This window comes from Amphiura filiformis, unplaced genomic scaffold (assembly GCF_039555335.1).
Source record: "Amphiura filiformis unplaced genomic scaffold, Afil_fr2py scaffold_78, whole genome shotgun sequence".
Lineage (NCBI taxonomy): Eukaryota > Metazoa > Echinodermata > Ophiuroidea > Amphilepidida > Amphiuridae > Amphiura > Amphiura filiformis.
In genome coordinates this window covers 87,616-231,794 of record NW_027305542.1, presented here as the reverse complement: position 1 = coordinate 231,794, position 144,179 = coordinate 87,616, and the positions used below count along the sequence as shown (strand labels likewise).

The 144,179-nt window shown below is 36.6% G+C and overlaps 3 protein-coding genes across 3 annotated transcripts; all 3 read right to left on the bottom strand.

The window, feature by feature from the left end:
• Nucleotides 1-68,896: 68,896 nt before the first annotated feature.
• Nucleotides 68,897-71,136, bottom strand: LOC140144760 (uncharacterized). The gene is made up of 2 exons (XM_072166566.1): nt 69,975-71,136; nt 68,897-69,711 (listed from the first exon to the last, which is right to left on the bottom strand). The coding sequence occupies exons 1-2, from the start codon at nt 71,134-71,136 to the stop codon at nt 68,897-68,899; spliced, it is 1,977 nt and encodes a 658-aa protein (XP_072022667.1).
• A 6,051-nt stretch (nt 71,137-77,187) lies between these two features.
• LOC140144759 (alcohol dehydrogenase [acceptor]-like) lies at nt 77,188-108,552 on the bottom strand. The gene is made up of 13 exons (XM_072166565.1): nt 108,355-108,552; nt 103,719-103,864; nt 101,047-101,150; nt 99,600-99,646; nt 97,072-97,188; nt 96,522-96,614; nt 94,115-94,180; nt 93,353-93,412; nt 86,459-86,556; nt 85,066-85,258; nt 83,278-83,330; nt 78,268-78,435; nt 77,188-77,350 (listed from the first exon to the last, which is right to left on the bottom strand). Exons 1-13 carry the CDS (start codon nt 108,550-108,552, stop codon nt 77,224-77,226), a joined length of 1,470 nt encoding a protein of 489 aa, XP_072022666.1. The 3' UTR covers nt 77,188-77,223.
• Nucleotides 108,553-116,704: 8,152 nt separating this feature from the next.
• On the bottom strand, nt 116,705-131,982 carry LOC140144757 (uncharacterized GMC-type oxidoreductase Mb1310-like). The gene is made up of 15 exons (XM_072166563.1): nt 131,757-131,982; nt 131,301-131,366; nt 130,098-130,243; nt 128,815-128,918; nt 128,570-128,616; nt 127,077-127,205; nt 125,778-125,894; nt 124,695-124,787; nt 124,168-124,233; nt 123,724-123,780; nt 123,086-123,183; nt 122,743-122,935; nt 121,427-121,479; nt 118,487-118,654; nt 116,705-117,154 (listed from the first exon to the last, which is right to left on the bottom strand). Exons 1-15 carry the CDS (start codon nt 131,952-131,954, stop codon nt 117,013-117,015), a joined length of 1,677 nt encoding a protein of 558 aa, XP_072022664.1. The 5' UTR covers nt 131,955-131,982; the 3' UTR covers nt 116,705-117,012.
• Nucleotides 131,983-144,179: the final 12,197 nt, after the last annotated feature.

The following is a 144,179-nucleotide window of genomic DNA, read 5'->3' as shown; positions in this document are numbered from 1 at the left end:
CCAGTCCACCACTCACGAATCCTACTCCATCACATCCAAACTTCAAGATGTCATGGTTGATAATTTATATCTAATCACTTAAAACCAGTGCAATAAACAATATGTTGGCAACATCACCAGATCACTTTACATACGGTTTTTAAACTGTATTAAAATAACACACGCTGTCTGAGGCCAAAATGTACAACACTAAGGCCAAAAAAACAGGTTTGTTTCCCATAGCGCGCATTTTGTTTTGACGGCTATTTTGCGCATTTAGAATATTTTTTCACTTTTGAAAAAAAAAAAAAATCGCAAAAATAATATATTCATTACTGGAGTAATACAAATTCATGAAAACCTTGGTTGCTGTTATTGAAACGCTCAATGCTTTGTGTAAATCCTTAATTGCCAAGTCCTATTGGAGTTGAAATTCATAGATCCTGTGTAGAAAAACATTGTGTTAGTTTCCCATGAAGCTAAATCATTGTGACTTTTTGTGCGAGTGTCGGAGAGACCTACTGTCAATTCCCATTCCAATTTGCAGCAAAAAGGGTATTTGTTTTTCATTTCAGGACATGTATTAAAAAAAACACCCAGCATTTTGCATTTGACTTTTTAAACCTGCTGCAGGAAACAAACATGTTTATTTTGGCCTAATAGAGGCAAATTATTTGGTAGAGCGGTGGGTGACGGTCCCATTGAACACATGCTTTATTATGACACAAAACTTGCGCCTAATGATTGAGGTCTGAACTCATATCCATAAACTATTTTAATTATTAACATTCCCTCATTTCAAATATATAGTTTTGGTTTCTCTATTGTTCAGAAACCAAAAATCAAGGGATTAAAATGTGGAGATGAACTGGTATGCAGTCATAACACTATTGTGCTGGGAGGACACAAGAGGGTGTATATAATCAAAAGTATAATGGCCTATAACCATACGTATATAATAGCCTATTGTGCTAACATTTTCATTATCGATATCTATCAACGCGGACGACTTTTGATGCTCTCTGCCGTAGGTGGCACACTTCCATGACACCATAAAATTACACCCGAAGTTATGCATAGACATCATGTGCATATATTGAGAGGTGGGGGTGGGGGTGTTTTGTTTATTTGTCTGAAATATAAACGATGCATGATGATGTAGATGATTTGATTATGAATTAGATTATTCCCCGGAAAGCACAACCCATACCTCTTACCTATATTCCCTCCGCCACCTATATATAACCTCCTCCCTCCCCCCTCCCCACACTCGATATCGTCTCTTCCCTATTATTCCACTCCACTCTTGAGCCCCCCTCTCCCCCTCCTTCCCTTCCCACTTCCAATGCTCTCTCCCCTCTGTTTCTCTTTCTCCCTTACCCTTACCCCCTCCCCCTCACACACACATACCATCTTTACATGGCGATCTCTTCTATCTCTCTCTCTCTCTATTCTCCAATAAATAAATTGAATAAAAGTTAGTTTAAACCAGCTTTCTATGATATTGATCTTCCGTCATGCGACATGCACATAAATAGAGTTGTGTATATTAGTGTTTATAACACTGAAGTCATAATCTGTTAAGTGCCTATCGTAATGTCTGTGGAAATATTTCGATGGTCTATATATTTTCACAGTGAAATCAGCTTAGGCTAATTCGTAGTCTCAAGTCAATGCTTTCAAACTAAATCAATGCTTTCAAATGTAGACTGCTTTGTTCGACTTCTCTGCTCGTGAATATTGCACTGCGAAATTTAAACATTTCTTTTGTATACTTAGAGTAGGTAATCTCAAATCAAATAATTTTACGATCCACACCACTTATAAGAAACTGAAACCAAAACCGAAACTGACTGACACAAATGTTCGGTTTTAAAAGGCTTTTAAACAAAAGGTAGAAACAATGAGTTCGATATCTTATGATTCAAGTGGTTAGGCAGGACAATAGGAAACCACGTGACCAAAACCAAAACCAAAACTAAAACTATATATTTGAAATGAGGCACTGTATAATTCACTTGTTTGTAGTGTGCACGCAATCAATTAGCTTGAAACAATTTTCACCAAACTATTTTGTACAAGCAACCTAGATTCAATAGATTCAGCCATTTATGCAATCAATCAACAGTAATCCGAAAACAATGTCAATTTCTAAAGAAGAAGCTCGCTGCTGGTGCTACGCCACTGGACAATCACCTATTTTTAAAAATTCCCTCTTCTAAAAAATCCCCTTTGGGTTCCGAATATAATTCATTCATATTAAGGCGATATAATACCCCGATTTTCATCAGTACCCCTCTTCTTTTTTTTCTTGCAAATTTATTAAGTACATATATATGTTTATCACCTCATGTCCTGAACTTATAAAATATATCTACATATAAAGTGAATTTCAACAATTTTAGTAAGTCATTTTAGCCCTATATATTTTTTGTTTACTGTAACCTAGTAACTCAGATCTGTGTTTCATAACAAACCATAATTTATTCTTTTGAAAATGTTCAAGTAGGGTACATGAATAGAATACATTAAATCCTTTGTTATACTCTCTATAGAAAATCTATAGTGGTGCATGCAAAATACCTACCATGATATAACACTGAATAAATTAAATAAACACTTATACAATGGATGCATAGTCATTAGTTGTTAGGAGAAGAAAAGGCTATTAGGTCACCGTATGTCAGGGTATAGGTCAATTGGTTCAGGTCAAATTTAAGCATCAATTTTGAATACACATGTGAGAGTCTGTGATATCATATGAGGCATAATTTTGATATTCTGTCTTTAACTGGATATATATCGAGAAGTGCATGGTGGATATACTAATATACCTTGGGATGTAAATGGTGAGTACAATTTAGAATGCCTAGTTGAGACGGATTTCACAAATAAATATAAAATAGTTACCAAAATCACAAAACTTAAGCTTACGGAAAACTACCCAATATGGTTGTATAGGTGACAAGAAATACAATTTTTTTCATCATTGCTGTAGTATGGTTGTTGTAACCTGTTACCTATGGCTTAATTAAGTTTCAGTGCAATAATGTCGCAAGTTAAAAATGCAAAATATAGCTCAACATTGAAAATAGAAGCATTTTAACCAGTTCCTTTTTGATAGTTGTGGAGCACCAAGTTCATGAAGTCATACAAGAAATCAGGAACCACTTATTCCCATTTTACATATCAACTTTATTTCCCTAATGTGTTAGCAACACATATCCAAAATTTTAACGAAATCCGTTGATAGTAAGCTTTCCAAAATGAAGTGAATTTAAATCATCAGTGATGTACCTCCTTTTGGCTTCTATCTGTAAAAGCATGTAAGCTACATTGATACCGATACCACCAATAAAACGAGAAGATTTGCCCCTTCATTTTGCATACCACTTTGTCCAATTTTTTTTTTGTAATTTCTTCACAAAATGCAAAAAATGCAAAAAAAAAAAAATCAATGGGTGTAGTACCCCCTTAAGGGATCTGGAATGAGCGTTTTGGTGGTGGGTGTGAGGCCAACCATTGGTTTCTACAGTAAAATCAATGATTTTCATTTAGCTCTTGTAAAAAGAGCTACTGACCTTTTGCTTGTTAGTTAGGTTGAAATAGTCATTTCGTTTTGTACATAGCCAGAATTTCCCAAATTTGCACCGGCGCCCACACATTATGACGTCGTAGCAACATTATGTGGGAAATGTTTGTACTTAGCGGAGACCCATAGCTATACATTCGTACCAAATATAATGGTATATGATGTTTATAATTGAAAATGGGGGAGGGGGTGCAACACCCCCTTAGTAGTCCGTGTTACAAAATATGGCTCAGTTGTTCTAGGGTAATGTGATATAGATGGATGAATAAATTGACATTAAGTACGATTGACATTAAATATTAAAGATAAATGTTGGAGGGTTCATCTTGTGATGATATTTGACCACGTAGTTCACGTACTACGCCCATCAAACCATATTCGAACAGATGCAAGTCATGATAAAAAAAAAACCATTTGTGACAAATTTCCGATTTTTCTCTCATACCAACCACATAAATTTCCCATCAGTAATGTACTGATACGGATGGTAAGAATCACCAAACGTGAGATCTTTGCACGTTTGTTAGTGTCATTGAAGGTTAAACATAGCTTGCTAGTGGTTAAGCCGAAAACCACTCATAAAGCCAAAATTGCATGGCTAATAAATTAGAGTTTTTAAAAGCATGCAAATGATGGTAACCGATATACGGCGTGTCGCATATAATTATATGCAGCCTCAATCGTTTGCATTAAATCAAGCGATGCGCATCATGGAATAATGTTGATAGGCGACCGGTGAACGGACGCCATAATGCAAATTCTGGGTCGGCACGTAGAACAGGGGTTTCTTTCATCGCCTTATTGCAATTAAATTATGTTTATTAGTACTAGTTTATAAAAAAGAAAATGTTTGAAAACGGTTTTGCAAAGTTAGTTTTTGATAAAATAAACACCCATTTTGATGAGGAAAAATTAAATTTAATAATGACATGTATTCGTCAGACCTATGTTTTTTACAAACGTAATCGAGTCTTTTAAATTTTCCCTAAACGAAATTAGTTTTATTCATAGGACGTCATCAATCGTTTGGCTTGTTCCCTTAAACTGCAGAATCAGAAGTAATTACATCTGCCGCCATTGAATGTAAACCAAAGTCTGGAGCAGATATGAATAAATGTTTTATAAATATCGACGACGATGCTTATACATGAGGAAACAAATGCAAATATTTGGATACTGAGTCTGCTCATACGTCAATGGTTTATAGGAGAAAAAACTCATACTGATCAGTATTTGAACTTCAGTTCAAGGGCCGGATTTGCCATTGGGCTAGATGGGCCTGGGCCCAGGACCGCCAAAATTGCTACATGCGTCTTTCTTTACCCCGGAAAACACCATGGACAAAATAAGGTAAAATTGCTCAATTTTGCGTGCTTCGCGTGCATTGGCACTTAACATTCACATTCATTTTTGGCTAAAGCAGAAATTTTTTTACACGCCTCGCAAAAGTAAAAACGGAACAAAATATGCTCATTTCCCTCTTTATTTTAATGATCTTATACGTAAACAAAATCATGTTACCAATCTCGAAAGCCAATTACCCGCACTCCACTTGTTCTCACCTGCCACCCCAGTTATCTCAAACAGCATCCATCATCCATACACACCCCTACACTTCACAAATTTCCGCGCCTCCGTGAAGCTTTCCCTGACCCTCCCATTCTGGCTTTCAGCCGCAATTTAAGAGACCTGCTGATCAATGCTGCACATCGACATCGCCTGGTTAATAATAATTACTTCGTACAGCCGAGCCCGGGGGGGGCACTCCAACTTTGGAGGTGACGCGTATGTAGGGCTGTTAAGACCCCCCTTTTCAACATCGCTGTCACCCAAAGACCCCATATTTTTTATACGAATACATGCTCTGTCACCCGAAGACCCCCTATTTTTCCATTTTATCTGTCACCCAAAGACCCTTACAAGTTCAATTTGAACAGCAACTTTCATTTATCACTGATTTTGTTACTTATTTTGAAAGAACAATGAAATTTGAAGCCATTTAGAACTAGAAATTCGATTTTCGAGGTTTCTGTGGCGCTATTTCGGCTGTCACCCAATTTAAAAAAAGGTCATGTTCTCACCCAACCCCATATTTTTACATTTTGCTCTCACCGAATGCCAAAAATCATACTCTCACCCAATGACCCCATATTTTTTACATATTGCTCTCACCGAATGCCCCTTAGTGCGAAAGTCCCAGCCCTACACCTATATCCATTTCATATTGAAGTGCCCCGGGCAGCCGAGACACTAAAATCAATACCCCCGATCGATACACGTGAATGTGTAGCGCAGCGTAGGCCACTTGTGGAGGCAGTCTAAAAGCAGATGACCTCATGGCGCATACCATGCTCACTCACACACAGAGAGGTCAGTCACCGGGCTATTGTCAGTAGCCTTAGTCGGATGTTCCTCGGTCCATTATGCATCGCAAAACTATTAAACAGGTCGGAACAAAATGACCATGCGTGGCTGTGGAATCAACTTTGGAGGTGACGCGTATGTAGGGTAATCAACCTACATGTAGGGTAATCAACCTACCATGCACAGTGTCATCGCCCCGATATCTTCATGGCAGAAATCGCCATGGTAGGTTGAATCCACAGCCACGCATGGCCATTTTGTTCCGACCTTTGAGACGCATAATGAGCAGAGGGACATCCGACTAAGGCTACTGACAATAGCTTGGTAATTAACTTCTCTGTGTGTAAAGTGAGGCCGAATTGGTCAAGATGGGATTCCGCGCTTGTTGATTGAAAGACAGCTTAGGCTAATAGAAATTGGCACTCCATTCGTGGTCGATAATAGTAAAGTATAAAACATGTAGGCCTATGTCCGGCACTTAGGCAGGGTGATTCTTTGTTGGATTATTTGATCCTATTTGTGACCCCTTTTCATAATTTTATCATTGCTTTAATTTTCTCACAAGTCTGAAACATCGAGTCGTACCGTCAATGCGAACTTGAATGTAAGCTTAAGCTTTGGTTTACTATAGTCTCGGGTACATTGACGCAAATTCAAGTAGAAAACTTAAAGTATGCCGACTATATATCTCCTTAAATTTGCCTCTGTATTTTGCAACCTAAAACAAGAATACTTTAATAAATACGAATATGAGAGTAGGCATTATATGTGAATTAATTTAGATGCCAACTTAACAAACTGATATCGTAAAAGCCTCACCGGCGCTTGCAAAAGTTATAAATGAACGCGCTGTACATCAATGGTTTATACTCGTCACATGTGTAGGCCTATTGCCATGGTCGGGTCACGTACATGTAGGCCTATTCATGCTATTTGCAATGCTTGTCGTGGGTCCACCTCACAGACCTGGCTAAAAATCCTGGGCGTTTGCGGGCCGAATGTGTCAACCCAAAATTTACGGTCGACCTGGGAGAAACCGATTGACGATAACTTAGGTGGTCTATCGTGTGCGATACGCTATTTTAGGTCGACCTGGGAGTTTTTTCTCCCAGCTTGACCCAAAACGCTAAAGTGAGCTTGTATACGCCATGTGGGGGTGTGCTCACACTGGGCTGTATGTGACCTCTGTGTGTAATATACGCCATGTGAGTGAGCGCTCACATCAGAAAATCAGAATATTTCTGTCAGTTTTTGAGTCAAGACGCAAGGTTCTTTCTCAAGACGCTAGCTAACGACGATAATATCCGTTGAACATATATGTTCAAGTGCAAGGAACCAAATCTGGTTTCTTTATACGAAATCATTTACGGGAGATATTCATCATTTTCTACCCCGGTATCCAAAGATTTATCGTCTGAATGTCAATCGTGCATAGCACATTTACGTGTATCGATCCCGGGTATTCATTTCATTGTCTCTGGCTGTATAATGTAATTATTAACCGGGCGATGTCGGTGTGCCATGGCGATTTCTGCCATGAAGATATCGGAGCGATGACACTGTGTGCTGCTCTGCCTCATGAGGGGGAAGACGATGAGTCAGAATGCGGGTGTTCTACTTGTCCTTCTAAAAATGCATTGTTTGCAAATTCAATGTTGAGGGCAAGAAATTCACCAGCACCACCAGTCCACCAGCCACGAATCCTACTCCATCACATCCAAACTTCAAGATGTCATGGTTGATAATTTATATCTAATCACTTAAAACCAGTGCAATAAACAATATGTTGGCAACATCACCAGATCACTTTACATACGGTTTTTAAACTGTATTAAAATAACACACGCTGTCTGAGGCCAAAATGTACAACACTAAGGCCAAAAAAAACAGGTTTGTTTCCCATAGCGCGCATTTTGTTTTGAGGGCTATTTTGCGCATTTAAAATTTTTTTTCACTTTTGAAAAAAAAAAAAAAAACCCGGAAAAAAAAAAAAAAAATAATATATTCATTACTGGAGTAATACAAATTCATGAAAACCTTGGTTGCTGTTATTGAAACGCTCAATGCTTTGTGTAAGTCCTTAATTGCCAAGTCCTATTGGAGTTGAAATTCATAGATCCTGGGTAGAAAAACATTGTGTTAGTTTCCCATGAAGCTAAATCATTGTGACTTTTTGTGCGAGTGTCGGAGAGACCTACTGTCAATTCCCATTCTAATTTGCAGCAAAAAGGGTATTTGTTTTTCATTTCAGGACATGTATTAAAAAAAAACACCCAGCATTTCGCATTTGACTTTTTAAACCTGCTGCAGGAAACAAACATGTTTATTTTGGCCTAATAGAGGCAAATTATTTGGTAGAGCGGTGGGTGACGGTCCCATTGAACACATGCTTTATCATGACACAAAACTTGCGCCTAATGATTGAGGTCTGAACTCATATCCATAAACTATTTTAATTATTAACATTGTATAATTCACTTGTTTGTAGTGTGCACGCAATCAATTAGCTTGAAACAATTTTCACCAAACTATTTTGTACAAGCAACCTAGATTCAATAGATTCAGCCATTTATGCAATCAATCAACAGTAATCCGAAAACAATGTCAATTTCTAAAGAAGAAGCTCGCTGCTGGTGCTACGCCACTGGACAATCACCTAAAAAAAAAATTCCCTCTTCTAAATAATCCCTTTGGGTTCCGAATATAATTCATTCATATTAAGGGATCTGGAATGAGCGTTTTGAGCTTTTCGACCGTATTTTTTGTTGGACATGAGAGCACATCAGACATATCGAATTGCATTCTGAATACGAAGAATGTCTTTCTGATATCAAATAATTTTTTTTTTTTTTGAAATTCACGATATAATACACATTTTATTAAAATTCGATATTTTTCACATTTGTGATATATAACAGTCCTCGAAGTAAATTTTATAAATCTAATGATATATTCTTGAAGTGTATGTAGCTGGGAGGAAAAGCCGACGATCAATTGAAAATTTTGACATTTCATATTGAAGATATGGATTTTTTAACAAAAGACCTAATTTTTTGTGTGTTTTGGGGAAAAAATTATTTTCAATACGAAAGGTCAAAATTTTCAACAGTGATCGTCGGCTTTTCATCCCAGCTACATACACTTTAAGTACATATCATCAGATTTATAAAGTTTACTTCGAGTACTGTTAAATATCAAAAATATCAATTTTAATCATTTGCCATAAAATGTGTATTACATTGCGAATTTCAAAAAGTTTATTATTATCCCTAGACACTGAGATAAAGAAACGCCTTACATCAATTTTTGGACATCTTGTGAGTCATTCAGAAAAAACGCATAATTTATTCATGCAATGCTTTGAGAAAATTCATTGGAATCAGCCAGCTAATATTTATTGATTTATGGTCAACTTTTTCGCTCGCGGTAATTGATCAATGCCCCATTCTTTGTTATTCAAATCCATCCGCCTTTGATGTTCGAGCCCTTGTTCATCGTGACTTCAATCCATTGGTATTGCAGAATAAACTGGGCCCGATACGCGATCTCATCCCCACTTTTGGTTCAAGTTCCTTGGGGAATTAGTCAAGATTAAATTTTATCCATGTAAATTCTGTTCTGTCTGTCATCAAAGTAACAGGTGTATTGTCAGTTCTTCTGTGGAGAACTAGCCAGGCGGGTCTTCCTGTTTAAGGTTACTCAAAATTGACCAGAATACCGTCATTTAATGCATGTAATTTTGAAGCTTGTAATGTCCGGCCAGCCATCAGACGTAATGACTGTAGATAGGAGTCCCAGTTTTGAATTCTGAGAGCATTAAAAATCACAAGCAGGATTTTTACCATTTCCAGATAGATCCCCAGAACTTTACAATTTCAGAGTGTGTGGCATTGATCGCTTCAAATGCAGTGTGGATAAACTCCTTTTTGACGGCCCGGTTTGACGGACTCTCCTATATATTTGCATATCGACATTTATTGGTTTAAATATGTATTTGAAACCGGGCAAACAAGTTAAGGCGCGTGTCCTTATACTTATATCGCATCTCGCATCTCTTATTATACTGTCTCTCTAGACACCACGTCAGCAGTGAGATAAATCTAGTGAGATGTCAACATGAATATTAATGATGACTTTTTAAATGAGTCACAAAGAACAGATGACAAGGATGCTGTGACATGTTGATTTACTCTAGAACTACGATGGGGGTGGGGGTGGGGGTGTACTAACCCCTCGTACGCGTTTACGGTGGTGGGGGTGGTGGGTGTGAGGCCAACCATTGGTTTCTACAGTAAAATCAATGATTTTCATTTAGCTCTTGTAAAAAGAGCTACTGACCTTTTGCTTGTTAGTTAGGTTGAAATAGTCATTTCGTTTTGTACATAGCCAGAATTTCCCAAATTTGCACCGGCGCCCACACATTATGACGTCATAGCGACATTATGTGGGAAATGTTTGTACTTCAGTATCACTGGATAGCGGAGACCCATAGCCATACATTCGTAACAAATATAATGGTATATGATGTTTATAATTGAAAATGGGGGAGGGGGTGCAACACCCCCTTAGTAGTCCGTGTTACAAAATATGGCTCAGTTGTTCTAGGGTAATGTGATATAGATGGATGAATAAATTGACATTAAGTACGATTGACATTAAATATTAAAGATAAATGTTGGAGTGTTCATCTTGTGATGATATTTGACCACGTAGTTCACGTACTACGCCCATCAAACCATATTCGAACAGATGCAAGTCATGATAAAAAAAACAACATTTGTGACAAATTTCCGATTTTTCTCTCATACCAACCACATAAATTTCCCATCAGTAATGTACTGATACGGATGGTAAGAATCACCAAACGTGAGATCTTTGCACGTTTGTTAGTGTCATTGAAGGTTAAACATAGCTTGCTAGTGGTTAAGCCGAAAACCACTCATAAAGCCAAAATTGCATGGCTAATAAATTAGAGTTTTTAAAAGCATGCAAATGATGGTAACCGATATACGGCGTGTCGCATATAATTATATGCAGCCTCAATCGTTTGCATTAAATCAAGCGATGCGCATCATGGAATAATGTTGATAGGCGACCGGTGAACGGACGCCATAATGCAAATTCTGGGTCGGCACGTAGAACAGGGGTTTCTTTCATCGCCTTATTGCAATTAAATTATGTTTATTAGTACTAGTTTATAAAAAAGAAAATGTTTGAAAACGGTTTTGCAAAGTTAGTTTTTGATAAAATAAACACCCATTTTGATGAGGAAAAATTAAATTTAATAATGACATGTATTCGTCAGACCTATGTTTTTTACAAACGTAATCGAGTCTTTTACATTTTCCCTAAACGAAATTAGTTTTATTCATAGGACGTCATCAATCTTTTGGCTTGTTTCCTGAAACTGCAGAATCAGCAGTAATTACATCTGCCGCCATTGAATGTAAACCAAAGTCTGGAGCAGATATGAATAAATGTTTTATAAATATCGACGACGATGCTTATACATGAGGAAACAAATGCAAATATTTGGATACTGAGTCTGCTCATACGTCAATGGTTTATAGGAGAAAAAACTCATACTGATCAGTATTTGAACTTCAGTTCAAGGGCCGGATTTGCCATTGGGCCAGATGGGCCTGGGCCCAGGACCGCCAAAATTGCTCTATGCGTCTTTCTTTTTACCCCGGAAAACACCATGGAAAAAATAAGGTAAAATTGCTAAATTTTGCGTGCTTCGCGTGCATTGGCACTTAACATTCACCTTCATCTTTGGCTAAAGCAGAAATGTTTTACACGCCTCGCGCGCAAATGTCCTACGGAACAAAATATGCTCATTTCCCTCTTTTATTTTAATGATCTTATACGCAAACAAAATCATGTTACCAATCTCGAAAGCCAAATATCCGCACTCCACTTGTTCTCACCTGCCACCCCAGGTTATCTCAAACAGCATCCATCATCCACACACACCCCTACACTTCACAAATCCCCGCGCCTCCGTGAAGCTTTCCCTGACCCTCCCATTCTGGCTTTCAGCCGCAGTTTAAGAGAGTGCTGATCAATGCTGCACATCGACATCGCCTGGTTGATAATTACTTGGTACAGCCGAGCCCGGGTGGGGGGGGGGGCTCCAACTTTGGGGTGACGCGTATATAGGGCTGTTAAGACCACCTTTTTCACCATCGCTGTCACCCAAAGACCCCATATTTTTTTTACGAACACATGCTCTGTCACCCGAAGACCCCCTATTTTTCCATTTTATCTGTCACCCAAAGACCCTTAAAGTTCAATTTGAATAACAACTTTCATTTATCACTGATTTTGTTACTTATTTTGAAAGAACAAAGAAATTTGAAGCCATTTAGAACTAGAAATTCGATTGTCGAGGTTTCTGTGGCACTATTTCGGCTCTCACCCAAAGATTCCATTTAAAAAAGGTCATGTTCTCACCCAATGACCCCATATTTTTACATTTTGCTCTCACCGAATGCCAAAAATCATGCTCTCACCCAATGACCCCATATTTTTTACATATTGCTCTCACCGAATGCCCCTTAGTGCGAAAGTCCCAGCCCTACACCTATATCCAATACATATTGAAGTGTCCCCCCCCCCGGGCAGCCGAGACACTAATATCCGGGATCGATACACGTGAATGTAGAGCGCAGCGTAGGCCACTCGTGGAGGCAGTCTAAAAGCAGATGACCTCATGGCGCATACCATGCTCACTCACACACAGAGAGGTCAGTCACCGGGCTATTGTCAGTAGCCTTAGTCGGATGTTCCTCGGTCCATTATGCATCTCAAAACTATTAAACAGGTCGGAAAAAAATGACCATGCGTGGCTGTGGAATCAACCTACCATGGCGATTTCTGCCATGAAGATATCGGGGCGATGACACTGTGTGCTGCTTTGCCTCATGAGGGGGAAGACGATGAGTCAGAATGCGGGTGTTCTACTTGTCCCTCTAAAAATGCATTGTTTGCAAATTCAATGTTGAGGGCAAGAAATTCACCAGCACCACCAGTCCACCACTCACGAATCCTACTCCATCACATCCAAACTTCAAGATGTCATGGTTGATAATTTATATCTAATCACTTAAAACCAGTGCAATAAACAATATGTTGGCAACATCACCAGATCACCTTACATACGGTTTTTAAACTGTATTAAAATAACACACGCTGTCTGATGCCAAAATGTACAACACTAAGGCCAAAAAAACCAAAAAAACCCACCAGTTTTGTTTCCCGTATCGCGCGCATTACGTTTTTGACGGCTTTTTTGCGCATTTAGAATTTTTTTTTTCACTTTTGAAAAAAAAACCCAAAACAACGGAAAAATCGCAAAAATAACATATTCATTACTGGAGTAATACAAATTCATGAAAACATTGGTTGCTGTTATTGAAACGCTCAATGCTTTGTGTAAATCCTTTGGATGCCAAGTCGTATTGCAGGTGAAATTCATAGAAAAACATTGTCTTAGTTTCCCAGTTTGTGCGAGTGTCGGAGAGACCTACTGTCAATTCCCATTCCAATTTGCAGCAAAAACGGTATCTGTTTTTCATTTCAGGACATGGATTAAAAAACCGCATTTCGCGTTTGACTTTTTAGACCTGCTACAGGAAACAAACATGTTTTTTATTTTGGCCTAATAGAGGCAAATTATTTGGTAGAGCCAAGGAGGTTAGATAGAAAGGAGAGGAAATAGATTACGTAACGCATATTGTTCCTTTATTTGAGTTTCCGAAACGCTATTCGAGAGGTACCTTTTGTTCGAGACAAAGGGCTTCCGCCATTAAATCGGTAGCTGTCCTGACAGCGTATAAACGCTATAATAGGCAGGCTACTGTCAATAAGTGATCAAACGAAAGTCACGTGAAAGCGAATACACTATCGAGAGGTACCTTTTGTTCACATACATCCAGAGGATGTAATTGAGTAGCCGTATAAGCACAAAAGGCACACATTAGCCGTGGGTGTACAGTTCGTTATCAGCCACTGACTTTAGGTGCTTCATTTAAATCGATTGCACATCAGAATTAAGGCTGCCAAGTCTACATGTTTTTAGTACTGTATAATGGTAATACTAGCTACGTATAAATATAACATATAATAAGTACTGGTGTAGGCCTGAAACATCATACAATAATCATTATAACGCAATAAGTAAAGTGATAAACCCTAGAACTAAGTAGGGGGGGTTGTACCACCCCAAAGGTTTGTTTATCCGCCATAAAGTATCGCCATACGCGTATTTACGTCCAAACGACTTAAGCTAATCGTAGATCCATCCATTGCGCTCATTTTAGTGATAAAATGTTTGCCCAAGCACCTTACTCGGGGGTAGGACCGACCATCAAAGATGGCCTTGGGTGGGGGAGGTGATGCCCATCATGATTTTCATTTCACTCTTGTAAAATTATTCCAAGATATATTGACTTTTTACTTTTTGTTAGGTTGAAATAGTCATTTTCTTTTATATTTATGAGAAAATTCGGTGAAAATCGCACTTTAGATTTAAAATCGTAGATTTTTTTGGCCGAATCTATTTTGCCTATACTTTTGTAGATAGCCAAAATTTCCCAAGTTTAAAAGGGTGTGCTCACATTATGACGTCATAGCAATATTATGTGGGGAATGTGGACTTTGTTTGGAATCACTGGAGAGAGTAGACCTATAGCTATACTTTGGTACCAAATATAACGGCATATGACGTTTGTAATTGACAATTAGGGGGGTGTTGCAACACCCCACCCCTTTGTAGTCCGTGTTACAAAATATGGGTCAGTTATGATCTGTTATGAGTGAAATTAATGTGCTAAAAGGGGAAATTATTGTTTATCATCTATCCTTGCTCAATGGACACTCGCTTTTATCAGAAGGATATCAGGTCTTGGTCAATATTATTATCAAACAAGCGAATGTGATGGCTTTCTAACAAATCCAGCTTTCGCAGTTACCTACTGACTCCAAGAAACAGTCGCTATATACCATGATAAGCGGCATGAGGAAGAAACGCCTAAAAGTTCACTCCCTCGCAAAGGCTCCTTGACCATGCAGAAAATCCACGAAATGTCATATCCTGCGAGTAATATTCGTCGCAAATGGCATGGTTAACTGCTTTTATGGTTTGTATAAACAGACATATCCTCTTAACTACGGCTGGTTGCTTGAAAACGTCATCCCTGGACGAAGGCTCAGCATCCCTATAACGATTGTTCTACGATTAGCCCAGTTTGCCTTGGAGTGGACATGTGCTGAGCTACACCAGTTAAAAATTGTGAGCAAGACCAATCTGTAATTGAATACATGAATACAAAAGCCACCTACAGGCTGAGTCAAAAGAAGTAAACTCATGTTTGAGGGCTGTAACTCGAGATCTGCAAGGAATCTGCTAAAAATAAAAATATCACTGGAAAGAGCAAATTCTACACGTCTAAATAAAAAAAAGAATTATTGCAATTGCTCACAGCAAACTAAAGTTATACTCATTTGAATACAACCACCCATTTTTGTAGCTGCACACGGCCGATTGATTTTCATCCATTTCAATTTCGACGAATCAGCAAAGTGCTAACAGGATTTATTGTTGTAAAGACAACTTTTGCTTTTAATTAATATTCAACAAAGTCCATGACGGTACTATAGTTTGTATGGATTCCAATTCAAGTCTTTACGAACGATCTGGCAGAAGCTTGATTGGGGAATGTTAGGTAAAGTCTTGCTGTAACGCATGTCTAACTCTAGCTATGTTCACTTGTGATCTAGCAGTTCGTGGTCTGCCTGAAGCTTCCGGCTGTCTGTTCCTTAGTGTCCCATGCACATTGAGCTTGTTCACATTCTTATATACTGCTCCCTTACATGAAACCCGGTTAGCTGTAGGAAATTGGAGACGAAAAAGACGCTGAACTTCAGTGGGACTCTTAGCTTCATGATACTTCGTCGACAGAAACGTGCGCTCCCGTGCGGTAAATTGTGGTGCAGTGTTGTCATTTGGCCCGTTTTATTATAATGTATAGTGCAACGAGGTAAAATTCATATTGAAAAGAGCTCTTTAACATGTAGGAATTATTGATCGAAACCACACCAATAACTTAAAAAACTTAAATAGCGCCTTACCAATCAATATATTAAGGTAGGCCCCTACTTGGGAAGTGAAACCGTGTGCAGCTACAAAAATGGGTGGTTGTATTCAAATGAGTATAACTTGAATTTGCTGTAAGCAATTGCAATAATTCTTTTTTGTTTAGACGTGTAGAATTTGCTCTTTTCAGTGGTATTTTTATCTTTTGCAGAATCTTTACAGATCTCGAGTTACAGCCCCTCAAACATGAGTTTACTTCTTTTTGACTCAGCCTGTAAGTCCATGCGAAGTTATTTTGAGAGAAAAACCCGTGTATCATTTTAATTCCTTCAGTTAGATTTACCTGGTCAATATGGTAAGTTTTACGTGCAAATGAGTGGATTAACCTGTATTAGGTATGACGATTAGCATTTCAGGGACTTCGTGGGGTTCATTTTAAATTTTGGAATCATATACAAAGACAACAATGTTAGAATGAGATTACCACTAGTAAGATAATACAAAATAAAGCACACAGGTATGTATAATGTTGATAAGCATTCTGCCATGTAATATAAACCACACACTTTCCTTTATTAAACCCATTTTTTGTTCAAAAGTCATTCTCTAGCAATGAATGTGTTACAAGTGGACTTTTATACATACTGGATTTCAATCAATGTGTTACAAGACTCAAATCATGGAATTGGGTGATTCTTTCATACATGCTATTTTTCACATGCCCAATAGACACAGAGGATGAATTTGAGTTGTTCTTTCATGCATATGACAGGCCTATGTATAGCAACAATTTCCCATGCTTAACTCAATTTGGCCAAAGTATGGACTTAGGTGGCTTTTGTATTCATATATTCAATTGTATTACAGCCTCATTACCTCAACCAACCATCGGAAGAGGAAGTAACATACTGAGAGTTGCATTTACACTCGATTTTTAGCTGATGAAGGCGGGTGTCCATTGGGAGAGGAGAGTACATATATGATGAACAATAATTTTCACTTTTAGTAGATTTAGTAGATCGTAACAAATCAGAAGTGGAGGAAACAAGTGTACGTTTAACCCTAGAACTACTGAGCCATATTTTGTACCACGGACTACGAAGAGGGGGGGGGGTGTTGCCCCTAATTTTCAATTGTATTAGGTACCAATGTATAGCTATGGGTCTCGTCTATCCAGTGATACCAAAAGAAGTACAAACATTCCCCACGTAATATCGCTATGACGTCATAATGTGTGCACATCCTTGCAAAATTGAAGATATGAATGCACAACCAACCCAAGCCCATACTTTGGCCAACTTGAGTTAAGCATGGAAAATTGTTGCTTATACATAGGCCTATCATATGTATAAAAGTTGAAGCCAAATCAACCCTCTCCGTGGGTATTAGCATGTGAAATCCAAAGTGGCCAATACCGGCATGTATGATACACATTTGTTTTTTAGTTTTCCCAAAATCACTTTCGATGGACTTGGTTGGGTTTTGTATTCATGTATTCAATTATGGTTATTTACAAAAGTATAGGCAAAATTGATCTTCTTCCAAAAATTCTACGAAAATGCGATTTTCACCGAATTGTCTCCTAAATATAAAGGAAAATGACTATTTCAACCTAACTAACAAGTAAAAAGTCAATATATCTTTACAAGAGTGAAATTTTACAAGAGTGAAATGAAACTGTATTTACTGTAGAAACCTATGGTCAATCATCTTTGATGGTCGGTCATACCCCGGGTAAGGTGCTGGGGTAAAAATTGTATCACTTAAAAGAGCGTACAGGATGGATCTACGATTAGTTTAAGTCGTTTGGGCGTAAAGACGCGTGAAAACCCTTAGGGGTGGTACAACCCCTACGTAGTTCTAGGGTTAATCACTTTCCTTAATTGCGTTATATAATTATTATGTTTCATATTATGGCCGATCTTCAAATACCCCGGTTTAAAGATAGAAATCGTTGACCTTTTACGGGATATACAACAGTTGGCCATATACAACAGCTTAAATCATAATAGATCAATGGACATCAAATGTGATTATTTGGTTAATGGGGCCATTTTGAATAATTTGGGCATCTATGTACCAATTACAAGTGGTTATATTGTGACACAGCGACCTTAGATTTAAAAACAAAAAATTAAGCCCCAAGAGCTGGGGTGTCTATATGATAATTATGTGAAATCAATATAAAATTTGCAATTTTGACCACCACTTGAATTTTATAGCATAGGGCAGCCGTTTAAGACTTCATCATCTAAATGACTTGGTCATGTACACTATATAGTCCGGCTGCAAACACCATACTTTGGGGGTTAGATGGTCTTGCCAGTTAAAGTTTTTTTTGCTGGATATTGATCTTTGAGTGGTGTAGAAAAATATTCCGTGGGATGTAAAATCGTCACCCTTGGGCAATCCGAGATATTCAAGATGGCCGCCACGTATCTCTGAAATAACATTCAAATGGTGTTTTAATGACAAAAGGTATCATACCAAATAACTAGAGTGTTTTGGGCAGTTAAAGTTTGTTTTTTGCTGATAAATGATCTTTGAGTGGTGTAGAATAAGATTCTAAGGAGTGTGAAATTATCACCCTTGGGCAATCCGAGATATTCAAGATGGCCGCAACGTATCTCTGAAATAGCATTCAAATGGTGTTTTATTTACAAAAGGTATCATACCAAATACTGTTCTGGGCAGTTAAAGTTTATTTTTTTGCTGATAAATGATCTTTGAGTGGTGTAGAATAAGATTCTAGGGGGTGTAAAATTGTCACCCTTGGGCAATCCGAGATATTCAAAATGGCCGATTCGTAACTCTGAAATAGCATTCAAATTGTGTTTAATGACAAATGGTATCATACCAAATAATTAGAGTGTTTTGGGCAGTTAAAGTTAGTTTTTTTTTTTGTGCTGATAAATGATCTTTGAGTGGTGTATGATAAGATTCTAAGGGGTGTGAAATTGTCACCCTTGGGCAATCCGAGGTATTCAAAATGGCCGACACGTAACTCTTAAATATCATTCAAATGATTTTTTTAGTAACAAAACAAGTAATTATTGCGTATTTGTAATAATATAAACTCAACCAATAAAGTATCGAAACGATTATAGATGGTCAGATATATCGGGAAATGAAATATATAGCAAAAACGTATTTAATGTATATAAAGCGCAGCTTTCTCCTGCGCATTTTGATACCTCTTTTGTTGCTCTACGATATCATTTGGTCGAGTTATGGGCGCTTGAGTGGCTTCAAGTCGGATTTTGAAAGTTGCACTTAGCTCCTATTCAAGCCAAATGCGTTCGTCGTGTACACACACCCCCACACACAAAATCAAGACAAAGATGTGCTCTGCTTAACCATGAACTTTACTTTATTTTACTCATTCGACTTCCAACTTCAATACTTGCTACCCTTTACTTATCTCTGACTTATCTCATGAACTCTTTCTGCTGACATCTCAATACTTGGTGTGCCCACCATCACACACACTCATTTGAATTTGGCGGACAAAAGCAATGGTCATTTATTGGTTACAGTACAACGCATTTGGCTTGAATAGGAGCTAAGTGCAACTTTTAAAATCTGAAGTTTTCTGTTGTTTTGGAAACTCTATAATTGCTCATATCTTTGGAACTGGCTGTTCTATTTCAATGGAGTTTTCTGCAAAATGTAGCTTTGTAAATACCTGTTACTATTCTATAAGAAACTGAAAATTTAATATTTCCGAGTTCCGACTGATTTTGCTTGATCGCATCACATTATATGCCCGTAGATTATGAATTGACACGCTTCAGTGATCCCAAATTGCCATGATGGCGTCCCGTGAGTTGTGTAATGTATGCTCGTAATAGGTCACTGTCTTTTCTTAACATATTGAATGGTTTGCATAACATATCATACTCATACGTTTCTTGTTATTTAATTTAATCATTCTTAACCATTTGCAGTTTTACCTGTCTTTCAGACCATTTTAGCAATAGAATACACTAATTAGATTGAATTAAAAATCACTACATGTGTATATATTGTCATCATGAAATATGTTCTTAAACACAAATACCTGAGAATTGTAGGTATAATTGTATGACACTCTTTGAAAATACACTTTCAAGGAGTGTGAAGATATACAGCTCAACTTACCGTACTTTGCCTAACCAGACAGTCCATGCCAAAATTGTTACTACACCGTTACATTTCATCGAATCTCTTTTTGATGTCTGTCATTTTGAACATCACACTTGAAAGATGTATGCTATGTAGAAACTTTATTTTGCAATTTCATAATTTGCATATTATTAGCATATTTGCAAGAAAAAACATGAAAATCAATAAATACCTATATTTTTCACAATTTCAATATTTTATTAGAAATTAAGCATGTAAGCCGTTTGTTATGACTTGATGAATAAAGTTGTTAAAACAGATTTTGATATTTTTGCTTATTTTTCCTTTTTTGCCCAAAAATGTGTAAAAATCAACATTTTTGGATGACCTATATTTTCTTTGAATATTTATCAAATTTCTTAATTTAGGTATAATACAGTGCAGAAAAAGATGTCAAAAAATCTGTTAAAACTGATTTCCAATAAATTGTTCCATTTTCCATTTTGGGTTAAATACTCAATTTTCATGCGCGGGATATTTGAAACATAAAATGAAAACATGTCCATTGCACTTTTTCCTCGAGATGTACTATAATATCAAGGTTACGGATATATTATAATCCTTTCTTATCTTCACTGATCCATCAGATACCTATTGTTATGAATGATCAATGAAAATGTTCAGAACTGGGCTACTAATGGTCTGGCAAGTATCTATAGTTATTTTCATGAATGTGTCAACTCAAAAATCATGCAAGGTCGAATGTAGGAAAAGTATGATAAGTTGAGCTGTAATGATTACTGTTCCAAGGGAGTAAATTGAGTAATAGCCCACATTTGTATGGACTATGGTAGAGTTTTGAAAATGACAAACTGGCCTATATTATACAGCGAGAAATCATTCCAACGTGCGCAGAAAAAAGACAGCATATTTTCTTCAGTATTTAAAAAAATTTTGAAACAGTATGTAATTTATCTTCACATACGGGAACGAATGTAATAATGCTCATCGTTGCTCACTGAACAATGGGCCAGCACGTACAATCATCAATGCAAGCAAGATTATGAGTATGATTTGTATGTCAGCTTATGTCAGCCTGAAAAATGATAAATTTCTTAAAATGAACTATCATAAAAATTGTAAATACAATACTTTGACTTCCAGGAATACTAATGTGGGGAACTGTGTAAACTCCAAAAGATTCAATGCATCCAGACAGATGGAAGCTTGCATATATGTACATATCTACACATGAACGGGATGCCAAACTTTGAGTATCTGATAGCAAAATGCGCGATCGTGGTGATAGCTAGGCAAATGAAATCAGAGAACGTTTAGAAATCTCTGTGAGTGATCTTCACGCGATGGGAATTAGGCATCACAGAGATCATGTGCCTCAAGGAGGAACAGATGATTGTGTTTTCAATTCAGTGTGTGTTCCAGGTTAAAGAAGAAATAAAACAAGCAAACAAACTGTATTATTTTACTGTTTTTAGTGACAAAAGCAATACACGATGTGAAGTTGCAGTATCTGAAGAAGATGCAAGTGATGAATTCCTAAAATATGCTGTAGATGTCCTATCTGGTGATAAGAGTCGCATTTGGAAACCTGCTGAATTGTATCAGGAATGCTGCACACATTTGGAAATCACATTAACTCGTGCTGATCGTAGGTGACTCAATGAAGAACTCCAAACAAACTTTTCCGAAGAGCTTCTAGTTCTTTCATCACAAAGTTATTCTAGTATTATCATATTCCGTTGCAACTTTAACGCACGTGAAAGGTGAAGTTATAATGAAACTGTTATAGGCAGTAGCATCCAAAGAGTAGCCAAACAGGTAGTACGAGAGTGCAAAGACATTCGCATTGTAAAGTCACACTACAATATCCCTATCGACGAGGATTTGGCTGCATAATCAGTATCTGATATGCTACAATTTCCTCGCCGAAGTTGACGAAGTCCTTGTCCGCTTTACTGATAGGCAACAAAGTCCTGTGCAAAAGCAAGCAATGGATCTTCAAGTGCCATTGGGTGTCTTACTCAGAGATTCAAAGATGCGAAGAAAGTCTAGCGAATTGCAGACAGAAAGCTACCCAAAAGGTGAGCTAATTTAGCTGTTTGAGAATAAAGATCTGTTCAATATGATTATAAACCATCTGTTCGACTACCGGGTTACATGTTGCTATAATGATCGGTCCTACACTTCAAGAATTTCGGCTGCAGTTGCAGGCACTGTGGATATTAGTCGTCAAGGAATTGAAGGCGCTCAGGAAGGATTGGTACAAGTTGGGCAGATAATTTCGATACAGATATCAGTTCAGATATCACCAAATGGAAAGTTGTTAACCATGAGCTGTCGCTCAATACACTCCCTGCAAAAAGTGTTCCAAAATGTGTTATATTTCTACCTTTCATTTCGGTGGTGGCCATCTTGGAATTTTTATGGGATTGTAAAGAAGTAAAATGTCAAACTGGATCTGCTTCATTCTAGGGTGTACATTAATTGTTGTAAGAAACAAAATCTGGCAAAAGAACTTTACCTTGAAACTAATGGTTTTTGCTTATGATGTTTAACAGCAGCATTTTGAATTGCGAGAGTGTCATGTTTAAAACTGTATATAGTTATTTAAAGCATCCAAAAGGAAAATAATGTACACAAAATACTTTAAGTTATCATTTGTTATGGTACCGCTAGTGAATAACCAAGCTTAATTTTATTTTCTATAGCGGCCATCTTGAATATTTCTAATTGCCCAAGGGTTACCATTTTACATCCCCCAAAATCTTAATTTGTACCACTGAAAGAGTAATAATCAGCAAAGAAAACTACTTTAACTGGCAAAACCATCTAACCTTGCTCTGCCACCGGACTAATAGGGGCCTATATGTCACAAACATATACCTAGACACCAATATCGCTACCATCGGCCTAAGAATATCTTACAAGTAATTTTTACTAAAATTCACTATTTTAGCCGCCATTTTGAATTTTGGACCATAGAGCAACTTTGTCATGTCCCCAAACATATAACTGGACACCAAAATCACCACAATCGGCCTGAGAATGCCGTTCAAATGATATAGACTAATATTCGACATTTTGACCGCCATTTTGAATTTTTGGGCATAGGGCAGCCATTTTGGATTTTTTATAAGCAATGTAAATGACTGTTTCGTGTCCGCAAACATATAACTACACCCAAATCACGACCATCGGGCCGAGAGCGCCGTTCAAATAAGTTAGAATAATGTTCGGCATTTTGGCGGCCATTTTGATTTTTTTTGTATAAGGCAGCCATTTTGGATTTTGATAAACTATGTAAATAATTTTTTCATGTCCTCAGACATATTCATAGACACTCAAATCACCACCATCGGCCTAAAAATCCGTTCAAATACGTTTGGCTAAAATTCACCATTTTGGCCGCCATTTTGAACTTTGGAACATAAGGAAGCCATTTTGGATTTCGTTAACTGTCTAAATGACTTTCTCATGTCCATAAACATATATTTAGACACCAAAATCACCCCATTGGCCTTAGAATACATTTTTAGTAATTTTGACCCCCATTGTAGGGGCACCCCCCGGAAAAAGCACTTTGGGCACCTTTTTAATTAAAGTGGACTATGGGAGCGTGTTCTACGTAAAATTTCAATCTAGACACCGTATCAAACATAAAGTGAACACTATTTCCCATCCGCGCGTGAATGAGAGCCCGACTATGTAGCCATTGCGCACACCGACATCGCCTGGTTAATAATTACATTGTACAGGAGGACACTAAAATGAATACACGGGATCGATACACGTGAATGTGCTATGCACGATTTGATATTCAGTCGATAAATCTTTGGATACCGGGGTAGAAAATGATGAATATCTCCCGTAATTTTTTTGTTCTAAAGAAGCCATATTTATTTCCTTGCACTTGAATATAATTATGTGTTGAAAGGATATGATAGTCGTTAGCTTGAGTATTGAGAAAGAAGCGTGCGTTTGGAGCTCAAAAACTGACCAAAATTCTGATTTTATATGTGCCGAACTGTATAGCGTATAGGCTAGCTGCACTCACTCGTGGACATGTGGTGGAGGCAGTCTAAAAGCAGATGACCCATGGTGTATACATGCTCGCTCACACACAGAGAGGCTATTGTCAGTAGCCTTAGTCGGATGTCCCTCACCTCATTATGCGTCTCAAAACTATTAAACAGGTCGGAACAAAATGGCCATGCGTGGCTGTGGATTCAATCTACCATGGCGATTTCTGCCATGAAGATTTCGGGGCGATGACACTGTGTGGCGCCTATGTTCAAGGGTATTAGGTTTGGTAGGCAGCATTTTGCAGGGAAGTGAAGTTCATACAATTGTGTGTAAGCATGGTGTATGGAAAAAATTGCACCACCGCCAACCCCCGCCCCCCTACGACCATCCCACCCCCAAGTTCACACACCCCATAGAAAATGAAGATAAAGTAATGTTTACATATTTATATTAGCAATAATAAATTATCTAAAGGGAATAAAAATTTTCAAAACACTCCATTTAAAGGGGGGGTAACTCTATTGGTTTTGGATATGGATTGCCTTTAAAATTACATAATAATATCAATATCGTCCCCTTATGCTGCTTTGTGAAAAAACGAGAGCATTCGCACAACCAAGCTCCACTAGTATTATACACGTTCCGATAGTAAGTTGTGACATTAGTTTTCATATTATATAGGCCTACCACTCATCACAACCAGTTTTTTCATATTCGCCTTTATCATTCATGATAGATTTTTGTGTATAAATTATGGCAATGGCCAATATCGAAAGCAAAACCATGGAAAAAGAGACCTGACGACAAATGCTGCAAAAGCCCGTATTGAACGGAACATTTTTGTTTTTAACTCTTTTTCGTCCCGTTTCAGAAAAAAAAGAAACAAAATATATTTCCCCTTGCAATATGTACATTTCAAATGAATGTCAAAAAGTTTGGGTTAGAAATGGAGAGGAAAAAGAAACCTACCACTACCGGGAATTGAACCGGGTACCTCTCGCATCAAATATTAACGCGCTAACCAATTGCGCCACGGAGCCAGCTACGTCCATGTTCGAATTTTTAGATATTTATACTACCGCCGTAAAGCTGGAGTCTCGTTCAAGTTCAAGTTCAAGTTTATTTCACCAACATCATATTATATACAATAACAAAATATCAAGAAAAGGATGGTAGGACAATCACAAGAGCAAAGCTCGTAAGACATGATTGCCCTCGGTGCAAAAACAAAAGACGCCTACAGACAACAGACAAGGACGGGGTGAAAACGGCAGACTGACAGGACTAGTGCAGACAGACAATGACGTTGGCAATGGCAATAGCATATAAACAAAAGTCAATTAAAAAAATGCATTAACTTTATACAGTACAAAATAGAAAATTATGATACAGGGCATTTATGAAGCAATAAATTTACGAGTATAAAGAAATCAGATAATCTTTATAGCTGCGTTTGAATGAATTAGGAGACAAGGCGATTTTGATATCATCGGGGATAGAATAGCATTGGGCCCTGTCTTCTAATGGTATTTCTGGCCAAATCATAATTGAATATTGCAGGGCGAAACAAATTGGATGAGCGTGTTGAATAACTGTGGATGGCCATATTTTTAACAAAATAATTGGCAAAATTACAAGGCATGTTGTTAATACTGAAATTATACATAAATAACGCTTTGATAAGTTTATGAATATCAAAAATATTCAAAGTATTTAGCTGACAAAATAAAGGTGATGTAAGTGGGCCAGCCAGCTAGAATTGGTACATAACCTGATAATTCTCTTTTGTTTCACAAAAATAGAACTCAAATTACAATTGTTAGGATCTGCCCAAATTATATTACAGTAGTGTAGATGAGGTAGAACTAATGTATAGTACAAGTTAAATAACGTATCACACGAAAGAATGTGCTTTAGACGAAATTAGATTCCACTATATCTTGAAACAATATTAGTAACATAAGAGGTATGATCATACCATGTCAGAGATTCATCAAGAATAACACCCAAAAATTTAGTACGAGTAACTTTAATAAGTTCATTGCCATCTATAAATATATGAGTATTGTGGTATGTGCGATTGCTATGACGGTTTTTAAACATAATATGTGACCGTTCACGGCGAATGAGCCGTAAATTCCTCCGCCGGTCAATTTTGTTTTATTTCGTGTTTAAAAAATAAACACCATAAACTTTAAAATGGTATATCATTTGACTTCAAACGATATCCAGAAGCGGGGTTATGGTTTGTTAAACTTTGCTCCTTCAACAAAATTATAGCTTTTTTGGTTTATACATGTGTCTCTTTTTCCACATTGCTGGCAATAAATATCAAACAGTCATAATTGGCGGTCATTTCAAATCATCCCCAAGTCAACGAGGTTTAAGAAAGTTCTCTCATTGTTGTTAATTGTTGGTTATGCATACCTATACAAAATACAATGCCTGGTAACTCACCACCTGAACAGGATTTAGCAAAAGCAAACAAAGACCAGAGCTATTAAAAGTTCTATAGCCATCTAAGGTAGAAGCTTATTATCCACTTCAACAATAGGATAATTGATTAGTGTTTCACTATGAAAATCAGATCGATGAATACGACCTTCGTACACATTTTATACCGTAACTCAGAATACAATTTAGGCAATTTACGGCTCATTTGTGCTGCCGGGTCACATATAATTCGTTTTTTGAACATTAAGGGACAACTTATTGGCTTTGAACCATACAGAAATATTAGTTAATTGATTATTAACAGAACAAATAAGTTCATCAAGGTTCGGATTGGACATAATAGCATTTGCATCATCTGCATCAATAAAAAAGGACAAACCTTTCAAAGAATAAACAATATCATTAAGGAAAATAATAAAAGAAGGGGACCCAATACTGAACCTTGGGGAACACCACATTGAACTGTACTTAAAGAAGATTTACAATTATTAAACACAACAAATTGTTTTCTGTTGGTAAGATAGCTCCTGAACCACTCCAAAGCCTTTCCACGTACTCCATAATGGTGAAGTTTCTCAATGAGAATATCATGATTGATCGCCTTGGAGAGGTCCAGGAATATACCCAATGTATGGTGACCTTTATCAAGGTTAGAAACTATCATATTGTATGCCTCTAAAACAGCCATGTAGGATGAATAATTTGTCCTAAAACCAAATTGACTTTGATGAAGTAATGAATAAAATGTAAGAAAAATTATAAAGTCTCTTGTGAATAATACGCTCAAATATTTTTGAAAACACAGGAAGGATTGAAATTGGGCGATAATTGTTACATAAATGGGAGTCGCCAGCTTTAAAAATAGGAACAACTTTAGCGTGCTTAAGCTCATCTGGAAAAATTCCATTAGAAATAGACAAATTAAATATGTGAACCAACGGAGAAGCAATCAGATGTTTAACATGTTTTACAATATCAGGTCTAATTTCATCATATCCAGGACTTGCACCAGATCTAAGAGAAGCACATGTTTTGATAACTTCATTCGTGTCCGTTGGTGTAAGAAAAAGTGAATTCTGGGGAGAAGGAATATTATTCAAAAGTGATCAAAAGAAACATGTGTAGGATGAATATATTTAGCTAATTTACTACCAATGTTGGTGAAGAAATCATTAAAACCATTTGCAATCATTTTAGGATTAGTTGTTGGTGTGCCATTTATATCAAAACAATCTGGAAGAGGTTGCTTACGCTTCCTTCCTAAAAGATCATTAAGGATTTTCCAGGTTTTTTTGAGATTGTGCTTTTGTTCACTGAGCAAATTACAATAATACATTTTTTTAGAATTACGAATCAGACTGGTAGGAGTATTTCTATAATTTACTAGTAAACGCTTATTGGCATCTGTTGGAGAAGATTTAAATTTACGGTACAGCTTATCCTTACGATTGATGGATGTTAAAATAGCAGTTGTGATCCATGGTCTATGAGGAATACGCTTATAACTTAAATTCACACGTTTAGCAACGATTATATAATACAGACAGTTTATCAATAAATAACGTATACGCTTGGCTAACAGATTCTCGTGTATTCTCCTTAACAGAACATGATTCCAATTAGTTAATTGAAGGTGATTTGTAAATGCATGAATGTTCCGTTGAGTAAATGAACGACCATGTGTGGATCCAATAAAATTATATTTCAATGAAATAGAATCAGTAAATTGAAAAATAGGGTAATGATCCGTGATGTCAGACACACATATACCAGACTTAATTTTCTTAATCAAAAACATTAGTGAAAATATTATCAAGAAGTGTGGCAGAATGTGACGTTATCCTGGTGGGGCGATCTATAAGAGGAAACATATTATGATCAAAGAAATTTGTAAGGAAATTCTGAATTTTTAAATCATTCTCGTGCTGTAACAGGTCTAAGTTAAAATCACCTGGAATATAGCAATGCTTGTTTTCATTTGCAATAACATCAAGACAACAGTTTAAATCAGAGTTAAATGAATCAACGTCAGTTCTATGAGCACGATAAACATTACCAAATATTATATAGAGAGTTCCCGTGTTTTCAAGCGAAACGGACTACAATAGTGTTTATAACGTGATTCGCACCGCCGTATTCCTCATTCATTTGATTTGGTCAATGACCCTATTGGTGCAACATTCTACAAAATAACATTTGCTAATTATTGCGCGAGTGTTGGTATTCTGAAAATTGTAAACGGAGTTTAGGTTTCCCTCCAAGATGGCGGGTAACCCAAAACACGGGAACTCTCTATTCTTACACTTTGAATTCATAATTTCAATGAAGACTCAGAGCGATCAATAACATTAACAGAAGAGTCATGCTGAATTAGATCAAGATCCTTTCTTAATTTAAAAGAAAGCGAATTATGAATGTACAAAGCAGCACCACCACTTTTCCTGTTCTTCCGTGGTACACTAATTAAATTATAATTGGTAATATCGATTAAATTAGATTGATCCTCCTTAAATCAAGTTTCTGACATTGCAATTACAGAAAAAGTGTGTTTCAAATTTGATAAGAAAATTTCAATGTTGTCACGGTTTTGGTTAAAACTACGAGAATTTAAATGTAAAATTGAAAAATTGTCACTGAACGATACATCAATATCAAGTAAATTATCAAAGTAGTAGTTACAGGAGTTAACACAATTGGGTTTAAACAGATTCTTTGGCATAGCATTATCAACAATATCATCATACAAGAAAGGATTCAATTTTAGACTCAGCAACTTATTATATTCAATGGAATTATTGAAATAAAAATATTAAATTTAAATTCATTATCATCAAGAATGTGATTGAATGGAAATAAAGTACCAGTACAACTAAAACACATCCAGTTATAATCATCAATATTGCCATAAACACATTTTTTATGATATAAATTATTACAGTATTTACAAGTTAACATAATACGATCATGTGCAATGTTCTTCAAACATTTTTTACAATTTGCCATGAAGATCCAACGTCGAACACACACAACAACAACAACAAAAAAAAACACACACACACACCCCAACCCACAAGCTTACACTAAACACTGAAGTTTAAGTAGGTTATGAAAACAAATTAGGGGCCAAAAAGCATATAGGACAGAATCATACGAGCACGGAAACCACCAGGTAACTGATAAATATACCATAAAGAAAGGCTAATGCAAAAACAAATATAAATCAATAATAGATACAGAAATAATAATATAAGGGAATTTCATTTTTTTTTAAATCACAACGATTAGAAACCTAGTACTAACTATGACTTGAAAATACACAAACAAAAAGGGGAAAATTGATCACGACATTCCAGCAATCAAGGTGAAAATAGCAGGCAAGTAAGCAAATGGCGAAGATTAATGAAAGATAAACACGTTCAATCACTCGCCAATGAACACAATGATTCAGAAAATGTCATGGACAGCTAAATTTAAAACAAGTTAAAGTAAATGACAAGAAATAAATCAAGTAAATAAGTAATTAAACAATTAAAGAAAATGCATATGAATAAATATATTTAAAAAAGAAAGAAAAAAAAATTCAAAGACAACATTATGGAAAGCATAGTAAAAGATGAACCCTCAATCAAGTATCTCTGATAAGACAGGTGCAAGGATGACATCAATGGCTATAATCAGAAATACAAAGAGAACCAGGCTGAGCAGAGAGATCAGGAACAAGAAAAAAAACAGCTATCATTCAAACCAAAGCATACGTGAAAATTGGGTCATCTGATACAGACAGTTCACACTACAAACAATAATAAACAAATATAGAGTGCATGCACGGAAGGTCACCAGCCCAAATCATCCCCCACACACGCCCCAGAAGACACACAAATGCATGTAGTAGTACAAAAAGAATTGAATTGATCACAACAGGGGAAAACAGGTGATTGGGAAAACACTCCCTGCATCAGCATGTCCACCGGAGCGCGCCCGGAGGACGACCCGAACCAATGACCCTCCGTGCAAGCGCCCAATATTACAAACCATATATTCTAACAGCATTTATAAACAAATTATTTAGAACATTATTTAATTACTTTAAAATATTATTAATAAAACTAAACGAATGCAACATATCAGAAAGAGATATTATAAAAGTCCAAATCATGATACATACAGATTATCAATTTCAATTTCATAGCGCAAAAGTTCAAACACTTCAAAACGCGATATTATCCAACTAAGTATAAAGTTCAACCGATCCAGACATGGAGCAAAGCAAAATATCATTGTAAATTTACAGCGTTATCGCGAAAAAGTTCAGTTTGATAAGCGAGTGGTACAAATCCGGCAGCAGCGGGAAGACTGTTTTTGTAAACACAAAGTATATAACGAGAAAAGTTTATTTCATGCTACTCATAAACAGGTAGACTTACATGGCTAGTATAGTAGAAATAAAAGTTACTACTCCGTTTCATTCCAAACAACATTGTTTACCAATATGAGTACCTTTGTCCCGGTCACGCGGATCTTGGCATCTTTACCTTCTGCTCCAAGTTTCTTGTGAATCGTCATCAGACGCTTTCTCTCCTTCTGCATAGGTGCTGGAAGGTGGGGGACAGCAATTACCCTTTTCCCTTGCAAGCTGATTTCGGCTTCAGTTATTCCATTAAGAACCATCTCACGGTCACGCATCCGAACGAACTTGGCAATGATGGGTTTGCTGTTGTTGGTATGGGCTCTAGTAGGCAGTTGGTGGACATTGGAAAATATGATGTCTTGTTGCCTGGGGATTTTGGTTTTGGACATACGTCTCTCAAGACATCCTCACTATCCTCTGATTCAGTTGACTGTGGGACATTGAAGAACAGTAAATTAGATTTTTTACTGTACAGTTCCGTTTCAAGTCTACATTTGTTCAATGCATCAATCTCCTTCATCAGTTCTGTTTTAATGTTGGGCACTATTTCTTCTTTCAGCTCCGTTATTTCCTCATCTGCATATTTCAAACCTCTATCAAGTTCCTCCACATCATGTTTTATTGTATTAATTTCCTTCTGAACATCCCACAGCTGACGCGATAAACCAAAGAGGTTTTAAATAGAAATAGAGTCGCAATAGATTATATAATCTTTTGTTCGTTTGATGCCGATTAGAAGTGGCGACAGGCTATTCATAAAAGTGGTACCATTGTTTCGAATAAAGGGTTCCGCCATTAAATTGGTCACTGATCCGGCATCATATTAACGCTCTACACAACAGGCGAGTATCAATAAGTGACCACACTACAGTCATGTGTAAGGGCAGTCATGTGTAAAGTGGTACCATTGTACTCAATGTATCCCAAATGTGTGCTTGTGTGGGTCTGAAGACTATAAGGAGGCTTTAGCTGTCGATGCAATCATCTTTACCACCCACCTGACGATAGGTGTTTCATTTAAATAAATTGAATGCTCTTGCAGTCAGCTACCTGCACAACCGATTCTTTTGTTCTGCAAGGCTCACTCAGTCATTTAATGAGGCAATACAAACGATCGAAATTGGTGTTGAAATGAGCAAAATTTTGAGTTACACCTTTTCAGTGTAAAAATTTTTTTCTCAGCCAAATGAAAAGCAATAATTTTCATTTTTTTCAGTAAATGGCTGGAAAAACTATAATGCTTGATACTGATTTTTTTTTTTTTAAATCCTGGTGTTAAACTTAGGCCTGAAATTCAGTCATTTAGTGTAAGATATTCGATTTTTATAGGCTTCAGCTCGGCCCGCGAGCTTTTTCTTGGATCAACCTTTTAGCTTTTCAAAGTAATATAGTTCGCTAATGAAGGATTTTCCCCAAATTTCTAAAGCACATCACCGTGAGCTATATATCATAGTTTTGTCAGAATTTCCGTTATGATTTCACCATCTTTCACTGTCGGCTGAAAAAATTTCTAAATCAACACGTGAAATCTAAAGGCTAGTACTAGCATTTTGGATCGATATCCCTGGGTTTAATAGGAATACCGGCATGGCTATAGTGTTGCCAGAACTTCAATATAGCAAAGAAATTCCCAGACCTATAGCGCTCTATCCTACTGATCATGTTTAACCAGAACACCCAATTGGGGATTTAATCGCTGGTCGGGCAATTTGCTTTCAATGAAAAATTGACCTGGATAACAACAAAGGAAATATCGACTATTTCAGCTGGTTGCTCTCGAGATAAAAGTACTCACCATTGCCTACTTTTACTTAGTTTGACATTTTCGGAGCATAAATGGAAAAAGGGTAAAACAAAACGGAAATTCTGACAAAACTATAACATATAGACCCACACGATGTGCTTTACAGAGGTGGGAAATATCTTTCTTTAGCAAACTATGTTAGTTTGAGACGCTAAAACATGAATTCCGTAAAAAGCTCGCAGGCGAATTCAAGGCCTATAAAAATCAAAAATATCACACTAAAAGACACAATTTGATGCTTAATTTTAACACCAGGATTTTAAAAAAATGTATATTCAAGCACCAAGTTTTTAACTGACATTACTGAAGAAAAAAAAAATATTGCTTTATATTTGACCGAGAAAATTAATTTCATAGCAAAAAGGTGTATCTCTGAATTGTGCTGATTTTTACATGTATCGATCGACTTTTAGCGCGACTAAGCATTTCTAAAGAATTGGTTGTCCAGGCGGCAGACTGCTTGGTGATCGATTACACATTAGAATGTATGAAGGCTGCCATTTCCAGTCCATATATCTATATTACACTATAATGGTAATCGCTATACGTATAGGGCCTACATGTAAGTATAAGTATAGGCCTATAAAGGTTGTTTTTAAGAAATTTCAATTTAATTTTATTTTAAGAAGGAGATTGGTATAGAAATAGTGGCGTACCCAAAGAGGGGAGGGGGTTGGGGAGGGACAGATTCACCTCTGTGAGAAGTCTTGGGAGGGGGGAGGGAGGAAGAGGGGAGGAGGGGATATGGAGAATGAGAATGAGGGCTGGAGGAAGGGATAATAAATACAAGTAGATAAATAGAAATATAAGGAAAATGATGGGAATGAGAGAGGGAGGTTGAGAGGGGACAATGAGAGCGAGGGAGTGATAAAATGTAGGCCTAGGAAAGAATAAGTACAGAGAAGGGAAAAGAAAGGATGATGAATACATTTAATAATAATTATTAGGCCTATATAATAACTAAACACATAACAGCACTGGGCAGCCATTCGACGATGTCAATGCCTTTATTCGTTACGTAATTAAAACGCCCAGTCAGATGTATTTCACACCTACCAAACACAACTCACCCAATTTCGCAAACTGGACGTTGAATGTACACTCTCATGAATATTGATTGGCAACATTTTCCAATATGTCAGCGCTCTAATCGGAAACAATAGAACAATAGACCCTGCAGAGCGTTGCGATAAACCATCAAAGCGTGTTTTCATGTCAATGTCCATTTTGGTTAGCATTGTGTATAGACCACTTGACATCATTGTTTATCAACAAAGGCAATATCAGGGGGATGACACTCTTATTCACATTTTCATTTTACAACGCAAACCTATATCGAATCCCGGTGGTTTGCGAATAATGAAATGTCCGCATCCCAGATCAATTAAACCCTGGTATGAATTATTTATTAGCTTTCGCCACGATCCGTTTTGCAATAACATAAAAGCACTTCAAATAACAGCCCGTTGAGTTCAATGAACTACGCCCTGAAACCGATAGTGCCCCGTAAAGAAGCTCTAGCTCCCATTGACCTCTATACAGGTCAGTGAGCTCTCCATACACAAATGAACAAGTACAATAGGACAAGGCCAGCACCTATGACCTGCTTAGTGACATGTTATTTTGAAGTCTTCTAAAGCTTAATATCTTGAAGATTAGTATTCGTTTGTACATATGGACTGCGCATTTATGATGCAAAATATTAGTTCTTATATAAAATTACAAAATATTGGTATTATGACACACGGTATAGGTGATATAAAACGACTAATAAAATCATGTCATCATGGCGTCATGTCAAAGGTTCATTATATCCCGTATGTTTGTCTAAATTAAATAATATTTTCAGAACAATTTCTACACCCATTTAATATGTACTCAGGTGGAACCCGACTTTTTTTAATTTTCATTTCTTTTTATGTAACAAATTCAGGTTTTTCCATTGCGCGCGCTGCCGGGCAATACACATTTAATGCTAACATTGAATAAACTCGGAATTAAGAATATGCGTTTCTAGTATATACAGCGTCTGACTCTACCTGAGGACCTAGCCTGAGTCCCATGGGCTCCAAGAATGGCTCTCCATACACAAATTAACAAATACAATGAAGGGTCACCATTGCTCTCCATACACAAATGAACAAATACAATGGAGAGTCCGACTGCCATGCAAATGAGCCAAGTGTCCTCTCAAGGTATGCTCTGTGGCAATATCAAGGGGTGACACTAAATTCACGGTTGTTCTATTAGCAACGCAAAACCTATGAAAAATTCCGCTGGTTTACTAACTAGAAAGTGAAGCCAGTTATCGATCCGTTATGAATAATTCATGTTCGACCCCTTGGATCATGTTAATTGATATTGGCAAATAACAACGTTGTTAGTTTTGCGAACTTTGTCTGTTCAATGAGAGTATAGCGCGCCCCCAATACATCTGGGTACAAACCTGGCGAAAACGATCCAGTTTAATGAAATGGCGGACGGATATTCCCATCAGGCACCAGTGTTATGTTTTTTTCAAAGAAAGTCTACTAATTTGATATGAAATGACATTTTGCAATAGCAAAGTCAACATTAGGACTTGAGATCAATAATATGAAGGAAAAACGTGACAGAGGCAAGGTGTGAAACACAAGTAGTATTTGAAGTTAAAATAACCTTTGATACCCGACCTGAACTTCCATAGCTTTCCATCATGGCGCCTTATTCGTCTTTATGTATTTCTATATGCTCTCAAGTAAAATAAAATATCCAAACTGCACTAGGCAGACAGAATGTTACTTGGCTCCCAGCATGAATTATTGATTTTATACGGAAGTAAAGAAATACACAGTTGCCTGCAAGCCGTGCACCATACTCCAAATACTTCGGTAAATCTGAATAATGGTCACATGGTGACATATCATGTGTTCGGGAAATCACGTGGCAACATTTTAAGATTTCAGACTTGTTTGCTAGTTAAATTGTCATTTGTACTATTGATTATTTATCTTTGTTAATTAATATATCTTTTAAATGCTGATAAATCGTGGTTGGCTGCCCATATTACATGTTAAATTTAATGTTTTATGAATATAATTCTACCACGCAGAGGGGGTCACACAGCATAATTTCACACTACACGATTTAGCTAGATTTGGAGCTCTGCACTTCAAATTCACGTCAATTTCAAAGTTTATACACTTACTGTATTTAAAATAATACTTATTTTTTGTTATAACAAACTGGAACACGAAATAAACTAGCTTATTACCTATACAGAAAGGGATTTATACACATTCACTCAGCAATTTGACATGCCTGGCGCATCAAGACATTCTCTGTCTGGATAACATGCCTGTCGCCCTCAATACGTCTGGGCGCAAATTTAAATAACAATACGCTATTTACATATGAATGCGGCTTCATGCTAATTTCTAGCGCCGCTTCCAGGCGAATCGCTTCACTGTTCAATGGCTTTCTTGAACTATATGAAATGTGGTGGGAGATTTAAAATACACATGCCCTGAGCAAATTACGATGCGCGCGCACACTGCAGGGCAAAGAACAATGGAATATGCAATAATGCGTGCGCATACTGCCAGGGATCGATACCAATGGTGGTCTCTAGCTTGACCATATCGACCGATGCAATTGACTGCTCAAGTGTACTCGTGGCTGGTGCGTTGTTGTCGGCCATAATGTGCAGCGGGAAGTATTATAGGATTCAAATTCCAGATGAATATCGTGCAATAAAAGTCGTATAAATCCACGTTTTTCCTCACGAATGATCACAAAATGATGCACACAAGTATATAATAGTGATAAGTCAAGCACATAAGGTAAAGGATCAAGAAAATTATGATTTAACCCGGTGGTTCTCAGGAGCTCCGTATGACACACGTCCTTATAGCATGGCGGCCATTGATATTTATCGTTGCCTATTCGCCGCAAACGGACAATATATAAAGTCAGTTGGACTTGTGTTGTATGGTATCAAAATCATATTCGAGGCGAGCATTTGAGCACGCTCTGGGTCGGAATCTGTAAAAATTTGGGAATGTTAAATGAAGGTCCATTTATGACCCTAGTCCTAAATGGCGATGAGCGTTGAGATCCAAAAACAGAGCATTAATGTCAAAACAGTGGAACATTTACCCCTCATCATGCAGTTATTGTTAACTACATGTATGCACACAACACAGGGGCACTCACAATAGGCAATTGAACCCTACTGGTAGCGCTGTGTTGTAGCTATACGGGATGAACTAGTTATCATCATATATCAAAAAGTATAAAAGCTATGATTTTAGTACTTGCTCTATGTTTCAATTACTTATTCTTTTCCAAATATCTGAATCTTCAACCCGGTACAAGCTTTAATAACGGGGAACATACATTTTATTAAAAAGAAATCCTACCATCTATCCAAACTCGCCGTGTTATTCCAATGCACATGTTGCTTCACCGGGCAGCCATTTGTTTGGTCGTATTTGGAAGATTTGTGTCATAAAACCGGCATAGGTACAAATTTAGTACTTTCTGTTGTGATGTGCCTTGAGTAATTTAATTTAATTATTTAACTTTGTTCGCAAGCTGAAAGTATTTCATGAGATGGGAAAGCACCTTGTAATTGCAAGGTAATGGTGTAGAAAATCATTTTGGAATTCCCCAAATTATTGTAAACAAAGTCAGAGCTATGTTTGGTACTTGAAATCGCCAGTTCATTCTTCCACCATCAGGAAAACCCCCCAGAAAGTGATGTAATGTGAAAGGTGAAGGTGTACAATTAATCTTCGGAAATCCCAAGATTGCAGCAATGTTGTGAAAATGTGAATGAAGTGATGGTTTATTAATAGATCTTGGGTTTTATTGGAGTATAAAAATGTGAGAGCTTGAATTTGCTAATTGCAGAATATCATGGCAGATTGTAAGCTCCACGTGTGTGTGATGGTCTTCGTGCTTCAAAAAAAGAAGTACATTTTAACCAGTTTATGTAACCAATAATTGAGCTATTTTAATACAGCAACGAAGGCGATTGCGAGCACACAAAAGTGCTCTTCCTCATCAAAGGATTAAAGTTCTTCTGTCGAATTGCAGGAGTTTGCTGGGTTTGTGAAGGCCACGCATCTGTCAAAAAACAGCGGAGCTGTGTTAAAGAAACCTGTTCCCTAGAAAAAGAGTGATTGGTGAAAGAAACACCATTATTGGAGAAAGCAGCGCAAGGAGTTAATTGTGAAGAAAGCAGCGCAAGAAGATAAGTAATAGCAGCAAGCAGCATCATTTTCGTGTGAGGATTTCATACGCAAGGATATTTATAAACGCAAGTGTACACTGGACTTCGCTGATCTTCGCAGGACAAGTGAATAAGGATATATTACATCAGTCGTCCAGAACATTGCAAGAACTCTAGGATCACCAACAAGAAGACAGCTGGTTAAGTACTAATAAAGTAAAACTGTCATTGTGGGATATTGTTACTATATGTACCAATCATACTCTGTTTTCAATTAAAGACTTAGATTTTGTTAGCTTAACCAAGTGTATTTGTGTTGTGCATTCGTGTGAGTTCGGGTAAAAGGTGATTTTGGCCTTGAGTCAAATACGACTCGTAACAAAACTTGGGGGCTCGTTGTCCGGGAAATACACTGTAAAAAAGTTAACATTAATTTACTGAGTCTTGGAAGTGAAAGTACAGTATGGCAGAGTTTAAAGCAGAAGAGTTTCTTGAAACTATAAATTGGGAGAAGTTTGATGAGTTGAAGAAGCATTTGCCAAATATTATAACTTGAAAGTAAAGCAAGCTACAAGAAAGCAGGCAATCAAAAATGCCTTGATTGATGTTTTGGTCGGGGAGGACATTTTTGATGAATCCTTGTTGGCAGAGAAAATGGAGGTAGAAACTGACATCGGTGGGGACTCTGTAGTCAAATTGAAAGAGTTGGAAATTCAATTAGAAATGAAGAAAATAGAAATGGACCAAAAAGAAAAACTGGAAATGATCAAGTTAGAGAATGAAAAACAGAAAATGGCTATGGAAGAAAACGCGCGCCATGAAAAGATGCTGCTTGAAGAGAAATTGCGCCATGAAAAGATGGCGTTTGAAGAAAAATCGCGTCAAGAAAAGATGGCGCTTGAAGAAAAGGAAAAACTTGCAAAATTTGAACTTGAAAAACAAAAGTTGGAAATGGAAGAAAAGGAAAAACAAACAAAATTGCAAATAGAAGCTCATTTGAAAGAAAAAGAAATTGAAGAAAAGTACAAGTTTGAACAAAAAGAAGTTGGCAAAGCTAGGTGACAAATACTCATAAAGTTTCTCCTCAAAGTCGGGGTTTGATGTTACAAAGTATGTGAAGCTTGTGCCTAAATTCAAAGAAAAAGAAGTTGACGAGTACTTTCAACATTTTGAAAAGGTAGCTACAAATTTGAAATGGCCTAAAGAGCATTGGACCCTACTTTTGCAAAGTAGTTTTGTGGGGAAGTCCAGAGAGACTTACTCAGCTCTACCAATAGAGAAGTGATATAATTATGAAGAAGTCAAACAGGCAGTTCTCAAGGCTTATGAACTGGTGCCTGAAGCATACACACAAAAGTTCAGAGATTCAAGAAAGCAAGCAGATCAAACCCATGTAGAATTTGCTAGAGTAAAAGAACAAATGTTTGACAGGTGGCTTGGTGCAAAAGAAGTCAAAGATGATTTCGGCCAACTTAAGCAATTGGTTCTTATAGAAGAGTTCAAAAATGTGTTTACGCTGACATTAAAACCCACTTGGATGAAAGCGCTAGCAAAATTAAAAGTGACGCGGCGACAATGGCGGACGACTATGGCTTAACTCACAAATTGAATGCGAGTAAATTTAGTCAGAACAGAAGTTATTCAAACAGGTTCAGCCATAATCAACCTAGAGCAAATCAGGGTGGTACACAAGAAGGGAGATCTCAGTCTAATTCACAGCATAGTGCTGGTGGTAGAGGGACCTCAGGAAGTTCAGGAACAAATCAAAATTTGGGACTGAATTTAAATGCAAAGTAACTTGTACTCATTGTAAGAGACCAGGGCATACGATGACCCAGTGTTATTTCTTAAAAGGCAGACAAGATGCACAAAAACAGCAGCCATCTACTAATAATACTGTAGGATGTGCAGTGTCACTTGAGTCAAAGAAGCAAGTCAGTCAAATCAAGAAACAACAATTCCCACAAAAGGGAGGTGACACAGACAAGGTGTGTGAGGAATTTGAACCTTTTGTGTTAGAGGGAGTAGTATCACTAGGTGATAATGGTAGTCCAAAGCCCATGAAGATAGTGCGAGACACATGTTGTGCACGGTCTATGATTCTGGGAGGAACTTTGCCCTTTAATGAGGATAGTTCAGCTGGTAATGCTTTGATCCAGGGTATTGGGATGGAAATACTTAATGTACCTCTCCACAAAATTAACTTGACATCTGACTTGGTTTCTGGTCCGGTAACCATAGGAGTTAGACACGAATTGCCAGTCAAGGAGTGTCCATGTTGCTAGGAAATGATTTGGCAGGGGGAAGGTTTTTCCTGACCCAATAGTCACAGATAAGCCCTGTATGCAGGAAGATAATAGTGAGGAAAAGGAGATATTTCCTGCACGTGCAGTGACACGGGCAATGAGTAAGAGAGCCTCATTCGAAACAATTGAGGACAACCAAATTGATGACTTAGGCTACAATTTGGAAGACACATTTGTGTCAAAGTTGAATGAGAAAGAAGATAAACTTCCTTCTCCTGGGGATAAAAATACCCCTAAAAATGACACAGCCTCTGAGCATGAACAAATTGGGGAAAACATGAAAGACCCATTAAGTCATGACAAGCTGATTCTGGAGCAGCAAAATGACCCAGAACTCAAAGAGATCAATCAAAGGGCATTGACCCTAGAAGAAGCAGAACAAAATTCTGTCTGTTTTTACAAACAAGATGATGTGCTAATGAGAAAATGGCGCCCACCTGATGTACCTGCCGATGAATAGTGGAAGGTAGTGCACCAAATTGTGGTACCAAAAGTCTACCACACTGAAGTTATTAATATAGCACATGATAGTTCCATGGCAGGGCATTTGGGTGTTAAGAAAACTCATGAAAGAATTCTGAGACATTTCTGGTGGCCCACTCTCAGAAAAGATGTTTCTGAATATTGCAAAACATGTCACATATGCCAAGTAGTAGGGAAGCCAAATCAGAAAATACCTCCTGCTCCATTAAAGCCAATTCCAGCCTTTGATGAACCATTTAGTAGGGTTATTATTGATTGTGTAGCCCCCTACCAAAGACTAAGTCAGGTAATCAGTACCTTCTGACAATTACGTGCGCGTCAACACGCTTTCCTGAAGCCATACCCTTGAGAAATATTAAAGCAGTGACTACAGTGAAAGCTTTAACCAAGTTCTTCACATTTGTGGGGCTCCCCAAGTCCATACAGTCAGATCAAGGATCAAACTTTACTTCTGGAGTATTTCAGCAGGTCATGTATCAATTAGGGATAGAACAGTATACCTCAAGTGCTTACCATCCAGAATCACAAGGTCCACTAGAAAGGTTCCACCAAACTTTGAAAAACATGATCAGAACATACTGTTTGGAATTTCAGAGGGACTGGGATGAGGGAGTACACTTGTTGTTGTTTGCTGCTAGGGAAGCTGTTCAGGAAACTTTGGGATTTAGTCCTTTTGAGTTAGTGTTTGGACACACAGTGCGCGGGCCCTTAAAGTTGTTGAAAGAGAAGTGGCTCAATGAGAAATCAGATATCAATTTATTGGATTATGTCACCAATTTTAAGCATAGGCTTAACAGAGTAACTGATATCGCCAAAGAAAACTTGAAACAGGGTCAGGCCAAAATGAAACAATGGTATGATAAACATGCCAAAGAGAGAGTGTTCAAACCAGGTGACAAAGTTCTAGTACTGTTTCCAATTCCAGTACACCCATTGCAAGCCAGATATCATGGCCCATGTGAGGTAGAGTCAAAAGTGGGTGAAGTAGATTATATTATCAAGACTCCTGGTAGACGCAAGAGCAGGCAGTTATACCACATAAATATGCTCAAAGAGTATGTTGAAAGAAGTGACAGTGGCATTCCAAAACCTATGTGTACAGTAAAACATGCTGATAATGTAGACAAACATGCCGATGTCACATTTGACCAGGACAAAGAGCTGGAGCACAAAGAGTATAATGTAAAATTGAACAATTCTGATGTGCTCACTAATTTGGACTCAAAGTTAGGTCATCTTTCTCAAGATCAACAAAGTCAAATTGCAAATTTGATTCACAAATTTGACAATATATTTTCTGATACGCCAAGTAGAACAAATGCTGCATTTCATGATGTAGATGTTGGTGATACAAAACCAATCAAGCAGCATCCTTACAGAGTCAATCCATTGAAAATGGAACATCTCAAAAATGAGATCAATTATATGCTAGACAATGATATCATAGAACCAAGTAGTAGTGAATGGAGTTCACCGTGTATACTTGTTCCCAAGCCTGATGGTTCATACCGATTAGTAGCAGATATGAGAGCTGCAAATGTTCATTCAAAAACAGACTCGTACCCAATTCCAAGAATTGATGATTGCATAGACAAAATTGGGAATGCAAAATTTGTTAGCAAATTTGATCTTTTGAAAGGCAGGTTCCACTCACAGACCGTGCCAAAGAGATTTCTGCTTTTTGTACACCATTTGGTCTTTACCAGTACAAAGTTATGCCATTCGGTTTGAAAAACGCGCCAGCAACATTTCAGAGAATGGTGAACCAAATTGTGGCAGACATAGAGGGATGTGAAGCGTATGTAGATGATTTGATTGTTTGCAGTCAAACTTGGGAACAACACATGGAACAACTCCATCAATTGTTTAAGAAGCTGTCTGAAGTACAATTAACAGTCAATCTGGTAAAAATTGAATTTTGTCATGCCACAGTCACATACTTGGGATATGTTGTAGGTCAAGGTCAGGTGAAACCTATCAAAGCCAAAGTTGAAGCAATTGAGTAATATCCCACACCTGTAAACAAGAAGGCACTCATGAGATTTCTAGGAATGGTTGGCTATTATAGAAAGTTCCGTCCAAACTTGTCAGAGATAGCAAGTCCTTTGACTGATTTGTTGAAGAAAGATGCAAAATTCATTTGGTCAGAACAGTGTGAAAATGCTTTTCACAAAGTCAAATTAATACTCATGAGTTCACCAGTACTTACTGCACCTGATTTTCAGAAGCAGTTCAAGTTGACTGTTGACGCCAGAGATATAGGCTGTGGAGGTGTTGTGATGCAAGAGGGTGAAGATCAAATTGACCACCCTATATGTTACTTTTCAAGGAAATTTAACAAGCACCAGAGAAATTACTCCACAATTGAGAAGGAGTGTCTAGCATTGCTATTAGCATTGCTACATTTTGATGTGTATTTGGGTACCACAGTATACCCTGTGCTTGTTTTCACAGATCACAATCCCCCTCACCTTCATCAACAGGATGAAGAACAAAAACCAAAGACTGGTGAGGTGGAGTTTGACCTTGCAAGAGTACAATCTGGACATCAAACATATTAAGGGAAAAGACAATGTAATGGCTGATGCCCTGTCCAGAATTGCATAAAAAACCTGATAAACAAAAATTCCTTTTAAAAGGGAAGTTGTGTGTGACAAGAAGTCACTGTGTATGATGAGTTAAATACTCAAAGTTGATAATATGTTGAAGTTTATGTAAAAGAAGAAAACATTTAAGAAAGTTTTCATTGCATTCGAACTTTCTTCTTTTAAGGGGGAGGGTGTGATGTGGCCGGATTAATTTAATTTAATTATTTAACTTTGTTTGCAAGCTGAAAGTATTTCATGAGATGGGAAAGCACCTTGTAATTGCAAGGTAATGGTGTGGAAAATCATTTTTGGAATTCCCCCAAATTATTGTAAACAAAGTCAGAGCTATGTTTGGAACTTGGAAATCCCCAGTTCATTATTGCACCATCAGGAAAAACCCCCAGGAAGTGATGTAATGTGAAAGGTGAAGGTGTACAATTAATCTTCGGAAATCCCAAGATTGCAGCAATGTTGTGAAAATGTGAATGAAGTGATGGTTTATTAATAGATCTTGGGTTTTATTGGAGTATAAAAATGTGAGAGCTTGAATTTGCTAATTGCAGAATATCATGGCAGATTGTAAGCTCCACATGTGTGTGATGGTCTTCGTGCTTCAAAAAAAGAAGTACATTTTAACCAGTTTATGTAGCCAATAATTGAGCTATTTTAATACAGCAACGAAGGAGATTTCGAGCACACAAAAGTGCTCTTCCTCATCCAAGGATTAAAGTTCTTCTGTCGAATTGCTGGAGTTTGATGGGTTTGTGAAGGCCACGCATCTGTCAAAAACAGCGGAGCCGTGATAAAGGAACCTGTTCCCTGGAAAAAGAGTGATTGGTGAAAGAAACACCATTATTGGAGAAAGCAGCGCAAGGAGTTAATTGTGAAGAAAGCAGCGCAAGAAGATAAGTAATAGCAGCAAGCAGCATAATTTTCGTGTGAGGATTTCATACGCAAGGATATTTATAAACGCAAGTGTACACTAGACTTCGCTGATCTTCGCAGGACAAGTGAATAAGGATATATTACATCCGTCGTCCAGAACATTGCAAGAACTCTAGGATCACCAACAAGAAGACAGCTGGTTAAGTACTTATTGAGTAAAACTGTCATTGTGGGATTTTATTGTATATGTGATATTGTTACTATATGTACCAATCATACTCTGTTTTCAATATTAGATTTTGTTAGCTTAACCAAATAGTGTATTTGTGTTGTGCATTCGTGTGAGTTCGGGTAAAAGGTGATTTTGGCCTTGAGTCAAATACGACTCATAACACTGTCAATCAATTATGGCTTATTCTCTACATGTCAATCTCTAAATAAGTGGCATAGTCCTCATAATAACGGTGGTCCGACTTGATGAGTAAATGACAGCAAACAGCTGCAAACCAGTAAAAAATACCCCAAAACTTGGTCAGTGGAGCTCCGCTCGTACATATCAATAGCGTCATTATCGATTGGATTAGTCGTCCGTAGCGGACAATTCGGTCGCTCATTGGATCAATATTATCAGGTGGTAATAAATTTGCATTGGACAATAGATTACTATATAATGGTTTAGTACTGCATTATATCGGTTTAATCTTCAATAAGCGGGTTTATGGCTGGAAAGGTCACGGTGAATTTGCTGTGGACGACACTGCACTATGTTATTCCCAAAACGACGTTGGATGGCGAAAATCCGATCCTTTTTCCACGGGGGATGCGTAGCTCAAATATATGTGCGTGGTTCCCCCGTTGCAAAAAAAAAAAAAATCTTAAAACAATGGTATGACGTCACCACTTCTTAAATTTTTCCAAAAATTTGCCCTCAAAGTCATAATAAGAGTCCAATACAAGAATCAACTGCAGAAATTCATACTTTAATAATCTATCTTCATATATATCCGGTTATTTGAGATAATGATCGCCCCGTTATCTTGCTATCTCATGACAAAGTCATACGGGAAATTCTCTGTACAATGCCATATATCATCAGAATTACCCGACCATACTGCAGTTACTGTCCGTTTTCCTATACACAATACACAGTGCTCTTACCATTGACGCGTTATATATTATGATGTGCAGTTAATACTCATATATTCTTTTATACATAGGATGCTTCAGTTTTAACACAAAAAATATTGCATTGAAAACCTTCCCACTCGGCGATTTCAAAAAGGTAACAACGCTTCCCGAGAATGTGCAATAAATTAGCATTATTTTTTTTTGTTATTTTAGCAGCATTCTAGAAACACTTAGCGTATGGCAAGTATTGCTGTACCTCAACACAGAGTTGAGGCTTTCTGGCTAACTGCAATTGGCTATATTGAGATATGAGAACTGGAATTGTGCTATATCTGTTTTTAATTGGAAGAATATGTGGGTTCTGATGATTATTTTGGTGCCAAAATCTCAAAATGGCCGAAAAGTGAGTTAAAGCTTTCTGGTTCTGAACCCTCAATATATATGTAAATTTATATTGGATTTGCTAACATAATTCATTCCTGCATCATTATCTACAGCGTATCATGTGGACTACCGCTTTCCCAACGATATACTATGAGTAGATTGCCTCCTTATCTAATACAGAGATGATGGCTCTAAAAAGAGTCGTTGTAGTAGGTGCCACATTTCCTACTGAATATTCAGTGACTCTGCAAAGATACTGTCCGTTGTCCACTATAAGGTTGGCGGCTCCAAAAAGAGTTGTGTAAACTTATCTTATCACCAACATGTGTTTGGTATAGATGATGTGACTTCTGACGTCAATGCCTGACAGTATGCGCACGCATCATCACAATTTCCATTGTTTTTGCCTGGCAGTATGCGCGCGCATCATATTTTGTTCAGGGCTCGTGTTTTTAAAACTCCCGCCACATCACAATAAGACTATTAAACAGTGTAGTGGTTGCATGGGGTTCATTCAAGCATAAAGATGATACCAATCCCTTGCCTTTGTTGATAAACATTGAGGTCACCTCATCTATAGTGATCACATAGATAACAGGAAATCTCACGGTAGTATTTTTAAACTTACTTTTTTTTCATTAGAAATATCACTACCGATTTGACTAGCCGCATTCGCACATCTAACCGGCCGAAGAAATGGATTCCAAAGTCCAGCATTCAGCCAAACGAAACATGTCGTTGAAACTCAAAGTTACCGCCATTCTGTTAGTTGTGTGTGTTTTTGCTATTTTTGAGGGCGAAAGACTCCTCGATAGTATCACGTCGTTTGATATTTATGAGGTAAGTATACTTTGTCGTTTATGTTCCAGCTTTGTATCAATCGATTGAAGCATAGATCCAACCGATTTATAAATAAAACATTTCTTGTTGCTCAAAAATTGCTCAACGTAACAAAAAAAGTCTTGGGTCAAAAAATATTTTTATTAATTTTAATTTTTTTAAACTAGATAAAAATATTTAGGAACCTTTTTTTTAAAAATTTTAACCAACTTTGAAAAATTTGCACCAAAAATGGTCAAAAAAATGCAAAAGCCGGATTTTCGCCCAGATTTCAAATATCTATGATCTATATGCATGGGAGATCATTATCTCCGATTCCAGATAACCCAACGTTTATGTTTCCCAATTAAAAAAACAAAACAATTAATTTTAAATAATTGAAGACTATCCCGAAAAAATAAGTCGATATCTTTGTTTTAGGAAGATGGCGAATAACTAAGTAACATTTAAATTTAGTTACCTGGATGTACAAGGGATGGTCAGTATTTTGACCTTTGAAAAGTTGACCTTTGACCCCAGATATGGCTTATTTTTATCACGTGTAGACTGTACTTTTTATTTTCAAACCAAACATGTATCAGTTATATCACACGCCTGATTCTGTAACAGTATTAGAATCAAATCAGTAGCCAACAGACACCGCAATACAAAACAGACGGACCTTTAAATCTGAAGTGAAGGCACATGTTAAAAAATCGTCAGAGAATTAAGAATCTAATAATTATGTATAGTTAAGAAATTAAGAAATATTAGGTCCAACATCTGCCTTTTATAGACATGTCAAAACTTTGAACTCCAACAATGTGGAAAAAACGGGTACTAAAATTAACAATAATTATTTCTAAAATGAAACAAACAAAAATATAATTAGTGGTCAAGTGTACGAACTGGTATTCAGTACTAGAGTAAATCTGTCAGTCCTTCAACATCTACGCACGGTCATCGGGACTCATTGCGCATGTGTGGGTGCAAGGACCGATGCAAAATACTGGAAATGTATGAAACGTGTGAAATGTATGAAAATAGGACCTAAAATATAACAAAATATTGTGTAAATAAAAAGATTAGTAATCTATGTGAGTTTTCATGGATAATCTCAACCTTATATAAGCGGGAGAAATATTATTATTCATTGAAACAATGACCTTTCTCTCTCTCTCTCCCATCTCTTACTTCCCCTCTCTCTCTCTCTCACTCTCTCTCCCATCTCTTACTTCCCCCTCTCCTCTCTCTCACTCTCTCTCCCATCTCTTACTTCCCCCCTCTCCCTCTCTCTCTCCCATCTCTTACTTCCCCCTCTCCCTCTCTCTCTCTCCCATCTCTTACTTCCCCCTCTCCCTCTCTCTCACTCTCTTTCTCATTCTCTATGCCTCCCCTCCCCTTTCCCTTCCTCTGTTTCTCTCTCTTTAATCATGATTTGTTTTTACTGACAAGAAAATTTCAAATTCTACTTTGGTTTTATTGGCATTTGCCAATATCAAAATACACCAGGCGCACAAAACGAAACTAGTCAGTTATAGTCATCTTTGCTGTTCAATAACCTGATAACTTTGGATGATTCTGAAATATGCATTTTGTTAATGGACTTTGCTTTCTCATTTGACACCTTGTTCGTGAAAATCCAACCGGAATTGACCAATATATGCACCTCAAAAGCCTCACCAGCAAAATCAAAAGTTGCAATTTCACCGATTTTCAATGGGAACGCATCGTTGTATTGCACACAAGCACCACGTGTCAATCAATAAAGCACACACTATAACAGGCACAGGTGAATCGTTAAAATTGAAACTTTTCATGTTGGGGTTTGAGGGTTTGGAGGCGCATATCTTGGTCAATTCTTGCTCGATTTTCACGAACAGGGTGTCAAATGAGAAAGCAAAGTCCAATTAACAATATGTATATTTCAGAATAGTCCAACATTATCAAGTTATTGAACAGGTCAGCAAAGATGACTATAACTGACGAGTTTCTTTTTGTGCCTGGTGTATGTATAGAAGATACATCGTTGTTCTCAAATTAGAACTAGTGCGATTATGAAGGACTGTGAAATCACACATGCGATATCCAAAACGACGGCCATATGTCAATAATTATGAGGATATTCATATTATGATAATACAATATTATTGATGATCTGAAAGCTGTCAGTCGTTAGGTATGTGTTATAAACGATCAGCAATGTAATGTTTTCAATTAGATGAAAGAAATTGCTATCCAGGGTATATATTTAATAACATATGCTTAGGCGTATTTATTACAACAGATCGGCATGTACGAGGGTCAATAAAAAAGTGCTGCCTCTGCCCTCATATTTCAGCTTGTGCAATAGTATACCTTTCATACTTTCCATGATAATAACATAGAGTCATCTAGTTTGTGACAAATTCTAGTTTTAATACCATTAATTTGTGGGTTATAATTAAATAGCATTTCTGCAAATTAGCTCCAGGGAGGTAAATAAGGATAATTTACTGGGTGGGCAATTTAATTTATTTTCGCCCTCAAATTAGGGAAAATAATTTACTGGGTGGGCAGCGATAATTAATGGCATCCAGGCGTTTGAATTTTCGGAAGTGTACACCTGACCTTCCCTCCAAATGCATCTCATATAGATAGGCCTATTAGCATATTCATGTTGTAACTTTCAAGAAAAATTAATTCTATATATCATATTATATTTCATTTTGGACATTTAAAAATCATACACTAGTTATCACTCACCATTTATACTCCTAGGTAGGGAAAAAGCAGTAAAGTTATAGATGGGAAAGGTAATGTTTAAATTTGGCCTTACAGTGAAATAATGTTTTGACTTTTACTCGGTCACTTGTCACAGATTACAGATAAATTTAATTATACCTGTTTTATACGAGTGGCATTGACTAAAATGTATTGAAATTATTTGATAAGAAATTATGAAAATGTGTTAAAAACATGAAAAGAACTATATTTCTAAAATTTATAAAAAAAATTATTGCCAACCCAGTATTTGAAACCAGATATTTAATTTCAATGTTTTCAAGTATTTCCCAGTAATGTCCGGTATCAGAGATGCTACTTTTCCTTCTCATGCCTGAATTCCTTGTTTTATAAATTAGTCAAAATGTCCGCACAGACCGCACTTTTGATTATCTTCAGCCCATTGTTGGGACTTTTTATCCAAATTTACACACTATTACAATCGGGTTTTTTTCACGAATTTTCAGGGTTTTTGAGTGGCCCAAAGTGGCATTTCTGCGGTATGTTGGTATTTTCAACCCAAGCCGATAAATGAATTTACTAGAATTTGGCAATATATGGACAACCCTGAATTATATTGACCTATTTCCCAACTATAATTAAAATGCTCATTTTGCCAAATGTTATCATTATTATAACATATGCCCCAATAGCTCCCAATGTTGCACAAAATAATCAAAACCGATGTAGAATCACAGTCGAAAGGTGTAAAAAGTAATGAACAAAAAAATGACATAACAATTATATTGACCTAACTCTTCCTATAATTAAAATGTTTACTTTGCCAATTCTTATATATTAAATTTAATAACATAGGCCCCAATGTTGCACAAAATAAAGACACATGTAGAATCACCGACCTGTGTAAGAAGTAACATGTATTCTTTCAACATTTCTAGTTTAGATTGATTGCCGGGAACCATTTTCAAAATACTATTACCTATACACCAATCCGAGAAGCGTTTACTGTATTTGGCCCTCTATTGACGGCAACACAGATGTACCAGAGCGGGAGATTTAATTCGTAATTCAATACTCATGATTGTGTATTGAATATCACTGTTGTGTACAATTCCCGGGTACAATTCTGTATAGCACACAATAAATAATGGATGGAACCCCCGACCTCGGGACACCGCAGTTTTACATCGGGGACACCGCAGTAATGGCGAAGTCGGATAGGTGTATTAACCCTAACCGCCTAAGGGCTTTTTGGCGACGGGAAGGGAAAGAAGGAAAGAATAAAGAGAGAAAAGAAAGAAAATAGGTTGTTTGCTCTGGGTGGGATTCGAACCCGAGACCCCTCGCATGCCAAGCACTCGATCGGCGACACTTTGCCACGGGTCTTGGGCTTCGCTGGCCAGTGAAACCGTGCCTATTATAGGGCGATTGCGTCATCACACCACGTGGGATGCACGCACCAACAGCGCATATATCAAGTAGTATTTTGTAGTATACAGGAGGGTTAGGGTTAATGCATGCTCAAAGACTTGAAATGAGCAATGTATAATGATGAAGTTTCAAATAATGTTTCAAGTCTGTTAATTAAACACGCCTTATTCAAGAATATCCATATTTATGGGCTCATAAGATTTATTTCAGGTTTTGTGTGGAAATTGCTCTTTCCTATACCATTTTGTATTGTGTGATAAATATTCCTACTCTGAAGTTCATGGTAAATGAATAAATTGGAAATTATTAAGCCACATCACTTTCAATATTCAACATCACTTTCAAAATGCAAGTTCATTTCAAGAGATGCAGGTTGGTACTAGTTTTATGATAATTATTATATATTGCCCAATTTTTTGGGGGAAAATAATTTACTGGGTGAACACTTTTGGGCAATGGGCAAGTTGAATTTACTGGGTGGGCAAAATAATTTACTGGGTGCAAATATGAACAGCTACACTATATAATGCAGTAGAAAAAAATTAGAAACACTGTGACCAAGTTTCAAGGCAAAAGTATTCAAAATAAAAGTACCCTGAACATGAGCCTGTTCAGTAATTTTAGCTTATTAACTATATTGCTTATAAAACAATAAGATACAAAGATAATATGATATATTATGAATCAAAAGGCATATTGATCAGTGTACGTTACCCCACTCAATTTAAGTTTAAAACTTGCTCAGAAAGTACCCCATATTTAACCTTCAAGCCTCAAAAAGTTACCACGGAGTGAGTAGCAATCTAGACTTTAACAATCGACCCCGGAATTGAGACAACACAAAATAAAACAAAAACAAAAACCCTCTATCAATATATTACAGGGATGGTATATTTTGCTGTTAACATTCAACAATAAAGCTACAATCAAGTGCAAATTTCCCTGGGACACTTTTATATTTCGCGCTCTCTGTTCAATAAAACCGGTCATATGTGACCGTACAGCACGAATGAGCCGTAAATGTCCTCAATTGTATTCTGAGTTACAGTGTAAAATGGGCATGAAGGTCATATTCATAGCTATTTCAATTTGGTGCTACGTGTATCTCATTAAATGAGGTACACGTAGCACCAAATTGAGGTACCTATGAATACGACCTTCATGCCCATTTTACACTGTAACTCAGAATACAATTGAGGACATTTACGGCTCATTCGTGCTGTACGGTCACATATGAAGTTCACCATATGATATTTTATTTGTATAGTTTCCAACCTATATCGAATCCCTCCTCCCCACCAACCAGTGTTGGAGCAAAAATATAGCCCATTTCAAAAATGAGGCGTTTGCTATACAACATTGAATAGGGGAGCGGGAGGGTCATTGAACTATGGAAGTGTCCCAGCAAATTTGCACTTGATTGTAGGTTAAATCGTGATGGGTTTTGTTTCTTTATGTAAATTTGACAATATCAATCTTGTTTCTCTTAAATATTAGTCATACCTAAACAGCAATTGTCAAGTACCTCGGCTGGATAAAGAGAAACATATTCCGTCAACGGGTGTCTCGTGTCAACGGCCTCCACCAATCAAAGGATCTTGCGATATAGCTCGTCAGGTATTCTTCTCTGAACCAACACCAACATGCTCACACCAAACCACTTACGATATATGTCGAATCAAGGTAATTGTCATTATTTATAACTACTAGCACCATATGCCCGTGCCCGTATGTATGACAGCACACATTCATTGAACATTTGGTATTTATTTTAATTTAAATTTGGTGTAATTAGTTTATCATGTTTATTTCCAATTTTGCATGATTTGACATTTGCCCCTATTATGACCTTCGACCTTGAATGATTTCACTCACCAAGTTTTAGCCCAGTTTAAAATGGGACCGTTGACCTCCGCAATTCCCTCATATTAAGTATTCCACTCATCAAGCCCAGTCAAAGGATAAAAATTGACTTTTGTCCTCCGATTGACCTCTGACCTTAGACCTCCGCTTTCCCCTTATATCAAGAATTCCACTTACCAAGTTTAAGACCAATCGGACAAAGTTTTAACTTTGACCTTTGATCTTTGATTTTTACATAATGTAGTTTATAACACTCCTGTACTCCTCGATCTCCCGTATGAATTTGGCGAAGTTCAAGGCCAATCGGTCAAAGTAGGCCAGTGGTACTCTGTACGAACTGCCTTTACTGATACTGAGGACAAAAACTGTTTAACAGTCGCATCCTCTGCTGTAAGCAGCGGCCAGGTCACGGTTTACATGACAAACAGTCCAGGTCAGTCAGGGTCGGAGGTACATGAAATGTGCAACGCCCTCCAAGTAATCAAGGCCTAATAGTCTAAATCGGTAATGCTACCACACATTTTGTTTTAAAGTGCAATTAAATAATCTATGAAAGAGATAATTTAATACTTAGAACTTCCGAAAAGATAAGAAAAGACGTTTTTATTGCGGCGTCGTCTGCGAACTAAAGACAGCGTAAGAGTGAAAGACTTAAAAAGACCCACTAACTGCTAAATTTGGATATCCAACTAGATTGGCCCGCAGGGCAACAAAGAACCACTACCCGCGAAATATGTATACATCCAAGAAGCTTAAACTATAAAGTGAAGAATGAGGGAAATTATGGGGTAAAAGTTAAAAAAAACAGTAATCATATGTTGTCAAGGTCACTGGGCTTTCTTGCCCTGCGGGGCCATTTTATTGTTTAGTCGTCGTATAGGTGTCTCCGGCCTCAGGCCTGCCGGCCCAGCGGCCTTGATGCTTTTTATTGATACTATGAGCCCATGCGACGACTGAACACTCCAAGTGAGTTCCAATATAAAAGGTCCCGCACACAAGAAATCCCAGTGACCTTGACAAAATAGAAATGTGAGGACATCAAAATTGTCCTCAATTTTTTTACTGTCCTCACATTGTACATGTAGTATAGAATAATGTCCTCACTTACATTAGTTTACAAATACACACATACCCCCATACATACATAATCACATACAACATTAGCCAAATTATAGTAAGATAAAATGGGTGTCCTGATTTGTAACATTCGATTAAAACTTTCACTATCCTGCTTTTGGAAAACTTATTATTTTACAGCGTTATTTAAATTGATAGTAAATAATTAGCCCTATACCTTGCGTACAAAATGGCTTTATTCAAATGTCTCTACTTACCTTAAGGGATGGGGTATGAACGTTTGGGCAGTATTTATTGCATTCTGAATACGAAGAATGTCCTTCTGATATCAAATAATTTTGATTTTTTGAAATTCGCAATGTAATACACGTCTATGGCAAATGATTAAAAATTGATATTGTAGATATTTAACTGTACTCGAAGTAAACTTTATAACTCTTATGATTTATACTTAAAGTGTATGTAGGTGGGATGAAAAGGATGAAAAGCCGACGATCAATTAAAATTTTTAACCTTTTGTATTGAAGATATGGATTTTTTTCCCAAAACAAAAAAAAAAAAAATTTGGGAAAAAAGGTCCATATCTTCAATATGAAAGGTCAACATTTTCAATTGATCGTCGGCTTTTCCTCCCAGCTACATACACTTTAAGAATATATCATTAGATTTATAACATTTACTTCGAGGACTGTTATATATCAAAAATGTGAAACATATGAAAATTTAATAATTTGTCATAAAATTTGTATTATATCGTGAATTTCAAAAAATTAAAATTATTTGATATCGGAAAGACATTCTTCGTATTCAGAATGCAATTCGATATGTCTGATGTGCTCTCATGTCCCACAAAAAATACTGTCGAAACGCTCAAAACGCTCATTCCAGAAACAAACTAGAAACACAATGTTTAATAATTAATCACATTTTGAAATAACTTTGTATCACACATTGATAATGTATTTTGACTTAAACATATATCTCCTCAAAGATGATAATGGCAGACCTATACTCACTATTACTTGGACCTCATTTATTCTCATTCCTTGATTTAAACTATATAAAAACCAACAAGAATTACAAAAAAGTACAGCTATAACTATTGGTAACATATTAATAAATTGTGATAATGTAATAAAATCGGCTATTCTTGGTTACTGATACTAGTAATCACATGCCAACAGTAGCTGTGAATAATTTGAGTTGGATAATAGAACTATTAATAAAACGTAGAAGACAAATTAACAATATTATTGGCCGAACACAAAAACAAGCTCTTTCATACAGGATGTCCCTGAAAGAACTGAATTGTATGGGTACTTTAACGCATAAACCAAAAAAAAACAAAAAACACACACACAACTAAACAGCTGATATGGTTGAGAATTATATCAGCTATCACATATTTTTTGAATTTTGACAATTGACTGCTCTGTTTTTGAAATAAAAGAATTTTACGAAACTACCTCATTTTCAGCCCGTTCCACGGAGTCAAATATCTGTCAATGACAATAGACTCCTCGTGCACTAATGATACGCAGTGATTAGCAGTCCAAATATTCGTTCATTCATTCATTCATTCATATTTTATTTCCATAAAAATATAGATCATCGATGAAAACAGATCATCGATGGATATTTGAATCCGTGGAAAGGTTTGAAAATGAGGGAGTTTCGTAAAATTCTAATATACCACGAACGGTGTAGTCAATTGTCAAAATTCAAAAACTATGTAATAGTTAATTTATTCCTCAGCCACACCAGTTATTTAGTTGTGGCGTTAAAATACCCAAACAATTCCCAGTATAAACGGTGATTCAGGGTTATAATTACAGAGCAGCCATACTAAATGAATTGAATGACTTCTTTGATGATGTATGACTAAAATTAGCGTCACAAATTTTAGGGAGGCAAGTAGTCTGCTATTTTGGTGACAACAGATAAGTGACCTACATTTTTCTGAAATCCATACACTTTTTCGCATGACATGACTTCCACACAGAGAGTGTATATTTCAAATTGAGCTACCCATGCACATGCGTGTATTTTTATTAGAGAAAAAAGGTTGGGGCAGAGGGAGTGGCAAGAAGAATTAATATTGAACAAAGGGCGGAAAATTATGGAAAACTAATGTAACTATGCCTTTTGGTCACCAGCAGTGCCATCGCTCGAGGCGATGAGGGTTAAGGGGGTGTTGTAACACCTCTAATTCTTTAATATTAAAAAAATTGTTAAGATAATCTATTTTTTAATGATACATGTAAGCCGCCCCTTGCCTAATGTTGGCTTTGAAAAGAGCCGTTCACTGAAGACTGTCTCTTGTCAACAGAAAACAAGTATATCTCGCTTATCTGCTTATGTGACCGGTTTGGTAGCTCTGAAAAGAGCCGTTCACTGAAGACTGTCCCTTGTCAACAGGGAACAAGCAGACCTCGCCCTCTCTGCTTATGTAAAAGGTTTGATGGCTCTGAAAAGAGCAGTTCACTGAAGACTGTCCCTTGTCAACGGGGAACAAGCAGAATTCGCCTATCTGCTTATGTAAAAGGTTTGATGGCTCTGAAAAGAGCAGTTCACTGAAGACTGCCCCTTACCAATAGGGAACAAGCACACCTCGCCTAACGAGTTTTAATATCATGTCATTTTTATGTTATGTTTTATATTATGTCAGTTAGCTCATTAAGTATGCAAATATGCAAATTAAAGAACGGCGACACTATATAATACAAGCCTATTTGATAATTTTTGACATTTCCCAAATATTTTTTGACGAGAGGCCATAAGGGACATTATTTTTCACAAGGGACATTATTTTACGATAGACAATCAAAACTCTAAATCTCCAACCAAAAGTTAATATCATCTGGAGATTGGACATTTTATGTGATGCTGGTCTGGGTTATATTAATAAATTAAAAGATCAAGTTTATTTATTTATTACAACACTCAGCACTGTATTTAGTGATGGTTTCATCGAGTCTTATTCTTACTATGTTAAGTTGTTTTGTTTTGCGTGCAGTGCAAGAAAACAAAAAGCAATATGGGTACTCATACGAGTGTACAAGTGTTTATAGGTACGCATGTGCACGAGCAAGTGTTTTAGGTATGTAGGCGCACGAGCAAGGGTGTATGGGTATGTACGTGATCGCGCAAGTGTTTGCGGGTACACAGTGTGTATAGGGCGTCAAAGGACATGAAGGGGTCACTTCCGGTCCAAGACGAAATACCCTCAAAATGCATCTTCTGCCACAACACAGCTTGGTGATGCCAATTGCGCACATGCATTAATATTAGCCAGTGTATATAGTTTGTTCATAGATTTGGGGTACCGAGTCAAAGGTCACTACGGGGTCACTTCTGGTCGACAATAATGAAGGACCTCATGTCCAGTCTATTTTTTATAGAATGGTATTACCTTTGCTCTTTTTGATTTTTGTGACACAATACCGGTTTATTTATTTAAATATTTATTTATTTATTTATTTATTTATTTATTTTTAAATATTCATTTATTCTCGAAACGTTGAGCAATTTTTAGTCAATCATTTAGACCCCTCTTAATGATGGCATTGTTATAATAACACTGTTCTGTTTTGTTTTCTTAAATCGCAACAGAGTGACAACGGTGGTGACGTCCACGTTAGCTGCTCCAACACTTTATGTAAAAAAACGATTTCCATAGGAATTATCAACAAAACCATAGGATCTGTCTACTGGAATCAAACAAACAGTATTTCACAGTTAGAAAATTATATCAAAAATCTTCTCAAGAAAAATGAAAGCAATGGCAACTACGGTTTTTGTTTCCTCCAGTGCAGTCTGGCGAACAACACCATCGCAAGTCAGTTATTATTATTGCCGCAAAATATCACCAAGAACCCCTGTAAGAATGACGAGATCTGCCGTGATGATTCCGTGAACATCAATGTCATTTGGTTAGATTCTACATCCCATAGCCATTTTTATAGATCTATGCCAAAGACTGTACAGACACTACGTGACATTAAAGAAAGCGGCAGTTTAAATATATTCAACTATAATTTAATGCAATCCCTACTAGGTGGAACCTATGTTAATACCGTAGCTTTCACAGCAGGAAAAATATACTCTCGTAAAGACATAGAGAGGGAAGAACCCGGAATAGGGAATCTTTTCAAATTGTTTCAAGATGGCGGATATCACGTTTCCATGATTGACGATCTTTGTTGGAGTTGGAGTGTTAAAAATTGTGCTTGTGGCACACCTACATTTATGGGAGTTAAAACCCAGTCCTGGATATCGGAAGTGGTATTTGGGAAACAAACTACTCTACCTGAACTATGGGGAAACTTCAGCAAAGAACGAAAATCAAGAGGACTCGATGATATTGGTGCTTCTCTAGCAAATTGTGAAATCATGAAAGCAAATGGTATCACCAACCCATTCTTCACAGCAAAAGTAGCAATATGTTACAATGGTTTGCATCAAAATGACTATCTAATGTCATCCTTAGAGCTGTTACAGTCCCAACTGAAGGCAGCAAATAGACCACACTTCACTTACTTGGATCTCAATCAAGGCCACGAATCCAGTGGACGTCGAATTCAGACTCTTGATGCAAGTCTCGCTAAATTCATGTCATTTCTTAGCCGCCAAGATAATACATTGACTCTTATGTTCGGAGATCATGGGAATTCATACGGACCATTTATCCAGCAATCGAAAGAATCTAAAATTGAGATGGCTCATCCTGTGTTATTTGTACTAGCTTCGAATGATTTGACAACCAAACTAGGTAGAGATTGATGCATGCTCTAGATATTAACCAAAATAGACTGGTCAATATACTAGATTTACGACAAACAGTTCTATCATTAGCACCAAATGTAGATGTAGAATCCTTCCCGATCGATGCAAAATACGACAACCATCCAAACGGACTATTCCATCCAATCAGCAGGAAAAGATCCTGTGACTCAATGGGAATACACCCCGAAACCGGCAAATGTATATGTCACCAGGGACGGGTGCTTCAAAAGGTGTCTAATGACACGGGTGTTCTAGTACTCGCCAATTTTGCTCTAGGAGAGCTTAATAACAAGATCCAGAAGCAGTTTTTAGCAGCAAATGGGAATGAATCGTCAGGATTTGGTGAATGTCGTTACCTCATCGGCAGCTGGACAGCAAACGGTTTCTCAGGTAAGTGAAGTTTTACTATACTTGAAGACAGAGATAAGAAGACTAAAATGCGTCTGACGTCACTGTAAATCAAATTCCCTACGATCCTTGACTGGTTATTAGCGCGTAAAAGGAAGGTCGATTTATCTGGTGCCGATCGGAGAAAAGGAATTGCAGAAAAATTACGTATTTTTACAAGGCTAAAAGCAACATTTCTAGGCATTGTCGACATGGTGCCTTCGGGAAAGAAAGTTTCCTACTATAAAGACCTATGTTTGAAGGTGCAAAATTAACAATAAGGCGACCGGTTTTACCGCCGCGTTCAGCAAGTCATCATCACGACACGCTTGTAAACAAGCCGTGCTCGAGTTTGATTGACAGATGACATCTTATACTGCTCCCAAAACATGGAATGCTCTCCCAAAGTCTGTCAGAAACTCTGATTCCATGTCCACTTTAAGAGGTCTCTCAAAACTCATTTATTTATGCACTATTCCTGTTGTTTCTTGTGTTTCCAAGCACATCGTTCTTGATGTAGATGCGCTATATAAATGCCTGTAATGTATGTATGTATGTATGTATGTATCAGACGCATTTTAGTGAGCTATATTTCATTCGACAATTTAAGCCATATTATAACATTTGCTGAGGAAGACGCACTCACTGAATTTTTAAAATTCCTTTTTTACACGATTAAATTGTCTCTTTGAAATATTTCTGTGGGGGAAGTTTGCAACCTTTGGCTACGCCTCTCCATCATGCTATCGGATGGATCAATAATTGTAAACCAGCACTGAAATAATGACTATCGCGTTGTTAAAAGAATATTTGGCAGCCTTTATTTAAAAAAAAAAAATCATGTATGGCTTTAAGTAGAACCATCTTTCCTTGCTGAAAGTGATAATTTTTTATTATTTACTTGCAACTAATTCGCTGTAGAAGTGACGTAATAAATCGGATTAACTACCATATCAACAGATGAACCTGTACTAACTCACTCTGGTTAGCACATTCTGACCCACTTTTTTTCATCACTTAGGACATTAAAAATGTATGATTTGTACATTCTCCAACTTTTGATTTTTATGTATAAATTTTTATCATGGTCTTACTTGATCAAAATTACTTTACTATTAATAGCGATGTGCATAACTATGACACTCGTCAAGCTAATGATATCCATATAGATTAAACCAACACATGTCTTGCGTATAACACCATTAGAATCAAAGGTGCGTTATATTGGAATAATTTACCATCATCTCTGAAAAATGCATCTTCGGATGCTGATTTCAAACTTCACATGAAAAACAATCTCCTTGGAAAATATCTTTCAAGTGATTCTTAATTTTCATCATGTTTCTTTAATACAAAATAATAGTCTTTATTTAATCTTTCGTATTTTGCTGTCGTCATGTCAGCATCTGTTGTCGGCACCCTCATTTTCTGGAACATGTTTCTATTATTTTTACGTCATAATAATATTTTGCATCATTCCTCTGTTAATTGTTGCCCAGTGGACATGGACAGCATTTTGGCCATCGCATTTTTGCTTTTCATCTTTTCGTCCATATGCACCGAGTGCACACTTTTCAGTGTGATTTGTACCTTGCATTTTTTTTCTTTTGTCGTTTGTAGTAATTGCCCATATTGTAACGTTTAGCAGTGTCCTCATCCATCATCTCCCAAATGTCTTTCATATGAATATTTGCTCTTTGCGGCAATGTGTTTAAAACTGCATGAAAATGCCACATTGATGTACTCATACACTTTAAAAATGTAAATCAAAATATTTTTCATCATATCTGGCTATGGACTCATAAATTATTCATGAGCTAATTTGTATAAAAATTACATAACTAATTATTAAACTAGTTTGTCTATAAAAGCTTAAAGTCCAAGCTTGCCAATGTTATGCCACTTATTGGTTTTTACTAAATGTATAACACTGCAACGCAGTAGTTACACCACTCACTTCTGTGGGGGTAATAGAATAGGGTTGAGGCAAATGTGCACATCATGTTTATTGAGATTATGAAATTAACCAAATTAACGATGTATACTTATTGTTCTCTCTAACAGAACATTACAATTACAGAAATGGACATCCATATTCCTGCAGGTACGGGAGCACCACACAATGAGGATGTCTTCAGCGTAACCATTCAAGTAGGATCCAACATCCCCGCATTATCAACCAATATCAAACTTATAAATTACGATAGGACATCCACCTACGCAGTTTATGACGATTGTCGAGATGAAGGAGTAGACGGTGATTTATGTGTGTGTTCATGGTCTCCTATCTTACAGTCCAGGCATATAGCTCCTCCGACAATATTTGGATACATTAGTAAAGTCATCAGTCTGAACAGGTATCTCTATATCTATGAAAGAAGAACACCCCATGGACTTAACTTAGAATCATCTTGCGATTCAGAGGATACAACCTTCCAAGTCGTTATACGTATAACGAGCAAACTCAATGTTGGATATTCGAAAAAGTATCCGTTGACTTTTAAAGTGAAACATGGGGATATATTCTTTATCGATGTTTTTTATCAACTTAATCCTAAACTGAATTGGGATGTGATATATGATGTACAATTTAAACAACTGTAGCCCAGAGCTGTAGTGAAAAAACAAGAAATCCGTACATTACATGTACACCAGGGTTTTGTATCACCTGTGTAATGAGGGTTCATACCACTGAATGTATAGCTTTTCATAATAGGGGTCACGTTTCCGGTCGTAAGTCCTTGAATTTTGAAATACAAATTTTATATTAAGTCTAAATGAGCATATCAATCAGGTCACTGGTGGTTCTTCAGCACATAGTTTTCGACTTGATTTGAACACAATATCCTAATTTACATGATAAAAATCACGATATCAAAAAGAACAAATCGAGTTTAAGTTGCCTTATTTGAAACTTTGTCAAATACATGGATACACATTGAATGCGCTATTTTGATATATCCATATAACTCTAATGTGACCTAATGGTTAGGACCCGAGCTTCATAATCGAAAGGTTGCGGGTTCGAGCCCAACCACGGCCAGTGCGTTGGGGCCTTGGGAAGATAGCTTAATTCCCAATAAATATTGCTTCCTTCCACCCAGGTGTAAAATGAGGAGCTGATGATGGGGTAATACAAATCCATGTCGCTGAGAGTACCAGCGCATCAGTTGCGGACTTAGGGAGGCTGTGTACTCTCAGACATGCATGTAGTAAAAGTGCAATAACTTTGTAATTATTCGCGCAAGGCATATTTTTATGAAGGCAAGACATCAATAAATCTTAATATAAATACAGATTTGGGGGTAAAAACAACAATTATGAAGAAAATCACAAAAAAGTGAGCTTTTAGCAATATTTGTTAGGTACATCATAACAAAAACAAAAAAACACTCTTTCCAAAATATTTTATTTTGTTTTTAGCCCAATCTTGAGGCTCCATTCCAAAAACGTTTATTTTTTATTTTTTTGATATTGGCCTTATTTTTTGAGATATTGACCATATAAGGCATTAAATTGAACTTTTAAAATTCACAAACGCCTATTTGCACAAAATGATGCCTAAAATCGGAAATAGACCAAAATATAAAAAAATGAGAAAACCGTTTCTTGAGTCGATCATGCTTTTTACAATGATCATATTTGCTTACCTATAGATGCTGTATTTATTTAGTTATCGTGTACCTAAATCGTCATTTTACCGAGAAAATGAACATTGAAATAATGGCCGTTGAAGTTTAAAATCTCGCAGGAGAATGCGGCAGATTTTATTTTTCTACCTTACATTACATAAACATTAAATCCACGGCCCCTCGAGAAGTTTGAGCGAAATCCATTCATAACTTGATATTTAAATCGGGGGAAAGAACTTGAAAAAACCCACATTTTATCAGCTAAAACGGAGCCATTTGACCACTAGGTTTTTGTGCATCCGTGGTGTTTCCATAAGATGCGCCGCGCATGTAGATAAGCGTCGCGTATGCGTAACGTATTTGTGCGTTAACAAATTGCGCGATACGCAACGCGATGCGTTGTTGCGCGCGTGTACCATGCTGGTACAACAAAGATTTTCTTTCCTTTTCAATTTCAAACACGAGTGGAATAGTGAAATAAAATCCTTAAAATATTGCAGTTGGAGTTTACAAATCTGGATTTTCATTCCTTGTATTTATAAAAAACATAACAAAGTACAAACATATCAAAAAAACTCAATTTTGCGAAAGAAACAATGTCTAGAGTACACAGCTGCCTTAATTAATGAAGCGAACATGATTCTGATATATCCTAATGGCAGCGGAATAATTGTTGATGTGTGCTGATAATTAGGTCATACTTAGATGAAGCGCACGTTAAATCACCGACATTATTATTATTATTATTATCATTATCTTATTGAGTGTTAGTATCATCAGAAAGTGTATCTTAATTCGGTGCATTTTTTGCAACGATAATGATATTTTTGATGTTCTTGCTATTTTGTTTTGTAAAATCTTGAACTTAAACTTGTTTGTTTTATCTACTTCTTAAGCTACATAGTGCAATACTTAGTGTATTGACGACTGGTATAATAGTATAGAAATTTGTAAAGTATTAGATCTTGTGATGTTTGACCTAAAGAAGGCATTCGACACCGTAAACCACATTTTGGTTGGGAAGCCTGTATGTGGACCTTAAGGGGTACTACACCCCTGGCCAATTTTGTGCCTATTTTTGCATTTTCTCAAAAATCGTAGCGCATTGGTGACAAGTAAGATATGTATATTATATGGGCAAGGACTACAACTACCCCATAGCAAAAAGAAAAGTTTCCCGGTGACCACCCGATGACCATTCGGTGGTTATCAGAAACCTTTCGGGTACCTTTTCCAGAGTTATCCGAAAGTGCCCGCTAGCGGATACCTTGCGGATACCTAATTAAGTTATCCAAAAGTTTTCGGGTAGACATCCGGAAGTCTCCTAAAAACTCAAATATTTCAAATGAGTTACCCAGAAGGTTCCCAGAAACTTATATTCTTTGCAGGAGTTACCCGGTGGTTATCCGCTTTTAATTTGACCTTGAAAATAGCATTAAGCATCTTAAGAATGCGTGGGTGGGTATATGGTCAAATTAAGGTCACTGTATGAATTCAAAATGGAGTAGCTAGCTGTTGGCAGTTGGAATATATTTGTGCAGAATATTCAAGTTATTTGTGGTCCAAAATGTATGGATTTACATGTAGGACATTACAAGATGTTTAATAATTAATCTGGAACATGCTGTAGGAATTATAAAGCATTGAATGCTTGATTTCATATGACAATGCAGGTAGGAAAATTTGTATGAAATGATTTGTATTGATGCAGTTTTTATACACAATGTACCTATAATATATGACACATTTGAATGTTTAGTTTATATCTTTTCTAGTAAATCATACATGATTTTGACAGTAAATTAATGTCAATTAAATTACTAATCATCAGCTAATGTGTCAATTAACTTATAAGCTTTATGTTAAGCTATTTGTTGTAAATAAATTATAATATTTGATATAGAAATTATAGGCTAGCTGTGTCAGTGATGTGATCACACTTAGGTACTGTATACATGTTTATGCTGATATCAATTTGGTTGTACATTAATTGAAATTTAAATCAGAAGAATATTTTTGTACAATAACTACAATTACACTGTACACTTTCAAGTTTCTTATAGCAAGATAGCACAAGCTCAACTGCCATGACTGCAAAGTTGTATTTCTCCAAAAACTATACAATTCAAATAATAAGCTAAATTGCCTAATAAATTTGTGCATACTCATGAATTTGTATTTCTGCATTCCCCAAAAGGTCAACAGGAAGTCTCCAAAGAGGTCACCAGGTATATCGTCACCAAAAGTTATCCGCTAGGTCCCCGAAAAGTTATCGGGTAGTTATCCGCTGGTTCCCCAAAAAGTCATCGGGTGGTTACCCGCTAGTTTCCCAAAACAGTCATCGGGTAGTCATCCGGTACCTATTACCTGAAAGGTATCCACTATTGTTTCCCAAAAATTTATCGGGTAGTCACCCGCTACCTATCTAATTTGCATGTGAAATTTGCCGGTGTCTACCCGGTGACTATCGGGAAGTTATCCGAAAAAGGTCTCATTTTTTGATATGGGACTGCACTGAAAATTCAGCAACTCAAGGCAAATAGTTTTTGATTTATTGATCAAATATTGGTTTTCCCTCATTTTTGACTGTAACTCCACAACTGTTGTCTGTGCTGAAATAAAATGTCCAGTGCAGTAGTTGTAGTCCTTGCCCCTATAATATACATATCTTACTTGTCACCAATGCGCTATATTTTTTGAGAAAAATGCAAAAATAGGCACAAAATTGGGCAGGGGTGTAGTACCCCCTTAAATGACTTTAACTAGATACGTTATAAGTAAAGGCCCCACTGCAATCCTTATTTGTATTTTTTTCAACACACACGCACTTTTCATGGCGTATACGATTAGGTCACGTGGTGATATTTGGTTTGCCAAGCTAAGGAGATGTCGATATTTCCGAGCGAGCCAATGGAACCGGAACCAGTACCCAAAAAGGGTTCAAACTGGTTCCTTATTAAGTTTGGTCTTTTCAGAATGTATGAAGTATAAATGGTTGATATTGAAATTGTACAAAATAATGCACTTTTCTAACCGCTTTTCTGATTGTCTGCTTTGGTATAGGAGTGTGTGAAATTGTTGCTAAAAATTGGTATTTAAAGAACTTAGTGTGTCTGTGATGTGCCCTGAAAAATTTAATTTGATTATTTATCTATGTTTACAAAATTAAGAGACATTTCATGAGTGATGACATGTGTGGGGAATCCCTTCTCATTCATCAAGTTGATCTAAACAAATTTAATCATATCTAATTAAGGATTGTTAGGGGATTCCCCGATATTGTTAAGTGGATATGACATCATGTTGGAAAAACCACATGAAGCAATGTTTATTTTTTTTATTTACCACTAATATGATGTAATGAGAAAGGTTAATGTTTATAAAATAATATTGGGAATTGGGAATTCCCAGATTTCTCATCTAAGTGCATTACCAAATACTGGTTGGAAATTCCCATTTCTAAAATAAGCTGAATGTGACAGAATGGCCTATTAATATATTGTGAGTATAAAGGTGAAAGCAATTTAGTTTACTCTATAAAGAGATATTTTAGACTCTCTCTTTATGTGTGTTGGTCGTCGTTGTGCTTCAAAATGAGGTACATTTGAACCAGTTTGCATAGCCAATAATGTGTTATTTTAATACAGCAACGAAGGAGCTTTTGAGTGCATGAAAGACTTACTGAAAAAAACATCTGTCAATAAAATAGAGCAGTGCAGAAAGAAGTCTGTTTTCTGGAGAAAGAGATGGATTGGTGAAAGAAACACCATTTTTGGATATTGTCATCTGCGTAAGGAGTTAAGTGTTTGGAGAACTGCACAAGCAGTTTTAACTTAAAAGTGTTTGGAGAAAGCAGCATCATTTCGGTGCAAGGATTTTATATGTAACATAAATGCAAGTGTACAATAGACTTTGCTGAAATATGATTTTCCCAGGATAAGGATATGCATCGGCCAGCCAGAACATTGTACCAGAACATCATCAAAAAGAAGACTGCTGGTTAAGTAGTGATAATTTAAAATTGTGATTATATTGTAAATTATGTGCATTTATTGTTCATGGACCAATAATTACATATGCCTTCCCGTCAACAGAATGAAAGTTCATAATAGTTAGGTACTATATAACTATGATAACTATGACATTGATGAGGGACAGGTGCAGTAATTGTTAGTTGTATTAGATATTGGTAGATGATTACAATGTTTCTGAATCAAAACAAAATAACAAGATAGACAAAGAACATTCTCTCGTTTGTAGAAATTCCATGCGTTTTGAGCTCGCCATCCAAAACAAAATGGATATGTCTCATTTATTTGGATTCCTCGTGCAATTTCCTTTCCGAAAATATATACTTTTCAGAATGTTTTATTATTTATTATAGCTTTCTTTATACAGGGTAGCAGTATAGACACTGCTGTATCCAAGTGTACCATGTAGGATAGGGTGAATATGTATAAACTTAATATGTTGACTTCAAACTTGGGAAGATTTTTAAATGGTGCGAGATTCAAAAGGTGGCGAGTTTAACACGCGTGGGCAATATTGTATTTAAATCCTGTGTTTTGATATTTTCAAAGAGCAGTTTAATAAAAACAATTTATCTACTTGCCGAATGTTATTAATAATTGTGTCATTATATGTATTATAATGTGACACAAGAAAATAAGCTTTAAAAGCACAGTGATAAAGTAAGCCATAGTTGCCAGGGTACCCTGTTATCCGTATATTATTGACTGATTATAAATTTGGTAGTTGGGCTGGTGTTACTGAAATTTGAATGGTTCATTTATTAGCATGAATTATTGATTCATTGGTTCCACCATTATTTGTTTTTATGTATCTGCAGAATCACGTTTTATCTGCAGACTCGTGTTTGTTAATACACACACTGTGCCTGATTATGTTCCTGGTTCAGTGTCCAAGATTCTCCGTGTATGTTATATGATAGTTATGTTATTTTTTCAAATCTATACATGTTGATACATGTGCCTGGTTTATGAATCCAAATTGATGAATCTACAAATACTTATTAATGTATATTGTTATATTCATTAAACCTGATGTATGTATATATGTTGGTTCCAAATGATATCTTTGTTGTATCTATATAAACATGATAAATTCAAGTGTGTTTAATATTATACAATGTACATAATCAATGTTGGTCCCTAAAATATCGGTGTTCTTCAAATTCTTGTATGTTGATCAGTCTGTTAAAATTACAAATCACTGATTTATTGTTGGTTCCACAATGATACCTTGTTGCGCATGTATCTGCGGACTCATGTTGTATCTAGAGACTCATATTGTATCTGTAGACTCATGTTGTATCTGCAGACTCATGTTGTATCCGCAGACTCGTGTTGTATCTGCAGAGTCATCTTGTATCTGCAGACTCGTGTTGTATCTGGAGACTCTGGTTCTGGTTCTGGTTCAGGTACTGCTAACCACCCCCTTGCGGGAGCCAAACTAGCAGGACGGTGCACCGCTTGGTTACTTGGTGTTGACGTAATACTGAGTTACAGCTGCCTTGAACTTGTCTTTGTCCTCAATTGAGGTGATGTGTTTGGGTATGGAATTCCAGTCTACCAGTGTTTTTGGGATGTAGGAGTACTTATAACAGTTTTTATTGGCTTGAATCTGAGTGTATTTGACGTGTCTTGATGAGCGTTGGGTTGGGCGCAAGACCTTTTGCATTGGGATGGCGAGGCTACCCTGTAGAGCTTGGTGGAATATTGTCACTCTTGAAATCTTCCTACGCACCTCTAGAGGCTCCCACTCCAATTTGGTCTTCATGTTCGTTGCACTACTTTTTCGTTCATAATCCTGGCAAACAAATCGAGCCGCCCTATTTTGAACAGCCTCTAGTTTCTGTTTGAGTTCTTGTGTGTAGGGATCCCATACGGATCCACTAAACTCCATACACGGCCTCACAAGTGACTTGTAAGCCAAGTTTTTTATATTTTGGGAGCATGAATACAAGTTTCGCCTAACAAACCCCAGAGTTCTGTTTGCTTTGGACACTATACCATTCACGTGTGGGTTCCATGATAATTTTGAGTTTAGTGTAACACCCAAGTATGGGTGTTCATTTGTTTCAGATAATATTGTATGATTGAGAGTATATGTATGAGTTTGTGTTGTTCTTGCATGTGTTATCCTTAACACAAAACATTTTTTTGCGTTGAAACTCATTTGCCACCGTGATTGCCATTCAGTGAGTGTATCCATATCTTTTTGCAGTTCACTAGCATCCTCCGGTCCAGCTACCTTCCTATACACAATACAATCATCTGCAAATAGCTTCACGTGTGAGTTTATATTTAGTGGCAAATCGTTTATGTATAGCAAAAGTCCATAGGCCCAGTTACTGTGCCTTTGGGGACACTTGATTCCACCTTTATCCATTCTGAACTTTTTCCCTCAATGACGACCCGTTGCTTTCTCTGTGTAAGAAATGCTTCTGTCCATTTAAGTGTTTTACCACGGATTCCATAGCGGGACATTTTGAGCAGCAATCTTTGATGGGGCACTTTATCAAACGCTTTCGCGAAGTCCATTATAATCATGTCAACCTGTTGTTTTTGGTCTAACTGCAAAGCTATATCTTGGATGGTGTTGATAAGCTGCGTTTCACATGAATGGTTTCTACGAAAGCCGTGTTGATTTTCACACAATATATTATAGGTATCAAGATGTTGCATTACATTGGATTTAAGTATATGTTCAAAGATTTTGCTGCACACAGATGTTAAATTCACCGATCTATAATTCCCTGTTTGAGTTCTATCCCCCTTTTTGAAGATTGGTGTGATATTTGATAGCAGCCAATCTGTTGGTACCACTCCAGTGTCGTACGACAACTGAAAGATGATCCTTAGTGCCGAACCAATTTCGTTGGCCACTAACTTCAAGTATTTTGGTGATATCTGGTCTGGTCCCATCGCCTTGTTGGGGTTCAATTCCAGCAACAGTTTGATAACACCTTCTTCATGTATCACCATGTCTGCCATTGATGGTATACCGCTATCTGGTTCTACAGGAAAATCCTCCAGATTCTCCTTGGTAAATTGCGATTGGAATTGTCTACCTAGGAGTTCTGCTTGCTTAGCGCTATCTGTTACGAGAAATCCTGTGGATGGGTCTTTCAATGCTGCAATCCCAGAGTTATCGTTATGTAACGATTTTATAAAACTGTATAATTGCTTTGTAGAACCCAGACAATGATCATGAATATATCTCCTGTATGCTTTCCTTGTTCTCCTTTTCACTTCTTTCCTTATTTTTGAAAGTTTTCCCAATCAAGTTCTGAGTTTGTTTTCATAGCTCTATTGTATGCCCTTCTTTTACGCCTCTGATAGCGTTTTATATCTTGGTTAATCCATGGTGATATATTTCTTTTCTTTATCATTTTACTTGGTACATTTTTTTCTACTGATGACTCTACCCTATCCTTGAACTCATTCCAGAGATCATTGACCTCTGCCCTGTCAAGATCTTTACTCTCAAAGTCCTCGCTGATCTTCCGGGCATCAGTCATAAGATCCTCAGAATTTGCCCTGTGATAGAGGTACACCTTTCTTGGGCATTTTTTGGATTTTTTTGCAACCATGTCAATTGTTATAGATGGAATACCATCATGGTCGCTCATGCCTGGCAAATTCACCGCCTTAACTACTAAGGTTGGATTTGTGGTTAGAAATAAGTCCAAAATACGCCCCTTTCTTGTGGGTTTGTTTACCATTTGCTCCAGACCGAAATCATTTGCCAAATCTATCAACTCCTTACTTAAGGCAACCTTTGGACAACCTGGTTTGATTGTTTGCGTGGGCCAGTCAATATCCCCCAAGTTTAAGTCCCCGGCAAGCCATATATTACTATGCTGAGACTTTTTTATCTTGTTTAGGGATTCTCTAAGTTGCCTGAAGTACGCCATATCTGATTTTGGCGGTCTGTAGTACGCTCCAACAATGATCGACTTGGCTCCAATGATTTCTATCTGTGCCCAAACTATCTCGCACTCAGTGTCTAAATCCACTCTGTGCAATGCAATGATATCATTTTTGATGGCAATCAAGACTCCTCCATACACTTTACCATCGCTGTAAACCGTTCTGTCCTTCCTTATTACTTGATAATTGGAAGGAAATAACTCACTACTTTCGACATTGCTGTCAATCCACGTCTCCGTTCCAATTACTAAATCTGGGTCGTTTACTTCCAAGCATACCGCTAGCTCTGCTGTTTTACCACGTATACTTTGAAAGTTCACTACCAGAGTTTTCAAAGGTCGGGAGAGATTCTTAGACTTTGTTGTTTTCTTTTGCGTTTTACCCTTCACTTGCTTAGTTTTTTTCCTCCTGTGTGTGTCCTTTAATTTTGTTTCTGTTATGTGGAGACGAGGTAGCAATAGGTGATGTAATAGATTGCATCTCGTCCTCATCCATTGTAATTGTTTCCAGGCTACTATAACTGTTTGTAAGGTCAATGGTGCCTGTATTGAATAGGCTACTGGCAAAATTGGGCATATTACAGTGCCAGCAAATCCATGTGACTCATATTGTATCTGTAGACTCATATTGTATCTGTAGACTCATGTTGTATCTATAGACTCATGTTGTATCTGCAGACTCATATTGTATCTGCAGACTCATGTTGCATCTGGATACTCATATTGTATCTGGAGACTCATGTTGTATCTGGAGACTCATGCTGTATCTGGAGACTCATGTTGTATATCTGCAGACTCATATTGTATTTGGAGACTCTTCTTGTATCTGGAGACTCATATTGTATCTGGAGACTCATGTTGTATCTGGAGACTCATGTTGTTTCTAGAGACTCATTGTTGTATCTGCAGACTGGGCTGGTGTTACTGAAATTTGAATGGTTCATTTATTAGCATGAATTATTGATTCATTGGTTCCACCATTATTTGTTTTTTATGTATCTGCAGAATCACGTTTTATCTGCAGACTCGTGTTTGTTAATACACACACTGTGCCTGATTATGTTCCTGGTTCAGTGTCCAAGATTCTCCGTGTATGTTATATGATAGTTATGTTATTTTTTCAAATCTATACATGTTGATACATGTGCCTGGTTTATGAATCCAAATTGATGAATCTACAAATACTTATTAATGTATATTGTTATATTCATTAAACCTGATGTATGTATATATGTTGGTTCCAAATGATATCTTTGTTGTATCTATATAAACATGATAAATTCAAGTGTGTTTAATATTATACAATGTACATAATCAATGTTGGTCCCTAAAATATCGGTGTTCTTCAAATTCTTGTATGTTGATCAGTCTGTTAAAATTACAAATCACTGATTTATTGTTGGTTCCACAATGATACCTTGTTGCGCATGTATCTGCGGACTCATGTTGTATCTAGAGACTCATATTGTATCTGTAGACTCATGTTGTATCTGCAGACTCATGTTGTATCCGCAGACTCGTGTTGTATCTGCAGAGTCATCTTGTATCTGCAGACTCGTGTTGTATCTGGAGACTCATATTGTATCTGTAGACTCATATTGTATCTGTAGACTCATGTTGTATCTATAGACTCATGTTGTATCTGCAGACTCATATTGTATCTGCAGACTCATGTTGCATCTGGATACTCATATTGTATCTGGAGACTCATGTTGTATCTGGAGACTCATGCTGTATCTGGAGACTCATGTTGTATATCTGCAGACTCATATTGTATTTGGAGACTCTTCTTGTATCTGGAGACTCATATTGTATCTGGAGACTCATGTTGTATCTGGAGACTCATGTTGTTTCTAGAGACTCATTGTTGTATCTGCAGACTCATTTTGTATCTGGAGACTCATGTTGTACCTGGAGACTCATGTTGTATCTAGAGACTCGTGTTGTATCTGCAGACTCATGTTGTATCTGCAGACTCATATTGTATCTGGAGACTCATGTTGTATCTGGAGACTCATATTGTATCTGGAGACTCATGTTGTATCTGGAGACTCATGTTATATCTGGAGACTCATGTTGTATCTGGAGACTCATATTGTATCTGGAGACTCATGTTGTATCTGGAGACTCATATTGTATCTGGAGACTCATGTTGTATCTGGAGACTCATGTTATATCTGGAGACTCATGTTGTATCTGGAGACTCATATTGTATCTGGAGACTCATGTTTTTATCTGGAGACTCATGTTGTATCTGGAGACTCATGTTGTATCTGCAGACTCATATTGTATCTGGAGACTCATGTTGTATCTGGAGACTCATATTGTATCTGGAGACTTATGTTGTATCTAGAGACTCATGTTGTATCTGGAGACTCATATTGTATCTGGAGACTCATGTTGTATCTGGAGACTCATGTTGTATCTGGAGACTCATGTTATATCTGGAGACTCATGTTGTATCTGCAGACTCATGTTTTATCTGCAGACTCATGTTGTATCTGGAGACTCGTGTTGTATCTGCAGACTCATGTTGTATCTACAGACTCATGTTGTATCTGCAGACTCATGTTGTAGCTGCAGACTCATGTTGTATCTGCAGACTCATGCTGTATCTGCATAGTCATGTTTGTTAATACAATGTACCTGATATATGTTGTTCCATGGTATCCAACATTCTATGTTATATGATAATTATGTTGTATCTTATTCATATTGTATTTTTCCAATTCATCTCCAAAGTAACTGATTATATGAATCTATGTATTATGTTTATTCCATAAATTTATGCTCAAAGTCTCCAACATTCAACATCACATCGAGTATGTGACTGGACTGGTGATGAGAAGTGATAAATCAATAAACGATTTTACACTTTTCATCCAAATATCGGGAATGTTATAACTAATCATTAGTTAGTGGAGTGCGGCCATAATGTTCTACTATAAAACAGAATGACGACGTGAATTTTTACAAGCGTATTGCGTACGCTCAGCGAGTTTTTTAAAAACAAGAAATATTCGGAAACAAAACAAGGTCAGTTGAATTACAAGTCGGATTGAATTAGCTCCGGTCTTCTTCGACTTCGGATTTGACAAAAGGGTTTTATCAAATACCAAAATCTGCTTTTGGCACACCTTTTGAAGTCCAATATGTATATAATATCATGCCATTTGAATGCTAGTGCAAAATTCCTAAGACTAGTTGATAAAGTGTTAAAAGATTGTAAGCCATTTTGTAGACAGATAGATGATATTGTGATTTTTTCTGATACATGGGAAGACCATTCAAAACACTCAGACACTATATTGACAAAAATTCAAGATGAGCATTATTGTGTTTACATCGTGGATATCTGCAGACTCATGTTGTATCTGCAGACTCATGTTGTATCTGCAGACTCATGTTGTATCTGCAGAGTCATGTTGTATCTGCAGACTCATGTTATATCTGCAGACTCGTGTTGTATCTGCAAACTCATGTTGTATCTGGAGACTCATGCTGTATCTGGAGACTCATATTGTATCTGTAGACTCATGTTGTATCTGCAGACTCATGTTAACAAACATGACTATCCAGATACAACATGAGTCTCCAGATACAACATGAGTCTCCAGATACAACATGAGTCTCCAGATACAACATGAGTCTCCAGATGAGTCCCCCCCCCCTCCCCTTCCCTTGTCTTTTGGTTTCCGTAATCAATTCAAAACAAAACTGATCTCTAAATATAATTAATCTTTTCGTGAGCACCCCCCTCCCTGTCCCAACTCATGTTGTATCTGCAGACTCATGTTGTATCTGCAGACTCATATTGTATCTGCAAACTCATGTTGTATCTAGAGACTCATATTGTATCTGTAGACTCATGTTGTATCTGGAGACTCATATTGTATCTGGAGACTCATGTTGTATCTGGAGACTCATGTTGTATCTGGAGACTCATGTTATATCTGGAGACTCATGCTGTATCTGTAGACTCATGTTGTATCTATAGACTCATGTTATATCTGGAGACTCATGCTGTATCTGTAGACTCATGTTGTATCTATAGACTCATGTTGTATCTGGAGACTCATGTTGTATCTGCAGACTCATGTTGTATCTGCAGACTCATGCTGTATCTGCATAGTCATGTTTGTTAATACACACAATGTACCTGATATATGTTGTTCCATGGTATCCAACATTCTATGTTATATGATAATTATGTTGTATCTTATTCATATTGTATAAAGTAACTGATTATATGAATCTATATATTATGTTTATTCCATAAATTGGTCATTTATGCTCAAAATCTCCATAATTCAACATCACTATCAATAAACGATTTTACACTTTTCATCCAAATATCGGGAATGTTATAACTAATCATCAGTTAGTGGAGTGCGGCCATAATGTTCTGCTATAAAACAGAATGACGACGTGATCAATTTGCAAGCGTATTGTGTACGCTAATTGGTGGAAAGTTTAAAATGTTCGGAAACAAAACAAGGTCAGTTGAATTACAAGTCGGATTGAATTAGCTCCGGTCTTCTTCGACTTCGAACAACATTTTGTAGACAGATAGATGACATTGCGATACATGGGAAGACCATTCAAAACACTCAGACACTATATTGACAAAAATTCAAGATGAAGGATTGACGATCAAACTGTCAAAGTCCAAAATGGCATACCAAGAAGTTACGTACTTAGGCCACATCATTGGAAATTGTAAAATCAAACCAATGTTGGATAAACAATTCCCAACCCCTACCACAAAGAATAATGTCAGATCGTTCCTAGGTTTAACAGGGTACTAATTTGTACAAGGTTATGATGGAATTGCTAGACCAATGATTTAACTAACGAAAAAGGCAGCGCCTAAAAAAACCAAGTGGACACCACAATATCAAACTGACACACTAAAAACCAAACTTAGTACTGATCCAGTTTAAGTTTTTTATGTTACAAACAGAAGCATCCAAAAATGGGAGTGGGGTTGTGCTCTGTCAGATCAATGATAATTCTGAAGAACAAACAGTATTTTATCTTAGCAGAAAAGTGCTACCAAATGAGCTGAAAAATGTCTGAAAAAGAATGCTTGGCAATTGTGTGCTCTTTCAATAAGTTAATGAGATATTATATCCAAGCCCACACATTCACTGTCATAACAGACCAAAAGACATTAGTATGGCTGGATAAAACCAGAAACTGTTATAACAGAATAATGAGATGGTCGCTAACATTTCAACAATTCACATTCAACATTCAGTATGGGAAAGGTTTCACAATCAACAATTCTGACAGTTTATCTAGGAGAGAATAGATGTTGAACTAATATCACATGTTGGACATTTTTGATGGCAAAGTAAATATTTGAAGTACAAAAAAAAATCACAAATCACTCATGCAAATGGTACCCAGAAAATCTGTGAAATTTATTTTCAAAGATAATTGTTCCTGTTTAGTGGATATACAAATTGTGCTATAAATGTACATACTACCAAGTTCCTTGGTATCAAATCAAAAATTAAGGAGTGAAAATTATATTTAGTCCAGCCGAGCTACGGCTGGACTCTTATTTTGATGAGTCCAAGTGTGTGAAAATATTGGATCCAAAACATAATAATGATAAAACTGGATGCTCTACGCCCAATATTGATTGGTCTCGCTATGAGTTAAAAAATATTGGACTCGACTACGTCTCGTTAAACTCATAGCTCGACCAATAAACATGGGCTCAATCTATCAAATTTTATATCAAACTTGGACACAAGCTATATTACCCAGCCTTTACACTTGACATGACCCATTCGTGGGTCAAACGTCAAGCATGACTAATTTTGACTAAAATGTGATTTTTGCCAAAAATGCTCCTACAGATTACATGGTACAATTATGAAATTTGGACATTGACCTTGGATATCGTCGGGGCCTATAGGGTAAACACATATTTATGGTAAAAATGTCATTAAGGGTGTTTTTCCTGCACATAACCAAATACCTTCAAATTGAATTATTTTCGTACAGATTACATGGTACAGAGATACGACTGACACATATGCATTCACATTAGCTGGTGTCTCTGGGGTAAACACAAATTTGAAGTTCAAGGTCATGCAGGTGCCAAACAGGGTTGATTACTGAAAATTACTTTAATATTCACTATTTGCTGTGATCATCAGGATAATGCCAAAAGGGCTTTAGCAGTATGTGCTTATAGGGTTATAATTAGATTTGGCTTAAACAGGGGGAGGGGTCTGTTTTGGGGTCAAAAGGGTAAAATTCTAAAGTTTGTCCAATTTGAACGAAAATTAGTATGTGTGATCCTGATATGCTACAGAATATGATGGCTGTCATTTCAAGGTCACCAGATGTCAACCAAAGGTCAAAAGGATAAAATTCGAAGTTTGTCCAATTTAAATGAAAATGGGGTTGTATATGTAATGTTGATATGATTTAAAACATAATGAAGGTCATTTCAAGGTATCAGAGGTCAACAAAGGTATTTTAGTAGATATATTGTTATTTGTGTATTGATTGATATAGAATGGTGTACACACAGCTGGGCGCAGCAGCTACGCGAACTACGCGTGCGTAAGTTGGAACTTTATTGACTCGCGCAGTAACAGAAACCGAATAATTCTCGAGGTGATCTCGAGGTGATCATAGTATAGTTCACATATACTAGATCGAAGTTTTGACATGAGCTTATTGTTTGGAATATCAAGTATTTCGTATGATGTCAGCTCCTTTCTCTCCAATCATTATGCATGGTGCGTTTGTATTACCTGACGTCAGATGAGGCATGATTGACGCATCCACAACACGTAATCCTGATATACCATGCACCCTGAGAATAAAAGGGGAAGATATTAACAAAAATTGTATTTCGCGATTTTAGCATCCTCTTTTCAGGATATAATTCAAAACATATCTACATTTTCAGTTGATTCGGATATTTCGCAATTTCCGTCTGTCGGTAGATAGAATATACAAATCGGACGATGTATTTGTCAAACGACAGAATCTGCAAGAAACTTTAATGGACACAAACATTATCTAGTCCAAGATTTCTGATGGTATAAAAATCATTTTTGTAGTAAATTTGTGTGATGAACACCTAATACTACTACTACTACTAATAATAATAAATATATATAATAATAATAATAATAATAATAATAATAATAATAATAATAATAATAATAATAATAATAATAATAATAATAATAATAATAATAATAATAATAATAATAATAATAATAATAATAATAATAATAATAATAATAATAATAATAATAATAATAATAATAATAATAATAATAATAATAATAATAACACCTAATCACGCCTTATTGTTAAATTTGCACCTTCAAACAGGCAAACCATCTCAAAAGTTAGGTATTTATAGTAGGAAACTTTCTTTGGCGAAGGCACAGTCTCAACAATGCCTAGAAAAGCTGCTTTTTGCCTTGTAAAAGTACGTAATTTTTCGCCATTTGCTGCTATTCCTTTTCTCCGATCACCACCAGATAGATCGGTCTTCCTTTTACGCGCTATTAACCTGTGTAAACCAATCAAGGATCGTAATTGACTGTGACATCAGACGCGATAAATTCTTTTGATCTCTGTCTTTAATTATAAAGTGTTGATTCCCTTGTTCGCTATTCAACAATAATTCATGCGTAATGTTTACCAAATGACGAATACGGACTCGGCTGCTGCCGAACTCATAACAATATAAGTATAATAAATGATATAGATCACCTTAATTGAGGATCTACAACTGTAGTCGGGTCTTCCATCTTTCCCATTTTGCACGTACCGACCGGATGGAAAAGGGTGAAAGCAAAATGGCGAACGAAATCCTCTAGATTCTCGTCAGAAAACTCGGCCTTGTGACTGTCTGGCATCTTAAGCGTTAACAGCTTTGTCCTACGTTGTTAAATAAAATAGTTATCAAAAATTGAAATTATAAAAACACTAAAGCGGCTATGGAAATTCCCTATTAATGTAGCACTTTGAAACTTTCTATTTTAAAAGTATTCGACGTAACCACGGCATACATGTACTGACGAATCTAAGATCTATATAATTAGTATAATTTAGTATAATAATAAGTAAAATAATATCATTAGAGGGTCACGTATTTGTGTCACTGCTCGCACTCTGACAATCATATAAGGAACTTCACAGGTACAGTTTGTCCTCTTTGAAGTACAAGGTACGCACATTTTGCGTAAGCGTATCGTACATCGCGTGTTAAGACGCTCATGCAGTTCTCAGCGTCTAACAGTGTGTTAATTCCTTTTGACATTACGGCGCGCAAAACTGTGTAATTTACTGCGTACTTTACTTCGTACTTCAAAGTGCAGCATCGGGACTGTTTATATTAATCTGGTATTTGTCAGTATCAATTGAAGACCTGAGCGCAAGAAGACCGTAAGTCCACTTGGCCCCTCAACATGTATACACTCATGTTGCGTATAGTTTTGTATAGTTTGGTAATGTTGTATACCACATGTTCAGTGGCCAAAACAAATCTTTCACAACCTTTCATGATGTTTTCACCCTGGAACATGTATTAAACATTATAAAAGCCTAAGAAACTATACGTAACTTTAGTGTATACATGTTGAGGGGCCAAGTGGACTTACGGGCTTCTTGCGCTCAAGGCTTCAATTATACTCCCAATAAGCTATAGGCCTATTAACTAATAAAGTGAGAGTTATTAAGCACTCTCTGTGGTAAGATGTTATCATGGTCTGCCTATAGGCAAACACAAAACGTTTTCGACATCATTCGCAAAAGGTTATAAAAGGTTGTCAGAAAACGTTTAAATGTCGGGTTATATAAAGGGTATATTAAGAGCATAAAACGTTTTCATAACCTTAAAAAACATTTTTTGATAATCTACTGCTCAGCAAACAAAACTGTTTTACAGAAAACGTTTGAATGTCGGGTTATATAAATGGAATAAAAACGTTTTAATAACATTCCAAAAACATTTTTGAAAATTTGATACAAAACATTCTAAACAGAATGTTATTTTGGGGTTGAAAAAAATATTTTGCGAAAAATGTTTGCCCAAAACAACGTTTTCATGTCCTTTATATAACCCGACATTTAAATGTTATTAAAAGGTTTTGGAAAAAAAAAAACATTTTAAGAACATTTCTTTGTTTGCTGGGTTCAAATATTTCAACATAATGTTCAACATAACATAATGACACAATATTTGGCAAAAATGTTTGCAAAAATAGTTTACAATAACATTTTTTGAAAAATTTTTCACACAAAACGTTTTAAGAGGACTTGTCCAGGAAAATAGACTTATTTTTCAAATTTGTGGCAAAACGCAAAATCACCAATTTTCTTCATATTGTGGCAATCAATGATACTTTAGGGTGATGTATCAAAAATAACATTTATAGTGACACCAGCTTCTTGTTGCCATGGAAACGGCTAATTGTTCTTTTCCCCTTAAATTGAGTGATTTTGGCAAAATTATGTGTAAAATTTTATTCGATATCATTCTGAAAAAAGTTAGAGCGGGTTCATTAAAGTTGGTGAGGGTAAAATTTAGGTCAAGGTCTTGTCTGTGTTTCAGGACCTAAATGGGAACTGAGGGCCTTTTGTTTTGGGAGATACCACTTTTTCTAAGAGGGGTGTTTTTTATTATTTTGAAAAGTACATAAAACCTGTATGGTTGAAACGGTTGTAAGTATCATGCCAACGCTTCTAATTCAACAAACTTTTGTTTCCTGGAAGATTAAAGTATGCTTTAAGAATTTATAGAAAAAATGGTTTGGGGAAATCATCATTATGCTCACAGTGTTTCTAGAAATTTCCCTATTTTTACAATCACTTATTTGTCTATTTCGCCTATATTTGTAATATTAGCATTGGGAAAATTCAAATTATTGGCGATTGTAAGCCTAATGTATTGCAAATATAAATATGAGATTACAGAAATATCAAAATGCTGAAAATACAGTGTTTCTATAGTATTTTGTTTTTAATCATTCATTTTTAGTTCAAGAAAAATTAGTTCAGGGATAATCTTACTAGTAGAGAACAATTTTGCATAACAAAGTATTTTGGTAGCATTTGACAATTTATAAAATATTAATGAATAACAATTTCTCCAAAAAAGCAGTGTTTCTATTTTAAAAATTGGAAAATTGCATTTTAAGTGTTTTATATTATTATTATTATTATTATTATTATTATTATTATTATTGTTGTTGTTGTTGTTGTTGTTGTTGTTGTTGTTGTTGTTGTTAGTGTTATTATTATTATTATTATTATAGTAGTAGTAGTAGTAGTAGTAGTAGTAGTAGTAGTAGTAGTAGTAGTAGTAGTAGTAGTAGTAGTAGTATTAATTCATTAATTGAATTCGGGAGAAAAAATCATTTTAATTTACCAAAAGAAATAATGTAACCCCCTAATTTTTGATACCATTATATTTGGTACCAATGTATAGCTATGGGTCTCCTCTACCCAGTAATACCAAAATAAGTACAAATATTCCCCACACAATGTTGCTATGATGTCATAATGTGAGGGTGCCCCTGAAAATTTGGGAAATTCTGCCCATGTACAAAAGTATATACGGTAGGAAAAATTGATTTTGGGCTAACAATTCTACACAAATTTAATTTTCAGTGAATATTCTCCTCAATATAAAAGGAAAAGACACACTGATTTTACTGTACAAACCAACGGGTGCCTCACCAATCCCCCCTCTATAGTCATCTTTGACGATCGATTCTACCCGGGTTCTACCCGGGTAAGAACATTTTATCACTAAAATGAGCGCAAAGGATGGATCTACGACTATAGCTTAGGTCGTTTGGTCGCAGGCACATGTGTTTTTTATGACGGATAAAAAATGTTAGGAGAGGGGGTTGTTTTTCGTAGTTCTAGCTAGCGGTTTTTAGTAGATAAACGGTCAAAAACTAAAGGTAGATAATTGGTATTTAATGCAAATCTAAATAGATGGTCAAAATATTGAAAATGTGCACATTTTCAGAATTCACCATTTACATTTAATAGGGCTAATGTCACAGAGCACTCAAACCTTGAGTGTTTTACTCAAAACATTTTATATTTCAAGAACATAATAATAACAAAAGTTTTATGAACATTCGGTAGCCTACCCTTGAAGGGAGCACACCATTAAATCAATGCGTCATTTGTGTAACCCTAATGAGTTCCGGTAAAATACAAAAACTTTTTGACGTATTTGGACTGCCCTTTAGACAAATAATCAGAGAGTAGCAAATTATATCTCAAATACAGTGTAAAGCCTATGCATGAATTTGAGTCGCCAAAAAGTCTCATTTTATAATTATCGAGAAAATAGGTCCGCAAAATAGTCTTGAGAGCATATCAAAAACAGTGAGGGCACTGTTTAGTGCCTCGTACCTGGAAAACGAGGTGGAACTTCAGGCTACCCATACATTGAATCATATGTTAAACTTTCATCGATTTGCAATCGACTGGTTGTCATAAAATATCTCAAAAGGTGCCCAAAAGGCCTCAAAACGAGCAAAGAAGATCGGAATTTTTACACATATTTCAAGGGGGGGATTAAGCCTATGAGAAACTGATATAGAACTTTTAACTGTAGATATTGTAAATACAATCCAAATATTATTATAATAATGTCAATTTTAGTTGTATGCAGCTATTCATGACAAGTCAATATCAAAGTACGGTTTATTATTAGTTCATCATGCGAACACCATCAGTGTTGCAAGCATGCGTTTAACTTTTTACAGATGTAGTACATTTTTGCCAAAATGGCAACACTTACATGCGGAATGGCAACTCTGCTATTTTTTATATAAATACATTATACAAAGTACACTAAACTATTGTACACGATAATAGTACAATTTTATACAAGTATTATATGCGAGAATCAGCTTTATGATGCACCTAAATCCATTTACAAAATTGAAAGTATGCAACATTTTCTGGCAACACCCCGTTTACCACATGATTTTCCCCAAACTAATTTCTTCCATTTTCAATGTAACAATGTCCCATCAAGTCAAATGAAGCGTTACCATACGGGATATGAAGCCCAGAAGTTAGGTCTAAATTGGAATATTCAAAATTATCAAAAACACCCCTATTTAAAATAAATGGTATAGCCCAATTCTGACCCCATTCTAATTTGTTATGCAATGTATTTGCTACTAAGCCTTCCATCTATATCGGGAAAATTATAAGAAAATATTGAGAAATATTATGTGTGAGGTACAGTTACTCTAATAAAAGGGTATTTTACTGCTCGAAAGTGTGACAATTGGTTAAATTGGCTAATAATGGAAAAAATGTCCGTTACTATGGCAACAAGATATAAATTGTCAAAATAAAACCACCAGTGTTTATATGAGACAAGGGCCTCTTACCACTCAACTTATAAGGAAAATCTATTTTTGGCCGTTGCCACCCAAAAGTCGAATTTCCTGGACAAGTCCTCTTAAAACGTTATCGTGACCTTTATATAACCCGAAATTTTAATGTTATTAAAACGTTTTTACCTAAACCAAAAGCCAAAATATAACTTATTTAAAACGTTTTTAAAACGCTTTTGTGTTTGCTGGGTACTTACCTACATACAGAAACCGTAAAGTGATTAAACATGTGGTGCTTGATTCCATACATTTTCCGTTCAATTTTGATTTTTAAAAAAATGCTCGTTTGTATCAGAGTTTATTTCTATAGTTAATATAAAGGTTAAAGGTGAACATTTGAACGTACCCGATGGTTTTCATGCTGATAGTCTCTGTACATCTCTTCGCTATTCGAATTCCCTGCAACACAAAGTAACAAGTCGATTAATGCTGGTTTCATACTACCCTGCCATTTGCCGCTGAGCGGTGGCGCACGCGTATTGCAGACAAACGGACACAATCAAGGCTTGTCATTGGTTGAAACGCCCTGCCAATTGCCGCAGCGGCAAGCGGCAGGAAAGTATGCTGGAGGCTTAAGACATCTGTCACTCAATACCGATAAAACGCGGCAACAATAGAGGGCAATAAATATACTAAATTCACCACTCACATTTCAAAGCCACTAATAATTCATGAAGATGACCTTTTGTAATCTTTGCTTATCACGATGATTGAAATAGAACAAATTTTATGAAACTCATTTTTATTTTGCACGAAGAATGTGAAAAGAACGCGTTCATAACGACGGCCATGGGGCGCAACACTTATTCATCGTCCCATAGTAACACGTAAGAATAAGTTTGGCATCAAATTTAAACTCTTTTCCGTAGATTCCACAACTTTTGATGGCATAATTATATCGAATACCATTTTAGTTGTATTAAACCTTTTCAGGACACACGAGATATTGTCACAGAGGTTTGGATGCTATCAAAACATTAACAAGTATTTTCACTTTAAATCACTCAGTATTAGCTCATATGAATTCGACAAGTCATTGACTACATGCAGAAATAAGACAATTTGATCTCAAAAGCGATACTCTGTTGCGGATTAGGACAACTTCTGACTTTGAAATGTGACTAGTGAGTTTAGCACATTTTTGCTCTTGCTTGCACCGCGAAATAAGGAAAAAAGTAAATGTTCATCGATATATGTTGTCAAAAGTTTTGGAATCTACGGAAACATAGGTTTAATTTGATACCAAACTTATTCTTACGTGTTTCTAATAGGACAATGAATAATAGTGTTACGCCCCTTGTAACGGCCGTCGTTTGGAAATCGCAAGCTCTCCAACGTCCTTAAGGGCTCTGGTATGATCGTTTGGCCAGTATTATTTTTTGTGGGATATGAGAGCACGTCAGACATATCGAACTGCATTCTGAATATGAAGAATGTCCTTCTGATATCGAATAATTCTGATGGTAAGTGATTAAAAATTGATAATTTTGATATAAAATAGTCCTCGAAGTAAACTTTATCAATCTTATGATATACACTCAAAGTGTATGTAGCTGGGATAAAAAGCCGACGATCAATTGAAAATTTTGACCTTTCGTATTGAAGATATTGATTTTTCCCCAAAACACCAAAACAATTAGGCCTTTTGGGGGGAAAATCTATATCTTCAATATGAAAGGTCAAAATTTCCAATTGATCGTCCGCTTTAAGTACATATCATTAGATTTGTAAAGCTTACTTCGATCCTGTTATATATCAAAAATTCATATCGCGAATTTCAAAAAATCTAAATTATTTGATATCAGGACATTCTGTGTATTCAGAATGCAATTCGATACGTCTGATGTTCTCATGTCCCACAAAAATACTGTCCAAACGCTCATACCAGAGCCCTTAATGCGACTGTCGTTGAACTGGCAAAATTTGACCCATACTGTGATAGGAATTACAATTATATACAACATATTTTTGGCTAATATGATTAGTTTGAACCAAGCGTTTCAATAATTATTAACAATGAAAAAGAGAATTTCTTCATTTTGGGAGCCAATGGTAAATCCGGTCCTGCTTTATTATCAGTTATTCTTGAAACTACACACGGTGATCTACTACTAGAATCATGTATAAATAATACCTCAACAAGTACTTCGACATCTAACGGATCTTCAAGATATCTGGGGTCTATAAGCGGCGGTTGCATAGGATCACTGCTAGCCAATGTGATCTCGCCAACACTTCTTGGGTGAAGGACTATCGGTATAAACGACATACCGGCCCGACGATATCGGCCTTCTCTGTCCATGTCGTATCCCATGTTAGGATAAAATCTGTAGGAAGACCAAAAATTACATTCGGTTAATGTTTTCTACTTCTTGTTACTTTCTAGACTGTACGTATTGCATGGTTCTTGAAACTGACTCTAAAGCTGAATCTATTCGCCGTAGAAGTACTGATCTAACAGGATTAATTGCCATAGCGATAAGTAAAAACAATTGTTGATTATATTGCCATGCACTAGACGTACGCTGTAAATCTGCATCGCACTGGTGATTATCAACAATTGGCATAACAACCTGGATCGTAATTCTATGGAAATTTCACATTATGCCGAGTCCATGTGAACATTTGACTCGCACCTGCACGATTTGAAAAGACCGGTACTGTATTCAATCCATGATTGCACAAGATACACAGACATGATAGGTGATGAGTGCAGCTTACTTCTAGTGTAGGGCAATGCAGGCCAATCAAATGAAAAAATCACCCATCACTAATTGCGACAGAAACCATTAAATCACCATTTATTTCAGAAAAGTCCCAAAAAGTCCAAGAAGTGGAACAGTGCCTAATTTGCATCAATCCAAAATGCCCGCTTATGCAGGTGAAATTTCAAATTTGATTAATTGTTGTTATAAACCATACCAATGTATTCCTTTCGTCATAAGGATTTAGAAAAAGTATAATTTGACATATCTCCGTTATATATTTCTTGAGTTATGGGGAAAAGGTCAAATGTCAACATTTGGATTCCACAGGGGGACAAAAATTGAAAAATGCTCTGATTTTGATTTTAAAAAATGCTTTCATATTGCTGCGCTTGCAGAAACATTAAAAAATAGTTTGCCATATCTCAGGTGGATTGTTACCTTGGCAAAGAAGATCGAATTCCATTGACCCCTAAGCTGTTGACCATGACCTATTTTGTGAAACATCCAAAACAATGTAACGTTTCTCATTTTGATTTATTTCTGCCCAAGGAACAATTTGAGACCAAGTGGATTAAAGTTAGCATATTTCCATTGTAAACAACTGTGGACCCAAAAAGTTGACCTTTGACTTTTTGCCTATAACTCAAGAACTGTATGTCGGAGACTGGTCAAACAATACCTTATGATGAAAGCAGGACATTGATATGGCTTTAAACAAGATTTGACCAACTTAGACAGTAGACATCTTGCATAAGAAAATGTAGTATCTTATTGTGCCTGGTGATGACAATCATCTTTACATTGTGCAAGTCTACTTACTTTTTAGAGTTCAACGGGAAGCCATCTGGTTCATCGATACCAAATGTGTAAAAATTAGAGACGGCTCCAATATGTATATCTGGCCACGAGGTTTCCGGCTACAACGTTGGTTGAATGTGATAAAAGCAGAACATGAAACTAGTGCTGTTAACTAATACAACGCATTTGAATATAGTGTGATGTGCCCTGAGTAATTTAATTTGATTATTCATCTTTGTTTACAATTTAAAATCTTTTTCATGAGACATTTTGGGAAACCCCCTATCATTCATCAAAACAAATTGAATCATTTCTAATGTTGAATATTTGGGAAAATCCCTACTATTCCAGAAAGTTCAGTGTATTGCATCATGAGGGGAATTTCTGATAACATTAAGTAAGATGACATCACATGGGATTCCCGCTCAGGAAGTGATGTCACGGGACTCCCCTCACGAAGTGATGTCATGTGAAAGGTTAATGTTATAATAAAGACTTGGGACTTCCATTTACATGTTGTTGTGAAAGTAGCAATTGGCTATTAATAGAATGTGTATTTTTTTAGTGCTTGGTATATAAGAAAATGTAAACTCAATTTTTCACAGTTGAATGTTGTACTGGGCTAGCTAATGTGCTTACAGACCATTTCCTTCAAAGAAAGGAAATTGCAAACCAGAAATATTTGATGTAGTCAACGTACTACTGCATGCCAGTGTTGTCGGAGAAGATCTAGTTTACGTCACAGCGCGTACCTCTTCCAAGAAAGGAAATTATATTCTTCTGTCGACTTGCTGAAGTCTGGTTTTATTTATGAAACAATACATCGGTCAAAGTAAGTGGAAACAGCCTGTTTCCAGAAGAAATTGTGTGACAGGTGAAAATAGCACTATTTTGGAGATAGAGAACGGCCCAAGGAGTTAAGCGTTTGGAGAATTGCGCAAGGAGTTAAGTTAACATTTCTGAGCGAGGATTTTATACGCAAAGGATTTTACGCATGGGATTATAACTGCAAGTCTTCAGTGGACTTCGCTGAACAGTGATCTTCGCAGGTCAAGTGACCCAGGATATACATCAAGAACATTGCAAACAGGAACCTTACAATCAACTACAAGATGAAGGCTGCCGCATAAGTAACTTTGCTAAATGAATGTATCTGTACGTATGATTGATTGTATGTGCATTTGTTGTCATATATTGTACCAATCGTAAACAGTGTGCTTTGTTGTGCATTCTGAAGTGAATTTGGGATAAAGGTGCTTTTGGCCTTGAGTCATTAAGCGGCTCGTAACAATAGACATATTATTTTCTTGTTGCTTATTTGTTAGGACTTGATGACGTTAGATGGATAGGGTCTCATATGAGGGGCGTATAATAAGGGCTAATTTTTCCAGGCGTGAGTAAATTTCACGACATTTTTAAGCACTACGTTGAATTTGTTCTTAAATGACTATCGGTGCCCCGTTAGGTACTGATGACTCGCTATCATGCCATTAAATTGTATCAAACGTAATAATTAACATTTGCATAACAAAAGTACTGTCCAAATAAATGGGTAGCTATAGGGGCACTGATAGCGCTATAGGACCAAATTAAACGTTGTGCCTTACCATGCTCACCGATGCTGATTTACATTACGAAGGCCTACCTACAGGTGCCACTTTCCAAGTTACATAACATTAGGTAGCGTAAAGTCAATTAATGGCCACTGCTAGAATTGGCGAAATGTAGCGGAAAATATAATAAGCCAAATGGAAGTATAGAGGTAGTCATTGTGACGTCAACGCCGCCATCTTGTGGGTACGGAGTGCCTTGTTGCTAAGATCATCGCGTTGACGCTTGACTGAAGAGGTGCGTCACGAGCTGCGACTTCCGCGTAATCGGGGGCGTAATGTCTAACGCATGACATGCAGAACGGGAGTACCCATAAGATGACGGATCGCGCGGAAAAGGCTGATGGCCTCTATTACCACATTTTTCCAAATATCTCGGGCAAAAAAAAAGCACGACATTTGTTGCCGTCTGGATAAAGATAACAAAATAAGCTCTGCTTGGCGCCAACGTTTATTAATTACTACACTGACTATCACCTCTCATGTCTGAAACCCTACCAATCATTATATCTTTCTTTCTTTTAGTTTTGAAAAAATGTTGATATGTCGACGTTGCAGCCAAAAACCAAGGTGAGTATTTCTGGTTGAAATGATTTAATTAATCACATTTCTAGTCAATTTAATTAGATACGGTACAAATAGATTTTCCACCTAATTCCGGTATAAAACGAAATACCTTTAAAAATGCCACTGCTCCCACAAATTACTTAGGACGGTGATGCATTGCTATTATCCAGTGTCATACACAGATTTGAAGGTCATTAAGGGGTCACTTCCGGTATAAAACCAATTTGGGGTCAAAAGTCATTAAGGGTCACTTCCGGTCCAAGAGGAAAAAACCTTCACAATGCCCCTACTAACACGTCATGCGACGTGAACACATACATTGACGTTAGCCAATGTCTATGGGTTTTTAATAGGTTGTGAGGTTTAAGAGCTCTTGAACATAATTTTTTAGAAGTGGCTCTATACCTCAAAAAATAGATTTTTCTGATATTTTGTGCAATGATCCATGTTAGGGTGTCGACTATTTGTGTGACTAAAAAAAATTCAAAAATCGGCTCGTTGCCATGGAAACGGCCAAAACCCAGATTCTGTCATTTTGGGCCAAATTGGCAGTGAAATTAGTTAAAAAACATGTTATTTCAAGTGTTCGCTGCATGTAAGACATATAATATCTGGTACATTACATTAAGTTCTTGTGAAAGGACATCTATTCATCTGATGATCAGCATATTTAGAGGTCAATAAGTTATTCTTAAGGGTACGTGCAGAGCCCATCTGTCAGGTGTATTTTCACTTTTTCATAAAATGTCATTTTAGCACCTACAATATCATCATGAAAATCAACAACCCGGTGTTGCCAGGATTTTGTCCATTCTAGTATGGGTAGTACAAGCTAGGTACTTTAAATTTTAGTAAAAATCAGCTTGGGCAAAGGTTACTTCTAAATACAGTGTTGCCAGAAAAACTGGTATTTTTGCAAATTGACATTTTGTCAAATTACGCCTTTTGTCACAATTATGTGCATTTTGACAAATATTTTCCTTCAAGGTGAATCAAACAACACTTTTTCGTCTTTGTAAATATCTAAATACTGAAAATTCAAAATTAGTGTTGCCAGAGTTCTTGATAAAACACCCAATATTAGTATTTTAGTCGTAGTATGATTTGTTGTTGATGGTTTGATTGGGAAATGTTTATTTCTAATTTTCATACATCGAATGTACATTGTATATAGTGTTATATGAATGTTTAAACACCTGAGCACAAAGTAAGTGTTGCCAGAACTCTTGATAAAACACCCAAAATCATATATATATTTATATGTGCCACGATCCAACATCAATTTTTTTTTACTATCATCAATATTAATAATAATATCAATGTAGGCCTATTAACATCATTATCAATAATAATCAAAACTATTAACATGATTAATATCGATATAAATAATAATCAAAAGTATTAACATCAATATGGTTTACTATCATTAATAATATTAATAATAATATCAAATATATTAACATCATTATCAACAATCATCAAAAATATTAACATTAACCCTAGAACTACTGAGCCATATTTTGTAACACGGACTACGAAGGGGGTTGCAACCCCTAATTTTCAATTATAAACGTCATATATACCGTTAATTTGGAATCAATGTATAGCTATGGGTCTCCTCTACCCCCAGTGATACCAATAAGTACAAACATTCCTCTCGTAATGTCGCTATGACGTCATAATGTGTGGGCGCCCAAGCAAATTTGGAAAATTTCAGCTATGTACAAAAGTATTGGCAAAATTGATTTTCGGCTAAAAATTCTAGAAAAATGCGATTTGACCGAATGTTCTCCTCAAACTAACAAGTAAAAAGTCAATAGCTTATAATAATTTTACATGAGCGAAATGAAAATAATTTATTTTACTGTAGAAACCATTGGTGGCCCTCACCAACACCCCCTCTATTGTCATCTTTGACAACCGGTCCTACCCCCAGGTAAGGTGCTGGTAAACATTTTTACACTAAAATGAGCGCAAAGGATAGATCTATGATAAGTTTAGGTCGAGGCGTAAATGCGCGCATTTTTATGACGGATAAGAAATCTTGGGGGGGTACTTCGTAGTTTTAGGGTTAATATCAATAATAATCAAAAATATTCACATCAATATCAATAATATTTTAAAATATTAATACCAATATCAATAACACTAATAATAAAAACTATCAATATCAATATCAATAATAATCAAAAATATTAACATCAATATCAATAACAATCACAAATATTTATATCAATATCAATAATAAGCAAAATATTAATATTAATATCAATAATAAGCAAAATATTAATATCAATAATAATCAAAAATATTAATATCAATATCAACAATAATCAAAACTATCTTAATATTTGAAATTGATATTTGTATTAATATTTTTAATTATTATTGATATTGATATTAATATATATTTTTGATTATTATTGATTTTGATATTAATATTTCTCATTATTATTGATATAGATATTAATATTTTGATTATTATTGATATGGATATTAATATTTTTGATTATTATTGATTTTGATATTAATAGTCTTGATTATAATTTAAGTTTAAATTGATATTTATATTTTTAATTATTACTGAAATTGATATCAATATTTTTGATTATTATTGATATTGATATTAATATTTTTGATTATTATTGATAATGATATTTGTATTTTTGATTATTATTCATATTAATAGTTTTGATTATTATTCATATTCATATTAATATTTTTGATTATTATTGATATCGATATTAATATTTTTGATTATTATTAATGTTAATTTATTTGATCATTATTGATTTTGATAATAATATTTCTCAGTATTATTGATATCGATATTAATATTTTTGATTATTATTGATATTGATATTAATATTTTTGATTATTATTGATATTGATATTATTATTATTCTTGATTATTATTGAAATTGATATTTATATTTTTAATTAATTTTGTTACTAATATTTTTGATTATATTGATATTAATATTAATATTTTGATAATTATTGATATTGATGTTAATATTTTTGATTATTATTGATATTATTGATGTTAATATTTTTGATATTGATGATAATATTTTTGTTTACGATATTTATATATTTTTTAATTATTGCTGAAATTGATATTAATATTTTTGATTATTATTGATCCAGTCCAGTAAGGCTTGAGTGACCAGTTCAAAATTCAATAGAAAACAAAGAACAAAATTAATACCCATAATTACCCTGACTATAACTTTGCACTAGATAATACTAGAACCGTGGGGTTTTCAAAATCTGATTACGCTTTTTAGGACAAGCTATTGATGATAGTAAACCAAATTTTGACGTTGTCAACTTTAGCGTGAGAGGACTGGATCGTGGCATTATGATTTTGGGTGTTTTATCAAGAAATCTGGCAACACTTACTTTGTGCTCAGGAGTTTAAACATTCATATAACAATCTATACTATGTACATTCGATGTCCACATGAAAATTAGAAATAAGCATTTCCCAATCAAACCATCAACAACAAATCATACTATCAGTAAAATACTAATATTGGGTGTTTTATCAAGAACTCTGGCAACACTAATTTTGAATTTTCAGTATTTAGATATTTACAAAGACGAAAAAGTGTTGTTTGGATTCACCTTGAAGGAAAATATTTGTCAAAATGCACATAATTGTGACAAAAAGGCGTAATTTGACAAAATGTCAATTTGCAAAAATACCGTTTTTTCTGGCAACACTGTATTTAGAAGTAACATTTGCCCAAGCTGATTTTTACTAAAATGTAAAGTACCTAGCTTGTACTACCCACACTAGAATGGACAAAATCCTGGCAACACCGGGTTGTTGATTTTCATGATGATATTTTAGGTGCTAAAATGACATTTTATGAAAAAGTGAAAATACACCTGGCAGATGGGCTCTGCACGTACCCTTAAGAATAACTTATTGACCTCTAAATATGCTGATCATCAGATGAATAGATGTCCTTTCACAAGAACTTAATGTAATGTACCAGTATTATATGGCTTAGTTGCAGCAAACACTTGAAATAACATGTTTTTTAACTAATTTCACTGCCAAATTGGCCCAAAATGACAGAATCTGGGTTTTGGCCATTTCCATGGCAACGAGCCAATTTTTGAATTTTTTTTAGTCACACAAGTAGTCAACACCCTAACATGCATCATTGCACAAAATATCAGAAAAATCTATTTTTTGAGGTATAGAGCCACTTCTAAAAAATTATGCTCAAGAGCTCTTAAGATCATTAAGGGGTCACAACACGGCTGCCGTTTTATACCACATCTTTGTCTAGTTTATTTTTTTAAACTAAAATGAACTTCTGCTATCTGTTTGCACAAACCTAAAACAATTTAAAATTCCCGCTATTCTTTTTGCCTTCCTTTTGATTTTGCAGGGTAAGTCCAGTAGGACTAAAATCCGTTGGAAAAAATTTTGTTGCAATTTTTTTGACGTAACCCCCCTTATTTTCATATATTCCCCCGTCTAGTGTAAGATTATCGAGGTGTCATGCTTATGTTATGACGTAATAAAGGATATCTGAAATTGATTAGTGTGCCATTTAAAAGATAACGGTACATATACTTAAACTAATCACCAATAAATTATACCAAATTCACTCATGCGTGAATTTAAAAAAAATGTAGAGAAAGCGAAATTATATTATTTTTGAAATTGTCACTGATCGTGAATTTATACTATATACTAAGGAATTCAATATTATACCTCATGTCCCGTCTTGACAAAGGCTGCCGCTTCATTTCCGTTGTTGCACGAAGCGAAAGTCTAAATTGCAAATAAAAAAAATAGATATAGTCAAGTATAAGTAAAATCTTTTTAGGCTCTAGTTTTGTTATGTTTTCCTTTTCACTTTTGTTCGAGTTGGGCATTGTAACGTGGTCATGATTATTTACTGGTCTATCTGTCCGAAGCCTATTTTGACGTGTTCTTAATTTTGCCTACACAGTATGTGTTTAAAAAAATTGGAATTATAAAGAGAATTTATGAAATACATTATTTGTCTGATTAATTGTCATTTGCAAAATGATTTCATGCTATAAAAATGTCACTTAAGGTCCACCGTCTCGATCGGTTAGGTATTAAAATCATGAATATTGCGACACATCTGAATTATATTCCCTAAAAACAATAAATATTGGGCAAATGTTATTTGTTTATTCACCTAGGTATAATTCCGGGCTTGGGTCCCTAGAAAATCCAGATTTAAAATTACAATATTATAATCTGGTTGAACGCAATCAACTGAAAAATTTGTTGTGTTAATTATGATGCCCAAAAATATTTGGATATTTTCTTCATAACTAAGTATTTTTGTCAAAATTTGACCTCAATTTCGTCTTTACCATTATAAGCATATATACTTGTATACTTTAGACCGTTATGAGTCCCAATAGTTTTCATAATTCCAGGTTTAAAACCATCCATAAAGAAATTATAACACATTTTATAATTAATATATCAACGTACCGTTTCCAATGTATGCACACTATCTCGTTTTTCTACATCGGCCTTAAGCTGTACACCTATGTGATCCTAAGTATGTAGAATTGAAATTAATGTTATGTTAAGTATTCATTTATGCTATAATCAAGATAGTAACACAGCTACAAAAATACATTACAGCAAAGATAGTAGCAGATGTTAAGGCCGCTACTTCACGTTGTTATATTTTACCAAATTTAATGTGTTATCAAGTTACCATAAAAAGAAATGCCCCGGGGAATGGCCCCTTTATAATGCGAGTGGGGCCATATTGTACCTATTTTACCCCCTTTTAACTAAACAGACTGCATCTTTATATTAATAAATTCAAAGTATAGACCTCTGGCAAGGCAACCGTTACTAAAAGTTTCACGGAATACCCTCACTTACGATCATTGGGTATACCGATCATCAGACGGATAATTTGTCATGGTTTCAACTTAACAGAAATGTTTATACATGTATATACATTCTGTGGTGTCCAACCAAGCCAACCAGAACAGTCTCTACTCCAAAAGTAGTCGAGAGTGCTCAACCACTAAAAATAATGGGGGCGTAACCAGACTGTTCTGGTTGGCTTGGTTTGTCATTTTGTCGACACCACAGAATGTATATACATGGATAAACATTTCTGTTAAGTTGACGCTTGCCTTGCCAGAGAACCCAAACCTCCACGTGGTGTCGGATGGATAACGCAAACTTGGACTCTGGGGAACAGGCTTGGATGCGAGGAAGTCAAGCTAGCGGAGGATCATGCAAAGTATTTTGACCACGTTTTAGCCCTTCCTCGGCTGACTCAGCCTGGTGTGGCTCTGAAGAGACACCGTTTGGGTTTTACCACGTCGACAAAGAAATAAATTTGGATGCATCGTACGATCATATACAGCAAGAGATATACAACGAGCTAGGCATGAAGAAGATAGAAATAACTAAGATGCAGTGAAGCAGATAATTACGTATTGTGACTGAATGGAGATATACAGGTGCACTTTGACAAAGGAGTGAGTACTGGCGCAAATAACCTCAGTAGTTGAAAGCGCCATACAAATCAACCAAAAACAAAAAACAAAAAAGCCTTGCCAGAGGTCTATACTTTGAATTTGTTTCTATAGCTCACCTGTAATGGGTTTGAGCACTCTAAATTCCAAAGTTAGTCACTTGTAAAGTAAACTTGTTATATTACGCCCCACTATTTTTAGTGGTTGAGCACTCTCGACTACTTTTGGAGTAGAGACTGTTCTGGTTGGCTTGGTTTGTCATTTTTTCGATACCACAGAATGTATATACTTGTATAAACATTTCTGTAAATTTGAAATCATGACAAATTATCCGTCTGATGATCGGTATACCCAATGATCGTAAGTGAGGGTATTCCGTGAAACTTTTAGTAACGGTTGCCTTGCCAGAGGTCTATACTTTGAATTTGTTTCTACAGCTCACCTGTAATGGCCGGGTTTGAGCACTCTAAATTGCAAAGTTAGTCGTTATATTAATACATTGATTTTATAGGAAAATGAGTTAAAGATAAGGGCCATATATATTTCCGTTGATCTTACGGTTCTGATGTAGCATATTGTATATTGGAGAATATCATTGTGATTACTACATAGCATATCAATTTGTAAGCGCTCTTTTTTAAAAAGTCATAGTTCGTTGAATTTACAACCGTATGACAAAACAGGCGAAAATAGTAACTTTTTGCACAAGATTTGCAATTTAAAGAAAATTGACCGTTGCTCATTCTAGTGACTCTAGTACCGGGCTCTAGTATATGGACAATATAAGTTTGCTTTTTCATTTAATTATTATATATTGTAAAAAAATGTGCATGGATAGGTAGTTTTCAACAGATTTTCCACATTCGCTTTGCTATAACATTGAATTGTGTTATCTGTTGACCTAGTGACGAAAAGTGTTTTTAAAAGGAAGCTTTCGTTTGATATAAAAAAAATTCTGATTGGATGAAGGGAACACTTGAGGTTTCGACAAAAACCAATCAAAGATGCCCATTTTTTAGCTAGAAGTTTCACAGCTCTTACATTGCTATGCACTCAACCGTGTAGTGTAATCAAAGACTGTGGTGGAGAATTTCACTGCTTGTTGTTCTCTGCTTGGAAGATCTTGGGACGAAAATGTGTGCTCAAGTGTATCGAGGTGGAAGGGTGCGCATGATGGTTTATAAGAGAATCGTTTTTGTATAGAAACCTTTCCATATGCGACGAAGAGTGAGTATAGACCGCCCACGGCCACACCCCGATGTATTTATATTGACAACAGACACGTTATGGACTTTTTAAAATATTGCGAATCCCATTTAATGGTTTCAAATTTGGTTGCTTCTATACTCTGATATTCATAAGTATACGCAAATCGAGACAACGTAAGTCTTTACCTGTAAATTCTGTCCGACAGGAAGATCAGCTATGCACGTAATTCCGTGATTCTCTAGATGTGCTCTAGGCCCGATACCAGAAAGCATCAACAACTTAAAAGAAAAACGTATTAATGATGAAAGCGGCAGCCGCAGAAGAAAGAAAACACAGACAAAAAGACGAAGCTGTTTAGCCTAAAAATGCTATATTTTTTGTATAACTTCCAATTAAGGCAAATGGAATGGTGGTACACTGTAAAAACAACGGATCGCACTTACTAAACACTAAAACGCGTTTACATTTATTGATGGTTTAGTAGCACTTTAACATGTTTATATCAGTGATATAAACATGTTTATATTTTTATCACAAATACCTCTATAAACGTGTTCTGGTGTTAATCGTATGCAACGCCTCCTAAACTTTTACGTGTAAAATATAAAAAAATAAACATGTCTTTAGTGTTTATTAAGTGTTATTTGTTGTTTTTGCAGTGTAGCCATATTTGTGTTTTCTCGTTGTAGCTATTTAAGTTAATCCAGATTTGATGTAGTTGATGAGATGTGTTACCTGTGGAGACTGAATGGTGCCTCCAGATACGATCACCTCTTTTCTTACACGACACGTTTTCTCCTTGCCATCTTGAATAAAACGAATGCCAACTGCTCGCTTGTTGACGATGTCAATCTGAAACAAGAGATAAAACCATTTTAAAACTCTTTATACTTTAATATTTTGGTTATGCAGTATGCAGTATTTACATGTTTACATTATAGATTAAGTCTACAAATTGAACTTTTTTGGTCCTCCCATTGTTTACAGTTTCAAGTTCAAGTTTATTTCACCATCATCATATCATAATTATAGTCGGTAACAAAATATCAAGAAAAGGATGGTAGGACAATCAAAAGAGCAAAGCTCGAAAGATGTGATTGCCCTCAGTGCAAAAACAAAACGACGCCTACAGACAACAGACAAGGACGTGGATGCAAACGGCAGACTGACAGGACTAGTGCAGACGATGTCAATGGCAATGGCATATAAAAAAGTCAATTGAGAAATATATAAGTATGCATTTTGTGCACAAGGGATTTGAAAACGTATTTTGGTGTAATATTCCATGTTTTGCAAAAGTTGCAATAAAATATCTCTTTGGTTTTATGTCTGAAATTAAAAAAAAACATATGTCCCTACGATACGTGTACGAACCTAGGTGACATGAACGCGTGTGAGGACTTGAAAATTAGGACGACTTTTTGCAGGTTTAACATAACCATCACCGCAACCACTTCTCTTCCCATTTTCATCGATGTTTGCTGGATGTTCACCGAAGCCGACCTGTCAAGTTGTTAATAAAGGTCAGATTAAGAAACCTTCATTACCTTCAGAATGACCCCAGAAATGACAACATAGGGTTATACAGTGGGTCAAAATTAAACATGCTCGGCCATCGCGCCACGGGAGCTTCATGATGAAGCTGGATAAAATTCGAAAACATAAGCCCACACTTAAACTTAACTCGTCCCCGCAAATAGCCATCCTGCCAGTAGAGAAAATATATTAAGGGGGTACTACACCCCTGTGGTAAATTTGTGACTATTTTTGCATTTTTCTCAAAAAATAATAAGGCACTGGTAACAAAAGTTATGTATATTATTGGGGCAAGGAATCCAATTACTACACTGAAATTTCAGTGACTCAAGACAAGCGGTTCAGTATTATATGATAGAAAACGAGGTACATCCTAGCGGTACCTTATTTCTTATCATAAATAACAAACCGCTTGTCTTGGGTCACTGAAATTCCAGTGTAGTATTTGGATTCCTTGCCCCTATAATATACATAGCTTTTGTTACCACTGTTTTATTAGTTTTTGAGAAAAATACAAAAATAGACACAAATTTATCGAGGGGTGTAGTACCCCCTTAAACATGGAAAAACAGTGGCATGGTCGACGGGAAACATGTAAGCAGAGCACTTGTCTTGTCTCGCATGGATTATGCCAACTCCCCCATGTATGGTGTCCGAAATTGACCTAAAACGGCTGCAGCGTCTCCAAAATAAAGCAGACAGACTGATCTTTGCATGTGGACGAGACAGGTGCTCTGCCGAATTGTTGAATACCCTCCATTGGCTCCCGGTGAAAAAAAGAATGACCTTCAAAATCATGTTACACATTATACAACTAACAACTGTATATCATGCAGGTACTGCTCCGGCACATTTATAAAATCTTGTCACACTTTATAATCACCCAGATTCATCTAGAAGCAGTCGCAGGCTTCGCTCATCATCTGACAAAACAAGGCTCAATACAGTTCGCTCCAATAAAAGAGCCGGGGGTTGCTGTTTCACCCTTTTCGGGTCCCAGCTCCCTGTTTATGTTAGAAAAGCGGAATATGCGGCTGCTTTTAAGGGGCTTCTGAAGGCACACCTTTTTCCTAATGTGTTATTTATTGTTGTTGTTTTTCATATGTATTTTGTTTTTGAGCAAACGCGCTGTGTTATTTGTAACGCGCTATAGAAATATGCTTTAATAATAATAATAATAATAATAATAATAATAATAATAATAATAATAATAATAATAATAATAATAATAATAATAATAAATAATAATAATGGCATTGTGCCACATGTGAATGCCACCTCTCAGGAGTGTGTGGCCAGGTTGATAAGAAGCATGAGAAGATGTAATGCTGTTGTGAACGCATTATGTATGGGTTTTCTACTCGTTACAGATTTTAGGTTAAGTGGCGATTGTTTTAATGAAACAGTGTCATATTTCTTATTCATGTTTACTGATGTAAATGGCCCAGACAATAGCAGATTTGGCACATTTTGTTTGAGACCTCATTGTCTTTAGAACTATGGAATAAGTTATGGTAAAAAATTTCGTGCCATTTTTATAGATTTCAAATATTTCTGATATATACATGTAGCCGTTTTGGAAAGTTTCCTAACCTTTTATGAGGAGTTTAAGCATATTATGTCGTATATAGCCTAATCGCCACAACTTATTGCCTTAGACTGGTCAGCATATTTAAGTTTCTATAACAAATTTATCTATGTATAATAATAATGTGAAATTGACTTACGTTCTGTCCTCCATTGATATCGATGATGTTGTAACCCAATTCTGTACCTATCAATAATTATAGAAACAAATAGAAGTACATGTATGCTCAATCCTGCCATAAAGTTATATTTGGATGCATTATTCAACCGATAAAGATAGCTTGTTTTAAGCACAATAATCAGGCAGGAGCGTAATAAGACTTCACGAATTGTCCTAGTCTACTGTAGAAGACCTTTTTTTATTTATCGGTGTTATTTGGCCTGTTTCCCAGCCTGGCTGACCGTGCATACGCCATCTATCCTTCTGATCCAACAGCTATAAAAACGTTGGTGTCTCACTCCAAAAACCGCCGCGGTGGCCGTCCTCCACACCACTCCACACCATACATAAATTCTCCCAGTCACATTTCCCCAACATGAAATTAAAAAAAAGTAAAATTAAGTAAAACTCAGGTCGCACCGCTTTGGATACTCAATGAGTCTAGCGCCTTAGACCGCTCGGCCACTTGTCTTGTTGAAATCCATTTGAATCTTATTTGAAGATAAAATCTCAACTTCAACATAGGCCTACCACGTGACAAGCAAAGGCAGAAAACGTACCATATTTTTGGAATTTTATTTGCCTAAAAACATTAATGTGTATTAATAGCGCTCAATTGTTGTTATCTGGGTGGTTCTACATACAGAAATCCGACAATAAACATGATAAATGGGCGTCTATATGGACAATACATTATATCGATTTTGACACGTGCTCGTGTGTCAGTACATTTCCATGGTCAGTAAAATACTATAGAGGAACCTACCATTTTTCTGGTATACACGTTCGATGTTTTTATCAATTATATAACAAATCCACATTAGACCCCAAATGTTTTTTTCGGGAAATAAAAGATTAGATTACCATAAAAACGAAACAGTAATCTTTGGCGGGGTCTAATGTAATTTTTACACAGAATTTTCAACGTTTTTTCTATCCATATTCTTGCTCAATATTTTGGCGTATATAAAATTGAAATAAAATTCTCTGCCTCTTAAAAACGGCATCAAATGTGCCACAATTGGGTATCACTGACGAATCGTTATATATGATGTGCAGTAAATATTCATATAATCTTTTATACAGAGGATGCTCACTCGGCTATTTAAAAAAGGTAACCACTCTTCCCTAGAATGTGCAATAAATTAGCATTAAAAGTTTTCTTATTTTAGCAGCATTCTAGAAACTCTTGCCGTTTGGTGAAAAGAGGAGTAGCCGTCCCTCGAGAACCGCTCCAGTGGTTCTCGGCGTGACGCAGTTTTCGGAGTGAGCCATCAACGTTGAAGATTTAGCTGTTGGATTAGAACAGGATAAATGGCGCTTCCATGATCAGAGGGTGAAGGTCATATCAGTGATGATAAATTAAAATGGGTATACTAAAGTAGACCACTATTGTCCCATATGATCATAAAAATAAATATACTCACCGGATTTAACAAAAAGTTTGGAGGCTTCTGTTCTGCATTCGGGGTGGTTTGTAATGGTTATTGGTCCACCTTCATTATGAAGCGGGGAATCACAATAAATATCGCTTGTTTATAAACAAAAATACAAAAAAAACCAGATGTAAGCATCGGCGGCCGAAAAAGAAAAGGGGAACAGGGCCAGTGTCCCTCCACTTTTTAATAATAATAATAATAATAATAATAATAATAATAATAATAATAATAATAATAATAATAATAATAATAATAATAATAATAATAATAGCGACAAGGCACATATCCACTCAATTAAGAGCGCTCAAGGCACTAAAACAAAAACAAAAACTAACAATAGACAAAGAAAACTGGAAGTAAATTAAGAAACATAACTTACGAATTACAGAATGTATCTGACATAAGATGAGTTTTTAACAACTTTTTAAACACAGTTACATTTTTAGCAGTTCTAATATAAATAGGCAGTTCATTCTATAGACGTGGAGCTGCGATTGCAAATGATCTGTCACCCCATGTGCGGTTGGATTTTCTTTCTTGAAGAAGTTGCATGTTTCCAGATCGAAGCGTACGGGTGGGAACATAATATGAAAGGAGTTCAGATAAATATGACGGAGCAATCTCATTAATACATTATATACAATCAACATAAGTTTAAAAACAATTCTTTGTGTGACAGGAAGCCAATGCAGTTCCTTTAGGATTGGCGTGATATGGCAACATTTTCTGGTGAAAGTAAGAATTCGAGCGGCAGTGTTTTGAATTTTCTGAAGACGATAGAGTTGGTTTGCTGGTAATCCACAAAGACGTGCATTGTTGTTATCCAAACGAGAAGAGATGAATGAGTGAATAATCTGTTCAGTAGCATCGCGACTTAGGTATTTGCGGATCCGGCTGATGTTACGTAGTTGAAGCGCTGAACAACGAATGACATGAGATATATGAGGTTGCATGGTCATGTGAGTGTCAAAAAATGCACCTAAATTGCATGCTTTGGAAGATAAGGTAATTGCAGAGTCACCGATGCAAACATTTTCAATGTTGATTTTAGAGAGCTGTTGGTGGGATCCGAAAAGAAGAAATTCTGTTTTATCATCATTTAACTTCAAGAAGTTTGACTTCATCCAATTACGGATTTCACTGATAAAAATTTCAAGAGAAGCAATTGCAGAATTAGCACTATGTTGAGAAGATTCAAATGATAGATAAAGTTGCGTGTCGTCCGCATAAACATGATAATTCAATTGATGGCGAAGAATGATAGGGTAGGTGTAAATGGTAAACCACTGAGGTCCAAGTACAGAGCCTTGAGGCACAGAGTAATCAAGAATGGTAGAATGAGAAGTAGCATTGCCAATGCGAACATATTGCGGCCTATTTGTAAGATATGATTTACACCAGTCCAGGGCAAGATCTTGAATGCCGAGATAATAGTGAAGACGGGAGAGAAGAATATTATGGTCACCAGTGTCAAATGCAGCACTTAAATCGAGAAGAATCAAAGCTGTGATTTGACCATTGTCAAGTGATGTGAGAATGTCATTATTAACTCGAAGAAGAGCAGTTTCTGTTCCGTGGTAGTGTTTATAAGCTGATTGATAGGGATCTGACAGGGACAATTTATTGATATGGTTTGAAATTCTGTTAGAAACAATTCTTTCAATTGTCTTTCCAAGAAATTTGAGATTTGATACAGGTCGGTAGTTTTTGAAGATTTCTTTATCCAAAGTAGGTTTTTTAATAAGAGGACGAATATAAGCAGTTTTTTGACTTTGTGGAATAATTCCTGTAAGAAGCGATTTGTTGACAATGTCAGTAATATATGGCACAAAAATATCAATGTTGTCCTTAATTAGAAATGTAGGTAGAGGATCTAATTCAGACCGGGGCCTGCCCCACCCTGTCCCCACTTTAATCAAACCCATATGGTGCTGTGTGTAACATGTCTGGATAATCAAATCTCTATTCTAGACCCTTCAAGTGCTAAAAGAAAGTGTTAAAATGATGCACCAAAAGGCTTCAATTGGACCGTCACTTTAATTTAGTTGAATACACAGTGTGTATGGTAACAAATTCCCTTTTCGTTTCTGCTTTGGACACCCAACACTAAAAGCAATAATTTATATAGTAATAGTGAAAACGTGTCCACGAATGGCGTCAATTTGTGCTTTCATATAACCCATTTTCGTATTTTTCAAAATAAAATTGTACACAATAATAGTAATGATCCACCAAATGGCTTGAGATTGCAAAAGTTTCTCACTTCTGAGGGGCACATCTACCCTCAGACACCCACCTGCGTTCTCCCTTTTTGTTTTTGCTTTGGACACCCGACACTTAATGTTTAACGCAAACATTTATACAGATAATAATAGTGAGAACTTGTCAAATAGCTTTAATAGCTTCATTGCACCAATTCTCAGACTAAAATTGTACACAATAATAGTACCAAAATAGTTCACCAAATGGCTTCAATTGGGCCTTCATTTCGTGGCCATTATTTCAACTTTTTACACCCCCCCCTTTCAAAATTGTTCTGCTGCCGCTGGATGTAACTTAAAATTAAAATAAAAAAAGATATCTTCTGTCTTAATAGGGCAATGTTGAGTTGGAAAGTGATTAATTCGATTAGAGAAAATATTACTATTACGAAATAATACCATTTCCAGTTTTCCAATTTTAAGAAGTACGGCAAGACGCCTTCCCATCCCCATCCATTTGCTCCTAGTCGTTCCCAAGAATCGAAGTCAGCAGCATGGCCTCGTGACCATACCATACTGTTATGAGCACAGCATCCGCCAATTACCTGAAAATAACGTAAGAAACACGATGCGAGATCTTAACTTTTCAGATTATATCAGTGTAAATAGGCTATACTGTAAATCTTCGATGGGAAACGAAATGAATGGATTTCTATAACAAGTATTCTGTTTGGTACCGCATGATAGTTATAATGGGTCAATATCTTATCACAGTCTAGGCTAATACTGTAAACGTTCGCCTAATGGCGCTATGGGCTCCCTTGATATAATGGAATTTTAGACACAAACTATGCTAAAAGTGCCCTAGTCCCATACAAATCCCACCAGCAAATAAGGGCACGTACCCTTAATTCATGTCGTGATTTTTAGAGGAGAGAGCTCTCTATTTGTACCCCAAGGCAAAGGAGCCCAGGTGCGCCATTAGGCGAATGTTTACGGTATGCATTTAGATTTGCCATTTGTGTGACGCTACTGTGACGCAAGGGAAGGTGCTATTATTTACAACATGTTTAAGATAATAGTCCAAGCTTAAATTTGAGCGTTACAAATTGCACTGACATAATTGTTGAGGCCAGTGGTTGAGAGCTTTAAATATACTAAAGTATTCGTATGAGAGTTAATAATAAACACAACAACACACATGAAATCCGAATTGCTTGTCAAAATAGTTTCGATGACCCCCAATTACCCAAATAGGCAGAATACCTTTCCTCGAGGCCACGAGGACACCTGCTTCTTGAATCCTTTCTGGGACATCTTCTGAGGAACGGTCTTCAATCGTGGTCAATATGTCATGCAAAGAAGAAACATAAAATAAAGTTAATATCAGCATGTATACATTACTCTCCATTCCAGAAAAATACAGAACTAATTTTTTTGGATTAAAACAGTTATGCGGTTTTCATGGTTTTGTCAAATGAAACATAGCTTAATCCTAATCCTTTAGGTAGTCCTAACTGGCGATAAAAGTCAAATTTTGAAATTGTTGCAATTTGAGGTAAAATATGCAATTTTGCATGTTTTCTTACAATTGAGAGTAAGAGTTAAAATGTCGCCGTAAAGGGTTCACATTTTTTTTCACAAAAGGTGAATATTGAGTGTGGCATTTATTTAAGGATTCAATCATGTTTCACCTTTGTTCATCACCGATTAACAACGATGCGTCCGCGTCGTCTGAGTGTATATGCTCATACAGCTTTAGCTGCCCGAGCGTAGTAAACCACGCAGACGCGTCGGACGCGAGTTGTTAATCGGTGATGAACAACGGTGAAACATGATTGAATCCCTTTCAACAACGAAACAAGCTAAAGATGTCTAATTCACATGATTCTTTCATTCGGAATGTCCATTTGTCATTGCCACTCAACCTTACAAGAAGATCGCGGTACTCCAGTAAGGGTCTGACGAGCGACATTTAAGCTGTTTGCTTCAATGGTTTGGGGCAATAAAACTAAAGAATAAAGCGGTAATATTTAGCTGCTACAGTCAACATAAGAGAGTACATGTTTACCCATACGTTCCAGGCATGACGAATTTTACGCGCTCATGCGTAACGCGTACGCGTAACCTTGCGTTCGCGTATACGCTACTGGACTGTGGATTCATCACGGATTAACAACGATTGGCTCCTGTACAAAGGTATAGGAAGAGTTGTTGAAAAATGTTTCAATAATGGGAAAGTTCTATATATTTGGTTCTAATCTTACGTGAATATTGATTCGTTGACCTATTGCACTTTTTTACTCACCCGGTATAGGGCCTATACGTCTAATACCCAAATGATTTGATGTGCTCATAATTTAAGTGTCTATGTGTTTACCTTGGTGTCAACTTCATTGATGAAGGCTCAGTATTGTTTACTTTAGCATTGAACATGTTGAAAGTGTTAAATTTAGTATTTACCTCAACACCTTTACTTTGAAAGCACCTAGAAGAGTTTAAACCGGCTGATTTCACATTTAATGAAAAATAATAATTTTTTTAATAATTATCATATGGTTAAGCAGTGCTAGGAGTCCACTGATCTGGACTCCTCTCTACTAATATATCGTAAATAAATAAATTATATGTGATGCGATCAAGCAAAATCAGTCGGAGCTCGGAAATATTAAATGTTCAGTTTCTTATGGGATAGTAAAGTGCATTTACAAAGCTGCATTTTGAAAATTGAACAACCCCATTGAAATTGAACAACCAGTTCCAAAGATATGAACAATTAAAGAGTTTCCAAAACAAGAGGAAACAAAAGGAAATACTTCCTTTGTTTGGCTATATCTCAAAATCAATATTTCCGAGTTCCGACTAATTTTACTTGATTGCATCACATATATCGTTTTTAAAGGTTTCCTTGAGCATGTTGAGGAAAGCCGCGCTTTTAGCCCTTTTCACACTAATTTGGCCATAAGTATTGTAAATTTTGATTACAAAAATGTCCCGATATTGAGGGATTATCAAGCTGCCCCCGTTACACTTGCTTTTTTATTTGAATTTTGCTGATGAAATAAAGAAGAGGATCATTGTGACCTATCAAACAGGGGATCATCGGGTATTATTTAAATTCATAAACTGATAAAAGGAATTGTATTAACTGGCACATATAAATTGTCACTATGGGGAAATGGCGGGGGGGGGGTAGGTTTGTATGTTAACGGTATAAAGCATGAACAAAATTGTCTTATTACCAAATATTCCTAAAATCACGAAAACTACCACTAGGATTCAATCATGCTCATTAGTCAGCACACAGTTCTTTAACCCCAATATATTGTGTACATCACATAATGACCTTTTAATACGTTGGGTACAAAACCTCATGCTTCACATCTTGAGGTCACCTTTTGAGCTATGATTGTTGCATGGATGTGACTGAACCATGGCACTGATGATGAGAGTATTGTATAGTGTACAGACACGACAAAAATGCTGTATGATTCATAATAATATGACCCTGTACTGTACAGGACCGACGGATAATTGTCAATATTTCACGACACAGTTTTTGGGTCACGGTCATTATGTTGTTTCCTATCATTTCACGCTTATCTGAGAATCCTTATCGTCTACAAAGGTTATAATGCTAATCATGGTGCAGTCATGTCTACAGTAGAATTCACCACGACCTTTGCAGGACTTAAACCCCATTAAAAGCTATTAAACCAAGATAACACTCATTGAAAACAGCTCAACTGATTAAATCAGATCTTCTCTGGTTGTGCACATGTGTCTGTTTTATATGTGCGGTATCGCAATGAGCTGGTATTATAGCTTCAGTTGGGTAACCGATTATAAAGGAAACGCAAGGAAACAATGGTATGTGGACCTTTGTTCACGAAATGAGACAATGGTCTGCTTTTTGTTAACCAGCATTCTTGAAAATGAGCAACATAATGATTGTTGACTTAACACGGTTTGGAAATAATTTCTTCATATTTTTTGGTGTTATCTGTCGTTTACATATCCTTCCTAAAACACCAAAGTACGAATATTTCCAAACATCTAAATTAGCTAAAAATTTAGGACATGTTACAAAACTGTATTTTCTAGAATTTTAGAAGAGTACTTTTAATATTGGCCGGTTATTTTCACACAGCGACGTTAACTAGGCAATGTACTATTACCTATAACATACACTAAAACACCAAAGTACGCATATTTCCAAACATCTAAATTAGCTAAAAATTTAGGACATGTTACAAAACTATATTTTCTAGAATTTTAGAGGAGTACTTTTAATATTGGCCGGTTATTTTTCACACAGCGACGTTAACTAGGCAAATCCCCATACTTCTAACATACGCTATTTGTAGAGGTCACGCGTCAATGGTAAGAGCACTGTGTATTGTGTATAGGAAAACGGACAGTAACTGCAGTATGTATACAGATAGCATAAATACTAGTAAATACTATTTGATATATTTTCTATAGCATCGAACTATCCCTTTCCCAGGGTATCAAATTTATATGATTCAGTGCCTTTCAACCTTGACACTTGCAATTGCAATAATATTGTTATCACAGGGAAAATACAGAATAAGTACATATCAGTTAAAGAATTTTCATGTAAATGAATAGTATAGGATATTTTAATGTTCTAGTATGATTAAAAACGTGTTGAACAAAGCAATGATATTGAAAATATTGTAATTATCATAAATGTGAAAATTATTTGTGAATAAATTACATGACTATAAGACTCACTGATTGATAGAGTGATATATTACTAAGTTTCTTATACAAAATTCTACAAAATAAAAGTACCATTTTCATTTTTATGCATCATATAATTTTGAGCAAAAATATTGGCCAAAAAATACACAATGAGCCTTTTCAGTCATAATATTTATTATTGATCAGTGTACTTTGCCTTTATCTATTAAAAGTATATGCTCATACTAGCATTTCATAATTCCCAGACCCGATTAACATGCTAAACTGCCATATATTTTTCTCTAGTAGAAACAAACAATAAATAAGTATAAACTGTAACTATTTGCCTCATTTACAGTTAGGCTATGTATTTTATAAATTTGTTTACCTCGTACTGCCAATCCATTTGTGTTTTCCGTAGTGATGCTTCTTCACTTGGCACAGAAATAGATGGGAATTCTGCATTAGAAGGCCCAGCTTCAAATAAAATCACTTCATTATCAAAATTTTCTGATAGTCTCCCAGCTACTACACAACCTGCACTACCCGCACCAACTACTGCAAAGTCGCACATAAAATCAGCCATTTTTTTATCTTGTCAAATATTGCACAGCTCAGTGGTTTTATTTTTAGAATGCATGTGTAGGCCGGTTGCCCTATACTGTACAGTGTGCGTGAATGATATTACTAAACTATATTGGTTTTTCCGCAAATTTGACCTCAGTGATACCATAACCTTGACCTTGCATGCTGACCAATTATAGCACAGGAAAAGAACCTATTATAATTATACGTTTCCCTATATACTTAGGGGTGGTGCAATAATTATGCGTACCCCCGGGTCTGGTGAATTATAGGGGGGGGGGCAAAGATTTTTTGGCAGGCCAAAAGGGGGGGCAAGCATTTTTTGGCAGGTCGGAAAGGGGGGTCAAGCGATTTTTGGCAGGTCGGAAGGGGGGCAAGCGATTTTTGACACAGATATTTTGGGCACCTTTTCTATATTAAGATGTAGGAAAACGTTAGGAACACATTCAAATATGCAAAATTTCATGCTCGCTGCGCTAGCATTATATGATAAGACAATTTAAGGTTTTAAATTCGGGTTCCCAAAAATCTGGCATGTGTAGGGGGGGCAAAGACTTTTTGGCACGTCAAAGGGGGGGGGCAAAGGTTTTTGGGCCGGTCAAAAGGTGGGCAAATATTTGTTGGCACTTTCAAAGGGGGTGGGGGGCAAGCGATTATTGGCAGACCATTTTGATTTTCTTCGATTTCTTTCGTCAAACCATCTTTTAAAATGCTACTTCTGCCAGACGCTTGTGCCAATCGCGACCAAACTTGGTCACAAGAAGCACCGACCCAAGCTCCTTCAAAGGTCATTATGTGAAAATCTTTAAAATACTACTAGTGCCAGGTGCTTGACCCGATAAGAACCGACAAACCAAGCTTTATATCAGTTATACACAGATAGGTGTCAAAGGTAATATAAGGGTTATCAGGGGTAATTTTGCACGGCATGCTATGACCACCAAATTTGGTCAGGTCAAAAGAACCGCTGGCCCAAGCTTAATATAAATTGTACCTCAGCTTGGAAGTCAGCCCGAGGTCAAAGGTCAAACGAGGTCACATGGTTTAATTAGGCTTAATTTTGGTGCAAAGCATCCTTGATATGAGGGGAACATGAATGTCAACCCGAGGTCACCCAAGGTCAAAGGTCAAATGCTACAATGGGCCAATTTGGGCTTGAACTTGGTGCAAATTTGGTCAGTCTATCCAAGAAAACATGGTACGAGCTGTCATTGAAACTCTCTGTGATCCCACTTGTTCTAAGCCAATTGCATCCCATGGAATAGTGGGTTATAAGATCAGGGGGGATTCCCATTTTATGCATGTAATATTTCCAAGATTGCATAATTTGAAACAATACATACAAATGGCTAATTCAACCAAGAAAATTCATCTGAGAACTTATGGCCAAACCTGGAGAGCATTACTCAAAGTTCTCTTTGAAGCAACTTGTACATGGCTTGAAAAGAAAACTGAACGTGAAGCTTGAAATCAACATACAGGCAAATTTAACCTATAGCGAATTTCAGAAATGCTGATACACTAATTGAACCATATTGATAATTACCTCCTGGCCTTGTTCACAATGTCATTATTGATAGTTGTAATCAGGAGTAGGGGAGAGCGGGGAGTGTTCGCCCTAGGGGTAGGTTCGCCCACCCCTTGTTTCTCAGCACTACGGCTATCGGGGAATTTGGTGATGGCGAAATTAGGTGACAAAGGTCATTATAAACTTCTCATATTAGCTACGTGATATATAGGGACGTGTTCATCGAACTGCAGCCAAAACAAAAAATTTACACCAAAACGTAACTTTTTCTTGCATTAATAATGTTGTATTATCATTGATACATAAATACAGATGGTTTTAATGGAAATCTGTGTTGGGAACATATGGGATTTGTCAAAGATTAAATGCAGTTATAAACTCCTTATTCGATTTTTATTTTGCATACCCTTAAGAAAATACAAAAATGTGCACAAGGGGCACGTTCGCCCTTTTGAGGATGGGGCATGTTCGCCCTATATCTTCCCCGGGCGGACTTACCCCAAAGTGGAGGGCGGACCTGCCCCATCCGCGTATTATGCAAAATATTGATAATTATACCATTAAACAAGGTAAAACAACTGAAAAGCATGTTTTTTTAAAGTTATGTGGTATCAGTATTACTCATACCTCCGTTTATGTCCTAATCCATAATCTCCCCGAAGTTGTAAACAGGATACGTTTAAACTCACTTTGGACCCCTACATTTTACCCTGACCCGACCCCTGTAACAAATTTAGTGACTCCCCAAAAGAGAATGAATGTCCTGTATACCCTTGCTAAATGTTTGCATTGACTATGTTATTGTTATGCAATGTTTAAACCTTTTTGGGGGATTAGGGTGAACTTACCCCACCATATGGGCGAACCTGCCCCAATATGGGGCAAGTTCGCCACTTTGGAAAACTTTTTTGTTTGCTCTATCCTGTTGCTATTGTAAGCCCTATATTTCTGGGATTGTGGCCGTATATAGCTAAGACATATGGCTTTCACATGGGCTAATCAGGTCATCCCTAACTTTAAAATTGACATCGCTAGGCTGGTCAGAAAAAAATAGGGCGAACACTCCCCGCTCTCCCCTACAAAGTTCATTATATTCATCTCTCTTACTATAATAGGCCCTACTGGCTTTCACCCTCCTGGGAATAATTTACCGCGTTTTCTTTTTTAAAGACAGTTCTTATTATTTCTATTTGTAGCTTTATTTAAGTTTAATTTTTTGTAGTTTACCTTTATTTTAATTTTTATTGATATTAATATTTTGTTATTTTTCATTATGTAGGCCTACATTTTATTCCACAATTATTGAGTCAGTTTAGTCATATTTTATTTCGGAGCCGGGAGGGTTGCACCGCGGAAGGGATTCTATGGAAAAAATGTGTGAAACATAGAGGGTCTTTCAGGGTAAAAAATAAGTTTGTTAGTCACAAAAGGGGATATACTGATATAGTGGTTACAATTAAGGCCGATTTTATAGCAGCTCTGTGAGAAACTGATTTAGTGATCTATTATGGACAATAAAATGGCAACCCAGACAGAGACTAGAACAAGCAGCCAGGATGGCAACTTTAGCCACTAGGTAGTGTTTCACAATAAATAAATGTTAGATTATCACCTTGAAAAACTTATCATGTGTATTGAGTACGGAGTAGCATGGACAATAAAATGGCAACCCAGACAGAGACTAGAACAAGCAGCCAGGATGGCAACTTTAGCCACTAGGTAGTGTTTCACAATAAATAAATGTTAGATTATCACCTTGAAAAACTTATCATGTGTATTGAGTACGGAGTAGCATGAGCCGTACTGTATAAATAAAAATTTTAGATTGTAAAGCTTAGTCCAGTATGTGCCCATCAGTCTCTTCGGGAGGAGCGACGCAACGACTGTGATACCTACTAGTGTAAGCTTATGCCTTCACTTCAGGCCTAAGTAAGCTTAAAGTTAAAGCTGAAATAAAGTACAGAAAGACAAGTCAACGGTGGTTAGACAAATGGTGGTTAGACCAAGCCATTAATAACTTAGACCAAGCATTTATGTAAAAAGCCGTAACTTAGGTCTAGTGTTCATGGTGTTTAATACAGAAAGCATTTGAAACCAATCCATAAATCCTAAAAGACTAGGCCCAGCCATTCTGAAGCGCATAATTTTGTAACAAACCTTGTGTATAATCAGCATTTTGAAATCTCATTCAGTAGGCCCAGCCCAACCTTGTGAGATGAGTCTTAAAGAAAATTTTTTTAATGAACCAAAGCAGTGGATGAAATCAGCTGAGATAATATTAGCAGACAAATAAAGTTTTAACAGATAACGATGAGTATAAATAGTGACGCAGATGGTTAAATACCACTAATTATGTAATGTATACACGGGTTTCAATGGGAAAATGCCTAATTTCGGGTGGAATTTTCTCATATTCAGAACTCTCACAGTTCAATGCCACTAATATCAGGTGAAACTATATGATTTAGATGCCAAATTATCACAAATTCAACATAGGTTGACCTGAGACTTTTCTTGTTTTAACGCACTGAACCGTAAACACCTTAAACTGACAGTGCGCCCTCGAAGCTGAAAGTTACAATATGATAGGGCGAATATTTACTAAAAACCGAAGCCGTGCGTATGAAGTTTGGTACTATTACATCAAAATGTCATATAATGAGAGAAAATGTACCATTTTGAAGCATCAAACTCTAAAAAGTACTTTTTGGCTATATAACTTGATCAATTTCAGCGATTTTAATGCAGTCTTTTCGAATGCCATGAAAACAAATAGTTACTCATCGTATTTCAATGTATCGCCCAGGCCTATTAGTGGTATTTAACCAGATGGCACGGGCAATCACAATGCAGGCGATGGAGCAAATGAAACTCATTATCATAGTCTTGATGAAGGACTAGGCATGGCAAGTAATGTAAGTGGATTGAAACCACCGAAACCTTTACAATGTACATCAGATACGATTGCGAAAGTGTGGAAGGAATGGAAAGAAGAATTGCAACTATATACATATGTCTAGCTAGCCCGGATGCACGAAACAGAAGAATATAAAGTCACACTGCTTAAATATCTCTTGGGATCAAATGGACGGGACATTTATGATAGGCCTATACATTAGAATTCGACAAATACGAAAGTGAGCGCACAGAGGTATTTTCAGCATTCCAGAAATTGGGTGACCCACGTGTACGGTACGGTCATGGAGATATGTGCAAAAGAGTAACATTGTGACGTCAATGGTGCAATTTTGCCCCCGCTGTGACGAAAATGAAATTTGCTCTGATTTTGATGAAACTGGTCTCAAATTATTTGTCTTGTTGTAAAAATAGTTTTAACTATCTTGGGTACTTTCGTACAGTATATTTAACAACGTCAAATGATGAGTTCTCAAATATATATTCTTCGGGTTTTTTTGTAAAGGCTGGGCCTACACAAGGCTAGGCTACAAAATTATGCGCTTCAGAATGGCTTGGCCTAAACATTCAGTGCAGTGATTTATGGATTGGTTCCAAATGCTTTCTGTAACACTATGAGCACTAGACCTAGTATAGGTTACGCGTCGGCTGCTTACATTAAATGCTGGGTCTGAGCTATTAAAGGATTGGTCTAACCAAGAGCTTTAGGTAAACCTGTATTATCCGTCAATTTCTCCGAATTATGTTAAACAAAACTCATTAAAATTCTAATAAAAATAAAAATAATGGTGTCAAATGTGTATTTTTAATGTGTAAATTACTGTTATACCCTCACTGTCATTAAAAATTGCCTATTTTCCCCCTCTATCAATCGCTAAAATGATAAACAGAGGGCAGTATCATTCTATTAATAATAATTAAATACTGCCCTCTGTTGGCGACTTCGGCGACAAAGCAGCACATCTGCTGAGATCACGGCTGAGATGTTAAATTTGAATGTATGACACTCTTCCATGCCAAATTTGATAAGCGATTTTTCACGACTATGAGTTACACAAGAGTTACAGTGACGTCAGCAGCATCTTACTTAAACCCCGATAGAAATTGATGACGTCATCGTAATTATTCCTTGATTTCATCGGCATCAAGATTCTGGTCTCAAAACTCCGAGGCTGGAATTTGGCGATTAGCCTATAATCAACAGAGGGCGTTATGTAGAGTAATTAACGACAGGGGGTGAAAGATCAGCTTCACGATATAAATCAAAGAAATACGATTTATTGAGTCATTGGCGACGACTGTATTTAAAATCATTGGTGTTTTTTTAATCATGATTGTTTCAACGTCATGCATACGTATTGTAGCACACATTTGACACCATAATTAATCAGATATTATAATTATTAGTATTTGTTCTACAAATTGGAGAAAAATTAACGGACAATACAGGTTTTCCTATTGCTCATGGTCTAACCACTACTTCGATACTTTATTTAGACATAACCTTACACTAGTAGTGTCACAGTCGTTGCGTCGGTCCTCCCGAAGTGACTGGGCATAGGCTGGACTCCGGGGGAATAGTCTTTGGATGTGACGGGGATGTGCAGACCGCAGTTCGAAACTAGGGGTCTTTCGGCGAGAGCCTAAACACCGAAAAAGGAGGATCTTTCATGGAGAAGGCCCCCAAAAATGGCGTCTTTGCTTGAGTCAGGGGAAAATCTTACCAAAAAAGAGGGTCATTTAGTGAGACTGGGAAAAGTTTTGGGTCATTATTTACGAGGCCCTATGTCACATGATCGATAACGCAAAATAACTTTTAAGAAAAGACAAGAATATTGTAAAAAAAACCACAAAAATGCACAACATTCTCTAAAATAACGGAAAATATCAGTAGATATTCTAAGGTAACACTGAATTTCAGGAGATATTCTAAAATATATTGGTTTTTTTAAGGATACTTTGCGTTATCGATCAAGTGACATAGGGCCTCTTGCTTGAGATGTGCGAGTGCATTTCCACATCAAATCACCTGGCAGGCAGGGTGGAAGTTATTTGCTGTGTACCTGATACATACACATATTGACGGACCGACCACACGCACTTGAGGAACTCGCGTCGATTTGAATTGTATTTTGTTTTTGTTTTTATCTCCAAGCCCAAAAGTAATATGCTATTTACGAACTTAAAAATAAAAACGAGAAAGATTTTTAATTTTTTCCGCAAAGGAAAATTTTCCGGAAAAACGCATGTGAATTTTTCATTCTCCATTGAAATGCGTACAAAAGTGAAAAGTTGAAGCCCAAAATTGGCACTTTCCTTAATTTTCAGTGCTTTGAAATTCATGGGAGTAAAAATATGGCCAATTTCGAACATATTATTTTTTCACCCCCCCCGAAAAACCACAATGCCCCCCCCATCATTTGGGCAATTTTCAATTTTGATCATTGAAGAGCTCTTGCTTGAGAAGCGCGAGTGAATTTCCACGTCATATCACCTGGCAGGCAGGGTGGAAGTTATTTGCTGTGTACCTGATACATACACATACCCGAAAAACCCACCCAAAATGCCCCCCCCCCATCATTTGGGCAATTTTCAATTTTTCCTCATTGAAGAGGCCCTATGTCACATGATCGATAACACAAAATAACGAAACATTTTAATAAAACCTAAGAAAAGACAAGAATATTGTAAAAAAACACAAAAATGCACAACATTCTCTAAAATAATGGAAAATATCAGTAGGTATTCTAAAGGTAACACTGAATTTCAGGAGATATTCTAAAATATTTTGTTTTTTTAAGGATACTTTGCGTTATCGATCAAGTGACATAGGGCCTTTTACGCCAATGGGGAATGGAGGAATATAAATATAAAAGTTGATACACAATATTTTGAAAAAATTTTCAACAGTTTTTGGGGAAAAAATGGTTCTTTTGACAGGAAAACAAAAAAAGGGGTCATTGGGTGAGAGGAAGTTCAGTACAACTAAAAAACGTTCATTGGGTGAGAGGGAGTTGCACAATGGGGGTCAATATGGCCGCACATCCCGGTCATCCATTTTTAGTGAGTGCCCCTCGGACTTTTATAATGTAATAATAGTATACAGTACGGCTCATGCTACTCCGTATTCAATTACTCCTCTTTTCGCCAAACGACAAGTGTTTCTGGAATGCTGCTAAAATAACTTTTAATGCTAATTTATTGCACATTCTAGGGAAACGTGGTTACCTTTTTTAAATAGCCCCGGGGGAGTGGGTTTTCAATGAAATATTTTTTGTGTCAAATTTGAAGCATCCTATGTTTAAAAGAATATATGAATATTCACTGCATATCATATATAACGAATCGTGATACCCAATTGTGGCACATTTGATGTCGTTTAAGAAGCAGAAAATTTTATTTGAATTGTTTTTTTAATTGAGCAAGAATAAGGATAGAAAAAACGTGGACAATTCTATGTAAAAATTACATTAGACCCCGCCAAAGATTACTGTTTCGTTTTTATGGTAATCTAATCTTTTATTTCCTGAAAAACATTTGAGGTCTAATGTGGAATTTTTATATAAATGATAAAAACATCGAACGTGTATACAAGAAAAATGGTAGGTTCCACTATAGTATTATACTGACACACATGTATATACGATGTACGAGCGCGCGTGTGCGGCGAGTCAAAATTGATATAATGTATTGTCCATGTAGAGATTTCTGTATGTAGAACACGCAGTTAACAACAATTGAGCGCTATTAATACACATTAATGTTTTTAGGCAAATAAAATTCCAAAATATGGTACATTTTCTGCCTTTGCTTGTCACGTGGTAGGCCTATGTTGAAGTTGCGATTATATGTTCAAATGGATACCAACAAGACAATTGGCCGAGCGGTCTAAGGCTCATAGAGTATCCAAAGCGGTGCGCCGTGAGTTCGAACCCCGACAAAATTGTTGTGTTACCTGGATATAATAACAAATTGCGTATGGATTGGTTAATTATAATAGTATATTCGAGTACATGTCTATAATTTGGAATGTTGAGTAGTTCGTATGATGTCAGCTCCCTTCTCTCCAATCATTATGCTCGGTGCATTTGTATTTCCTGACGTCAGATGTGGCATGATTGACGCATCCACAACACGTAATCCTGATATACCATGCACCCTGAGAATAAAAGGGGAAGATATCAACAAAAAATATGGTGAAGGAAATATAATGTTACTCCATCGAAAGTGAAAGTTTCGTATTACATGTAGGCCAAAAAATACGGTAGGGCTATGTCTCAGAGCTTATGAAGAATTTGATATCAAATGCAGTTCCATCTTTTTCTGCCCGACTCAAGACTCGATGTTCAAAACTTCTTAATATGCATAACGAAATATTTTCTCAAATTTAAAGTGTTAATACAAAATGCTTCTAAAAACAATTTTATCATACTTTACCGGCATATTTGTAAAAATGAAAAACAAAACTAATAATAATAATTCAATTTTTCTGCGACAAATCCCTACCGCAAAACGAACGAGGACGGTAGCCATGGTAGCTTTGAAATATACAATTTGTTAGGGGCCAGAGGGTATTGTCATAATATTTTGATAGGTAATTGCTATTAGTGTCCCCTCTATTCAGTGACGACACCCAAAAAGGTATAAACATCCCCACAAAATATCGCTATGACGTCATAATGTGGGCGTACTCTCGCAAAATTGGGAAATTCTGGCTATATGTACAAAAGTATAGGCTAATTGATTTTCGGCTAAAAAAATTACGAACCTGCAATTTGCACCGGATTTTCAAAATGATTTTACTGTAGAGACTTATGGCGGGCCTCGCCCGCGATTCATTTTTGATGGTCGGCCCTATCCCCGTGTAAGGTGTTGGGGTAAAATGTTATCACGCAAAGGATGGATTTACGATTAACGTAAGTTGTTTGGGCATAAATACGCGCGCTTTTTTGTATGGTGGATTGAAATCTTGGGGGTGTTACAACCGGAAGGTTGCTGTATCATGTTTGTGCATCCTCTTGTAGTACTAGGGTTAATATCTAGCTATATCTTGTTAATCTCGTTGTAAATAAGCTTTTAATATTTATATATTCTCATTAAACTGAGGGCGCCATTACCGTTATTTCAACAGTGCAAACCCGCTTTTTGCCTTGGTCGTTAAAAGTGGTAATTATTAGAGGAGGATTTCTTGTTATTTGTATGATTTTTTTCTGACTTTAATATTCTATTCTGACGAAAAATGAGTCCTTATTCATTTTCATACACCAATGATTTTTCAGTTGTCGGGGAACAAGAATTTTTTTTGACCAAATACCTCATAATTTTCAATACTTTTTAATACTTTATTTTGATAGACCCTGTACTCAGATGACATAAAATCTCAGTATGGAATATATCGGGGTGATGATGATGTGGATGACGAAATGACCATTTAAATATGTTGGCATTAATAACTATAGTTATTAATTTTTAATAGCATACGGTGTATTACCTTAATTGAGGATCTACAACGGTCGTATGGTCTTCCATCCTTCCCATTTTGCACGTACCGACTGGGTGGAACAAGGTGAAAGCAAAATGGCGAACGAAATCCTCTAAATTCTTGTCGGAAAACTCGGCATTGTGACTGTCTGGCATCTTAAGCGGTATCAACTTCGCCCTGCATTGTATAATAATAAAAATAGAAATATTAAGAATATGAACAACTTTACAGCAGACGAATAAAATATTTAAAAATTACGACAATTTCTGACGGTATTCTCGCATGCTGATCTAATCCCAGATAACTGTAATGGGCATCTTGTATAACGATATGGCGACGTTATCGACTTATTGGGTTATTCCAGTTGAAATCCACTCTCCACCTGTGGAAGATTTTGGAAATATCTTCCACACAGGGAGTATGTTTTTCAAATGTAATTGGTATTGGGTTAATCATTTTGAACCCCATACTCCCCTGTTAGGCTGGTATTATGGCTTTACCTATATCTTACACAACTGGAGTGAGTATTTCAAATGGACGTTACCCATTTGTCTATTGTATTCAAAACTCGTACTCCCTCTGTGGAAGACTTTAGCTAAATCTTCCACAGGGGTAGTGTGGATTTTAAATGGAATAGCCCATTGCGTCCAAAACTGCTTTTGCCATGTCACTCCCGATATCACTCAGCCAATCATATAATGCACGTTACAGTACTTTGATGCATTTTAAAAGCCTGTTCAGTGATCCCAGCGAAAGTGCAACAAACAAAATATTGTATGTAATATACTTAAAAGGGCATTTCGTGATCCACAGCCTCATCCCCCCACTTTTCTCAAAAAAGGCTGAGATTTTTATATCACTGGAAACCTCTGGCTACATGATGTTTATGTACAAAATATTTCTTGCAGATTAATTCGTTTAGCAGATATATCGTGAAATTTGAATTTCGTTCTGGTGCACCAGAACGAAATTACAACGCATTGTCTATGGAGCATAATCATGCACGCGAACGCAAAATCGGAATCAACTGAAATTTTGGGAATAGGTTTTTTTCGTGGATATCTAATGAAAAATGACAGTTATTTAAATTGTCATTAGGTATTTTTGAAATGAAAAATTTGCAAACAAGGAAACAGCAGTATTGACAAAGTGGAAGGTCTATTTAAATGCAATTACTTTTTATACCCGTGTAGAGAAATTACAGTTTTAATTAAATGTCCTATTTTATCTATTATCCACTAGAGGGCTATGTTAGCACATCTGTGCAACTATCAAAGGTGCAAAAAACAGAATTTGTATGATTTTCCGAATGCGCAAATCACTGTACAAGTTTATTGGATGTCCATTGGATGTTCATTGTCCAACAAGTCCGTAATGTGCCCACTTACGAACACGTGTTTCTCTTTTTCAAAGTTGGTTGAACTGCCTACATTATCTTGACCTGTCAAACATTATCTTGACCTGTCCAACATTATCTAGATAATATGGCTACAGTCCAAATTACTTGATGTAATCGACATTTGATCAGACATTGAAAAAAAGAAAAACGAAGGATGATCTAGTCAAAAGTAGAGGACTAGACGTACATGTGTTGATTAGCTGCAAGTCATAATAGTTCTACATCAGATTTTTGTTTCAAAGTGACACGCTTACTTATATTTTCAATACAATCGGAGCTGGAACAGATGATATTCACTAACACTAAAGAGTTATATGGATGTTCGCCGTAGAAGTGACGTAATAATCAGATTAACTACCATAGCAATAGGTGAAAACAATTTTTGAATATACCGCGCTGCACTGATACGTTCACGTGGTACCTCTTCATTGAACCATATCATGCTGATTACTTGCACCTGTAAGATCAGTATCTTTGAAAAGACCAGTCTTTTATTCAATCTATGAGTGCAGACATACACAGGTGATGAGTGTAACCTGCTTGTAGTGCAGCGCGATGTTCAAAATTGTTTTCACCTATCGCTATGGTAATTAATCCGATTAATTACGTCGCCAGCGTATAGATCAGTGGATGCAGTTTTTGAGTAGCTCTCCCTGCACTGTAAGCAGATTGCACTAATCACCTGTGCATGTCAGCAAATATAAATCAAGTTCGAGCAATCAGTCTTTCTTTGACATCTAGATGGTTCAATGCATAGCGCTTGAACGGTGTAGCGAAGGGCGATATATTCACAATTTATTGTATTCATCTATTGTAATGGTTGTTAATCCGATTATTTACGTGACTTTTACGGCGAATAGAGGACGACGTTATTATTATTACAAAGGGACACGATAACAATTGTTCAGGGTTTGTCAGTATGCGGTGATGACGCAAATATAATGTACGTAATCTGTATACACCAGGCGCGTAGCAAGCGGGGGGACAGGGTGGACGAAGTCCATGGGCCCCGAGGGTTCAGGTGCCCCGAGCACAAAAGCGAAAATTAAATAATGGCTGATAATGGAGAGCAGGGCTGGATTTTTATACCATTGGGCCAGATGGGTCCGGGTCCAGGGCCCCTAAAATTTGGGGGCCCCAAAATTGCCCTATGCATCTTTCTTTTAACCCCAATAACAACATGTTTTTTGGTTAAAGTAGGGCAAAATTGCACAATTTTCAGCGCTTCGCGCAAATTCAAATAGCAAAATTCATGTTGATCTGGGGCCAAAATACTAGTAGCCTGAAATTGAATTGAACAAAATATGTTAGTCTCCCGTAGTCCCCCTTTAGTTAAACCAAAACTTGGCAACTGACGTGGGTGCTCATGCCTTCCTCGGCACGTGAGTTCGGGGCCTCCAAATTTTGGCCTGGCCCAGGGCCCCCATAACTGCCATAAGGTAGGCTAAATTCCGCCCTTGTTAAAAGGGCCCGTACTGCTCCTTGTCCATGGGCCCCTGATGCTCTTGCTACGCACCTGGTATACACGTAACTATGAGGTATTGACCTACCCAATGGTTTTCATGATTTTAGTCTCTGTACATCTCTTCACCATTCGAATTGCCTGCAACATAAATCAAGTTGGGTAAAAAGGTAAAAATCGAGTTAGGCATAGAACTCAGTTTGTACCAATAACCCGCGCCGCTAGGGTGACTTATATTTTATATCATGTTGGTTTTCAGGATATACTATTGAGCTACCGATAGTTCACATAATTCTAAACACCTGCAATTGGTAATATATTCTATAGTGGGTTGGTAGTACTTGCGCACATGCTGCTGCAAATTTTCTACTATTTACTTTAAAAGGGCATTTCGTGATCCACAGCCTCATCCCCCACTTTTCTAGAAAAAGTTGAGATTTTTATATCACTGGAATACTCTGGCTACATAATGTTTATGTACAAAATATTTCTTGCAGATTAATTCGTTTAGCAAAGATATCGCGAAATTTGAATTTCATTCTGGTGCACCAGAACGAAATTACAACGTATTGTCTATTGAGCAGTGTAATACACATAATCATGCATAACTCGCAAACGCAAAATCGAAATCAACTGAAATTTTGGGAATATGCTTTTTTCGTGGATATGTACTGAAAAATGTCATAAAAAGAGGATGCTAGGATCACGAAATACTCCTTTAATAATCAGTACTGAAAATATAGTCTAAAAGTTCTGGAAACAAATCCAAATAGTTATGGTCTGCTTGTAATAACAACCATATTTGGATTTGTTTTGAGAATTTTTGAACTATAATTGTATGGATAGTCTTTATGAAATTATTATACTGAAAATATTTCGGTATTATTATGCCAAATGAAGGGGCCAATGATAACCTCATCGGTATAAATTGCCTGTCATGCCTTTGCAAACAATGAACTCGATTAATACAATGAACTTGATTACAATGCAATGTATTGCCTTATAATATAGAGTGCATTCAATACGACGTCAATCGTCACAGAGCAATCATTATTTAAGCAAATACGACGACAGAGTCATCCTTATTTATGTCATCCATAAGGTACACGGAGCAATTCGCACAATAATACAATAAAACAGGTGATATGTATGAATGGTAGTAGAATTGATCTAGAGACCTGTCTGTCTGTCATCTTAAGCTATCTTAGAACTATTCTTCAACAATGACTGCCATTTAAATTGTTATACCGTTCCGGTTGGCTTATTGCATACACTTCATGACTCTTTGCTGAGGCGCGCCGGTTAGTCGCAAAAGTGTCAATCAAATACATCAGATCCACTTTTAAGTTCATTACGACCATTGTACTTTCTTTCAAACACAAACCAAGTTTTTAATAACAATACCTCAACAAGTACTTTGACATCAAACGGGTCTTCAAGATATCTGGGGTCTATAAGCGGTGGTTGCAAAGGATCATTGCTAGCCAATGTAATCTCGCCATCACTTCTTGGGTGAAGGACTATCGGTATAAACGTCATACCGGCCCGACGATATCGGCCTTCTCTGTCCATGTCGTATCCCATGTTAGGATAAAACCTGTAGGGAGGACCAATGTGTTTGTGCGAATGTTAATGGGGCCTCATGACGGCCCTTTCAAGTAAGCACCTGTTCAGAAGTAAACATGACCTTTACGTTCTTTATTTTGTAGTGCGTGGTCTGCATAGCGAAAGTACATTTTGTCCTTACCTTTTAGAATTCAATGGGAAACAATCAGGTTCGTCGATACCAAAGGAATAAAAATTAGAGACTGCTCCGATCTGTGCGTCTGGCCACGTGGTTTCCGGCTACAACGACGTATGTTGAATGTAATAAAAGCATAACGTAAACTGCTAGATTTTACTAATACAACATTTGAATATAGACTTATATACCATTATTTTCTTAGCTGTCGGTACTTTTGAGGAAGTAATTAACGGCGTTAATCTGAATTCACACTAGATCACTGAGCGATCACATTACACCTGCATCGCTTTTCAAAAACGATTGGCAATCGCAGAATTATGTGTTTTGTACTTATGCTATCACGGCGAAGTATAACAAATTAGTTACATTTTAGGACATCCACTGATGTTCATTATTATTATTTTAATACATCACTTCCGAAAGTAGATGATCAACAAGAGTAAATTAATTAAAAGCGCCGTCGTTTTTAACACATAGCATGCTTGCGATTCGCTTTTCTGCAAAACCGATTGAGCATAAATTCTGAAAATTCAGCTTTAATGTTTTAGACCCGGGTTTTAGATTTATTTTTCATGAGCAGCGAAAGTGCAGTATTCAAATCGTTATCGTTAATTTAACGTTTAAGAAATTCAGTAATATACCTCATGTCCCGTCTTGAAAAACGCCGACGCTTCAGTTCCATTGAAAGAAGCCAAATTCTAAATTGCAGAATAAGTAATCGTTAATGATACAGAAATGTGATTATTTTGGCATGCGAATTGCATGGAGCATTCATTTGGACGTCATATTTCATTTTGGGCTCAGTCAACTTTTTTGGGTGGTATATTTTAATACGTTTTTATTTTTGCCAAAATCTATGTGTTGATATCCTGGATACATTTAGATATTTTATACAAATGCTACATTTGGGAGCTGTTTCCTAGAAGTATCGTAATTGACAACATTTTGACAAATGAGTACTCGCTGTTACTTTTTAGGAACAAAATAAGTGTGACTTAATTGTCAGCCTCATCTCCCACTTTACCCCCATCAAAATGCAGATTAAGTGTAAATAAATAATCAGACATGTATGTGTATCAACCCACCGTCTCCAATGTGAGTACACTATCTCGTTTTTCTACGTCCACCTTTAGCTGTACAGCTATATGATCCTGTAGTATTGAAATGAAAATTTAAGTTATATTGCCATAGTGTTTCAATGTTTGTAATGTTTTTTTCTGTTATCATGTTAGCAATTGCAGTTTTCCCATTTTCGTCTCAAGCATTTTCACCTTTCCACCAATTGAATTTGCTGTTAAATCAACGGTTCTATATCAGCACCCGAACATGTAAGTTTTAAGCTATATTTGAGAAATCCGCAAAAATAAATCCGTCGAGACAATATATGTGGTGAAAACTTCAGACAAAGCGCGACATAGGCAATTTTCAAACTTTTGGGGATTACTGCTAGTTATATAAATCGACACATCGCTTTACAAATCCCACAATTTTTGAAAATAAGACAAACTAAAATTATATCTTTATATGTGACCAATTATGGTACATTTGCATAGATTTAAATTTGAGAAAAAAATGGTTAGACCGTATTTGCATCTGACCACTTCATGTGTACCTGGAGATTTTGTCCGACAGGAAGATCTGCTATGCACGTGATTCCGTGATTCTCTAGATGTGCTCTAGGCCCGATACCAGAAAGCATCAACAACTATCAATGAAAACATAATAAAGAAAGCACTTATACAATTATAAAGAAATGAAAAAGGAACTTTGAACAAAAGATCACGCGGATGTGAAAACAATACAACATGCAAACTACTGAATTTTATTATTAATATTTATTATTATTTTACTATAAATATAAGATATAAAGTTAAAATAACTTATATTTTAATCAACGTTGGATGTTTCTACTGAATTCTGACCATACGGAAACGTACAGGAACATATAAATTACAGTGACCACTGACAGACTGATAACGGGTATTTGTTGTTATCTCCTTAAAGCGTACATAAAACCCACGCAAATTAGGAAAAGTACCTGTTCTAAATAATATATCTCACCTGCAGGCATTGCAGGGGTCAAGCAAGTGAACGAGTATAACAGTGGCGTAGCGTGGGTCATCATATGGGGAGGGGGGCACCGACCATGATGGGGGGTTGGAGGGCACCGGGTCTGATTGGGGGGGGGGGGGCACAAGCCATTTTTCGGCAATTTTCCTATGAGATTTTCTCAATTTTGAGATCGATTTGGGGTTACGTGCCCCCCCCACCCCACCGTGCCCATATGACGCTAGTATATATAACCAGAGTCTTATCTTTTTATCACTGCTGTTTTCTCCCTTTTTGTGTGGCAAAATACCTGACGAGACAAAAGACTTATCCTTCCTACAAATGTTAAATATTATTACGCTTACCCGGGGTCGACGACCGTTTATTATAGCGTCTTTAGTTTTGTAATAAATTCCTGGAAAGAAAATGTACCTGAAAGTGTTGTTTTGTTAAAATGCTACGCATAATGTGCTATAAAGTTGCAATACTCATTCTCAATCTCGCTTGACCCCTTTTGGTGGGATAAATTTAGAACAGACTTTAGCAGGTACTTTCCCTAAATTGCGCAGGCTAGCTGTATAGTATGCAGATTGTATGTCACCTTTTCAGGTTTCTAGGTTTAATCTAGACGATAAGATGTGTTTACCTGTGGAGATTGAATAGAGCCTCCAGCTACGATCACCTCTTTTCTTACACGACACGTTTTCTCCTTGCCATCTTGTATAAAACGAATACCAACTGCTTGCTTGTTGACGATGTCAATCTGAAACATGTGATAACATCATTCAACATTGAATGCTACAGGGTTACCCAACTTTTTTTTATTCAAAAATTGTACAAAGGTAGATAACAAAAAACGCATAAAAGCCCAATTTTGAAATTCCCAATTTGTGTTCCAATTTCTTTCTTTTTTTTGATTTACTATAAATCTGTGTTTATATTTTACATTCCTTCCTTTCCGAATAATAACTTCGATATATCTTGCTTGAATAATTAAGAGGTTACATCACTTTAAAGAAGTGCGTTTCTGAGAGTGCACAAAAGTATTGCAACATTCGACAAACTGTAAATTGGCCAATTGATCAAATATCATGTATAGTTCCCGTTATTTGCTAGATAGCAATAACAATGGAGGTTCGGCTAATCAATGGATGGAAGGTGTCCACTATGGTGCCAACATGTGTGTATTCCAGTGATTACAATGGCGGAAGGGCGGGAATCCGTTTCAATGCAGAAATTATGAAACTTTAGTCCAGAAAATGTCCAGGTGCTTTAAAAATGGTTGCAAAATGGTTTCTGCGAATGTGCCGGGAGGAAGAAATCAATAGTCTTAGAAGACAAGGGTTCTTCAAGGCCTGGGGACTCAGAAGAAAGAAAGTTAGCGTAGATATAACATAAGGCATCCGGACGACCTTGAATAACACCAAAATGTTGTTTTGTGTTAGTTACATGTTTAAATGTCATTATGTCCTTTATGGAGTAACCACGTGGCCTTATTATTACAAGTTGGAACTTAACATTGCCTAGTCTCCCAACCATTATAAGACGTCATATTAATTAAGACTATTATTTCTCTTCCAAGCACCCCGTGCGTGCAATCTACATTCGTAACCAATTTCTTGACACGTTGCAGAAACCAAATATACCGTATGGCTACCATTTTAAAGGCATCTGGATATTTTGTGGGCTTAAGATTCTTCTTCTCTGCATTCAAACGAATTTCCATCTTGCCACCACTATAAGCACTGGATAACGCGTACTATGTGACCATAGGTGACACCTTTCATTAGTCTGGTCATAATCATATCATACAAAGAGCATTTACGTAATGTGAAATTGACAGGGTATTGGACATGTTAGTTGAATGTTCAACTGACTGTTTGTCGACTTCTTCTTTTTTTCAGATGTTGCAATACTTTTGTGTAGTGTGTGTATGTATACCAACCTTGATGACATGGGCTCGCGTGAGGACTTTAAAATTAGGACGTCTTTCAGCAGGTTTAACATAGGCACTGCCACAACTACTTCTCTTGCCATTTTCATCAATGTTGGCAGGATGGTCGCCGAATCCGATCTATCAAATTGTGAAAATAACATATCATGGATTTATGATATGCAACTTTATCATCTACTTAGTGATCTACAACTGCTGTTGTGAAGCATAACATAATGAGGTGACTAGGATTAGACAAGACAGGAATACGGGAAGAGGTCCGATTTTAGAATGCAGGAGGAAAACTGGAGAAAAACCCTGGGAGCGCTGTCATGGATCGGTAAAAATGCTCACTTACGCTACTGCTGACATATTCCCGAGCCGCAATGGCTAGAGGCTAGTGCATCGACGACATTTCCAACCAGTCCTCACGATATACGTTAGAATATAAGTATCACCCTTATGTGTATACTGGTCAAATCGATACTTACATTCAGAATTTTCTTAATTTTCACGATGACGTCGTATTATGTCGTATCACGAAATTTATATATATAATTATTTGCCGAATACACTATGGTATTTATACGGTATGTTTGGTTTTATAACATACGGAAATTGTAATTTTCTTTAATGTCAACCCTTTGTAATTGTTTTCCTAGAAACCGTAAAAATTCCAAAAAATGACGCCAAAACTGTCTCCATAATTATAGGGACAAAACAATTCTTGAATTCTTGCGCAATTTAGCGGCCCTCTTTGGTGTAAAATAAGGCTATCGTCACAAACTGTTAATATAGTTCTACATATGCGAGTTACTATTACAAATTACTAGTAGAGAAAGTTAAGGTATCTGGAATGAGCGTTTCGACGTATTTTTGTGGGACATGAGAGCACATCAGACATATCGAATTGCATTCTGAATACGAAGAATGTCTTTCTGATATCAAATAATTTTAAGTTTTTGAAATTCACGATATAATACAAATGTTATGACAAATTATTAAAATTTGATATTGTTCATATTTTTGATATATAACAACAGTCATTGAAGTAAATTTTATAAATCTAATGATATATTCTTAAAGTGTATGTAGCTGGGAGGAAAAGCCGACGATCAATTGAAAATTTGGACCTTTCGTATTGAAGATATTTTCCCAAAATGACCTATTTTTGGTGTTTTGGGAAAAAATCCATATCTTCAATACGAAAGGTCAAAATTTTCAATTGATCGTCGGCTTTTCATCCCACCTGCATACACTTTAAATATAAATCATCAGATTTATAAAGTTTAGTTCGGGTACTGTTAAATATGAAACAATTTTAATCATTTGCTATAAAATGTGTATTACATTGCGAATTTCAAAAAATCAAAATTATTTGATATCAGAAGGACATTTTTCGTATTCAGAATGCAATTCGATATATCTGATGTCCTCTAATGTCCCACAATAAATACTGTCCAAACGTTCACACCACATCCCTTAAACATGTTAAAATAGCTTACGTTCTGTCCTCCATTGATATCAATGATGTTGTAACCAAGTTCCGTTCCTATTGTAAATAATAATAATGTTATGATGTATTACGTAGCGGTAAATAAAACTTTACGCTGCTCAAATTTAGGACACTCGCGGAGCGCTTTCACCGACACAACCGGGCGTCTTCAGTGGATGTTATTCATATTATTACTCTGCAGATTATGTTTATCTTATGTAAACATGAAAAAATTATACCAAATTGTATACTAACCCGATTTAACGAAACATTTGGAGGCTTCTGTCCTATAATCGGGGTGGTTGGTGATGGTTATTGGCCCACCTTCATTATGAAGCGGGGAATCTCGGTAAATATCACTAGAGTACATGTCATAAAACATGAGAATAGATCATTATTAGGTTGAAATCGTTCGAGCTCTTAATTGAGTTCAGTTATCCTCTGTTATAATGGTTATTGTGAGTACGGAAGAGTTCACAAAACTGTTCACACAATATTAAGTATCATTACATGTAAATAACATTATGCAACTTCTAATGAATGAAAAAACAATCCAGAAGTTCAACAGACGTCAAAATGTTCTACATTTTGTTAAGGGCTCGGATAGCGACGTTTTAACGTATTTTTTGTGGAACCTGCGAGTACATCAGACACACCAAATTACATTTTGAATACAAGGAATGTCCTTCTGATACCACATAATTTTGATTTTTCGAAATTCACAATATAATACAAAATTTTATGGCAAATCATTGAGAATTGAAATGTTTCACATTTAAGAATACTCGAAGTAAATTGCATAAATCTAATGATATGTACTTACAGTGCATGTAGTTGGAAGGAAAAGCCGCCCATCATATAAACATTTTGACCTTTCGTGTTGAAGATATGCATTTACCCCAAAACACCTAAAAATGTTATCTCTTTTTGAAAACAAAATGTATATTTTTAATACGAAAGGTCAAAATATACAATTGATGGTCGGCTTTTCATCCCAGCTACATACACTTTAAGTACATATTATTAGATTGACAAAGTTTACTTCGGGGAATGTTAGATATCAAAAATTTCTAAACTTTCACTTTTTACTAAATTGCCATACAATTTGTATTATAACGTGAACTTCTCGTTTTCAGAATGCAATTTGATTTGTGTTTAAAGTGCTCTCAGGTCCCACTGCGCAAGTGTGGGACTTAATTCCATATACCTTTATGTATGCAAGATAAACTAAAATGCAAGATCTTTAAAATTACATTCTGTGGTTTTTTTACTACTCAAAAGCACTTTTGCGATGTGTTCATCATTGACGTGTTGCAAGGAAAATACAATGGAAATGTTATCAATTTTGAAACTCAATTAAAAATATAGCTTAACTTAAAAGAAATTAGTCGATTTGTGACAAGTAAAGCCTGTCAAAATTCGGAGCAGATGTATATATCCTGAACTCTTAATTGTTCAACAAAATGTCTCTTAATATAAGTGCAAATGCCAATTCTATGAGCAGTTTAGTAGTAATAGTTATATGAAGTAATATGTACCATTTCCAATTTTCCAATTTCAAGAAGTACGGCAAAACGCCCTTCCATCCCCATCCATCTGCTCCTAACCGTTCCCAGGAGTCGAAGTCATCAGCATGGCCACGCACCCATAACATGTCATTATGAGCACAACATCCGCCTATCACCTGAAATCAATATAAATATAGTCCGAGACAAAAAGATGTGGACTCGTCTTTAAAAGGCCATTCTTATGTTAAGACATCTTGCATATATAAAACTGTTCAAAGTTGCATAAATGTCACTATAAAATTCATGTAACCACTTCTTATTCTCTTGAACCAGAGGTGTAAGAGAGGTAAGATGCTTTTCGCCGTAGAAATAATATAATAAGCGCATTAACTACCATAGCAATAGGGGGAAACAATTTCTGAATATATCGCCCTTCACTACAAGCAGGTTTTACTCATCACCTGTGTATGTCTGCAATCATAGATTAATGCAATACGACTCTTTTCAAAGATACCAATCTTACAGGTGCGAGTGATCAGCATGATGAGAGCAACGTATTGGTATGGGTTGTAGCAAGGATTCTATATAATTACGATCCAGATTTTTATCTCTGTTCTTTGCAATCTATCGTTCTAAGGTAACGCATAAACGTACTAGTGCAGAGCGATATATTCAAAAATTATTTTCACCTATTGCTATCATAGTTAGGTCTAATCCGATTAATATATCACTTCGCCAGCGTATAGACTCCCCATATGGCCCATAGTATCATGGGGGTTGCACCTCCAAATACAAATCCTGAATGTTTATGAGTTCAATGGTAAGATTATTTTCATTAGGTGAAATATGGACTGTTCCATTGAACTCATAAAAACATCCATTTTGTTTTATATAACTCATATAAGTTCTCTTTCTTCCACTTGATATTATAAATCACCGGGAAAACAAAACAAAATCGAAATGTATATCTATTTTCGAAGCCGCACCTATAATTGGTGAGTCGAGGCGGAAACCACGCACTATACGCTCGCGCGTCTGTCAGCGTTTCTATGGTAGTTCCGCGTCCGTGCAATTGAAAAGTGACTATTGCACGGACGCGGAGTGCAAAAGTCCTTTACAGCTGGCCGCTAAAAATATCAGAAATAATCAATAGTAATTGGCCAATCAAATGACAAGAAACTTTGTATGAGTTATAGGCCTATAATTATCATCTGAATGCCGTATTTACCATACCTTTCCTCGAGGCCACGATGACACATGCTTCTTGAATCCTTTCTGGGACATCTTCTGAGGGACGGTCTTCAATCGTGGGTAGTATGCAAAACATCAACAAAATATATAATAAAATTAATGTCAGTATGTGTACATTGTCATTCAAGAAGTCAAAACAATACCCCATTCCCTCTCTGTATTCCCCCACCATGATATTTCAGAACACTCTCTAAATTAGACTAAATATGCAAAATGAAAAGGATAATGTGAGAATATGCGAAGGCAGATAACTCGATCAATTCCATGATTATTAAACATCAATAGCAATGAAGTTCAATTTTGATTGTGATACATAATTATTGAATTAATTTAAAACACTTATTTTTTTTTTAAATCACCCTTTTTAAACTAAAACAATTGGTAAAATATGTTTAAGGTTAGTAGCGTAATACATGATGTAAATGTCCGTTGTTATACCTCGTATTGCCAATCCATTTGTGTTTTCTGTAGTAAGGCTGCTTCGCTTGGTACATAAATAGATGGAAATTCGTCATCAGAAGGACCGGCTTCAAATAAAATTACTTCATTATCAGAATCTTCTGATAATCTCGCAGCTACTACACAACCTGCACTACCAGCACCAACTACTGCGAAGTCGCACGCAAAATCAGCCATTTCCAGCTGTTTTTACTTTCTCAGTGGTTTTATTTAGTTGTACTCAACTGTGCAAAAATGGACATAGTAAGTTTACCATGTCACGATATCAGCAGGTCAACCGTGCCATAGAATTGACATATAGTACGTTTACCAAGACACGATACCTGCAGGTCAACTCGTGCTAAATAGATTCTAAAGGGCAAAGTGTCAAGTTCTGGCATTATTATATTGTAAATGTAAATCCGAATTTTGTATTCATTGAAGCACTAAATATGAAAAGGGTGGGGGTTTGTTTACCTCACAAAATGTTTCTAAGTCGTAATAACTAAGTCTATAACTTAAAAACTATTTAATCATAATTATACTGGTATTTCAAAATAGTAGGAAATGGAAATTTAATTGCGGTATATTAATTTACGATTGTTACAATTGAGTGTTGTGGTCTCAGTAAACTAATTTGAAGGTGGCAAAATGCCCATTTTAATTTTTGCAGTAAATTGTATTGATTTGAATTCAGCGCGAAGATAATGAGGGGTTTTACATACCAATATGCTGGTGTGTAACCAAAATACAGACTTCACATTAAGAATTTGTGTTCACGAAGTGCCAATAATAGCCTGAAAAGAGTCCGCCTATACCCCAAGGGCTAAATATTAATGAGGTTGTGTAATGCACAGTAAAGGAGTTTTAAAAAACGCACGTTTCTATATATACGACTTGGCTACAGAGATATAAGAAAAAATGTTTTTGGTGTTTTGGTTGGTGTTATACATTTTCCCTCGGTAGGAGGGATATTGAGGCTGATAGTATGCTTATGTGCTGGCGTAATTTCAAGCACTTATTTACAAAATGCTGTAAACGTTGAGGTGTCACATTGTAACACTCAATTAATAAATAAAAAAAATCAATATCAGTCAGGTTTAGTATCCAAAAAAATATTTAAGATTTTTAACTTTTTGTGAATTTACCAATATACGGACCTTTACCACATAGACACCCAAAGCACATACCAGTAAACAATATCAGTTACTGGTGCACATCAGTAACCGACAGCTATCGAGCAAATATAGCACCTACATGTATATATAGCGCTATATGGCAGTAACCGATAGCCCCGGGGGGTGGGAGCCACTCAAATATGACAGTGTACGCATGCGTGACCAAATTTTTTTCAAACACCCCCTAAACGGGTTTTACGATACAAGCAAATTTAGCCCCTTAATAAGGTAATTTAAAATAGAAGTTACCCTCTTATATTAGAGTTTTTGGCCAGTAAAATTGTAACAAATGTACCCTTTTTGGATTCGTAATTTACCAAAATTTTGAAAAGGTACCCTAAACAAGTTGTTCAGTTTCAGAAAACTATCCCTATTCTTGAAAATCGGTGTTTTTTAGACCCTAAATGCGTCACGCGCGTAACTTGCCTTGCCATAAAAAAAAAACACGCCTTATTACTTTTTTTTGATCATGCATGCGTACAGACAATTTATGTGAGTGGTCCCCCGGGCCGATAGCTATCCATAATTGACTTTAGTACGTATTTCGTACCTCGTAAATAAATACTTTACACCATAGAATATACTAATTAGTATTTTTATAAGTTACATTACATTTCAAGTAAATCGTCTCATTGAAATACACGTAGAAGTACAAGAAAGTAAATTCGAATTTCTACCCTTTCTTTTGAAGATGAAAAAATTTCGTATATATCTTCTTAAAGTATAAAGTCTGAAATTTAATAAAAATTTAGCTTTTTGTGTGACCAATCTAGATGAACTTTTGAGCTACGGGCACCTGAGCAGCGCCCTCGCGAATTCCAGCCGACAATTGCGCCTCATTACCAGTTCCGGCCATGATATTATTCCGACAGCCCATCACTAATTCCCGGGACTAATTCACAATCGATTTGAAACATTTTTGAACAGATTTTTAATGTTGAGGTCCTACTCTGTTGTTCTCATAAAAAGAAGCACAATTCACTTAAACTTAGTACCCTCGAGAGGCTGATGCATTTCGCTCAGGTGCTATTTTTAACCGGAACTAAACAAGGTTACACCAAGTGCGGAAGGATTTAGTGTTGTGCCCCCTTAAGGTTTCAACATTAAGGTTAATTTTAGAGACAGCCCATCACCCTTAAGGTTACTCATTGCTATATCTATCCACTGACATAAGAAATCTGGGTGTTATGTTTGACACTTCGTTGACAATGGCGAATCAGATCACGTCCATGTCAAAAGCTGCTTGTTTATCACTGCGCAACATTGAAAGTGGACGCAAATATGTGATGCGATCAAGCAAAATCAGTCGGAACTCGGAAATATTGATTTTAAGATATATATAGCCAAACTAAGGAAATATTTCCTTAATTTTCTTTCCTTTTGTTTGCTTTAATTGCTCATATCTTTGGAACTGGTTGTTCAAATTCAATAGGGTATTCACTTCATTTCAGCACAGACAACAGTTACTGTCAAAAATGAGGGAAAACCAATATTTGATCAATAAATCAATAACTACTTGCCTTGAGTTGCTGAAATTTCAATGCAGTACTTGTAGTCCTTCTTTACTTGTCACCAATGCGCTATAAATTTTTGAGAAAAATGCAAAAATAGGCACAAAATTGGCCAGGGGTGTAATACCCCCTTAATCAAACAAAGTGTTATTATTGTGCATTCAATTCAATTGTCACCAATGCGCTATAAATTTTTGAGAAAAATGCAAAAATAGGCACAAAATTGGCCAGGGGTGTAATACCCCCTTAATCAAACAAAGTGTTATTATTGTGCATTCGTGTGAATTTGGGTAAAAAGTGATTTTGGCCTTGAGGTATTTTGGCTTTTAACACTGTCGTCTAGGGAGATACAAGCCGCTATAATATAACAAAATACTGATGCCAATTATAAATTAATACATGAGTATCACTTGTTGGGAGTGAAATTGTACAAAATAATGCACGAGTACTGAGATGTTGATGTGTCTAGTGCACAAGCTCCGACGGGGGCAGTGCATTAGACGCATCAACATCTCAGTACAAGGCACAAGTGACCTGGTGAACGAAGGGGGTCGCCGTAGATAGCTGGTCGGGGAATATTTGCAGGACAGTCAAGTGTAGGCAACAATCGGGCTTATCACCCTAATCGGAACCGACTGTAAGGAGGTCTTTTGTCATGGATCATCTGCCCGCCATTACCTGATGAGCCACGGGGAGAGCGGGATTAATTTTTTTGGTTCGATAGGATTTAAGTCCCGGCTATTGGCTAGCCACTCCATTCGTCAAATTCCTTCCTCTTGAAGGAATTCATTTACAACTCTTTGCAAGTGTGGTCGAGCGTTATCATCCTGTTGAACAGCGTTCGGTCCAAAGTTTTGCAGAAATGGGACTGCGACTGGATATAGGATGTCATCTCGATAGTTGATTGCCTTGAGATTACCGTTGACTACTACAAGTCTGGTCTTCCTGTCATCGATATTCTCGCCCATATCATCACGATTCCACCACCATATGCTGTTACTCTGTCAATGCAGCAATCTGCAAAACGTTCGCCACGTCTTCTCCACACTCTCAACACTCAGCCATCCAGCTTCCTCAAACAAAATCTTGCTTCATCACTAAACATGACATTGCGCCAAATGTGTATGTTCCAACCGCAGTGTTGACGGCACCAGCGAAGACGGATAAGACGATGAACTGAAGTTATTTTAGGCTACCTGGGTGGCTTGTAAGCTAGGAGATTAGACTCATGAAGCCTATTGCGAATAATCTGGACAGATACTCTATTGCCATAAAATCAATGGCATTTAGTCTACGGTTTCTGCATTATTTTGCCATCAAAGCACGTGTCTTTATAAACTGTCCGCTGGCCACTGAGAGTAGCTTCTATTACAATATAAGCTTATACTAGTACTCCGCGCTAGGTGAGCGATTGGTCATGTTGGTTAAAAACCAATCATTGGCTAAAAACCAATCGCTAATAGAGTAGCGATGCTTCTATGAATATCAGGTTAAATCTATTGTCACTGTATTGTTAAAGGTCGAGTCTTTCAATGGTATGTAAACTCAGAGACAATAAGATCATAATCCTCAGTAAGTTCAGATGAATTGACTTCATTCCTTGTTATAACATTATACAATAGACTGATGGTGAAGCACATTCCTTGATATGATTATATTTTCAAACAGTTGAATACATCACGTTATATTCGGTCAATTTAAAAACCTTTCGGTGGAATTGCAGTAAAAAAATATGTGTTAAAAGAATATGATAATCGTATCTTAGTGAATTGAACTTCCAGTCAGCGTATTGAAAACAAAAACTGACAACAAATCGATATTTTGTGTGTTGGCAACGCTTAAAACAGGGCAATGAGCCTGCGCAGATCGGAAATACGTGTTATTTCAACTAATTAATGGAAGCGCTATGGTATATTATGTCGTTCAAGTGATGTGCTTAGCCTGAGCCGCTCGGCCTATCTCGAACAAACTCGCCACGCGTGGCTGTTGAAGAACTAGTGGATTCGCCCTACTATCAAGTAATTTTTGACACGACGATATAGGGAAGGTGACGCTGTGTGGTGTATCTTCCGCGTCTCTTTCTCCGCCTCTCGAAAAAAATAGGCATTTCATGCTTTATTTGATGCAATTATATTAATTCTATAAGTTGTAATTTTATTATTATTATTAATAATTTCACCAGAAATGAGGACATGATTTTGTTGCTGTTGAAAGCATTAGAAAATCCTTCACTCTCCTCCCTGGTGTAAATAATGACCGCTCCATCTACGTGAGCTATCAAGGTCTTAATAGAGATATTGCGATTTTCCAAACGTAGACGTAGACCGTACGTTTTTACGTACGTTAATACGTACGGTTTTACGTAGCTATGCGTCGCAGTGAAGCCACATACTTAACCAACACTCGTGTGGTGGCGCGAAGTCCTATAGTCAGTCATCTGGTGATTTGTTTTGCATGCAATCAACCCTGTGTCACGTGTTTGGAGACCGACGCAAGGAGTTTAGTATTTGGGAGAAAGCATTTGGGAGAAAGCAGCTCCATTTTCGTGTGAGGATTTTATACGCAAGGATTTATCCATGCAAGTGTACAATGGACTCATTGATTTTCGCAGGACAAGTAAATAAGGATATACATCAGCCGTCCAGAACATTGCAAGAACTCTAGAAGAAGACTGCTGGTTAAGTTGCTTACTTTGCTTAAGATGAGTGGTGTCCTCGATCTACAACAGCACGCCAAACCCTTCTGTCTTGCATGGCCGTTCCCAAATCCATAACATCCAGTACAGTGTCCTGTTTCAATACATCCACGTATGTTAGAGGGGGTCTACCAGGTTTTCTGTTTTTATGTTTTGGTGTCCAATGGATCAGCTTAGCTACAGGTTCATTTTTGCTTCTGTATGCGTGCCCAGCGAAACGCGTCCTCCTCTCTCTGATCTTCTGTGAAAGCTTCGGTAGGTCACCATATAGCTCTTTGTTCGTGATGTGCTGCTTCCAATTGATGTTGTATACTGATCTAAGCATTCTTGTGTAGCAACCATCAAGTTCTTTACATAGTCTGGGAGACATAGTCCACGCTTCACATCCATAGGTTAGAACGGATTCGACGGTAGCAGCAAATAAACGGCTCTTGAATTTCTTTGGGAGAGTTGACCTCCAGATTTTGTTGAGGCTGTTACATGCTCTCCATGCAGCTGCTTTGCGTGTTTTGACATCTTTTTCCGTACTAGCCACCCATGCACCCAGATACTTGAAGTCGCTCACCTCTTCTAGTTTGGTGCCATTGTTTGTCTGTATAGATATCTGTTGATTGTGGTTGAAAGACATGAACTTAGTTTTTGAAGCGTTCTTTTTGAAGCCTACTTTTCCAACAGATGATTCAACCCTTTGCAGAAGCTCTTGTGCTTGGTGGATTTCCTCAAACAATAGGGCTATGTCGTCTGGAAAGTCTAAATCTGTTAGCACTTCAGGTCCGATCCGTCTACTTCTTCTCTTCTCCAGCTGAAATCCAAGCTGCTCTTCTTTGCCTTCAACTGCCTCCCTCAATGCATAGTCCAATACCACCACAAAGAGGTATGGGGCAAGGGTGTATCCTTGCAATACACCAGCAAGAATATCAAACGGTTCAGTTTCTCCATCTGGTGAAACTACTTTTGCCTTGGTTTTTTCATACATCCTTGCTATGCCTTCCACAAGTTGATTAGGGATTCCATAGGCCTTGAGTATTTGCAGCATCTTTCCTCTATGAATTTTCTTTTCAATTGCCAGATCAACCACGAACTTCCCATTCCTATTAATTATGTCATGGTAGGTGAACTTCCTCTGGTCCAATTCTGCCATTGAAATTACCAATAACCATCAAGATATTGTGCGCAGGGATGGAATCTATAGTTCTCCTCAAGTTGTCATAGTGATCTTCTACTTTGTCTTCGTCTTCCACATTGGTGGGACAGTAAGTAACGATAACAGTAGTTGCAGGGTTTCCTTGAAAGTTGGCAACCAATATTCTTTCTGTATGTGGTACCACACCAGCCAGTGAAGCCTTTGCATTTGCACTTAGCACTATTCCTACTCCCCTCTAGCTGCATCTGCTCTATTCCTGGTAGCTGATGTTGTGATAAGAGTCTGTCCCAGGATGTCTTCAAATTTGACTGGTTCTTTATGCACTATGCGGTGCTCCTGGATCCCCAGGATATCGATGTTGGATTCTATCAAGTTTGACACTAGCTCTTCTCTACATCTGTTTTCACATTCATTGTGGAGATGTTTATGATTTTCTTGCAGTTCATTAGGTTTTTCCTGTTACAAACGCTCTTATCAGACTTGTCCCTTCCATAAGGCTTTGAGGAGAAAAATCGTCATTTGATTTTTTCGAATCAGCGTCAGTTCCAGGAATTTATGTTTTGTTAGGGAATTTAACCCTAGTGTTATATATGTTTGCTGTCATAGTTTTTCTGTTACTCTATAATATCTGTGGTCGCAACTCCTACAGAATGGTTTGACATTGGAGTTTACCTTCTCACAGCTGTCCAGTGGCCGAAGCAAAAGATAAACTATCTGATCTACATCACCCTTCACTCTTACCATCCCGTCTCCAACCAGATATGGCAAGTAGTACAGGTCCCAGGACTCCCTGTTTATGTTCACTGGCCGCGATATGAATGTAATCCATGGCGCCCTTCTGCCGAAACAATACCGGGTACTCGAGACTGTCCGCCTGATGTAGTGAAATACCTCAACTATTTGACCCATAGTTGGGGCAAAGGTTGGTGTGTAACCAGGGCGTGTCCACGCGTCGGTGGGCCTGCGTACCAAACCTTTGGGGCCCTTTGCTGCTCCCAGATCCCCTCATGTCTGCCTGGTATCACAAGATGCCAGTTACCCGGTAGTGACCGCTGGGAGGCCATGAGGAGTCTTGAGTAAGGCGAGGCTATGTACTGGCAGGAGAAGGCTTACCTAATTTGCTTCCCTTTTCGCCTTTCAGCTAGCCAGCGGCAAGTTGGGTTCGTCCGCAGTATAGAAGCGTTTCAAGCAAGCAAAAAAGAGAAGCGAGGAGAATGATAGAAGAGAAGCTAGGAGAATGTTAGAAGGGTAGAAAGCTAAGAATGAAGGATAGGGAAACAGCAGCAAACTACATCTACAACTACAACTATGTGCACTAGACGCATCACTACCCCTGTGACAAAAGTCACCCACCACCAAACGCTGATTAAGTACTGAGTAGTTAAAATATTATTGTGATTGTGTGATTATTTTATATGTACATTTGTTGTCATATATTGTACCAATCATATATTACTTTCAATTAAAAACAGTGTATTTGTGTTGTGCATTCGTGTGAATTTGGGTAAAAGGTGATTTTGGCCTTGAGTCAGTTTGACTCGTAACATATGTAAAACAGTGGCGGCACCAGGGGGCATGGGGAGGGGGGAAAAGTGAATTTCAGGGGGGAGGGGGGGGCAAATAGACAAATGTTGCGCAAAATTGCCGCAAAAGGTGTACATTTACGTAAATTGGGGTTTTTGCCTTAAAAGTGGGAGGGGCAAAAGAAGGAAAGAAAAATATTTGGGGAGGGCACTGCAAAAGAATGCTTGCCCCTCCCCCCTTTTTAACTTGCCAACAAATCTGTTCCCCTATAATAATTCACCACCCCGAGGATACACAAAATTATTGCGCCACCCCTCACCTGTACAAAAACACATGATATTTTGACTATAACATTCGTAGGGAAGCACTCGTTCTCTACGTTTCCTTTACCTAGGTAAAATCAGCATACAGGCTGGGTCAAAAGTAAACTCATGTTTGAGACGGCTGTAACTCGAGATCTACAAGGAATCTGCTAAAAATAAAAATACCACTGAAAAGAGCAAATTCTACACGTCTAAATAAAAAAAAAGAATAATCATTTGAATACAACCACCCATCTTTGTAGCTGCACACGGCTGATTGATTTTCATCCATTTCAATTTCGACGAATCAGCAAAGTGCTAACAGGATTTATTTTTGAAAAGACAACTTTTGCTTTTAATTAATATTCAACAAAGTCCATGACGGTATTATAGTTTGTAGGGCTACCAATTCAAATCTTTACGAACGATCCGGCAGAAGCATGATTGGGGAATGTTGGATTGAGCTGATCTTTGGTCTTGCTGTAACGCATGTCTGACTCTAGCAATGTTCACTTGTGATCTAGCAGTTCGTGGTCTGCCTGAAGCTTCCGGCTGTCTATTCCTTAGTGTCACATGCACATTGAGCTTGTTCACATTTTTATATACCGCTCCCTTACATGAAACCCGGTTAGCTGTAGGAAATTGGAGATGAAGACGCTGAACTTCAGTGGGACTCTTAGTTTCATGATACTTCGTCGACATTATTCGGCGGTTAATTGTGGTCCCATGTTGTCATTTGGTCCGTTTTATTATAATGTAGTGCAATGAGGTAAAATTCATATTGAAAAGAGCCATTTAACATATGTAGGAATTATTGATCGAAACCACACCTGCCTCAGAACTTAATTTGCATTTGAATATCGCGCCTTACCAATTATCAGTGATTGTCAAAAACCTAGTCACTGATAATCGTCCTAACTTCTGGCGTGAGTACATAAAACCTCTTGTTCAACAGGGTAACTTCCTAAAGATCATTGAACTTAGCATGAAAGTTCATCTGTATTGGTAATCCACATATAGAAAGATTTAACTCTTGATCACAATACAAAATATTTACCTCCGAAATTTTCAGCTGTTTATACTACAGCTTTCTTCAGCGGACTGACCCGATCGAGCACACTTGAAGTGTGACGTAATGATCGGGTCATAGACCTTTGGCAGCTTGTAGCGCCCTCCGTCCTTGTTCAGAGATGGTTGGTTGGCCCTGATGTGTATGGCTTCCTTAACTCCCCTCTCGAACCAGCGGGGCTCCCTATCCAAAATTCGGACTTTGTCCAAGTCAACGTGGTGGCCCGGTGACTCAATATGGATGTGGTTGGAAACCTCGGACGAAGTGGTGCTTGGACGTCTGTGTTCTAAAAATCTGGTTTTAAGAGAACGTTCCGTCTCACCGATGTATGATTCTTGGCAGGTTCCTCTTGTGGTCTGCCCCTGGCATGGAATCATATACACCGGACCAGTGACGTCATTTTTCTCGGTTTTGTCCTTTGGCGCCACTAAAAATTGGCGCAATGAGAAATGGATTAATAGGGTACAATATCGCAAGCTTTATCCCACCACTGAGTCGCCACCAAAGTTTTATGGGATACCAAAGGTTCACAAGCCGGACATTCCACTTAGACCGATTGTTAGCAGTGTAGGCACCATAACTTATATATAACTGTGCTAAACACTTGGCTGAAATTTTAACGCCTTTGGTTGGTAAGACTAAACACCATGTAACCAATTCCCAACATTTCGCGGACTGTATAAAAAGTGAACGCGTTGACGATGATGAAGAACTTCGGTCATACGACGTAACCGCACTATTTACATCTGTGCCTGTGGAAGAAGCACTTCCAATTATACAGTCCAGACTTGAAAACGATCAGACTTTGAAAGAAAGAACTCAGTTGTCTGCGGCCCATGTGGTCAAGCTTCTTGAAGTGTGCCTTCGCTGCACGTATTTTGTTTATAATGGCACATATTACCAGCAAATTCATGGGGCAGCTATGGGCTCGCCGGTTTCACCAATTGTGTGTAACTTATATATACATGGAACACTTAGAGCAAATAGCCATTAGAACAGCACCCCACCCCCCGGTGTGGTGGTATCGCTACGTCGACGACACGCACACGAAACTCAAGAAGGAGTACGCGGAGGAATTTACAGACCATCTTAAGTCATTAGACCCAGACATCAAATTCACAACTGAAGGAGAGGAGGATAGATCATTAGCGTTCCTGGACACTTCCACTGTGATCCAAGCTGACGACAGCTTAGAAATAAAAATCTACCGCAAGCCAACCCACACAGATCAATATCTGCATTTCTCCTCTAACCACCTTTAGAACATAAATTTGGGGTAATCCAGACCTTGTTTCACCGTGCGGAGTCTGTGATCACTAAACCCCAAGCTGTGGTAGAAGAAAAATAGCACATAACGCAAGCTCTCACTAAGTGCGGCTACCCCGAATGGGCGTTCAACAAAATCAACAAACCCAAGAGCGTGAAATCCAACCATAACAGGGACAGTACGGTTACATCTAAAGGACAGGTGGTGTTACCTTACATCAAAGGAATTTCGGAAGCACTTCGCAGAAACTTCCAGAAAGTTGGTATAAAGCTCTCGTCACACGGTCAATCTTTACATCAAATTTGGCTTCAAATTTCGTTTTGACAGATATTTGATGATCCTAACCAAACCCAGTCACACTATCAAATATTTGCATCAAATGTTTTTGAAATATTGTGGTATTAGCAGGGCCATTGTATTAAGAGAAAGGGACACTCTTAATAGTCCACATGTTGTATTATGTCTTTATATACTCATACTGTTGATTTTGCCTTTATGTCTTGTTCTGTAAAATTAAATTAATATTATAGGCCTATTAGATTAAAAAATAAACATGTTAAAATAAAACATTTAACAAACTTTGAAACTGTATATAGGCCTACTATTAAAATATACAGTTTCCTTTCTGTTAAAAATCTAACTATTAAAGTAGAGGGGCCTATACAAAGTATTAGTATTAGGCTTTACATTGTTTTTCATACAGATGTTTACGCATAGCCCTTAGCACAATGCTATACCATTAAATTAGGCCTACACTTTAAAAATAAAAATGTGTGGATCCTGAGGAGGATCTTTTTATTTTTTATCAAAAGATAAGCGTAAATACCCATATAGGTGATATAGGCCTATGAATTGAACATAGACATATAGCCTGAGTTTAAGGAGGAGGCCTTTTTGTTTTATTGTTCTGATAGGCAAGCCTCATCTAATAATTAAGACCCTTCCAGAAGTGTTTCTTGGCTATATAGAAAGTATCTTTATCTTAATATAATCCTCACTTTGATGTTCCAAAGAACCTCCTCCTCTCAAGTAGGTTACAGGTACTGTTTAATGTTTTACCTCTAAGACATGATGATACTAGTTTCTATGCACAAACATTGAGCAACTTACCATGCAGCAAAACAAAATTCTGTACTCTTTCTATAGATACTGATACAGTGATACTGATATTATATTGACTATGTCAAAATTTTCTGTGAAAATCCTCAATCTACCCACATTCTTGTTCTATAATTGGCTCATGATTCCCTAGGTAATGTAAAATTTGAAGGAAAAATAGAACATGTTGTATTTTCTTGCAAACTACTTTGACATTCCTGTAACCCCAAATTGTGTAAAGATTGACCAAACAGTGGCAGTCACACGGTCAAATTTGTCTTCAAACTGCTATGAACCAGGTGCAGGCAATTTATCATTGCCATTCCCTATGGAAGTATGTTGGCAAAGATTGACCGTGTGACGAGAGCTTAAGAGTGACATTTAAACCTACAAGAACATTGCGCCAATTTTTTAGTGGCGCCAAAGGACAAAACCGAGAAAAAGGACGTCACTGGTCCGGTGTATATGATTCCATGCCAGGGGCAGACCACAAGAGGAACCTGCCAAGAATCATAAATCGGTGAGACGGAACGTTCTCTTAAAACCAGATTTTTAGAACACAGACGTCCAAGCACCACTTTGTCCGAGGTTTCCAACCACATCCATATTGAGTCACCGGGCCACCACGTTGACTT

Bases quoted from the DNA above. Each gene is read 5' to 3' on its own strand.
- LOC140144760 (XM_072166566.1), bottom strand. From the start codon at position 71,136: ATGAGTCTACAGATACAATATGAGTCACATGGATTTGCTGGCACTGTA. The intron at 69,712-69,974 runs GTAAAATGATAA...CTGGGATTGCAG, and splicing joins AGTAGAAAAAAATGTACCAA to CATTGAAAGACCCATCCACA.
- LOC140144759 (XM_072166565.1), bottom strand. From the start codon at position 108,552: ATGGCTGATTTTATGTGCGACTTTGCAGTAGTTGGTGCGGGTAGTGCA. The intron at 103,865-108,354 runs GTAAACAAATTT...CGTTATTTTCAG, and splicing joins AAATGGATTGGCAGTACGAG to GTAATTGGCGGATGCTGTGC. The intron at 97,189-99,599 runs GTAAGTCAATTT...CTCTTGTTTCAG, and splicing joins ATATCAATGGAGGACAGAAC to ATTGACATCGTCAACAAGCG.
- LOC140144757 (XM_072166563.1), bottom strand. From the start codon at position 131,954: ATGGCTGATTTTGCGTGCGACTTCGCAGTAGTTGGTGCTGGTAGTGCA. The intron at 121,480-122,742 runs GTATTGTTATTA...TTTATGTTGCAG, and splicing joins ATGTCAAAGTACTTGTTGAG to GCAATTCGAATGGTGAAGAG. The intron at 118,655-121,426 runs GTAGGTCAATAC...TATACAATGCAG, and splicing joins AAAATCATGAAAACCATTGG to GGCGAAGTTGATACCGCTTA.